At 45.4% G+C, this 144,179-nt stretch overlaps 1 protein-coding gene across 1 annotated transcript; it reads left to right on the top strand.

Moving 5' to 3' along the window:
- The first annotated feature begins 64,547 nt into the window (after window positions 1-64,547).
- Window positions 64,548-131,552, top strand: DCBLD2 (discoidin, CUB and LCCL domain containing 2). Its single transcript, XM_044284484.1, is given in 16 exon segments — window positions 64,548-64,815; window positions 97,420-97,647; window positions 106,954-107,094; window positions 110,697-110,748; window positions 112,085-112,157; window positions 113,827-113,960; window positions 114,266-114,306; window positions 115,813-115,874; window positions 115,876-116,029; window positions 117,793-117,917; window positions 118,844-118,991; window positions 119,518-119,646; window positions 122,832-122,925; window positions 129,432-129,481; window positions 129,631-129,756; window positions 130,974-131,552. Coding segments are annotated over 16 exon segments (2,061 nt in total). The 5' UTR covers window positions 64,548-64,742; the 3' UTR covers window positions 131,405-131,552.
- The last annotated feature ends 12,627 nt before the right edge of the window (window positions 131,553-144,179 follow it).

Genomic DNA, 144,179 nt, shown 5'->3' with positions numbered 1-144,179 from the left:
TTGGTCTCTAACGGCGGTAGACTGTGGGAGGTATTGTACCTCCGTTTATATGGGCACACCCTAAAACTATTTAAATTCTTGTGAATAGGACATGGCTGGTTTTTCTGGCAGCGGCCCTTGATAAAAATTTATGGCTGACTGAAGCTAAAGCTGTATTCTCTGAGCATACATTCATTCAGAAGAAATACACTCCAACATTGAATGGTGCCTTCTCGGAATTAACTAGACTATATAAAGAGCATATTATTTCCTGGTGGGAAGTGCAAGCCCTAAAATATTATTTCAAACAAAACATTGTGCCACAGGGCTTACCTATCACTCTTACTCCTGCGAATCGCTTCAGAAATCCGGAACTCATGAAAAAATTGGAAAAGGAAGTGACTAATAGCTCCCTCCGATTTATTCCGCTTTTATTGGATGAGGAAAGAGTTACGGTACATTAGAGCAGGCAGAGAAGAGACTACAGGAACAGATTGGCATTACTAAGAAATTTAGTCAAGAACCTGAGTTTGGGAATATAGAAAATCATTTACAAAATACCATTGACCGTTTCCACTATCATTTTAAATGAACGGAAACACAGGAAATTCATCAAGGATTTGCAGGACTTTAGAGATAATAGAGCATACCTCTTTCTTAATAACCCTAGTACTATCCAAGAGAAAAAATTAGACCTTTCCTCAACTGACACTGAAACATCAGACATTGACAGAGAGAGACAGCCTAGGACAAGAGGCAGAGGGTCATCTCGATCCAGGAGAAGAGGAGGTAGATATACACAAAATCAACCAACCCAATCAAATTTTTTAGAGCAGGGGACACACTACCCATTGCGCAATCGAAACACACAATCGACAGAGACACAATAACACCAGTGGAGGATAATTTAGTAATCAATCTGTCTAGTCACCAACTTAGTCCAGCACACCCTAAAATTATTTAAATATAAATACCTATATAAATATGCTCTTAGGGTACCAACAAATAATACAAAGTGCTGCATGAAACTAGATTGACATACAAACATAGAAGACGGCTACCTCTCAATAAATGTACTTCACTTCATTAAGTACGACTCCATGATTACTGCACAAAGCGCTCAATACTCACATGGTGGCTACCGAGCTCTAGTACCACCGGAAGTGTGGGGATGTTATGTACTGTAATCCCTCCACATGGCATGATACGCCCGCAAATAGAAGGGTGGCTTCATCCTGTAATCCCTTCCAAACACCAAGGTCTATAAATAGCTTTTCGCACAGTCACCTTGATGATTACACAGGTAGCTAACTAGACATATTTCCTTAAGGCGGCGCTCAAGGCCTTAGGACTCAAATAACCTTGGCTCAACACAAGGCTCTCAAACATATACACTAGGAGGATGAGGCTAGGCACTCCAATCTCTCCATACATAGTAGCAGCGGGTTACCCTACACGATGTTAGATCTGCTTGTGACTTTACCACTTGGTTTCTCTGGTGTAGCAATAGGCTATTCTGCATCCTCAGAAGCAATCCATAATGAGCAACAGCGATGTTAGATCTGCTTGTGACGTGCCAGATGTCCTCAGAGGCAGTCCATAATAACTAAGCAACTAAGTGCTGACTATCTGGTTGACTACATAAGTGTACCAAAATCCATACAATAGTGCATAAACTCACATTGCAGCACCTGAAAAAGAATACACAATGGGCAATATACTTGAACGTTGCTGAAAATTCAAAAGAGTAGTGCAAATATTTAAAGTGGTTGTCCGAGTTCAGAGCTAAACCCGGATATACCTCCATTTTCATCCTGGCAGCCCCCCTGACTTGAGCATCGGAGCAGATCATGCTCCGAGGCTCATCTTTGCCCTGTGCTAAATCGCGCAGGGCAAAGGCATTTTTGGGAGATCCGGTGACGGCTGCCAGGAAGCCCGGTGATGTCACCGGCACTGATGGGCGGAATCTAGCGCTGCCCTAGCCAGTAAAACAGCTAGGGCAGCACTAAAGCCCGCCCATCAGAGCCGGTGACGTCACTGAACACACTGCCGGGCGGAAGATTCTGCCCGGCAGTGTGTTATTAAAAACAAAAGAGCCTGTGCCCTGTGCGATTTAGCGCAGGGCAAGGGAGCGCATCAGAGCATGAGATGCTCCGATGCTAGCCTCAGGGGGGCTGCCTGGGTGAAAATAAGGGCATGTCTGGGTTCAGCTCTGAACCCGGACAACCCCTTTAAATGCAAATACATCAGGAAAAAATTAAATGCAATAAAACAGTGCAATAGGACAAGGAAATTACATTAGAGTCCATTTTCTTCTATGCTTGTAAGCAAAGTGCACCGAACTAGGACTTTTAAGTGCAACGGAGTCCTTTACAATCCATGGGAACAGCAATGTCATTATTTGTAATCCGAATGAGGTAATATTGGTAATCCACGTACGGCCTCATGCACACAAACGTATTTTGTTTCCGCGTCCGATCCGTTTTTTTTGTGGATAGGATGCAGACCCATTCATTTCAATGGGTCCGCAAAAAACGTGGACAGCACACCGTGTGCTGTCCGCATCAGTATGTCCGTTCCGATGCTCCTCAAAAAAAATAGTGCGTGTCCTATTTTTTTCTAGTTTGCGGACAAGGATAGGCATTATTACAATGGATCCGCAAAAAAAACCAGATGCCATACGGAATGTCATCCGTTTTTTTTGCGGACCGGAAAACACATACGGTCGTGTGCATGAGGCCTAAGGCACAAAGTCATTTTTAATCCATATGGGTAAGATTGGTAGAAGCACAGAAGCAAAGGAATTTTGGCACTGTCAAGTGCAACTGGGAGGTACACGAAAATGGGGGGGGGGGGGGCCTAACTCTCATGGCCATCTGGGTGAGGGCAGAAACAAGGCAACCTACAAACCGAAAACCACATAAAACATGCCAACAGGCCCTCACCCTTTGAACGCAGTCCACAGGGTGGCTCTCAAAAGTCAGTGTTCCTTACTGATGCAGGAAGAGGCTTCTTAAAAGGAGGAACTTCAGGTCCTCCTCGCTGCTGCTGAAGCTCATCAAAGGACAGTCCTGCCTTCGATAGTCCAGACAAGCCTGTGTGGTGGAGCGCCACTGCCCTCCTTTGGCTGGATTCGGTATCGACTGAGTGTCTACAGACTTCACCTGGGCTGCAAATTTCCATTGCATCAGGGCGGACACTCCGGCCATCTTGAATGGGTCCAATAGTGGGGATGATAGACGATCGTCACCTGTCAGGGACCCTTAGGCTGCAGTCTTCCAAGGCAGTTGGAACACCACTGTAGGCTGGACGGAGGTGATGGACGTAATCACACAGCCTACTTGACATGTTGGGGGTGCCGGCAACCCTGGAATGAGCGGCTCCGGCTCTGGTTGGGGCTTCTCCCTGAAGCGAAGCACGCCGTCTGGTCCCTCCTATAGGTCGTGCACTCTGCCTGTAGCGTTGGGTTCATCCAGCCATTCCTCTGGTGCAGCCAGGGGTACCATTGGCTTGGGCAAGCACACCACTGCCCCTGCAAATGGGCCTTGTGCCGATTCCATGGGGGTGTACTCCACCATGTCCCCCTTGTACAAGTTGTGACGATCCTGCAGGAGATACAGCCGCTTCACCGAGCGCTGATTCACATACAGTTCCCGCGCTGTTCTGCTGTCTTGCACAAAACAGGACCCTTTTTCTACCGAGAACTACAGGATGCTCCTGATATTCCTCTCAAATATGGGGTCCCAGGGCTGAGGCCGGTCCCAGACTTTTACGGCCCAATCCTCCACTGCCTTGCGGTATTCCCACATATCACGGGCCCGTGCTGTAACTTCCTTGGGGACAGTAGTGTTCAGTCCCTCGAATGACCCATGTTTTCTGGGCGGCGGAGTGGAAACTCTGACCGCCTCCGCCACGGCAGCTGACATGGGGAATGCCCGCGGTACCTCTGAAAGGTGGTCGCTGCCATTGGAAAAGGAAGATCTCTCCAGGTTCGGGCTTAGCTTCAGAGTCCTCGTTACCCCAGCACATGCCACCCCAGTTTTTATGGTATATTTGTAAATCCAATAGCTAATAAGTTCATAGGCACACAGATTGATACTGTCCGAATCCTGTTTGTGATGCCAAATTTTTGCAGCAACCACGGGTGAGACGTCAGCCAGAGGGTCCCTTTAAGATGTTATAAAAGTTTTTTGTCGTGACGCCAGTTGCATTTCAGCAACAAGGGACTAGGTCCCCCTAAGTAGATGGCATTGGTGGAACCCAGGTGTAGGAATGCCAGAGTGGTGTAAGGGTTGCCTATAATTTCCCCTTAGGTGTGACTACCTGGATATCCTGGAACGTCTGTAGTAGTGTAGTCGTCTGTAGTAGTGCAAATAAAGGGTGAATAGTGGAGGGATTTGTAGTAATGATTGAGTCCAGACCTTGTTATTAACGTTGAAACAGCTTTACTTGAATAAACTTGCATCAAAGAACAATCTTCCAACTTTGTCTTGGTCACCAGTAAGCTTTGGCATAAGTTTTGGCAGGCAAACACGTTCGGCCCTCCTACATCTGACACTTTCTCTAGCTCTGCTGTGCTAGTTGGATTAAATAGAAACTTTTCCTCTCTACTGAACTTAGCTTAGTAGTCTGACTCAGTCTTTATCTTTATTGATATCTTTCTCTTTACCTTTATTGTCCTCCAGGGAATCTTTCTTCTTGGCTTCTGAGTCTCTTACTCTGTTTATCTTGTTCCAGCAGAGCTGATAGTGCTCCACTGGCCTTGGCAAGACCCATCCAACAGAGACGAGGGCATGCTTCTTCCCCTTACAGGGGGTAAGCTAGACTGAGCCTCAATAGCTAACTTCTCCCTCTCTAGAGAGGGCTAGAATGGATAGGAATTTCTATTCTAGCTAACACAGCTCTGCCATAGGTGCCGCCATCTGCTGGTTGACCAGGTACATTACACTTAAACAGTTACAAAATCAGAAATACAGATTCACATTATGCAGGACCTTGAAATTAATATAGATTATGACATTGGGTCAACCATAGGCGATAGTAGGGGGGCACCAAAAGTAGTAATGCCACTCTGGGGTATTACATATATGACCCTCAATACCATTCTGTGCGGCCCCCAACCATCTGGTAACAAACATGTATGTCTGTGTCTTGTGGCTGCTCAAATGTATCTTTCATGTATTCCCCCATTAGATGGGAGTGCTAAAAGTGTAACTAGACATTTATGGTATATACTGTATGTTCGATATGCCATAAATACAGTATTTCAGTTGGCAATACCCCTTTAAGTTTTATCATCGGCCCTTAGAATTGGTTCAGGCTGATAATTGGGTTCCCAACCTGAAAAGGTTGTGCACCTCTGTCTTAGGCCTCATGCACACGACCGTTGTGTGCATCCGTGGCCGTTGTGCCGTTTTCCGTTTTTTTTTCGCGGACCCATTGACTTTCAATGGGTCCGTGGAAAAATCGGAAAATGCACCGTTTTGCAGCCGAGGCCGTGATCCGTGTATCCTGTCCGTCAAAAAAATATGACCTGTCCTATTTTTTTGACGGACAACGGTTCACGGACCCATTCAAGTCAATGGGTCCGTGAAAGAACACGGATGCACACAAGATTGGCATCCGTGTCCGTGATCCGTGGCCGTAGGTTGCTTTCATACAGACGGATCCGAAGATCCGTCTGCATAAAAGCTTTTTCTGATCTAAGTTTTAACTTCGTGAAAACTCATTTCCGACAGTATATTCTAACACAGAAGCGTTCCCATGGTGATGGGGACGCTTCTAGTTAGAATACACTGCAAACTTTGTACAAGACTGCCCCCTGCTGCCTGGCAGCACCCGATCTCTTACAGGGGGATATGATAGCACAATTAACCCCTTCAGGTGCGGCACCTAAAGGGGTTAATTGTACTATCATATTCCCCTGTAAGAGATCAGGGCTGCCAGGCAGCAGGGGGCAGACCCCCCCCCCCCCCTCCCCAGTTTGAATATCGTTGGTGGCACAGTGTGCCCCCACCATCGCCCCCCCTCCCTCCCTCTATTGTATTAAATCGTTGGTGGCACACCATCGGCCCCCCTCCCTCCCTCTATTGTATTAAATCGTTGGTGGCACAGTGTGCCAACCACCATCGGCCCCCCTCCCTCCCTCTATTGTATTAAATCGTTGGTGGCACAGTGTGCCAACCACCATCGCCCCCCCCCCCTCCCTCTATAGCAGTAACATTGGTGGCAGTGTGCGGTCTCAACAGTAGAAGATTCATACTTACCTGCTTGCTGCTGCGATGTCTGTGAACGGCCGGGAGCTCCTCCTACTGGTAAGTGACAGTTCTTTACCAATGCGCCGCACAGACCTTTCACTTACCAGTAGGAGGAGCTCCCGGCCGGACACAGACATCGCAGCAGCCAGGTAAGTATGAATCTTCTACTGTTGAGACCGCACACTGCCACCAATGTTACTGCTATAGAGGGAGGGGGGGCGATGGTGGTTGGCACACTGTGCCACCAACGATTTAATACAATAGAGGGAGGGAGGGGGGCCGATGGTGGTTGGCACACTGTGCCACCAACGATTTAATACAATAGAGGGAGGGAGGGGGGCCGATGGTGGTTGGCACACTGTGCCACCAACGATTTAATACAATAGAGGGAGGGAGGGGGGCCGATGGTGGTTGGCACACTGTGCCACCAACGATTTAATACAATAGAGGGAGGGAGGGGGGGTGGCGATGGTGGGGGCACACTGTGCCACCAACGATATTCAAACTGGGGAGGGGGGGGGGCTGCCCCCTGCTGCCTGGCAGCCCTGATCTCTTACAGGGGAATATGATAGTACAATTAACCCCTTTAGGTGCCGCACCTAAAGGGGTTAATTGTGCTATCATATCCCCCAGTAAGAGATCGGGTGCTGCCAGGCAGCAGGGGGCAGTCTTGTACAAAGTTTGTAGTGTATTCTAACCTGAAGCGTCCCCATCACCATGGGAACGCCTCTGTGTTACAATATACTGTCGGATCTGAGGTTCACGAAGTAGCTCATATCCGACAGTATATTCTAACATAGAGGCGTTCCCATGGTGATGGGGACGCTTCAAGTTAAAATATACCATCGGATTGGAGAAAACTCCAATCCGATGGTATAAAAGAACTCCAGACTTTATATTGAAAGTCAATGGGGACGGATCCGTTTGAAATGGCACCATATTGTGTCAACATCAAACGGATCCGTCCCCATTGACTTGCATTGTAATTCAGGACGGATCCGTTTGGCTCCGCACGGCCAGGCGGACACCAAAACGACTTTTTTTTCATGTCCGTGGATCCTCCAAAAATCAAGGAAGACCCACGGACGAAAAAACGGATCACGGAGCCACGGACCCCGTTTTTGCGGACCGTGAAAAAAAAGATTAAGGCCTCTTTCACACAACAATTTTTTTTTTCTGTTCCGTTTACAGGCCATTTTTTGCGTTCCGTATACAGTCCGTATATGGAACCATTCATTTTAATGGTTCCGCAAAAAAAAGGATAATAAGTTCATAGGCACACAGTTTCCGTATTTCCCTTTTTCCGTCCTGTTGAAAGATAGAACATGTCCTATGAATGTGAGGCACAGAGATTAGAGGTTACACACACATGAATTTGAGGCACAGAGATTATAGGTTACACAAACATGAATGTGAGGTACAGAGCTTAGAGGTTACAAACAAATGGGAGGCACAGAGCTTAGCAGTTACACACATTAATGTGAGGAACAGAGCTTAGCAGTAAGGCCTCATGCACACGACCGTTCCGTCAAATTTTGTTACGAATTTCCCAAAAGACTCTAGGCTCTGTGAATCCAAAACATGTGATTTATCCCTCAAGAATTACTCACAATGACAGCCATGATTTTACAGCTCAGAAGACAGAATAGAAGACATTTCCCACCAAAAGGGATCATTTTTGGACCATTTTTTTATTATAAAAAAAATCTGACAGTACAGTATAAACAGGCTGTTTGTTGCCACAAGCTCCCGTCCGTTTACACATAGCCATATACACTCACCTAAAGAATTATTAGGAACACCATACTAATACGGTGTTGGACCCCCTTTTGCCTTTAGAACTGCCTTAATTCTACGTGGCATTGATTCAACAAGGTGCTGATAGCATTCTTTAGAAATGTTGGCCCATATTGATAGGATAGCATCTTGCAGTTGATGGAGATTTGAGGGATGCACATCCAGGGCACGAAGCTCCCGTTCCACCACATCCCAAAGATGCTCTATTGGGTTGAGATCTGGTTTCTGTGGGGGCCATTTTAGTACAGTAAACTCATTGTCATGTTCAAGAAACCAATTTGAAATGATTCGAGCTTTGTGACATGGTGCATTATCCTGCTGGAAGTAGCCATCAGAGGATGGGTACATGGTGGTCATGAAGGGATGGACATGGCCAGAAACAATGCTCAGGTAGCCCGTGGCATTTAAACGATGGCCAATTGGCACTAAGGGGCCTAAAGTGTGCCCAGAAAACATCCCCCACACCATTACACCACCACCAGCCTGCACAGTGGTAACAAGGCATGATGGATACATGTTCTCATTCTGTTTATGCCAAATTCGGACTCTACCATTTGAATGTCCCAACAGAAATCGAGACTCATCAGACCAGGCAACATTTTTCCAGTCTTCAACAGTCCAATTTTGGTGAGCTCGTGCAAATTGTAGCTTTTTCCTATTTGTAGTGGAGATGATTGGTACCCGATGGGGTCTTCTGCTGTTGTAGCCCACCTTTATTTCCCATTCTGACATTCAGTTTGGAGTTCAGGAGATTGTCTTGACCAGGACCACAACCCTAAATGCATTGAAGCAACTGCCATGTGATTGGTTGACTAGATAATCGCATTAATGAGAAATAGAACAGGTGTTCCTAATAATTCTTTAGGTGAGTGTATGTCACCGTCACTTTGACTTCACTAATGCTATCTTGGTTTTAAAGAGCTTGAAAGGGGTTCTAGATAGGTCCTACAGTCCTAGGAGGCCCCAGAATGCCACACACAACATTTCAGGGCGATTGGGGCACCTTAGTTTTGGAACTAATTTATTCAGACTGCATCAAATCTGACAGCTGATTTGACCAAATTGGACCCAAAACAAATTTTGGAAAATATGATCATCTTTATCTGGGGGACTTCTCCATGATTGTTTTACTATTCTACACCTAACTAGATTGTGATGCCAGGAGTGTTTCTACCATTTAGCATTCATTTGATTCCATTGAACCCATTCTGTTGTGTTCTGCTAGTCATTTTAGTTCTCTATGAAGTGATATACTGTCTTTTGGGATGTTTTTTTATTTTACATGATTTGCGGGCCACAGCATGACCACGGGGCACACACGCCCGTGTGAAAGAGGCCTAACTCTGGCCACCCCTGGCCCGGGTGGTATGCGTTTTTTGGTCCACAATCTGCCAATCTGCAAAACATGGATCCTAGCTGTGTACATGCCAGCATTTTCTTTTTCCCTTCTAAAGAAATGTCCTATCCTTGTCTGCAAGACGGACAAGTAAAGGACATGTTCCATTTTTGGCATCCTGTTCACATTTTTTGCGGCCAGGTGGAATGAATAGGTCGGCAACCAATCCGCAAAAAATTGTGGATTGGATGCCGAACAAAAATACAGTTCTTTCAAAAAAAGAGCTCACATCTGCAGCAGATGTTTCAGTAGGTGCCCCGTCATAGATTACAGCAAAAATACGGGACAAAATACAGCTTCAAGCAGAGGTACTGTATCTTGTCCGGCAGAATTACGGAATCCAAAACAGTAGCCATTCGAAATCCATTATAATCAATGGAGTCTATGGGGTAGTGTTGGTGTCTGTCATATGCCGGATCTGGCACTTCTGTTCATGTTTTAGTTAGGGCTCATGCACATGAACGTATGCGCCCCATGCCCATGTTGTGGACCGCAAATAGCGGTCCACAATGCATGGGCACCGGCTGTATGCACACCGTTTGCGGACTGTTGTGGAAAATTATTGTTTACCAGATGGTCGCCATCTATCCTATGGAGATGCGCAGATTCGTTCGCGTTCGCATCGCGCAAAAACTTTCGCACGATGGTCTGGTCGTCCCGACCTGTAGCTGATTTGTGCCCGGCCTGGTATTACTGCAGGATACCAGTGTCATGGCGCCGTCTGAGGCGGGAGGGATGGGGACCGCGGATAAGTGCGGCAACGAAAAGGGTGCGAATAAGTGTGCGAACGCACGAACATAAGTTTGCGCGATCATTCACATCTTCGCCAGCCAATCACTTCATACCATTGGTCATGATTGTAAGACCGCCTTCCATCTTCTGGTATAAATAAACGTCGCCTAGCTGTTGGAAGCAGGCACATTATTGGATCCTACTTGAGAACGTCTCTGTGACGTTATTTTGAAGGAATTGCGCACACATCGACGCACACTACACCAAGGATTTACCGATTGTACTTCTGGCGGTCGTTTTCGGTTGTGAGATTGACATGAATGGGTCTGCGATCCGCAAGATTCAGTCCGCACTGCAAAAAAATCGAACATGTTCTATTTTTTTGTGGTGCAGAGGCACGGACCGAAATCCAATGGAAGCTCCTAGTAGTGCTTCCGCAGGCTTCCGCTCCATGCCTCCACTCCACACCACTCCATATCTTGCGGATTGAAGACCCATTCAAGTGAATAGGTTCGCATCCGTGATATGGAGCGCATGCGGCCGGACGCCATACAGGCATGGGCCGCATACTTTCGTGTGCATGAGCTCTTATTCTGTTCCTTCCCTGAAAAAGAAAAAACGGAAATGCCCTGCAGACATGAACCTAGCCTATGCAACATTTTCCCTATATTTTTTTGATTTCCTTGGGATAGGTAAGGATCCATTCTTACATCTTTGGCAAGACACATTCCAAGAGACAAACACAAGTCAAGCATGCGTTATGTGTGCAACTGTGCATGATCAATGGTGGGCAGCTTCTTCACTGCGGTGCTTGCTGCAGTATCAGTTGCCTGCCCAATAGGGGGCAGTATGTTCAAGGTGCATTATTACGTAACGGGTGAACAGAGCTGCCAAACAGCCCAATTCTCTAATTGCACTATACATAGTTCAAATCAAATCAAATATAGAAATTGCAGGGTCCTGACCCTTAAAGAATAATAATTTGCATACGGACTAGTGATCAGTGTCACTATAAGTGCAAACTGGGCAGTAAAGCCGCTTTAGATGAAGTCTTTAGAAACACAAAGACACACAAGGGCGACATAAACAGGGCATCAAGGCCCCTTCCCCCATATTCTCTCCCTTATGATTTTATCTCTGCATGGATAATATTTCTTTCAAAGCAAAGCACCTGCTACTAACCTCAAACTGATCTGCTGACCATGGAGAAAATGCAGGCTTTGTTGGCTGTCATTGAAATGCATATTGCTTTTCGGATGATTGCATCGGATAATTTACATTTCGGACTCTTCCAGACCATTGATTCCACAGGGAGAAGGTAGAGCCTCATCAAAGCTCCCTGCATGTAATAAACTCCGCTTCTGACACCTGAGGCCTGCCAGAAAAGACATAATAATAAGGCTACATCCATCCACAGGAGAAGAAGCTCAAGTTCTTGGTTAATAATGTGAGACGTCTGCGGAGGATTGAGAAGTAATATTGTCACATCTGACTGTAGCCTTCAGTAGCTATAAGAATCTCTAAGACTTACGTTTTGTTTGTCTTTTGCTGAATCCTACTATGATTTCATAATGATAGAAACCCTCTAGGCATTGATACAGTATCTCTGTTAAATTAAATGGAGTCTGACACTAAGTGGACCCTTATTAAATGTCTGCAATATCACCTAAAAGCGGAATACAGAAGAAAAAGGGATGAAATGTACCTGCCAGTCTAATGCCACCGGCTGAGTTCAGACACTGTGAAATTTAAACAAAGGCTGAAACACTTTTCAGTATTTCACATATTTATTAGGTTTTTAAAAACCTTCCACACATAATGAAAAAAAATCTGGAGGGAATTCAGAGCCCGCTGCAGAAATGTGATATTCACTGTGGATGCAAAATCCACAGCAAAACCATCATGGCACGTGGAGATTATGCACCCGATTCACTTCAAAGTCTGCAGTGGGAAATATCTGTCACCAGGGGCATAGCTAAAGGCTTATGGGCCCTGGTGCAAGAGTTCAGCTTGGACCCCCTCCCTCAGTGAGGCAAACATTTTAAAGGTACCCCCCTTCCCCATTCCAAATTCTTGACCTAACCCCTTCCTTCCAGTCCGAGGTATAACTTGACCAGCATGCACTTTCTATAATATTGGTATCTTCTGGGGTATGGCTTTGCTGCCGAACGGAATAGCCGCATGATCCTTCAGCTCCGGCACACAGCATATTATTAGCGTGGTCCTTCACCTCCCGCTGACCTGATTACCCCCACAATGGCCCTAAAAAACTCCTTCAAGATGCCTAGAGGGAAGAGACCTCCCCAAAAACAGGGCAAGTTGGAGTTCTACTTCGATAAAGAAGCAGACGGCACGGGTTCTGGTGTCTTCCCGCCATCTCACCTACAACCACCAGCATCCCTGCTTCTGCCATCCACAAAGAGCAACTCTCCCTGCCAGGTCCATCACTCCTCTCCATCTGCCGGCACTCCCACCGAGCCACAGCGGGGATCGGCGAACTCCTAATCAAATGGGGCCCTCTACCTCACCGCTGTCTCCATCCACCAGCAGTCCAGTGAAGCAGAGGCAGCTGCTCCAAGACGAGCACGCAAATTCTGAGCCGCTCCCGCCAAGTGACCTTGCTGGGGCATTCCAATCTCTCCCCATATCTGATCAGCCCGCTTCTGGGAATTTACTGAAAGATATGCTGATTACATTCAACTCAGCCCTTCATAAGGACTTTTACCCCTTACTTACCCCTCTTAAGTCCTCTATTGCAGTCACGAGTGTTGCATGTGGAAACCAAGATGGGGGAGTTTCCCTCATCCTACAATCAACTCATTGACTCTCATGAAGAAATGGCGGCTGACGTAGATTCCATTAAAACTAAACTTATAGACCTAGAAGATCGCTCTAGGCGTAATAACATTAAGTTTAGAGGGTTACCTGAGGACATCATGCCATCTGCGAAGATTCCATACTTGCAAGCCCTCCTCAAACAGCTCCTCCCCTCCTGCTCAGCCATGGACTTTACTATAGACAGGGCACATAGGATTCCGAGGCCCCGCCATCGTCCTGATAACACCCCGGGACACTCTGGCGCGCATGCATTTTTACCATATTAAAGAAGCCGTCCTAGTTGCGGCAAGGTAAATGCCAAAATTGCCGGCGCCATACTACACGGTAAAATTGCATGCAGATCTATCAGCAGCAACCTTGCGTCAACGCCGTGTCTTGGCCCTCAGGGAACACAAAATGGCGTACAAGTGGGGCTTCCCAGTAAAAATTTTACTCCTTCATGAAGGGAAACAATTCACTATTACTACAGTGGAAGAGGGTCGTAAGTTACTGGAATCCTGGAACATTTTGGTTGTGGACGATATTGCATCTCATAAGCAACCATCGCACCATCTGGAGCCGGAGTGGCGCACGGTTGGTGCCCGTCGAGGGACCAAACATTGACTGTTTGACCGTTCATTAGTGCCATAGAGCGCCATGTTGGTTAATGGCAACAGCACGAACTCTGATCCCCACTTCCGCTTCATCCGATACTAGGATGATTAATCCAGATCAACTACAATCTGGACTGTTACTCTTTCAGTTAAGAATTTGGTACCTTTGTTTTGTTTATGTTATCTTCCTTTTAATGCATAGTTTTACTACTGGGGCGGGTTGGGCAATTGCTATCTCAGAAAAGAGGTATTGCTTTACAGTGACTTTAATATTGTCCCAGATGCGGCAGTAGACTCTACAACTCACTCTAGGGCCCACAAAGCAGTCTTGGGTCCTCTATTGCATAGGGAAGAATTGTATGATATTTGGAGGATTCACCACCTCCAGGAACATGACTTTTCCTTTTTCTCCTCCGTGCACAATACGTACTCTGGCATAAACCTTTTCCTCCTAGGCAGATCTCTATTACAGCTAGCCTCTCACTCCACCATTGAAAGTATTAAATGGTCAGATCATGCCGCGATTTCCTTATTATTTACGGACCGCACATCGCGGGCCCTCTTATAGAAAATGCCTTTTCTTGTCCGCAATTGCAGACAAGAATAAACATGTTCTATTTTTTTGCGGATCCGGAAGTGCAGATCCACAAATGCGGATGCGGACAGCACATTCCAGCCCCATTGAAAATGAATGGGTCCGCACCTGTTCTGCAAAATTGTGGAAGGGATGCGGACCCATTTTGTGGACATGTGAATGGGCCCTAACTCCTTGAGAATACAACTGAAGGATTGTGTACTCCATCGATATGAAAAACAACTCCTCTCTGTGAAAGCCTGTTACTGTTCCCAGAATAATAAAGCAGGGAACTTACTAGCTAGTAGGATATAACCCTAAGGACATAGCCAATCAATTCATGAAATATTACTCATCCCTTTATAACCTGAAAACATCCCAACAAACCAATAGGCCACTCCACAGGAGATGAACTCCTTTTTGTACTCCCTTAACCTACCCACCTTACAGGTACAACAACAAGACTCGATATCGCTTCTCTTCACACCAACTTAGGCTACTTTCACACTAGCGTTGTTTTAATCCGGCGTTCAATTCCGACACCGGAACTGCCCGCCGGATCCGGAAAAACGTGTGAAAACTGATTACATTTGAATCCTGATCAGGCTTTCGATCACAATGGAAAAATGCATTGGAAAAAACGGATCCGCCATTTATGGACTTTAACTTTTTTTTCACATTTTTCGGGTTTAACATGCAAAAGACGGATCCGTTTTGACTGAACACACGGGGCCGGATCCGGCGTTAATGCAAGTCAATGGGAAAAAAGCCTGATCAGGCGTTCAGTCAAAGTGTTCAGGCTTTTTGGCCGGAGGTAAAAATACTGCATGCTACGTTTTTCTGAAAAGCCTGATCAGTCAAAAAGACTGAAATGAAGACATCCTGATGCATCCTGAAGGACTGACTCTCCATTCAGAATGCATTAGGATAAAACTGATCAGTTCTTTTCCGGATTTGAGCCCCTAGGACGGAACTCAGCGCCGGAAAAGGAAAACGCTAGTGTGAAAGTACCCTTAAATATCTCAGATTATTTCATCCCTGCCTCTGCATAAGTCCCCAGGCCCCGACGGGTTATCTAATGCTTATTATAAAGCCTTTACCCCCTGTTTGTTACACCATTTGACGTCAATGCTCTCACAGGCATTTCAAGAGGGAGCATTTCCACAAGAAATGCTATCTGCCACCATTGTGACTGTACCTAAGCCAGCCCCACCAAAAATTAATGAAACAACCTCCATATGTATAATCGAAAAATTACATCTTTATTAGGTTCACAGCATAAAAGCAAATACATAAAATAGCAGCAGAGAAACCCCAAGAGAGACTAAGAGGGAAGCCGCAGAGTCATACAGCCATCAAGGGTACAAGAAACCATATACAGTCCTGATCAAAAGTTTAAGACCACTTGAAAAATGGCAAAAAATCATATTTTACTTTGTAGAGCTTCAACATGCAACCAGAAGAAATGAGAGTGAGACAAAAAAAAATTGGAGCATTCAATTAATTGAAAATAATGATTAAACTGAAATAGCCTGTTTTTCAGCTGATCAAAAGTTTAGGACCACATGCCTTTAAAAGGCCAAATCTGTGCAAAGATGTGGATTCATTGTCATTTTCTGTCAGGTAGTCACACGTTGTGATGGCAAAGGCTAAAAAACTCTCCCTTTTTGAACGTGGTCGGGCTGTTAAACTGCATAAGCAGGGTCTCTCACAGCGCGCCATCGCTGCTGAGGTGGGACGCAGTAAGACAGTCATTTGAAATTTCTTAAATGATCCTGAGGGTTATGGAACAAAAAAGTCAAGTGGAAGACCCCAAAAAACTTCATCAGCTGTCACGGCCATGCCCATGACCGTGACCGCATGCGGTTGCCTGCGGTTTTCTATGGGTATTCAACCATGGGTGAGGGCCGCTGGTATGTGGCCTCACTTGTGGTTGCCGCGGGCAACCAGCGTTAGTATTTTGCAGCAGAGCAGCCTGAGCGTCGCTAGGCAGCTTGCTGCTCTGGCATGCGGTCTCACCTGACTCCCTTTATGTTAGGTGTATGTTTTGTGTGCACTTCCCCTTATATGTGTGTTTTCCCTTCTGTGTGCTGGAAGGGTTAACTTCCTTCCCAGTGTGTGTGATGTCACTGGGTGTGGTTGACCAGTGGGTGTGGCCGTTTTGGCCTATATAGCCTGAGTCTCTTGCAAGGTTCAGTAGGTTGCTTCAGCCCTGCTAGCTGGAGCAGCCTCCTGTGTATGTGATCTGCCTGTGAGAGCCACCACTGTGGTCATATGTTTAAGTTCAGTTTGTCTTTGTCTGTGTGATGTTCGGTCTATGTTTTCTGGTATATTTCTGTGCTGCCATGTATCTGGGTTCCGGTGTGTGGATGAGTTTGTGCTGACTTCAGTTTGTTATTTGTGGACTTCAGCTTTCCTGCACACGGATCCAGTCAGCAGGGCTGTGGCAGGTGGCTGGAACTAGTGCAGCGCCTGCCATATACATTGGTTTGCAGTCATGTTCCCCTTTTCCCTACAGCTTGGCCATTGGGACTCCTGCTCCTCCCTGTCTTGGAGGAGTGGGTTGTCCTACTCTGTTTCCTAGGTCAGGGCCGACTTGAGGGCTTATAGGGACTATTAGGTTCCAGCGTATGAGCCCTCCTACCATCAAGGTCGGCTCATACTGACAGGAGACAGGGTCAGCGTTAGGGACGCAATAGGAGGTGACCTGCTCCCTAATGCTGTGGTCCTGGCCAAGCAGCAACCGGACATCCGTTGACATCACACGGCTGAGGATTTCCCCCATCCTCAGCCGTGACATCGTGACAGTATGACCACAGCGGCATCTCATCTGGCGATTCCCTCGAAATAGGGTAAAGCATGCACCGCCGTCTGCGGATGGGGTGCATGCGCGCTCTTCGGAGGGAGAGCGTTCTGGGGGTTTCGCCTCTGACAGCGCGGTGAGTGGCGTTTCCCCGCCTTCCCTTCACCGTTGCCTAGTTTGGCGTCCCCCTGATTTTATTCCACGTGGTGTTTATTTGGTGCACGTGGTGTTTATTTGGTGTGTGCTTTTGCACACCTTCGGAAGAGGGTGCAGCATGCAGTGCCATACCCTTGTGGCCTGCATGCGCGTTCTCCGGAGGGAGAACGTCCCAGGGGGATCACCGTTAACGGCACGGTTGGTGGCTTATTCCCCGCCCCTGTACCTTCCGTGTCCGTGTTGGTGGTCCCTCGTCCCTCTCCATGTTCCCATCTCTGGTCGTTTGCTGGCAGCACTCCGTAGTGGTCCGGCTCCGTGCTGGTTAGGAGTGTCTGCTGGCAGCGACTGGAGTGGGGACGTTAGTGGAGAGTCCCCTCGTCCACTCTCTGTGGTTCCTTTCCCTTGTCGCTGGTGCGGGCTGCAGGCCTCGTTGGACTGGCTAGTGTGGGCTGGGAGAGGATGCAGCTGACAGTGACCTCTTGGGAACCATGTCCTGAGAGTGGACGTCCCCTTCTCCCATCCCCTATGTGAGTTCCTCACCACTTTCGTTTTTTTTTTGGTGGGGGGGCTTTGAGGGGTGGGAGTGTCACGGCCATGCCCATGACCGTGACTCCTTGACCGCATGCGGTTGCCTGCGGTTTTCTATGGGTATTCAGCCATGGGTGAGGGCCGCTGGTATGTGGCCTCACTTGTGGTTGCCGCGGGCAACCAGCGTTAGTATTTTGCAGCAGAGCAGCCTGAGCGTCGCTAGGCAGCTTGCTGCTCTGGCATGCGGTCTCACCTGACTCCCTTTATGTTAGGTGTATGTTTTGTGTGCACTTCCCCTTACATGTGTGTTTTCCCTTCTGTGTGCTGGAAGGGTTAACTTCCTTCCCAGTGTGTGTGATGTCACTGGGTGTGGTTGACCAGTGGGTGTGGCCGTTTTGGCCTATATAGCCTGAGTCTCTTGCAAGGTTCAGTAGGTTGCTTCAGCCCTGCTAGCTGGAGCAGCCTCCTGTGTATGTGATCTGCCTGTGAGAGCCACCACTGTGGTCATATGTTTAAGTTCAGTTTGTCTTTGTCTGTGTGATGTTCGGTCTATGTTTTCTGGTATATTTCTGTGCTGCCATGTATCTGGGTTCCGGTGTGTGGATGAGTTTGTGCTGACTTCAGTTTGTTATTTGTGGACTTCAGCTTTCCTGCACATGGATCCAGTCAGCAGGGCTGTGGCAGGTGGCTGGAACTAGTGCAGCGCCTGCCATATACATTGGTTTGCATTCATGTTCCCCTTTTCCCTACAGCTTGGCCATTGGGACTCCTGCTCCTCCCTGTCTTGGAGGAGTGGGTTGTCCTACTCTGTTTCCTAGGTCAGGGCCGACTTGAGGGCTTATAGGGACTATTAGGTTCCAGCGTATGAGCCCTCCTACCATCAAGGTCGGCTCATACTGACAGGAGACAGGGTCAGCGTTAGGGACGCAATAGGAGGTGACCTGCTCCCTAATGCTGTGGTCCTGGCCAAGCAGCAACCGGACATCCGTTGAATCACACGGCTGAGGATTTCCCCCATCCTCAGCCGTGACATCGTGACATCAGCACTGAGCCGGAGGATCCAATTGGCTGTCCGTCAAGACACTGGATGATCCTCGACCCAAATTAAGGCCCTTACTGGTGCTGACTGCAGCCCCATAACCATCAGATGGCATCTGAGACTGAAGGGCTTCAAAAACAAAAACGTCTTCAAAGACCTCGTCTCCTTGAATGCCACAGAACTGCTCGTTTGGACTTTGCAAGAGAGCACCAAACATGGGACATTCAAAGGTGGAAGAAAGTTTTATTCTCTGATGAGATTTTTTTTTACCTTGATGGTCCTGATGGTTTCCAATGTTACTGACATGACAAGCAGATCCCACCTGAGATGTTTTCTACGCGCCACAGTGGAGGGGGCGCCATAATGGTCTGGGGTTCTTTTTCCTTCAGTGGAACAATGGAGCTTCAGGAAGATCAGGGGCGTCAAACGGCCGCTGGCTATGTCCAGATGTTGCAGAGAGCATTCCTTATGACTGAGGGCCCGCGTCTGTGTGGTAACAACTGGGTTTTTCAACAGGACAACGCTACAGTACACAATGCCCGCAGGACAAGGGACTTCTTCCAGGAGATTAACATCACTCTTTTGGCCCATCCTGCGTGTTCCCCAAATCTAAATCCAATTGAGAACCTTTGGGGATGGATGGCAAGGGAAGTTTACAAAAATGGACAACAGTTCAAGACAGTAGATGGCCTTCGTGCGGCCGTCTTCACCACTTGGAGAAATGTTCCCACTCACCTCATGGAAACGCTTGGATCAAGCATGCCGAAACTAATTTTTTAAGTGATAAACAATAACGGCGGAGCTACTCATTACTGAGTTCATGTTTGGAAGTTGGATTTCTGTTTTGGGGGGGCTTAGTTTTTTTTTTTTGAAGGTGTGGTCCTAAACTTTTGATCAGCTGAAAAACAGCCTGTTTCAGTTTAATCGTTATTTTCAATTAATTGAATGCTCAGAAAATGTTTTGTCTCACTCTCATTTCTTCTTGTTGCAAGTTAAAGCTCTACTTGGAACCTTGTTAAGATCCAACAATGTAAAATATGATTTTTTGCCAATTTTCAAGTGGTCTTAAACTTTTGATCAGGACTGTATCAATGTAGCCCAAAAGAAAAAAATCTAAATAACTAAAGGCAAGAATGTAAAAAATTTATAACCAAAAAGGAACAATGGGCACAAATACTGATGGTCGCATGCTGACTCCGCAGCCTCCCTCACTCGACACTGTTTTGCCACACAGGCTTCTTCCTAGAAGAAAAACGCTGACTCCACAGCCTCCCTCACCCGACACCGTTTCGCCACACAGGCTTCTTCGCAGAAACTGGGAAACTACTCATATAAAATATCTGGGCATTAATCTAACATTATCTATTCCCCTATTGTTTCAGTTCAATTACCTCCCTATTTTAGATACCATGAAAGAGGATATCTCTTCCTATGACAGATCAGAAATGTCATGGGTAGGCCGTATTGCTACCTTTTAAATGATGACTCTACCTAAGCTCTTGTTCATTTTCGGCACAGTCCCTATCAGAGTATCTTCCCACTTCTTTACAAAAGCACAAGGCCTCAACACCTTTGTCTGGGCAGGGAAGAAACCGCGAGTATCCTCCTCATCCTTAAACAAGGCTAAAAGAGGTGGTGGGTTGGGACTACCGAATCTAGCAGATTATTTCTTGGCAACACAGGTCAACCTCCTTTTTAGTTGGTGGGATGGGAACACTTCTATTCCATGGATTCAAATAGAATTCTCCTTAGCACACTCGAAACATCTTAGAACTCTACTAATCGATTGTTTGAATCAATCCCCAACTAAACCGTCTAACTTACCCTACTTTATAGAAGCTCTCCACCATTTGCGTACATTTCATCACAGAAGTGCTCCTGTAACTATCAATGTATCAACTATATCTGACTTGCAATTATTAGAGATGAAACTTCCTGATACGGATCTGTTATCCTAGAGATTATAGGGCAGTGTCGGACTGGGGTACCTAGGGCCCACCAGTAAAATTTATTTTGGGGGCCCACCGTACGGACACATTTAAATATAATAAATAATCTAACACGTTTTTTATATGAACATAAGCTGGTTGATGTGCTGTACATGGAATATATATATGTAGTGTACTAAATCCAATGTGTTATGTGCCACTTGTGCAGGGAGTGGGAGACTAGGGGCCCACCTTGCTCAGGGGCCCACCGGGGGATTCCCCTGTACCCCTATGGGCCAGTCCGAGCCTGTTATAGGGTCTTAGGTGGATTTCACAACTATATAGCAAAGGTCAAATTAAGTTATCTTTTATAGATCTTTAGCAAGAGTTTGAGCTTCCCCTCACTGACTTTTACAAATTTTTCCAAGTCCGACATCTGTTACAATCATATAACCCGTGTGATATTGTAGCCAATTGTTTGAGCTGTGGGGGTCCACTAGAATGTCCAGGAAAGCTCCAGGCCTTAAACCTATATATTTCAGTTTGGGTGACAAATTATCCTTTCAAAAATCTACCCCCTTTTTAGCATGGGACAGGGAATTGAATATCTCAATTCCTGTGACCAGCTGGACACCAACTTTGATATTTATCTCAACCACCTTTTTCAATATTACTCTCTATGAAGCGGCTATCAAAACTTGCCTAAGGTGGTATTTTACCCCCGACAAGCTTAGCAAGATATTCCCTTGAACATCTAACTTATGCTGGCGTCAATGTGGAGCTAAAGGCACACTTTTGCACATCCTATGGTCATGTCCCAAACTAACAAACTTATGGAATAGTGTCCTTGAACTAGCCTCAAGATTCTGCAGCCTAACCCTTGAACCTTCACAATATTGGGCCCTCTTTTTCATGGATATGCATGATATTCCTGGGCCTTGCAGGATTCCGATAGCTAATCTATTTATAGACACTAAGCTAAACATCACTAGATGTTGAAAATCGACAGATGTCCCGACCTTGTCAGATGCTATCAGCCGGGTGCAACAAAACTGTCTATATGAAAAAATGATGGCCTTCAAAGACCACAAGATTGAAAAGTTTAATCATCACTGGCAGGCTTGGCTTAAATTTATGCCTATGCACACTCAGCACACAATGCAATGAATGAAAACCAGGATACCCACGGCGACCAGTAGAGTTGATTAGTTTTTCTACTGTTTCGTTTATCACAGTCATACTGATTTCTAATATTTTCAGCATGTTAGGAATACCATTCCCAGTTGAAGATAAGATGATATATCTCTTGTATAAGTTCTCTAAATGTTTCTTAATATTATTGACATTATGTATCATCTCTTCTATTTGGAAATCTGTATTTGGTTCTGTTTTTGGTCTTTACACATTATGTATGTGTAAAATTCAATAATAACCATAGAAACAAAAAATACTGGTGTCTTCATACGTGGCACAAAGGTATTTGGGCCCCATTAGGCTTCTGGGTCCAGTAGCGACTGCTACCTCTGCACGCCTATAGCTACACCCCTGTCTGTAACAGGATTTTTGTGCAGGTTTTGTTGAGTTTCTGTACCAAATCTGTACCAAAATCTGTCACAGATCTTGATCCGCATTTCCTCCAGATTTGATTCTCTACATTGTATGGAGACATACTGGAAACAGCTGCCACCTCCAAGAGGTGATGCTAGCGAGAGGGTTCTCTTCCTTGGGAGATAACTTTTGCATATTTGTTTCCCATGGAGCATTGTCAATCCAGAACTGGTCTCTTTAAAGGGGTTCTCCGGGAATTAAGAAAATGAAAATACTTAAATATTGTGGCACTAAGTTTTATAGACGCTCACCCGTCTATTGTCATGTAAGGTGCTCAAAGTCTGACTGACTCACCCGGCCAGCAGGAGGATGTGTAAAGGTAAATTTGGTTGATAGACTGGCACACTACACTATATCTGGTAACAAGTAGAGAGCAGACAGATTGTTCTTGATATAAGTTGATTTATTTTCCTTCTTATAATTAAAATATATAGAAAAAATTTGAAAAAATAAAAATATAGATAATCCAACAGGATATATAAAATAGAAGTATAAGTAAAAGGCTGTCTCCACAAAGGAGAATAGAAATAGGAATAGAAGTAAATTTGACCAAAAGATAATAGCAAGTTCTTCTGTTGAGAGTATCAGTCCACAGGGTAGTCACTATTAGGTTGATAGCTGTACAGGGAGGTATCATCCGCTGGATATATCAGTATGGTGATGAAATTGCTATATAGCCGTAATGACGATAGCAGCAATAATATAATGTTCAAATGTCCCTGGTGGACCAGAGCTGCTGTTTCACAGCTACTTCAGCCCACAGAGGTTAAAAAATATATCAATTTATCAGCAGGTTAGTTGTTATTAGGTTAGTATTTGTACAGACAAAAGTGGTTTACTGAATATATATAGTCATTTAGTTTCCGTATATTCACAGTGTGGTATTAATATAATGTTCAAATATCTCCGGTGGACCAGAGTTACTAAGTCCCAGCTATTTCCACTTCTAAATGTCCGGCTTTACAATAAATGCGGCTGTTAAAGGGATTCTGTCACAAAGTTTTAGGCTATAGAGCTGCGGACATGCACGGCTAGATTGCCGCTAGCATGTCCGCAATATATCTGTCCTATAGGGGTGTGTGCTTTTAATTTCTTTAAAAAAGGATTTTATAGATATGTAAATTAGTGTTGTATGTGTCTAAGGGGCTATACGAACCTTCGTGGAGCCCAGCCGTGCCCAGCCACGCCCGCCTGTGAAGGAGCCCAGCACCGCCTATGTCCTCTGAATAGATTGCCGTAATCTTGCGATGTGCAATTCTTTCCCTGAGGCTGATGCCAGCACAGGGAAGGAACACTATACCGGCACTGCGCATGCGCGAGCTCGCACATCGCGAGATTACGGCAATCTATTCGGAGGAAATAGGCGGTGCTGAGCTCCTTCACAGGCGGGCGCGGCTGGGCTCCACGAAGGTTAGTACAGCCCCTTGGACACATACAACACTAATTTACATATCTATAAAATCCTTTTTTAAAGACATTAAAAGCACACAGCCCTATAGGGCAGATATATTGCGGACATGCTAGCGGCGATCTAGCCGTGCATGTCCGTATCTCTATAGCCTAAAACTTCATGACAGATACCCTTTAAGTTAGATAATGCGGCTATTGTATTGGATTAAATGCTCTATCATCTATGCAGGTATTCTTTGTATCACTTCCGTGGCGTCCCACATGGAGGTAATACGCTGCCTGCCTTTATCTTTACGGCGTCTTCTATGTATGCAGCTACTTCTTTCAGCAGGCTGTTCAGTCAAGGTTTGCTGTTCGCTGTATTCTTTCAATGTACGAGCTGAAAAATCGGTGTCCCACGTGGTGATTGACTCGGCGTCCCACGTGGTTTGTGTGCGCTGGTTATATATGCCTGGGAGGCTGTTTGTGGATATGCGGGCCAACATAGTTGTAGGGAAGCGCTTCCTATTGGGTTGGTATATGTGGTCCTTTTCTATCTGGACATGCGGGTATCGTAGATAGAAAAGGACCATATATACCAACCCAATAGGAAGCGCTTCCCTACAACTACATTAGCCCGCATATGTACTAACAGCCTCCCCGGCATATGTAACCAGCGCACACAAACCACGTGGGACGCCGAGTCAATCACCACGTGGGACGCTGATTTTGTAGCGCGTATATTGAAAGAATACAGCAAACAGCAAACCTTTACCGGACAGCCTGCTGGAAGGAATCGGCTGCATACATAGAAGACGCCGGAAAGGTAAAGGCAGGTAGTGTATTACCTCCATGTGGGACGCCACATACCTGCCCGCCCAAGATAAAAAAGCATTTCAGCATTTAATCCAATACAATAGCCGCATTATCTAACATAACAGCCGCATTTATTGTAAAGCCGGACATTTATAAGTGGAAATAGCTGGGACTTAGTAACTCTGGTCCACCAGAGATATTTGAACATTATATTAATACCACACTGTGAATATACAGAAACTAAATGACTATATCTATATATTCAGTAAACCACTTGTGTCTGTACAAATACTAACCTAATAACAACTAACCTGCTGATCAATTGATATATTTTTCAACCTCTGTGGGCTGAAGTAGCTGTGAAACAGCAGCTCTGGTCCACCAGGGACATTTGAACATTATATTATTGCTGTTATCGTCATTACGGCTATATAGCAATTTTATCACCATACTGATATATCCAGCGGATGATACCTCCCTGTACAGCTATCAACCTAATAGTGACTACCCTGTGGACTAACTGATACTCTCAACAGAAGAACTTGCTATTATCTCTTGGTCAAATTTACTTCTATTCCTATTTCTATTCTCCTTTGTGGAGACAGTCTTTTACTTATACTTCTATTTTATATATCCTGTTGGATTATCTATATTTTTATTTTTTCAAGAACAATCTGTCTGCTGTCACCGAAAGAGAAGACGTCATGGGCGCAGGCGCACTGAGGGAGTGCTGAGGAGGCGAGCCTCCTTATCTCAGAGCGCCTGCGCCAAATCAACACAGGCGTGCGATTTTTGAAATGCTGACAGGGCCGGCCGGAGGAGGAGATCGCGGCTGGCCCTGTCAATCAACACAAGGAGGGGGCTGTTTTCTGCGGCTGCTACCAGCAAGTAGACGCCCTACTTGCTGGTAGAAAGGTAATTAGCATATCATAAAAGTAAGTTTTTGGCTAAATCTACTGAACGAAAATTATTAATAACATAATGTATGGCAATATGGCAGGATAGGGATTATAAGTAGACAAAAATATATATATGCGTTTAGTGGGGTGACAGAAGCCCTTTAAATACTTTTAGAGTACAGACCCTCCAAAGCCTGCAGCATCCGCTAGAGCTGCGAGAGAGATGAGTCTGATGCTGCACACTGCCCTGACTTCCCCTGCTGCCGGATGATGGTTAACATTTTTCTTACCTGTTTTGCATAGGTGTGGGGGCAGCATGAGGCATCTGACTCCTCTCGCAGCAAGGGCACGCACTGCTGGCTTTGGTGGTTCAGTACTCTAAAATGCCCTCAGTGAGGACAGCATACGGGACCTTACAAGTTTGCTTTAAAGGGGTCTTCTGTGTTCAGAGTTGAACCTGGACATATCCCCTTTTTCACCCAGGCAGCCCCTCTGATATAAGCATCGGAGCATTACATACTCCGATGCTCTCCCTTGCGCTCCGCTGTATTGCGCAGGAAAAGGGCTGTTTGTTTATATTTTTTACACTGCTAGGCGGAGGCTTCGGTCTAGCAGTGTTGCCGGTGACCCGGTAAGTCACAGGTTTTATGAAAAAGCTTTGAGGATATGTCAAAGGTTCAGCTCTGAACCCGAACAACCCCTTTAATGATCACCTGCAGATAAAGGGCACAGTCAGCTCAGAGCTGGCTAGACTGGGTAGGGGAATCTAGGGAATCTCCGGCTATTCACCCTTTAACACCAGTACAAGGATCTTGACTTTGATGCTGGAGATCCCCAGATTAGTCACTGATAATTAGAGGGAAATGAAGTGATGAAGAAGCATAGCCGTAACCAAAGCTAAGGTTAGAGCATTATTCTTGCCATGAAAAGTAGTGGAAGTCTGGAAAAACCCTGAATGACCCCATTAATCGATGTAGTCTACTGGTGTCCATTTGGATCCTTTAATAAAAATTGATCCATCACAGTGTCATGGTTATGTTATAAATGGGCAACATGGCGCTACTGTGAAGAAAGCCTAAAGGACCTACCATACAGACCAAAAATCTTAGGCTTCAGCGTTATTCGTTTTTCGTCCGGCCGAATCCGAATCCCGGCATAGTTGCTGGGTAGCGGCTGGATCTCCACCACTTCCCATTTTAGTGACAGGGGCCAGTGGACATTGCCGTAACATCCAGCAATGCCTGAACCAGAGAGCTCCAGCAGGCTGTTCTCTGCCAAAACTAAAAACGCTAGTGTTAAACTAGCCTTACAGATCTTCTGACATTTCTCTATTATTAATATTTTATGCACTTATATAGCATTACTATATTCCACAGCACTTTACAGACATTAGCATCCAAATGTCCCCTATGGGTCTCACAATCTAAGGTCCCGATTAGTATGTCTTTGGAGCGTGGGAGGAAACCCACGCAAACACAGGGAGAACATACAAACTTCATGCAGATGTTGTCCTTTGTAGGATTCAAACCCAGGACCCCAGCGCTGCAAGGCACCAGTACTAACCACTGTGCCACCAAGCTGCTCAAGGTGTGAAAAGTAAAAGTATATAAGGGTCGAATAGTAACATGGTAACATAGTTTATAAGGCTGAAAAAAGACATTTGTCCATCCAGTTCGGCCTGTCATCCTGCAAGTTGATCCAGAGGAAGGCAAAAAGAAACCCTGTGAGGTAGAAGCCAATTTTCCTCACTTTAGGGGGAAAAAAATTCCTTCCCGACTCCAATCAGGCAATCAGAATAACTCCCTGGATCAACGACCCCTCTCTAGTAGCTATAGCCTGTAATATTATTACACTCCAGAAATACATCCAGGCCCCTCTTGAATTCCTTTATTGTACTCACCATCACCACCTCCTCAGGCAGAGAGTTCCATAGTCTCACTGCTCTTACTGTAAAGAATCCTCTTCTATGTTTGTGTACAAACGTTCTTTCCTCCAGACGTGGAGGATGTCCCCTCGTCACAGTCCTGGGGATAAATAGATGATGGGAGAGATCTCTGCACTGTCCCCTGATAAGTTTGTACATAGTTATTAGATCTCCCCTCAGTTGTCTTTTTTCTAAAGTAATTAACCCTAATTTTGATCATCTTTCAGGGTACTGTAGTTGCCCCATTCCAGTTATTACTTTAGTTGCCCTCCTCTGGACCCTCTCCAGCTCTGCTATGTCTGCCTTGTTCACAGGAGCCCAGAACTGTACACAGTACTCCATGTGTGGTCTGACTAGGGATTTGTAAAGTGATAGGACTATGTTCTCATCACGGGCATCTATGCCCCTTTTGATGCAACCCATTATCTTATTGGCCTTGGCAGCAGCTGCCTGACACTGGTTTTTACAGCTTAGTTTGCGGTTCACAAAAATTCCTAGGTCCTTTTCCATGTCAGTGTTACCCAGTGTTTTACCATTTAGTATGTACGGGTGACTTGCATTATTCCTTCCCATGTGCATAACCTTACATTTGTCAGTGTTAAACCTCATCTGCCACTTCTCTGCCTCCAATCTATCCAGATCGCTCTGTAGTAGTATACTGTCCTCATCAGTATTAATTACTTTACGTTTAGAGTCATCTGCAAAAATTTATATTTTACTGTGCAAGCCTTCTACAAGATCATTAATATATACATTTAAGAGAATAGAATCAGAAACAGAATCTATTTATTTGGCCAAATAAGTTTGCACTTACAAGGAATTTGACTTGGCAGTTGCCTGACAGACACAAACAAAACAGTACAAGGACAGACAGTAGGGATAGTGCAGGACAAGGACAGTATGTAAGTTGTAGTGGCAATAAACAGGGAGAAGTGTTTGTTCTATGCTATAATGCTTTCAAGTAATAGCAGCTTCAACGTGGTTCTGCATAAAGCAAGGCAACTGCCTGAGGGAAAAAGCTGTTCCTGTGCCTGGAAGTTTTAGTAGCCAATACTGACCCCTGAGGTACTCCACTAGTGACAGTGACCCAATCTGAGTGTGTACCGTTAATAACCACCCTCTGTTTCTATCACTCAGCCAGTTACTTACCCACATACAGACGTTTTCTCCCAGTCCGAGCATTCTAATTTTATATACTAACCTTTTATGCGGTACAGTGTCAAATGCTTTGGAGAAGTCCAGATACACGACATCCATTGATTCGCCAGTGTGGCCGTCCCTCTAGTCGGGTCCTGAACCAGTTGGGAGAGGTAATTGTCTTTGGTTATTGCCAAGAACCTGTTTCCTTTACGAGATATACAAGTTTCAGTTTCCCAGTCTATATCTGGGTAGTTGAAGTCCCCCATAATAACCACCTCATTATGATTTGCCGCCTCGTCTATCTCATTTAGTAGTAGATTTTCTGTGGACTCTGGTATATTAGGTGGTTTATAGTAAACTCCTATTAGTAATTTATTGTTGTTTTTAGCTCCATGAATCTCTACCCACAGTGACTCCACATGTTCATGTCCCTCACTTATATCTTCACAGAGTGTGGGCTTTAGACAGGACTTTACATAAAGGCAGACCCCTCCCCCTCTCTGGTTTTGATGATCCTTCTAAACAGACTGTAACCTTGTACATTAACCCCCCAGTCATAGCTATCATCCAGCCATGTCTCAGTTATTCCCACTGTGTCATAGTCTACATAGACTACAAGCACCACACATATAATACAAAAGCATATTTATTGTGTCACATTTAAAGACATACATTCAATAAATAGCAAAAGTTGTAAAAAATCAATGCAGAGAGATGCTGAGAAAGTGATACCCCCCCCAATCACTGGGTCCCCGTGTATGTCTCACTTATAGACAAATAATTACTAAAATGAGATATAACATCCCTAATACATGTATGTAAATGAAGTCACCCACCATTAGCAGTGCCGGGTCTTTCAGTGCATGGTATTGCAGTATATAGCCAAATGTTCTATTCTATCATTATATATATCAGTAAAAAATCACTACACCAGGCTATCACCACTCTGAATCCAAAAACAATCTAAATTGCCACCCTAGTAAAAATCAAGGGACATACAGAAAATACAGTACACGACTGGCACTGAGGTAGTTAAGACATACAGACCGAGAGCTGATGGGGGGGGGGGGGAGAACAAACCCCGACGTACATTTCGCCGCACTTCCTCTGGGGTGTCCCAGTATGTATGTCTTAGTATGGTGGTTCTTGTTTGGTTTTCTATGTCATAGTCCTCCTCACACATCACTAATTCCAGTTCCCCAGTTTTATTAGTCAGGCTTCTGGCATTAGTATACATACAATTAAGAGGTTTATGTATATTGTTTACCCTACACCTTTCCTTCTGAACTGTTCTAGTCCCTCTTTCCATTCCTCCCCCAGTTCCATTACCTTGCACCCGTTCTCTATCTGCACTATCTTCCCCTCCTATAACGTAATTACTCTCCCCCCAGTCCCTAGTTTAAACACTCCTCCAAACTTCTAGGCATCTTCTCCCCCAACACAGCTGCCCCTTCCCCATTGAGGTGCAGCCCGTCCCTAAGATAGAGCCTGTAGAGCCTGTATGCAATAGAGAAGTCGGCCCAGTTCTCCAGGAACCCAAACCCCCTCCTTTCTACACCAGTTCTTGAGCCACTTGTTAACTTCCCTAATCTCCTGCCACCTTTCTTGTGTGGCCCGTGGTACAGGTAGTATTTCGGAAAACACTACCTTTGAGGTCCTTGCCCTAAGCTTGTGACCTAAATTCCTAAAATCATTTTTAAGGACGCTCCACCTACCTCTAATTTTGTCATTGGTTCCGATATGGACCATGACCGCTGGATCTTCTCCAGCCCCAAAAGTTACTATAGCTAAAGTTATAGTTATAAATTATAATATCATTATCCTATGTTAAAAATTACAACAGAAAGCAGGAAATCTGCAACTAAATATGACCAAGAATGATCATTCTCTGTAAGTGGTCCTATAACATGATTTATTAAAAATGAGAAGCCTTAAAGAGTCACTACACTACCCAGTGCTGAGACCCCTGCCGATCTCTAAAACGGGACTCTTTAAAATGAGTCTCCTTGCTGCTGAGCATGAGCCTGTAAATGGTTTCAATAGAAAGTCTATGAGATCGTCTACAGTCTCGCGCTCAGCAGCCAGGAGAAGCAGCGCTCGACCAAGCTCTTCTGAGTCCTCGTTCTAGAGATCAGCAGAGGTTTCAGCGCTGGGACCCCTTCCTTGATATTTTCCTATGACATATCAAAAATTTCAAAAAAGTGTAATTACTCTTTAACATTTTCACATAATTCTAATAAATATTGGTTTATTTCCTCAAACAATTTCATGAATGATTAAGAACTAATCTATTGCCCTATGAATTCATGTACTTAAGCTGCATTTACATAGAAATGTAAACAGCATGGATCTCCTGGACACTTTCAGATCTATTAAAGTCTAGAAAGAAATTGATAGCAGCTTTGTGCTAAATGTAATTTAAACACCATTATGACACCATGGGAGACATTTATTGGCAAACAGACTATTTGGACTATTGCCCAGTTAATTAGAGACGCTCAGAAGGACTGGGCTGCATACATTTATTAACAGAGCTAGACCAGAAGGAGACATTTTAGGTTTCAGGCTCGTTCCAGACTGATATCATGTATCATTCTAATTGCTGCAAGAATTCTACAAATGTATTTTGATAGATGCCAATGGATCTTTATGTGCACAGCTAACAACAAAACCACATCCATGTCATGTCTCGGATGCACTTGCCAGCCTGCCGATGCTCCGTAATTTGCGGCAGCTAGAATACAGAAAGGATTAGTCATCGCTCCTCGCATTTTAGCTTTACATATTTTGAGACATATTGTGTAAAAATATTCGCCCACACTCAACTTGGCATCAGATTCATTCCTAATACTTCCAATTATCCAATACAACAATTAAACTACTTTCCAAATTGACTTGATTACAAAAAATCCTACCATCTCTGTGTACATCACCAGTGCTGACCTATGTGTCTCCGTGGTTATTTTCACAGTCCGTCCTCTGGACATTTTTGTCATGACTACATTTGGCTTAGGCTTCATGAAAATAAATCTGTGTGCTATCCACATTTTTGGCAGATAGCACACTAACGAGTTCATTCCTATGGGGTCATGCCCCCATCTGTTCTTTTCGCGGCACAGTGTGGCTGTCCTATATGGAGAACACCCATTTCTATCGATGGGAGTGAGAAAATGCAGAGTGCACACAGAAACAGACCCATTGTTTGTGGGCTGAAGTACAGACACGACATGTGCATGAAGCCTAAGGCCCCTTTCACACGGGGCGAGAATTCCGCGCGGGTGCAAAGCATGAGGTGAACGCATTGCACCCGCACTGAATACGGACCATTCACTTCGATGGGGCTGTGCACATGAGCGGTAATTTTTTTCACACATCACTTGTGCGTTGCGTAAAAAATCGCAGCAAGCTCTATATTGTGCGTTTTTCATGCAATGCAGGCCCCATAGAAGTGAATGGAGCTGCGTGAAAATCGCAAGCATCCGCAAGCAAGTGCGGATGCGGTGCGATTTTCACGCACGGTTGCTAGGAGACGATCGGGATGGGGACCCGATCTTTATTATTTTCCCTTATAACATGGTTATAAGGGAAAATAATTGCTTTCTAGGTGATGGACCATGTGATGAGCGTCGTGACGTCACCAAAGGTCCTTTTCTCCCAGGTCCTCAAAGAAGAAGAAGGAAGACAAGCTGGGCTGCGCGAACAAGTGGATGAGGTGAGTTTAATTTATTTTTTTTAACCCCTCCATCCCTAATTTACTTAGCATTATGTATTAAGAATGCTATTATTTTCCCTTATAACCATGTTATAAGGGAAAATATTAAAATCTACAGAATACCTAACCCAAACCCGAACTTCAGTGAAGAAGTCTGAGTTTGGGTCTGGGTACCACATTCCGTTTTTTCTCACGCACGTGCAAAATGCAATTGCATACAATACTCACCCCACTCGCAGGCAAAATCGCACGATTTTTCAGCGACGCACCCAAATCCTATCCGGGCCTTACACGCGATGCCCGTGTGAAAAAGACCTTTGGGTACTTTCACACTTGCATTTTTCTTTTACAGCACTGAGTTTCAAAAGGGCTCAATACCAGAAAAGAACTGATCAGTTATATTCCTATGCATTCTGAATGGAGAGTAATCAGTTCAGGATGTCTTCAGTCTAGTCTTTTTGACTGATCAGGCAAAAGATAAAACCGCAGCATGGTACGGTTTTATCTCCGGCCCAAAAAAACTAGGACTTGCCTTAATGCCGGATCCGGCATTTTTTGCCATAGTAATATATTAGTGCCAGATCCGGCATTCAAAATACCAGAATGCCGTCCTTCTGTTTTGCCGGATGACACCGGAAAGACGAATACGGCATTTCAATGCATTTTTCTGACTGATCAGGCATTTTTAAGACAGAACTGCTTGCCGGATCACTCTTCCGCAAGTGTGAAAGTAGCCTTAGGGCTAAACCAGGGAGGTGGGGTGGGCTGAAGGCCTCTTTACATGGCCTGATGGAGCAAGCAATTGTCGGGAAGGAAGCATTCCTTCCTGACAATCGCTTGTTTGCTAGTGAAGGAGAAAGCTGCATTTACATCGAGTGATCTCCTCCACAGTATGGGGAGCAGTGATCACTAATGCCATCGCTCGTCCTCATATAGGATCATTGTTTGCCTGCAGCAGAGGCTGTTTAGACACCACAATCTGCTGCCGGCCTGTTTCACAGTAGTGTTGTGGCTTTCCGGTTTTGAGATCCGCAGAGGATCTCAAAACCGGAATTAAAAGGATCCATGCTATTTAATACATCCGGATGCATTTCGCTAACAAGAAAACCGAATCTGGCACCATTGCCTTACATTGATTTTTTTTTTTAATGCCGGATGCAGCTTCTTCCGTTTCGCTGACCAGACACAAAACGGAACAGAATTCATCCTGATCAGTTTTATCCCTATTGAAAATGAATGGGGACAAAACTGATCCATTTTGGCTCGGTTTTGAGATCCTCTGCTGGATCTCAAAACCAGAAAGCCACAACGCAAGTGTGAAACAGGCCTTAGTTGACTGCACAAACAATTCTATTACCCGATCAATGAGCGTTTCGTTCATTCATCAGGCAATTGGCAGCACCTTTACCCAGGCAGATTATCTCCAACAAGTGTCCGTCCGAACGCTCGTTAGTGAAGATCTGTCCAGCTGATAGAGGCCTTCTTGCGCTGCTATATGGAGTCTGGGATCGGTGAGACGAGGGGTGTCAGCCATATGGATAGGTGAATGTGTATCCCATTATAGTTATATACTACTATAAACAACCCTGTATATGGTTGATCCTGAAGTCGTGTTACTTCCTTCCATTTTCCATATCCTCTATTATATATTGCCTAGTAACTCTGCATTTACACAGTCTGGTCAAATTGCATTTTTTTTCCGCTGGGTTTTGTGCAAATCTGCAGTAAAAAACTCAATTTCACCACACAATGTGAAGGAACCATGAAAAGAGAGGCAGATGGAATAAAGTAACACACAATCACCATGTGTGATCCACAGCTTTTGCCAGGTGTTGGACTCTGTGGGTCCATTGCGTTTGACATTTTGAGGGAATTATTTTGCATGCCACAGAGCACTGTTTTTAGATATCTCCAATTAAGACACACTTTAAAGGCTATGTACGGTATCTCACATAAATATTTTATCATATATTTTCATGGGAGAACACTGAAGATATGACACTTTGATACAATGTAAAGTAGTCAGTGTACATCTTGTATAAGGCATCTTTCAGACGACCGTATGGCTTTTTCAGTGTTTTGCGCTCTATTTTTGTTTCCTTTGTGTTTCTGTTTCTGTTCCGTTTTTCCATATAGCATATACAGTATACAGTAATTACATCGAAAAAAATTGTGCTGGGCATAAAATTTTCAATAGATGGTTCCGCAAAAACGGAATGGATACGGAAGACATACGGATGCATTTCCGTATGTGTTCCGTTTTTTTTGCGGACCCATTGACTTGAATGGAGCCACGGAACGTGATTTGCGGGCAATAATAGGACATGTTCTATCTTTCAACGGAACAGAAATACGGAAACAGAATGCATAAGGAGTACATTCTGTTTTTTTACGGAACCATTGCAAAAAACTGCTTGTAAACATAAAAAAAAAACAGTCATGTGAAAGAGGCCTAACAGTGTAAATTTGCTGTGCAACAAACTCACTGAAACAACAAATAGCAATGGGTATGCACCCCTAGTAAGTAATCAAATAATATAAAGATGGTTGGGGGTGCTAAAAACACAAAACAAAAAAAGGTTTATTTTAATCAAAGTATAAAGTGAAGTAAGTGATACAAAAATGGCAAATGTACTAGCAATTTGCACTGCAAAAAACACACATACTGCTCAATTGCCTCTAACTTGCCAAGAGAGCATAGGGGAAGTCACCACTGCATGCAGCTAAATTTCCGCTGGTGACGAACCCCAACAGTGTTTCCATGAACAATTGCCATGAGGACAAAGCCCTACATGCCCTAAAAGAACTACCTAGCTGACTATCCTATAGGCTCAACGCGTTTCTGCATCCACTAATGATGCCTCATCAGGAGCCGTTGTTTGTAGCAGCATAACAGAGCGACTACATTTTATGTAGGTGCTAGTGGCACACCACCCCTCTCAAACAGGGACAGCGCTCCACTATGGTGGCCATAATTGGACATGTTGCCAAAATATAGTGGATTTTGTATCACTTACTTCACTTTCTACTTTGATAAAAATAAACCTTTTGTTGTTTTGTGTTTTTAGCATCACCAACTATCTTTATATCATTAAATTTGCTGTACCCTGAAAATAACTCAACACACAGCCATTAATGCCTAAACCGCTGGCAATAAAAGTGAGTACATCCCTAAGTGAAAATGGCCAATCTGTGCCCAACTAGCCATTTTCCCTCCCCGGTGTCATGTGACTCATTTGTGTTACAAGTTCTCAGGTGTGAATGGGGAGCAGGTGTGTAAAATTTGGTGTTATCGCTCTCACACTCTCTCATACTGGTCACTGGAAGTTCAACATGGCACCTCATGGCAAAGAACTCTCTGAGGATCCGGAAAAAAAAAGAATTGTTGCTCTACATAAAGATGGCCTAGGCTATAAGAAGATTGCCAACACCCTGATACTGCCCTGCAGCATGGTGGCCAAGACCATACAGCGGTTTAACAAGACAGGTTCCACTCAGCAGAGGCCTTGCCATGGTCGACCAAAGAAGTTGACTGCAAGTGCTCAGCTTCACACCCAGAGGTTGTCTCTTCAAAATACAAATATGAGTCCTGACAGCATTGCTGCAGAGGTTACAGGGGTGGGGGTCTGTCAGCGCTCAGACCATATGCCGCACACTGCAGTAAATTGGTCTGCATGACTGTCATCCCAGAAGGAAGCCTCTTCTAAAGATAATGCACAAGAAAGCCCACAAACAATTTGCTGAAGACAAGCAGACTAAGGACATGGATTACTGGAGCCATGTCCTGTGGTCTGATGAGATAAAGATACATTAATTTGGTTCAGATGGTGTCAAGCGTGTGTGGCGGCAACCAGGTGAGGAGTAAAAAGACAAGTGTGTCTTGCCTACAGTCAAGCATGATGGTGGGAGTGTCATGGTTTGGGGCTGCATGACTGCTGCCGGCTGTGGGAACCATGAATGCCAACATGTATTGTGACATACAGAAGCAGAGCATGATCCCCTCCATTTGGAAACTGGGCCGCAGGGCAGTATTCCAACATTATAACGACCCCAAACACACCTCCAAGACGACCACCGCCTTGCTAAAGAAACTGAGGGTAAAGGTGCTGGACTGGCTAAGCATGTCAAATGGAAGGTGGAGGAGTGCAAGGTCTCTAACAGCCACCAGATCTGTTTTGTCGTCATGGAGGAGTGGAAGAGGATTCCAGTGGCAACCTGTGAAGCTCTAGTGAACTCCATACATACACAGTGCACCCTCTGTCCCTTTGCAGACTCTGTTCTAAGGACAGGTGTGGTTCCCAGAGGTGGTACCCATACCTATCAGACATTGGGGGCATATCCTAGCAATATGCCCCCAATGTCCAAGATGGGACAGCACACTCCGATGACTCTTTTTGGAAATTATATTTTAAGCCCTTTCAAACTTGAAATTATCTTCCTGTTCTCTCCTAGACCCATTAATACTTTTTCCACACAAAAAGGGTTTTCTGGGATTACTATGATGATGGAGATGATTACTTCCTGTACATCTTCCCCAGTTTTTCCATTTGGAATCTCTTCACCTGTTGTCACCAAGTAAACAAATCCCTCTGATTTGTTTCCATCCTGTATGTAGCACTTCCTGGTCCTGTCTCCAACCAAACCCATGATGCACTTCTTTCCTCTGCCACAGCTCCAGCACCGCCCCTAACCACGCCCAGCTAGTTTATAGCTCCTCCCGTCCCGCTAGTTCCATAGATACTCCCCTATCACTGCCCTTATATGGACATACCATCCCAGGAAATAAAAAAGAGCTGCATGAACATGGTCATGGGCCACAGCCCAGAATGGAAGATGGGAGCAATAAAGTTAAATTTCATTACAAAATTACAGCTACCTTCATACATGATTGTTTTAAGAAATGTTGATGCAAAACCCCTTTAAGATGGGATGTGATGCAGAAAAAAGTGAATTTAGATGTCTCCATTCAAAATCTTATGTCTGCCCTTGACTTCACTTCTGACCTACACTCTCAATATCAATACCATGGTCATCTACTGCTTCATGAACACCGCTAGGGACCATGACTGAAGTGAGTGATTACCTGTAGCACAACAGAATATGTTGGCGCTATGACATAAAGAGGAATAAATCAATAGTCCATCAACCAGGATCTCTACAAGGCCATAGTCGTTCTATTACTTTTTAGCTTTGGTACCACAATGAATCAATAGACCGGCATCGCAATATCCAGGAATGCCGAGAATTTAATAGTGAGATGTTCAATTCATAAGCCCTCCACATAACTGGAAAATGTAATCTGTCATTTATGTGCCTAAGTAGCTGCTATTATGACACATCAGTGCAATGTAATCCCTCTTCTATTATGAATGATGTAGGTTTCATTTCTAAGAGATAGCTTAACATTGCTGACACAGCTATGGAAAAAAAAACGCCCAGGACATCAACGTAAGCACGTATTCATTAGCAATTTCAGAATGGAAAAAAAGAACCCCAGTGGTTATCTTTTAGATATCTCATGAAATATTTACAGCACATATAATATAATTATTCATCCCCACAGGGATGCTGATTGCAGATGACTGATGTTCGGTGCAGCCTGAATGGCAGAGTGCATCATTAAGGCCGCTAGACATGTCAGGAGACTGGGAAGTACATTAACTATCAGGGCTCTTTGGTGGTGGAGCGGAGAGATGGGGGAGACAGCAAGGCGTCTCTGTGACACGATTTATCACACTTACATTACAGATCATTCTGATGTCATTTTTCATTTAGCGGAGAAACAAAGATGAGGTTAAAAACATCTCAACTACCATTTGCTCTATGCTTTTTGATTCATTTTGTACCTTTTTGAAAGTGAAATTCAGCCTTCATGCCCAACCACACAGCCAGCCTATAATGAGCTATTAAGAATGGAACTGGTAACGGTAGGAATTTTAAGACTGACCCCATTCCAGCACAATTCATCTAGCCCAGAGTTGGGATTCAAATTTTCATCAATAGGTTCCCTATTTGGCTGACTAAAATATCTGCATAAGGTGCTAATCAAACAATTACAATATTCTGAATACATTATATATTAAAATAATATCATTAATATCAGAATAAAGTTCATTACGCCAGTACACAATTAAAACCGAGCTCAGTACATAAGCATAGATTCAGAACAAAGCTCAGTTCATATATGCACCACCAGGACCAAGAACTAAGCTCGATACATGAAAACGCTACCAAAACCAAGCTGAGTACATACAGTACTGTGCAAACATTTCAGGAAGAATGCTTTCAATAATAGAAGTGTTAATTTAAATGTATTCTGCTGCAGGACAATGGCCCTAGTCATACAGCTAGAGTCATTAAGAATTATCTTCAGGAGGACAAGAGGTCCTGAAAGTGATGATAAAGATACCACAGATCCCTGATCTCAATATCATGGTGTCTGTCTAGGATTACATGAAGGGACAGAAGGATTGGAGCAAGCCTAAATCCACAGAAGATCTGTGGTTAGTTCTCCAAGACGTCTGGAACATCCTCCACGCCGAGTTCCTTAGAAAAATGTGTACAAGTGTACCTAGAGATGGCCAAACCAAATATTGAGTGGATTTAGGTTTCTGTTTGGTTCTTTCACTTTGCAGTTTGTAACATGATACAAAGAAACTATTAACACTTCTATTTTAGAAAGCTTTTGTACTTTGCAGCACATCCTTACTAGATGTACGAAGACAAGCTTCTCAAAGTGCAACACACTGCATTCTCTCTTAAAAAATAGTGCAGTACAGCCCAAAAATTTAAGTGCCATACATTGGCTCTGAAAAATGTATCAGATAAGGCCCTGAAAGATAAGTGCCACACACAATGCCCTTGAAAGAAAATAGTGCCCCCATTGTGTTCTGGAGAGTGAGCTTGTATGTTGCCTTTACATACTGCTCCCATATATTGCCCCAGCATAATGCCCTGCATATATTGTCCCTTTATAATGCCCCCACGTATTATTGCTTTTTAGCAGGGGCGTACATAGAAATCATTGGGCCCCATAGCAAGAATCTGAATTCGGCCACCTAACTCCGCCCACTACCCACCCTTGGCCCATCCCACCTCCTGCCCTGCCTCCTCCCCTACCACACCCCCATTTTTCAGTTCCACCCCATTTGGAATTTTTTGCCCACTTCCCACTACATTGTATGCCATATTAAAGTACAACTTGTCATGCAAAAAATAAGCCCTCATACATCTATGTGAACGGAAAAAGTTATGGCTCAAGGAAGATAGGGAAGAAAATGGAAAAAGATAAAAAGGAAAAAACCTCCGGTATTCTAAGGGTTAAAGGGGTTGTCTAACCCCTATTATGTCTCCCAAAATGCCCGGGCATTGCATACAGATAATACTTATGCCCGGTGGGGGGGTGCAGCCAATAGTAGGTACCGTCGTAAATGAGCCTCCCTAGCGTCACCTGCGATGCTAGGGAGACTGGTTCCCAACGTGGCCTACTATTGACTGCCCCCCACGTCGCTGGATGTTTTCATCCGCGCAACGGTTTGGATGCAGTAGCAGCCGTGCGGGCAACAGGAGAGATGCGGGTGCTGGGGATTGAGGTAAGTAAGGGCATTTTGGGGGGCATTATAGGGGTTATCCGACCTTTAACTCCTTGCTGCTGATGCTTAGTGTGCATAGCCCTCCCCCACTTCAAGGTGACTGTGTGTGGATGTGCGGCTGGCTACACTGTCCTCTATCAGCAAGCAGAGTTCATGGGGGGCACACTGTCCTCTATGAGCCTACAGTGTTCCCCCCTCAACCCCACAGGAACCCTGCTTGCAGCTGACCCCCCCCCCCCCCCCCATCAAGAATACCCATTTAAGACTGTACTGTGCTCACTGTGGGCGGCCGGCTTGGCTGTGGCACACTACAGGCAAGTAGTGTTTATTCTGGGCGGCTCTGTGTTCAGTGACAGGAGCGGGAGCGATTCTTCAGTCCAGGGGGTGGCTGATGAGGCAGGCAGCCCTCATGCTGCGCTGCTCCTGCTGCCAGCGATACTCTGGACAATCAGCAGTAGGATCTTTGCACTGCTAAATGCTGATTGGCCAGTGTGCAGTGCAACATACGCAGTGCCTAGGAGCCTGGATCATGGACAGGTCAAATAGGGAGGGATCGGGACATTGGCGGCGTGCCGCATGCTACCTGTTCACACAAGGTGGGGGGGGGGCCTGTCTGAGCATAGGAATGGAAGACAGCCGTGGGCTGCCTCAATGCCCCATAATAACTAGTTAAGTTAATTATGTATATAAACTGGCTGGGTGTGCAGAGTAGATGTAGGGGGCAGGGCCTTCCATGCGCTCCGGGGCCCCCAGTGGCAGGGGCCCATAGCAGCTGCGTGGTCTGCCTATATTGGCAGTTCGCCACTGCTTTATAGTGTCCCTTTAGAGTGCTATAGTGCCCCCACTTATTATTCCTCTATAGTGCCCAACATAATGCCCCTACATATTGCTATAGAGCAACCACATAAAGCCCAGAATAGTGCCCCCAGAAAGAAACACATGTTCCTGTGCCGCTATACAGGGATGCAAGCCATGCCTGGCCTCTAGTAGCGCCAAACCGTGGAGCATGTCATCTAGCCATTCTCTCCTGCACTTGTCCGCGCCTATATCTACACAATTGTATCTCCTTTCCAAGGATGCTGATACAACTGAAACTATGGGGAAGCTGGGTCAGGATCCTGTGTCCCTGGTCTAACCTCCATATCTGTATAAACTCAACGTGTCTAGAGTGACTCTGGCTCTCAAGCTGTTACAAGACTACAACTACCAGCATGCCTTGACCGCCTGCAACATTCAGAGCATGACACAATTGTAGTTCTGCCACAGCCAAAAAGCCATAGGTTGGAGATTCCTATTTCTCATTGACATGACATTCTTTGATGAGACAACCACTTTCAGAGCCCGGCCTAGCAGTGTTCTTACATTTCTCCAGTGGATTCTGCTGTATTATTCTTGCTGAATGAATAATGTAGAAATAACGCAGTACGTGTTGTCTGCTCCTTGTATTTGCATAATTTTGCAACTTGCTGAAGTCCGGACGCCAGTTAAAGCATACATCTGGTTTCAGTGTATTTATGGAAGAATTTCAGAGCATTGCATCGCCGGCTTTTTCCTACCAATATATCCCTAAGTTACCAGGGTAATTGACCTTCTTCATGGCCTTTCTACCAGCATGCCTGCTGTTTTATGATAGCCTGTAGCCTCCGTGAACAGGGCAGCGATGGGGAACTTGAAGGTTCACTTATTGACCCACTTTACAGTTGTATACGCCAGCACGCCACTGAGTAGGAAATAAGTGTGTCTGACAAAATTCTATTTTTTATTTCTACGGTGGAAGTCTAGGCTGAATTGCCTAGGCTGAATAAATTGCATCAAAACCTCTGCTGTAAAAGGATTAAAAAGCGGTTTTCCAGGCTCCTGAGATTGATTCATTAATATCTGATTGGCGAGAGTCCAGCACCCTGCAGCCCGACCGATCAGCTGTTTCCTGCAACATCCAGTCCTGGAACGAGCCTCCAACTTTGGAATTGGAACAGGAACCACAGCTCTGTTCAAAGTGTAGTGACCGTTCTGGGTTACCGCATCTCAGCTATCACTGAAGTGAATGGGAGCTGAGCTGCAGTAACCCGACATGACCACTACACTTAGAACGGAGCTGTCTACTTCCTGTTCCAATCACAGGGCTAATCACAGTGCTGGATGCTGCAGTGCAGGGTGCTAGACCATCACCAATCGAATATTAATGACCTATCCCAAGGATAAGTCTTCAACATCAGGAGCCTGGAAAACCCCTTTAAGTCAGGGTTGTTTTCAGCATCTGAATATAGGAAAGCAGATATCTTGAAAATGGCAAGGAAATCAAGTAAGAAATATTAGGATGTTGCTGAGACCCCTACCAATTGCTAGAACGAGGAGAGAGAAGCACTCTCAAATAGTCTTCTCTCACCTCACTGAAGGAGACGGGCTCAACAGAAAGTCCATAGTGTAAACACACTGTTTGAGCGCTTCTTTCCCGTTGTTCTAGCGACTGGTAGAGGTCTCCGCACTCGGACCACCACCTATCAAAACCTTTGATATGTCACTAAGGCCTCATGCACACAACAGTATTTTTTCACGGTCCGCAAAATGGGGTTCCGTTGTTTCGTGATCCGTGTCCGTTTTTGTTTCTGTGTGTCTTCCTTGATTTTTGGAGGATCACCAGACATGAAGGAAATAGAAAAATAAAGTTTGCCTTGCAAATGATAGAAAAAGAAACGGATCACGGACGCGGATGACAATCTTGCGGATGACAATCTCGCGTTTTTTCACGGACCCATTGACTTGAATGGGTCCGCGAACCGTTGTCCGTGAAAAAAATAGGACAGGACTGGAAACACAGATCAAGGACGCGGATGACAAACGGTGCATTTTCCGAATTTTCCACTGACCCATTGAAAGACAATGGGTCCGCAGAAAATCACGGAAAACGGAACAACGGACACGGAACACAACAACGGTCGTGTGCATGAGGCCTATGAGATGTCAAAACTTTTTTTTGAAAGATCGGTGACCCTTTAATGTTTCCACATTCGGTGTAATCTGTTCTGGATAATAAGTAGACATGACATGGGGAATGCATAGTTAAAATACTTGGTGGTCTAATTTTTTCATGGATCCTCCAGTTCTGGGTCCCCTCTGCATTTACCTAAAATGCCCATTACCCAGCTTTGCACACTACCTTTACTCCATGCCGTTGTGTTCACCTCTGAGCTTAGAGCAGGATATAGCCTGTGAATGTAAACAATGATCTCAGTCATTCAGAAAACTAGTATCTGAGGCATTAAAACACAAACTGAGGCATTTAGCGACTGGAGTTTGTTATGTCAGTCTTGATCTAGTTTTTGGTGCATGCCTCCTAACAATTTAGCAGTAGGATGAGGGGAGGAAAAAAAGGATCGGCACGCTTCTTTTCTTTACTAGATATGGTTTATTTGAGATAATGTGTTTCGATGCTGAACTAGCTCTTTCTTCAGATCACATCCGTACAGCCAATCGGGACACACAGCATGCTCATCTATACCACTACTGTCCTCCAGAGTGTTGTGCCATGTGCAGTGCCCCACTCAATGATGGTCTTGGGCACTTCAAACTTTTGTGTATGCCTATCTAATGTATTTCTGTATACACCTGTAATTCCTATTAACAGGCTGTTAGAGTGTTATTACATTTATTCACCCCTAGGTGGTGCTGGCACTATATATATATATATATACAGTACAGACCAAACGTTTGGACACACCTTCTCATTCAAAGAGTTTTCTTTATTTTCATGACTATGAAAATTGTAGATTCACAATGAAGGCATCAAAACTATGAATTAACACATGTGGAATTTAATACATAACAAAAAAGTGCGAAACAACTGAAAATATGTCATATTCTAGGTTCTTCAAAGTAGCCACCTTTTGCTTTGATTACTGCTTTGCACACTCTTGGCATTCTCTTGATGAGCTTCAAGAGGTAGTCACCTGAAATGGTTTTCACTTCACAGGTGTGCCCTGTCAGCTTTAATAAGTGGGATTTCTTGCCTTATAAATGGGGTTGGGACCATCAGTTGCGTTGTGGAGAAGTCAGGTGGATACACAGCTGATAGTCCTACTGAATAGACTGTTAGAATTTGTATTATGGCAAGAAAAAAGCAGCTAAGTAAAGAAAAACGAGTGGCCATCATTACTTTAAGAAATGAAGGTCAGTCAGTCCGAAAAATTGGGAAAACTTTGAAAGTGTCCCCAAGTGCAGTCACAAAAACCATCAAGCACTATAAAGAAACTGGCTCACATGCGGACCACCCCAGGAAAGGAAGACCAAGAGTCATCTCTGCTGCGGAGGATAAGTTCATCCGAGTCACCAGCCTCAGAAATCGCAGGTTAACAGCAGCTCAGATTAGAGACCAGGTCAATGCCACACAGAGTTCTAGCAGCAGACACATCTCTAGAACAACTGTTAAGAGGAGACTGTGTGAATCAGGCCTTCATGGTAGAACATCTGCTAGGAAACCACTGCTAAGGACAGGCAACAAGCAGAAGAGACTTGTTTGGGCTAAAGAACACAAGGAATGGACATTAGACCAGTGGAAATCTGTGCTTTGGTCTGATGAGTCCAAATTTGAGATCTTTGGTTCCAACCACCGTGTCTTTGTGCGACGCAGAAAAGGTGAACGGATGGACTCTACATGCCTGGTTCCCACCATGAAGCATGCAGGAGGAGGTGTGATGGTGTGGGGGTGCTTTGCTGGTGACACTGTTGGGGATTTATTCAAAATTTAAGGCATACTGAACCAGCATGGCTACCACAGCATCTTGTAGCGCCATGCTATTCCATCCGGTTTGCGTTTAGTTGGACCATCATTTATTTTTCAACAGGACAATGACCCCAAACACACCTCCAGGCTGTGTAAGGGCTATTTGACCATGAAGGAGAGTGATGGGGTGCTGCGCCAGATGACCTGGCCTCCACAGTCACCGGACCTGAACCCAATCGAGATGGTTTGGGGTGAACTGGACCGCAGAGTGAAGGCAAAAGGGCCAACAAGTGCTAAGCATCTCTGGGAACTCCTTCAAGACTGTTGGAAGACCATTTCAGGTGACTACCTCTTAAAGCTCATCAAGAGAATGCCAAGAGTGTGCAAAGCAGTAATCAAAGCAAAAGGTGGCTACATTGAAGAACCTAGAATATGACATATTTTCAGTTGTTTCACACTTTTTTGTTATGTATATAATTCCACATGTGTTAATTCATAGTTTTGATGCCTTCAGTGTGAATCTACAATTTTCATAGTCATGAAAATAAAGAAAACTCTTTGAATGAGAAGGTGTGTCCAAACTTTTGGTCTGTACTGTATATATATATATATATATATATATATATATAAAAATATAGTCTGGGGTTTTCTAAAAAAGGAAGTGAAGTAGAGCTCTATGGGGACGGAATGGATGCAGAGAGCACACTATGTGCTCTCCACATCCGCATTTCCGGACCGTGGCCCCGATCTCCCGGTCCACAGCTCCGCAAGAAAATAGAGCATGTCCTATTCTTGTCTGCAGACTTCTCTAGTGCCGGCCATGTGCAGCCCGGTGGGTGTATTGTGGATCCGCAATACACCACGGACGTGTGAATGGACCCTTAGTTGGTTGTTGAGAGGAGCCAAGTCCAAAATGTAGCTCCTTGGCCCAGATAAAGCTTAGGGAGCATAGAGAACAGTATTCCAGCAGCACAGCACAGACCATGGAGTCTACGTCTGGATATAGAGAAAGTCTAGTGGAGGATAGAGCTAACATATTCAATGGACTTCACAAGCACCAGTGACCAGGAGGAACCTAAAAGTACCTGGACACAGCCGGATGATTAATGCGCAAAATTATCCTTTACCACATTCCTCTATGGACATAGTGGATCGTAATTCTTCAGTGAGCATCCTTTCCAAAGAATGGAGCAGAAGACTGATGCCTGCCATTACGGAGCCGCCCTGTGGATTGCTACTGACCAGTAAGAGTTATTATATCCAGTACCTGAGAGCTAGAGAATGGACTTAGCGCAGACTTATATAAGGAAGAGCCTTTTTATTGCCTGTTAAAGTAAAAGTCTTAGGAAAACTCCTTAACTGACAACTGTCCAGCCTGTTACAAGGATTACAGCTAAACCAACATCTGAGTCATATCTTTAAACCATATAAATGAACTTTACTGACTACCTGGAGACGAGTGATTTAGGTAAAAGTTCAACTGTTTTACTAAAACCGACTCCTCATCTTTTTCACCACCATCATCTACCTCAACTACCATCTGGCTGGTGATCCCCGTACTAGAGAGTGCCCCGGAGGACTTAGTGCTGTCTTCCCCATAACTGCACGCCAGCCCAGGGAGGCTCTGCTAACCGTGAGTAAAAACTACTACTACCCCCATCGTTGCCCCTGCGGACCCTGCACGTGCTTTGTAAGCTCGCTGCCCTCCTCCTCCCGATACCTCACAGGTCCTTCCTATGAGCGCGTCTCTTCTTTTGGCTCATCTCGGCAGGTCCGTGCACCAGACTCTGAAATCTACTGCTCCTATCCAGAAAACTGACGTAATTAATCTTAAAGCGACCCTCTGGTTCAAGATAAAAATTCACGTTAACTGGGAACAAGCAGACCCCTTGGACTACTTTCACATCTGCGTTTTGGCTGGATCAGTCGTGGAATCAGTAAAAACGCTTTCGTCATGATAATAAAACCATCGGCGTCCGTTATGAACGGATCCAGTTAAATTATCTCTAAAATGGCCATGACGGATCCGTCTCTAAAACTATTGTAAGACAATGGGGGACGGATCAGTTTATTTTGTGCCAGACAAAACGGATCCGTCACCATTGACTTGACATCACGCAGTCAATGGTGACGGATCCGTTTTCTCTGGCACAAAATAAACTGATCCGTCCCCCATTGTCTTACAATAGTTTTAGAGACGGATCCGTCATGGCCATTTTAGAGATAATTTAACTGGATCCGTTCATAACGGACGCCGATGGTTTTATTATCATGACGGAAGCGTTTTTGCTGATTCCACGACAGATTCAGCAAAAACGCAGATGTGAAAGTAGCCTAAGGGGTCTGCTTGTTCCCCAGTTAACGTAAATTTTTGTGTGTCATGATGGATCTGTCTTGCTCCGCGTCCCAGGACGCACTCTAAAACGCTGCTTGCTGAGCTTTTGTGTGCGTCATGGAAACGCAATGAAACGGAACAGAAAGCATTCTGGCACACTCCGTTTTGTTCAGTTCAGTTTTGTCCCCATTGACAATAAATGGGAACAAAACGGAAGTGTTTTCCCCCGCTATTGAGACCCTATGACGGATTTCGATAGCGGAAAGGGAAAACGCAGATGTGAAAGCCTCACTTCCTCTCCTGCAGCGTCTAGACCAGAGGTGCAGAACCTTTTTGGTTGAGGCCACATTGTCAGCCTGAACCAATTCCAAAGGCTGAAAATAAAACTTAAAGGGGTATTACCAACTGAACTACTGTATTTATAGCATATCAAACATACAGTATATATCATGTGGCCCCCGGACCGCAGGTTGTGCGCCCCTGGTCTAGAGGGAGTGTGATATAAGAGCGCTTCTCTCTCCTCGTTCTAGCACTCAGACCCCACTGATCAAAACCTTTGCTATGTCTCTATGACATATTAAAAGTTTTACAAAGGCCTCATGCACACGACAGTATTTTTTTGCGGTCCGCAAAAAGGGGTTCCGTTGTTCAATGATCCGTGTCCGTTTTTGTTTCCGTGTGTCTTTCTTTTATTTTTGTAGGATCTCCAAACATGAAGGAAAGTTAAATAAAAATCTAAGTTTAGTTTGCCATGCAAATGATAGGAAAAAAACGGACGTGGATGCGCGGACGCGGATGACAATCTTGTGTGCATCCGTGTTTTTTCACGGACCCATTGACTGGAAATACGGATCACGGACGCGGATGACAAAACGGCTGAAAGTCAATGGGTCCGCAGAAAATCACTGAAAATAGAACAACGGACACGGGACACAACAACGGTCGCGTCGCGTGCATGAGGCCAAAAGCTCAATGACCCTTTTAACTTTTGGCTGAATGGTCCAACCTGAATTGAAAAGTCTCTCTCTCGCACTCTCCCTCCTCGATTCTTCTGAATAATGTCACACTAAAGGCTCATGCACATGACTGTATGTATCGGCGGTCCGTAAAAAAAACGGATCCGCAAAAGATACAGATGACATCCGTGTGCCTTCCGTATTTTGCGGAACGGGACAGCTGGCCCTTTATAGATCAGTACTATCCTTGTCCGTAATGCGGACAATAATTGGACATGTTCTATTTTTTAGTGGAATGGAAATACGGACATACAAAATGGAATGCACACGGAGTATCTTCCGTTTTTTTTTTGCAGACACATTGAAATGAATTGTTCCGCATACGATCCGCAGAAAAAAAAAAAGGGAACGGACACGGAAAGAAAATACGTTCGTGTGCATGGGCCCTAATTCTAACTCTAACAATTTTCCAGAATCCAGCTTGTGACTGAGCCCAGCGGCCTCAGGTGTGTACAGCCGCCTATCTATTGTCAGGCAATCAATGATTGTAAATGTTAGCAAAACAGTAAAATACGTGTTAACAGTTTCAGGGCCTATCCTTCAGATCTGCCTCTACAATGTGATGCTTGTCTAAGGAATACTTTTGCCTGGGGTTTTAAGAGTTTAATTAACTGTGAATCCTATATATCTGGCCAGGAATGGAGTAGATCTTGGCAAATATAATCACACCATCATCCAGTTCTCAGTTCTTGGGTGTTGACTCAAAAGCAATCTGTCCAAGCTTGTGGTTTGCTGGTGTAACATATCATTTGTTGGCGAGCGTGTTCACACTAGACATTACTGTGTGTGGTGCTGGTTATGACGTAAAAATATACACCTGCAGGCGTTTCCTGTGTACAGGGGATGGACAGGTTCTGGTAAATAATACGGGGCAGGACTGGAGACGGTGAAATACGGACAGTGTGGACGATTTGTCTGTTAACAGCGGCATTGGCCTAAAAGGGTTGTAATGGCGGTGTGCCGCGTGAGACCGCTGAAGCCAGTGGTTAACAGTATAAGGAACGTCACTGCTGGAGCCAGGCAAGATGACAGACAGGCGATCTGAGAAGGTGCAGGAAGGGAAGTTTTTCATCATTTTACCAGGGGTCCTATTATTTTGGTTAAAAAAAAACTTCACACGGGTGTTGCAGGGGGCATTGCGGGAAAATGCGTGATTTTTCAGTGCGAGTGCAAAGCATTTGAGAAAAATCGGCATGTTTGGTACCCAGACACGAACCCGGACTTATTCACAGAAGTTCAGGTTTGGAATCGGTGTTGTGTAGATTTTATTATTTTCCCTTATAGCATGGTTATAAGGGAAAATAATAGCATTCTTATTACAGAATGCTAAGTAAATTAAGGATGGAGTGGTTAAAAAATAAAAATTTAAAATTAAACTCACCTTATCCACTTGTTTACTGTCACGGACGGTGTACAGAAAACAAGACAAAGCAACATGCATATATGACTCACTGGATCCAAAGCTAAGGAACCAAAAGGGAGACCCCTGCACAAGACCTGAGACTTTCCCTGGCTGCTCAGCCTATGCAAAGATCCCAGAGGTGGATGGTTGCATATCCACGTACCTCGACTATAAAACCCCTGAACACCCTACAATAGTGAGGGGACACGACCACCGGCTCCCTACACCAGACACGGAGGGAGTCAGGGTCACCTGGGATCCAGCAAAGAGAAAATAACAGATAAATGTTCAGCACTTAAAGGGGTTCTGCACTTTCAATTAACTGATGATCTATCCTCTGGATAGATCATCAGCTTCTGATCGGCCGGGGTCCGACACCTGGGACCCCCGCCGATCAGCTGTTTGAGAAGACAGCTGCGCTCCAGGAGCGCCGCTGCCTTCTCACTGTTTACCGCCGGGCCGCCCGCCCACTGACATCACGACTTGTATCAACTACAGTGGGCGCGGCTAAGCTCCATTCAAGTGAACAGAGCATAGCCGCGCCCACTCTAGTTGATACAAGTCGTGACGTCAGTGGGCGGGCGGCCCGGCGGTAAACAGTGAGAAGGCAGCGGCGCTCCTGGAGCGCAGCTGTCTTCTCAAACAGCTGATCGGCGGGGGTCCCGGGTGTCGGACCCCGGCCGATCAGAAGCTGATGATCTATCCAGAGGATAGATCATCAGTTAATTGAAAGTGCAGAACCCCTTTAACTTTGTAGCAGACTGGGAAACAGGACCCGCATGCACACACACTCCAGGAAGTAGTATAAGCCGCCCAGTGATGCATTATGGGGTGGAATTTAAAGGGATGCAATCAGTCCAACTACATGACAGCTGAGAGAGGCTAACGAGATGAGGAACTGAACATCACAACAAAGAAACTCAAGGAGGAGGTTCTGAAAGGCTTCTGTCAGAGCTTCTCAGCTGTCTGGTTGTGACATTTACGTAGCCCGACTCATCTTCTTTCTTTTTCTTTGAGGACCTGGGAGAAAAAGGACCTTTGGTGACGTCACTGCGCTCATCACATGGTCATCACCATGGTGGTGGACCATGTGATGAGCGCTGTGACGTCACCAAAGGTCCTTTTCTCCCAGGTCCTCAAAGAAAAAGAAAGAAGACGAGCCAGTCTACGCGAACAAGTGGATGAGGTAAGTTAAATATATTTTTTTTAACCCCTCAACCCCTATTTTACTAAGCATTCTGTATTAAGAATGCTATTATTTTCCCTTATAACCATGTTATAAGCGAAAATAATAAAGATTGGGTCCCCATCCCGATCGTCACCTAGCAACCATTAGTGAAAATCGCACGGCATCTGCACTTGCTTGCGGATGCTTGCGATTTTCACACAGTCCCATTTACTTCTGTGGGGCCTGCGTTGCATGAAAAACGCACAATATAGGGCATGCTGCGATTTTCACGCAACGCACAAGTGATGTGTGGAAATCACCGCTCATGTGCACAGCCCCATAGAAGTGAATGGGTCCGGATTCAGTGCGGGTGCAATCCGGTTTGTTCCATTTTGATTTCACACAAGTGTGAAACAGGCCTTAGTTTATTTTAGCAGATGAATGTTCGGTATGGCTCAATGAAGTATCGCCCCGCTGCTCTGGGGAAATAGACTTTTTTATAGCTCTTTCACTTTTCAGTCCATCCTCCTTGTATCTGCTCTGCATTGACTATCATTAAAGGGGTAACCCCATGATTAATGTAAAAATGTTAAATCATACCTAATCTAGCACATGACAACCTATTTCTAACAATTCTAGAACCAGCCTTGCACCTCACATGGGTTCAGAGATCTCCCCATTCACTGCTCCAATTCTTTCTGCTAGATTTATTTCAGGCGGCGCATCCTTTCTCAGTGGGCGTGTCCTGTCTGCTGCCGCTAGTGACAGTTGAAGAATGGAACTGAGCATATGCTTGCATCTCAGTGACCAGGACAAAAAAGTTAGAAAAAGAGCAAACAGCAGGTGGCGCTATACAGATAGATTTCAGTGAATTACTCAGTGGCCATAATACATTTTTAATTACATTCAATTACAAAAGTATTCAGATCTAGGTGCTCCCTGTGTAACGCCCCAGAGTGGCATTACCACTTGTGCACCCTGCTACTGTCTCCTATGGGATAATATGGTATCATCTTATGCATTTATTTCAGGTCCAAACACTGTGCATTTCCTATTTTGCAACTGTTCTGTTGAAGTGTAATGTGCCTGGTTCACCAGAAGGTGGCAGCAAGCATGGCAGAGCTACATTTAGATAGAGTGGAACCTATCTTTCCATTCTAATTCTCCCTCTAAGGAGGGGACGGGACTAGTTAGTTAGTCAGTTCAGCTTACCCCCTTCCAAGGGAGGGTGGGCAGCAGGTGCACATCCCTGCTGGACGTGCCTTGCCATAGCCAGCTAGAGCACCTTCAGCACTGCTGGATGTGGAGGCAGGATGAGTTTTCACTGGACAAATCTAGAGTCAGACTACAGAGAGAAGTTGCAGCAAACAGCTAAAATTAAGTTATTCAGTCAGCGTGTCAAGACAGCAGAGCCAGAGAGCACCAGATGTAGCAGAGTTGAGTTTGCTCGCCTGCCAGAGTTAATGCTAAAGCCTGCTGGGAACCAAGACAAAGCCTGAAACTGTTGGAGAAACGTTTATGCAAAGTAAAACTGTTATTGAACTTTATCACAAGGTCTGGACTCAATTTATTTAATTATCCCCTTCATCAACAACCCTCCTTTCATTGCTTCGGAACCAACGCCTAGGGTCCAGCGTATGCAGGTAGGAGCACCGTGACACGTGCACAAAACATTAAGGGACATCGTAGGCCACCCTACACCACTCTGGCATTCCAACACCTGGGTATCACCAACACCATTTCTTTAAGGGACTCTGTCCCATTGTTGCTTCATTGCAACTGGCATCACAAAACTACTAGACTCTTAAAGGGTCCTGGGGGAGGCGCCCGCTGCAAATTTTGGCATCATGAACAGGATGAATCTGTGTGTCTCACAACTACAAAGCCTATAGAATTTACAAAAACCCCTTTAAAAATGACTGTTGAATTTGCTGCGGAGCGACAGGCGCAAAACTGTGTGCCCTGGCATCCAAAGGATTCATTCGACATTTTTGCCGGTAATGGCGCATCATCTTCTTGCACAGACAGCGCGGGAAAGTAGAGGAATGCCCCTGTCTGAAGCACGAAAATCCAGCCCTGCCCACAGGGAACAACATCCTAGCAAAGAGGAAGGAAGGGGAAGCTCCACCCCTGAAGCCTCTCCTTCTTCTCAAGTTGGTTTCAGCCGGGAAGAGACAAGATGGCGCTCCCAAAGCCAAATTGGGGAGAAATGTGTTGCGGTGATGAGCTACCTGCACTGTGCGATGACCTGAAGGAGATCCGGGTGTCGCAGCTCATGAGAAGATCAGGGAAGGAGCTGCCCACGTTCCCCATGCCGGCTGGCACTGCGGGGGCGGACTGAGTTCCCACTCCGCCGCCCAAGACACATGGCACCTTTTAAGGGCTAAATCCGATGGTGCCCAAAGAGGTAACAGCCCGTGCTTGCGATATGTGGGATTACCACAGAGCGATTGAGGACTGGGCAGTCAGGGTATGGGATCGACCCCAGATCAGGGACCCGCTTTTAAAGAGGAGGACCGGAAGCGTGGTGTGGTTCTTGGTAGAGACAGGGTCTGGCTTCATTAGGGATGACAAGACCGGGCAGGAGCTTAATGTCAACAGACGCTCCGTGAAGCACCCTTACCTGCCTCAGGACTGCCACAGCCTCTATAAGGGAGATGTGGTGGAGTACACCCCCATGGAGTCCCTTCAGGGGCCCTTTGCTGTAGCCGTGACCTGCCTGGAGAAACCCCTGGTGCCGCGGATGAAACCAGAGGTATTACCGGATGACGCAGCTGCAACAGGAAAGTAGAACTTTTTGGTCTAAACTTCACTCGTCGTGTTTGGAGAAAAAAGAAGGATGAGTTGCATCCCAAGAACACCATCCCTACTGTGAAGCATGGGGGTGGTAACATCATGCTTTGGGGGTGCTTTTCTGCGAAGTGGACAGGACGACTGCACTGTATTAAGGAGAGGATGAATGGGGCCATTTATTGTGAGATTTTGAGCAACAACCTCCTTCCCTCAGTCAGAGCACTGAAGATGGGTCGTGGCTGGGTCTTCCAACATGACAACGACCCGAAGCACACAGCTAGGATAACCAAGGAGTGGCTCCGTAAGAAGCATATCAAGGTTCTGAAGTGGCCTAGCCAGTCTCCTCTCCAGACCTAAATTCAATAGAACATCTTTGGAGGGAGCTGAAACTCTGTGTTGCTCAGCAACAGCCCCGAAACCTGACAGATCTAGAGGAGATCTGTGTGGAGGAGTGGCCCAAAATCTCTGCTGCAGTGTGTGCAAACCTGGTCAAGAAGTACAGGAAACGTTTGACCTCTGTAATTGAAAACAAAGGCTTCTGTACCAAATATTAACACTGATTTTCTCAGGTGTTCAAATACTTATGTTCAGCAGTGCAAGACAAATAAATTATTTAAAAATCATACAATGTGATTTCCTGATTTTTTTTTTTAATTCTGTCTCTCAGAGTGGGAATGTACCTACAATGTGAATTTCAGACCCCTCCATGATTTCTAGGTGGGAAAACTTGCAAAATTGCAGGGTGTTCAAATACTTCTGTTCCTCACTGTACGAGAGCTAGGCACTCTTTTTCGATAGCTGCATAACTGACCTCCCTGGGCAATAGTTTCCGGCTCAAATAGGCCACTGGGTGCTCCCCCCCATCCTCTCCGACCTGGCTTAACACTGCCCCCAGTCCAAACATGGAAGCATCTGTATGGACGATAAAACGTTTGTTAGGATCAGGGGCAGCTACAACAGGTGCATTTCCAAGAGCTTGTTTCAAGGTTTGGAAGGCTGTCTCACACTCTGGGGACCACAGGACCTGTCGGGGTAAGTTTTTCTTCCTCAGGTCTGTCAAGGGTTTGGCCAGGGCGCTATAGTCAGGGACAAAGCGCCTGTAGTAACCGTCTGTCGCTAAAAAAGCCATAACTTGCGTCTTGGTATGGGAGTGGGCCAATTGGCAACCATTTCAATTTTAGCAGGCTCCGGTAGTAGTTTCCCACATCCTACCCTGTGTGCCAGATACTGAACTTTCGCCATACCAATGTGACACTTCACGGGTTTCAAGGTCAAACCAGCCACTCTGATCCCGTCCAATAAGGTCCCTATGTGTTCTAAGTGGGCTTTCCATGAGCCGCTGAAGATTGTTTTGTCGTCTAGGTATGCGCACGCATAATCCTGAAGACCATCTAGGAGACAATCTATCATTCTTTGGAATATAGCTGGGGCATTCTTCATTCCAAACGGCATGACCCTAAATTGGTACAAGCCGAATGGGGTGATGAAGGCGGATTTTGGAACAGCATCCTCGGCTAGGGAAATTTGCCAGTAGCCCTTGCATAAGTCGATAGTAGTTAGATACTTCCCTTTAGCAATACGGTCCAACAGTTCGTCTACCTGGGGCATCGGGTAGGCGTCTGTAACCGTTTTATCAATAAGTCGCCGATAATCTATAATCCTGCTTCAGTACTAGTACAACCGGTGAAGCCCATGGGCTTTCAGAAGGCTCAATGACTCCTAAGGCGAGCATCTCCATTATTTCTTTATGCATCCCTTCCCGGACTGCCTAAGGGATGTGGTATGGGGGGTTGCCTCAACGGACCCTGGCCTGGAGTCTCTACCCTGTGGGTTGCTAGTCTAGTGTATCCGGTCTCCTGAGAGAACGTGGCCTGTTTGGCTTCCAGAAGGGTGATCACCTGTGTCCCGCTCCTCCGGTCCCAGCTGTTCCCCCAAGTGCACCAACCCTATGGCCCTTTCTCTCTGGTCACTCCCTAGCAGATCAGGTAATGGTAAGTTATCCGTATCCTCAGAAGCTAGGGCACATACGGCTGCCACTTCCTCCTCTCTCTTCCTTTGTACTCCCAGTGCTCCTTAATAAGATCGAGGGGGCCCCTCACTCGCAGCCCGTATAACAGCTCAAAGGGTGAGAAGCCCGTCGATTCCAGCGGCTCCTCCCTATAAGCAAAGAGGAGGTGAGGCAGGAAACGCTCCTACTCTCTGTAAGCAGCTGTGAACGTCTTCAGCATTTGCTTCAGCGTTCCATTAAATAACATAGCTGATGTGTTATGGTCGCCGTGAATTGGGTACCCTGGTCAGATAGAATTTCTCGGGGAAATCCTACTCTTGAGAATACCTTAACCAGGGCATCGCTACTGTCTTAGCCTCAATATTGGGCACCGCTACTGCTCCAGGGTACCTAGTGGCATAATCCACTATGGTTAGGATATAATGTTTACCTGATCGACTAGGTTAAGCCAGGGGTCCTATTAAATCCACCGCTACCCGACTGAAAGGTTCTTCAATGATGGGCATGGGAATAATTTTAGCTTTAGGGTGGTCACCTATCTTACCCACCCGTTGGCATACTTCACAAGTTTGACAATATCGTCTGACTTCATTAGAGATTTCTGGCCAGAAAAAGTTTTGGGTTACCCGGTATGACGTCCACCGAATTCCTAAATGGCCAGCTAAGGGGATGTCGTGCCCAATTGTCAACAGCTCCTGCCTATACTTTTGTGGAACTACTAGCTGACATTTCTGTTTGGGCCCTGAGGCATTTGTCCTAGAATCGGTTAGCCTATACAATCTGCTACCTTCCCACACATACTGCTCCCCCTCCAGTCCCCCTTGATCAGTTACAGATTATTTCCGGTATTTTAGTAAGGTGGGGTCTCCCGCTACCTCTTTCCCAAAGTCCTCAGGGGTATCCCAGGGTAGAGGCCCTACTGTCGCTGTCGGGGAAGTGGATCTTACCTGGGTCCCTGGAGTTTGGGAGGGGTTTTCTGTAGCGCGAATCTGGGCTCTGGTAGTTACAGCGTGAATCTCCTGGTTGGGTGTGGACATAAAGGCAGACGTAAGAGGACCCAAATCATTGCTGAGTATCACATCGGTGGGCAAATTCTTCATGACCCCCACCTTCACAGTTCCAGACCCCACACCCCAATCCAAATGAACCCAGGCAGTAGGGATTCTATAGACGGCTCCCCCTGCCACCCGAACAACAATAGATTTGCCTGGCTGCTCGTTGTCGTTGTTGAGCAAATGTCTCTGAATCAGCGTGATGGTAGTCCCTGTATCCTGGAGGCCTTGGACAGTTTGGCCATTAACCATCACCAGTTGACGGTGGTGGTGTTGGTTGTCCCCACTAGCTGCCTGTACCGAATTGGCTTCATGAAGGAACCCCGGGGGCTCTTCTCTGGTTAACTCCCGGGCCTCTCAAGTAGTGAGGACCGGGTAATCAATTGAGTGAGCTGCTGCCCTGGCGTTGGTACCTGCTGGACAATTCCAAATCGGTCGGGGTTGTTCCAGCGGACAGTCCCTGCGGTAGTGTCCCACTTGCTTGCACCGGATACAGCGAGGTCCAGTAGTCGGTGAAGGTCGATAGGCCGCTGCTGCAGGTCGCTGAGGTGGTTCATGGCTCCCCCCTGGGGGTTGTGCTGGGGCCTCGACCTGAATTGGTTGGGGTTTGGGGAGAGGTCGTTATGGCTTCCGGGCCTCCGTGTATTCATCTGCCATTCTGGCCGCCTCTTGCAAGGTGAGAGGGTTACGGTCCCTCACCCACTCTTTTACATCTGGCTGGAGCCACGTGAAGAATTGTTCCAGTAGTACCAATTGCAGTCCTCCAGGGTGGTAGCCTGACAGCCATTCACCCAGTGGGTGGCTACCCTATGCAACTGGCAAGCCCACTTTGCGTACGAGTCCGACTCCGGAAGGTGTGGTGCAGAACAGAGGCACGGAACCCCACGGAGGCACTCCGTAATTTCTCTCTGTTGCTCCGCACCACAAAAAAAACACATGTTCTGTTTTTTGGCAGTGCAGACGGAACACGGACCCATTCAAGTTGAATGGGTCTGGATCTGTCTGCGGCAGCCGCACGGATGTCGCCCGTAGTGTTGATCACGAATATTCGAATTTTTATCACGAATATAGGTACTTCGAAAATTCGCTAATATTTCGAATATAGTGATATATATTCGTAATTTCGAATATTCGATTTTTTTTTTAATCAGTACACATGATCCCTCCCTGCTTCTAGCTTGTGGGCCAATGAGAAGGCTGCAGTATATTTGACTTTAGGAGTAGTGTTTATTGCAAATTTTTCAACTTACAACTATTAGACAAAGAAGATTATAGCACTATATTAGCTAAATTGCTCTATATTTGATTTTTTTTTCGAATATTCGCTATATTGCTATAACTTTTGTTTTTTCAAATATTCGTAATATTCTAAAACAAGAATATATAGCAATATAGCGAATATTCGAAAAAAAAACGAATATAGAGCAATTTAGCTAATATAGTGCTATAATCTTCACCGTCTAACAGTTGTAATTTTTTTCTCATCTGAAGTTCAGATTGTAAAAAAATTACAACTATAAAAAAAGACTATAGCACTATATTAGCTAAATTGCTCTATATTAGTTTTTTCGAATATTCGCTATATTGCTATATATTCTTGTTTTAGAATATTACGAATATTTGAAAAAACAAAAGTTATAGCAATATAGCGAATATTCGAAAAAAAAACTAATATAAAGAAATTTAGCTAATATAGTGCTATAATCTTTTTTTTTATAGTTGTAATTTTTTTCCAATCTGAACTTCAGATGAGAAAAAAATTACAACTGTTAGACAAAGAAGATTATAGCACTAAATTAGCAAAATTGCTCTATATTCGTTTTTTTTGAATATTCTCTATATTGCTATATATTCTTGTTTTAGAATATTACGAATATTCGAAAAAACAAAGTTATAGCAATATAGTGAATACTCGAAAAAACGAATATAGAGCAATTTAGCTAATATAGCGCTATAATCTTCTTTGTCTAATAGTTGTAAGTTGAAAAATTTGCTATAAAAAATTCGTATTACGGAAATTAGCATTATGAAAATGCGCATATTACACAATCATTACCTTGCCGATTTTCTGAGTAAAAAAAATTGTAGAATATAACGAATATTCGAATTTGCGAATATTCGCGAAATGTTGCGAATTCGAATATGACCCCTGCCGCTCATCACTAGTTGCCCGTGCATTGGGGACCACAAATTGCAGTCCCCAATGCACTGAACGGCCAGGCAACGGCCACGTGCATGAGCCCTTAGACTAATGTGCATAGCCACCTTCAGGCAGGAGTGTAGAGGCAGGAACACGTCCAGCATGAAACAGACAGAAGTTATTCTGTACATCCCGATGGACTGTATTGTTCCTGTTTGAGGTAATAAATACCATTAATTACCAAAACTGAATAAATCCCACATAGGGAGCGCCCACCCCCTTTCTACTCTGGGCTCCTTTCACTTATAATTAGTAGATGAGCGAGTATCAATTAATGCTCCTTCTCTGAACTATAATTATAGGGATTATATAATTATTGATACTGATGGCTCTTAGATATTTCTCAAATGCTGAGCTTGGAAAACCTGTTCACATCAGTGGGGGTGATTTACTAAGTGATATACGCCAGTTTTCTGGTGTATATCTGTCGCAGATTGCAGCGCAAAGGTTATTTGCAGCTCAGCCTCATGGCAGCACAACGCCCATTACTTAACCCCTTCAACCCCGGGCCTGTTTTCACCTTTCTGCCCAGGCCATTTTTTGCAAATCTGACATGTGTCACTTTATGTGCTGATAACTTTAAAACGCTTTTACTTATACAGGCCATTCTGAGATTGTTTTCTCGTCACATATTGTACTTCATGACAGTGGTAAAAAAAAGTTTAAAAAAACAAACCATTTTTATTCATAAAAAAATACCAAGTTTACCCCAAAATCAGAAAAATTAGCAAATTAGCAAATTTCAATTTCTCTACTTTTATAATAGATTGTAATACCTTCAAAAATAGTAATTACTTTACATTCCCCATATGTCTACTTCATGTTTGGATCATTTTGAAAATTACATTTTATTTTTGGGGGACGTTAGAAGGCTTAGAAGTATGGAAGCAAATCTTCCAACCCACTTTCTAAGGACCAGTTCAGGTCTGAAGTCACTTTGTGAGGCTTACATAATAGAAACCACATTTTAAAAACTACACCCCTCAAGGTATACAACACTGATTTTATAAACTTTTTTAACCCTTTAGGTGTTCCACAAGAAATGATGGAAAATGGAGATTAAATTTCAGAATTTCACTTTTTTGGCAGATTTTACATTTTAATCATTTTTTTCCAGTAGCAAAGCAAGGGTTAACAGCCAAATAAAACTCAATATTTATTACCCTGATTCTGCGGTTTACAGAAACACCCCCATGTGATCGTAAACTGCTGTACGGGCACACGGCAGGGCGCAGAAGGAAAGGAACGCCATATGGTTTTTGGAAGGCAAATTTAGCTGAACTGGTTTTTAGACACCATGTCCCATTTGAAGCCCCCCTGATGCACCCCTACAGTAGAAACTCAAAAGTGACCACATTTTGGAAACTAGCGGATAAGGTTCCAGTTTTATTGGTAGTATTTTTGGGGTACATATGATTTTTTATTGCTCTTTATTATGTTTTTTGTGAGGCAAGGTAACAAAAAAATGGATGTTTTGGCACCGTTTTTTTTTTTTTTTTTACAGCGTTTAACTGAGGGATTAGGTCATCTGAATTTTTTTATAGAGCAGATCGTTACGCACGTGGCAATTCCTAATATGTATACTTTTTATTTTTTTCACTTTAGCACAATAATAGCAGTTTGAAGCAAAAAATTATCATATTTTAGTGTCTCATAGTCTGAGAACCATAGCTTTTTTATTTTTTGACCGATTCTCTCAGGTAGGGTCTCATTTCTTGCGGGATGAGGTGACGGTACTATTTTGGGGGGCATACGCCTTTTTTTTACACAGTTTTTTTTTATGGTGTTCATCTGAGTGGTTAGGTCATGTGATATTTTTATCGAGCTGTTTGTTACGGACGTGGCGATACCTAATATGTATACTTTTTTAAATTTTTTTCACTTTAGCACAATAATAGCAGTTTTGAAACACAAAAAAAAGATTTTTTAGTGTCTCCATGTTCTGAGAGCTATAGTTTTTTTTATTTTTTGGGCGATTGTCTTAGGTAGGGGCTCATTTTTTGCGGGATGAGGTGACGGTTTTATTGGGGGGCATACGCCTTTTTGATCGCTTGGTGTTGCACTTTTTGTGATGTAAGGTGACAAAAATAGCTTTTTTTTACACACACTGTTTTTATTTAATTTTTTTATGGTGTTTATCTGACAGGGTAGATCATGTGATATATTTATAGAGCCGATCAAAATAAGGGGAAAGGGGTGTTTTTTTTCCTTTTTACTTTATTAATTGTATTACTTTATTAATTTTATTAAAAACACTTTTTTTTTTACTTTACTTTATTTATGACATTCACTTTTGGGGGTCTGATCCCCTCTGCAATGTATTACAATACATCTGTATTGTAATGCATTGCCTGTTAGTGTATGACACTGAGGCTGAATGCACACAGCCGTTTTTCACGGCCGTGAGGTGTCCGTGGAACCACGGTCTGGATTCCTGCTGAGAGCAGGAGCGCACGGCGTCATTGCTTAGATGCCCCCAATCATGTGCCAGTAAGATGTGCCCCCATAGATGCCCCCAATCATGTGCCAGTAGCCAGAGCCCCCCCATATCATGTGCCAGTAGCCAGAGTGCCCTCCCTATCATGTACCAGTAGACCCCCCTTATTATGTGCTAGTAGCCGCCCCTTATCATGTGCCAGTAGCCTCCCCTTATCATGTGCCAGTAGCATCCCCTTATCATGTGCCAGTAGCCGCCCCTTATGTGTCAGTAGTCCCCCTTATGTGCCAATAGCCCCCCTTATGTGCAGGAGCCGCCCCTTATGTGTTAGTAATCCCCCTTATGTGCCAATAGCCCCCCTTATGTGCCAATAGCCCCCTTATGTGCCAATAGCCCCCCTTATGTGCCAATAGCCCCCTTATGTGCCAATAGCCCCCCTTATGTGCCAGTAGCCCCCCTTATCATGTGCCAGCCCAGTAGTCCCCCCTTATCATGTGACAGCCCAGTAGTCCCCCCTTATCATGTGCCAGCCCAGTAGTCCCCCCTTATCATGTGCCAGCCTAGTAGTCCCCCTTATCATGTGCCAGCCCAGTAGTCCCCCCCCCTTATCATGTGCCAGCCCAGTAGTCCCCCCCTTATCATGTGCCAGTATATATTGTACCTATATATAAAATAAAATAAAACACTTATACTTACCTCCAGCGATGCGATGCAGGCCTCTTCCGGCCTGTGTCCCTCGCTATACGGCTCAGGCGGCGCAATGACGTCATTGCGCCGCCTGCACCGGCCTCTGATAGGCTGCCGGCCTAGTGCTGGCAGCCTATTAGAGGAACAGGAGGGGACACACCTCTCCCTCTGCTGCCGCAGCATAGACATCTGTATAGCTATCCTGAGGACGACAATACAGATGACTGTGGAGATGAGCGCTTCCACAATGGAAGCGCTCATCTCCTGCTGTGCCCTGCCGCCGGCCGCCCCCACTTGTCGCCAGGGCCGCGGCCTTGCGGCACTCAGGCCTGCCGGCCTAGCGGGGAATTTCCCGGTATCCCGGCAGGCCAGTCCGGCCCTGAGTAGCTATAGCCTGATATATTTTTACGCTCCAGAAATACATCCAGGCCCTTCTTGAATTCCTTTATTGTACTCACCCAATTAAAAATTCTATGAAACAGCTGTTGAGTGAAGTGCTCGCTACACCCTATAAAAATTCCTTGGGTGGTATAGTTTACAAAATGTGGTCACTTTTTGGGGGTTTTCACTGTGGGGTTATCTCAGGGCCTCTTCAAATGCAACATGGTGCCCAAAGACCAGTCCAGCAAAATCTGCCCTCCAAAAACCATATGGAGCTCCTTGCCTTCTGCGCCCTGCCGTGTGCCCAAACAGCGGTGTACGACCACATATGGGGTGTTTCTGCAAACTGCAGAATCAAGGTAATAAATATTGAGGTTTGTTTTGTTGTTAACCCTTGATGTGTTCCAGGAAAAAAAAATATTAAAATGGAAAATCTTCAAAAAAAGTGACATTTTGAAATTTCACCTCTATTTTGCTTTAATTAAGTTTTGAATAGTTTGAGGGGTGTCATTTCTAAAATGGGGTCATTTATGGGTTGGTTCTATTATGTCAGAACTGAACTGGTCCTTAAAAAAGTTGACTTTGGAAATTGTCTTGAAAATTTCAAAAATTGCTTCTAAAATTCTAAGCCTTCTAACATCCTAAAAAAATAAAATGACATTACTAAAATGATGCCAACATGAAGCAGACATATGGGGAATGTTAACTAATGAATATTTTATGAGGCATCACTATCTGTCTTAGGCCTCCTGGACACGAACGTGTGCGCCCCCTGGTCGTGCTGCGGGCCGCAATGCACGAACACCGTCCGTGGGGCAGCCGCAGAGGATCGCGTACCCATTCACTTTAATGGGTCCGCGATCCGGCCGTTCTGCAAAAAGATAGGACATGTTCTATCTTTTTGCGGAACGGAAGTACGGGACGAAACCCCGCGGAAGCACTCCGTAGTGCTCCCGTAGGGTTCAGTTCCGTGCTTCCATTCCGCTTCTCCGGATTTGCGGACCCATAGAATTGAATGGGTTCGCATCCGTGATGCGGAATGGCCACAGAACGGCGCCCGTGTATTGCGGATCTGCAAATGCTGTCCGCAATACGGCAACGGGAGGCACACGTTTGTGTACAGGAGGCCTTAGGGTAATGCCCACTAACGTAAGGGCTCCGTGCCCCTGCTTCAGACCGCAAATTGCTGTCCGCAATGCACCGACCGCAGGGCAGTTGCATGCAGATCACGGACCCATTCATTTGCAGGCACTACTTTTTTGCGGTGCGGAGGCATGGCCAGAAACACCACGGAAGCACTCCATAGCGCTTCTGTGCGGTTCTGATCCATGCTTCCGCACCACATCTCCGGATTTGGGAGATGAATGGGTCCGCATCTGTGATGCGGAATGCACACAGCTGGTGACCCATGTATTGCGGAACCGCCGTATGCGTTCCGCAGCACTGAGCCCTTACGTTCGTGGGCATGAGCCCTTAAAAGCAGTGCATTTTTTCACATTTTTGTTAACTTTGGGATTTTTTTACTCAAATTTACCATTAGGCCGATTGCACACAGACGTGAGCGATCCGTGGTATAAGTGTATTACTGTAGTGCAGCGGCGGCATGAAGCGCACGGCGTCATAGCAACCAATGACGCCATGCGCTCATGCTGTCAGCAGGATGCCAGGCCGGGATACCACGGACCGCTCACGTCCGAGTTCCACGGCCTTAGGCTACATGCACAAGACCGTATGTGTTCTGCGGTCCACAAATTGCGGATCTGCAAAGAAAACGGATGACGTTCAGTATGGCATCCTTTTTTTTGCGGATCCATTGTAATAATGCCTATACTTGTGCACACGACCGTTGTTGTGTTCCGTTCCGCAAAATGGGGTTCTGTTGTTCCGTGATCCGTTTCCGTGTGTCTTCCTTTATTTTTGGAGGACCACCAGACATAAAGGAATGTAAAAAAAGTTTAAAGACAGGTTTGCCATGCAAATGATAGGAAACAAAAACGGACTCGAACAACAATCTTGTGTGCCTCTGCGTTTTTTAGCGGTCCCATTGACTTGAATGGGTCCGCGAACCGTTTTCCGCAAAAATAATAGGACAGGTTATATTTTTTTGACGGACTGGAACCACGGATCACAAACGGTGCATTAGCCGAGTTTTCAACGGACCCATTGAAAATCGATGGGTCCGCAGAAAATCACGAAAAACAGCGCAACGGACACGGAATAAAACAACGGTCGTGTGCATGAGGCCATAAGGAAATGGGATGCAGACGGAGTACCTTCCGTTTTTATTGCGGACCCATTGTAAAAAAAGGGGAAGGTACTCCATGTGGTGTGGAGCAGGACGGACCCCTCCTGACACAGTGTACCAGCCCTTCTGGTCAGCAGGTCCTGCGGTATTGGGGTGAAGCCCCCCAGCACTGCCCCAGTCCCGGTCAGCGCACTGACACCGCATGCCGCACACACGTGTGCACGGGGTAAACATTCCCGCTGTGGACGTGACATGTGTTGTGGGAGGAGTCATACATGCTGGGGGGAGATACTCTTCCATACTGGGGGGTTTACAACCGAGCCCACTCACAGATCAGGAGGGGGCGTGATCACCCGCCCCCCAGGACCTCCCATTAACCCCACAGATGCCGGACAAAGACGGCGGGCGCATCAGCAGCACTTGTTGCAGACGGCGCCGTGGCTCCAGGACTGCAGGGGTTAACAGGAGTCCTGCTGCGGGGATCCGGCGGCGGAAGTGGCGCGCGCTCCCGGGATCTGCCAGGGTCCGCTGTGTGCACAGTGTACGGCTCCGCTCTCCCGCTGCCCAGCATGTATTCACCCTGGCCGCGGCTGCTGGGATGGACACCGGGGGGATGCTGATCACAGGCTGGGTCCTCTGCCTGCTGCTCCGGACTGCGGGGGCGCAAAACGGTGAGTGGGGCCGGGGGGCTGCCCCGGGTGTATATACGTGTACATAGTGGGGGGCTGCCCCGTGTGTATATACGTGTACATAGTGGGGGGACTGCCCCGTGTGTATATACGTGTACATAGTGGGGGGCTGCCCCGGGTGTATATACGTGTACAAAGTGGGGAGCTGCCCTGTGTGTATATACGTGTACATAGTGGGGGGACTGCCCCGTGTGTATATACGTGTACATAGTGGGGGGCTGCCCCGGGTGTATATACGTGTACATAGTGGGGGGCTGCCCTGTGTGTATATATGTGTACATAGTGGGGGGCTGCCCTGTGTGTGTATACGTGTACATAGTGGGGGACTGCCCCGTGTGTATATACGTGTACATAGTGGGGGGCTGCCCCGTGTGTATATACGTGTACATAGTGGGGGGCTGCCCCGGGTGTATATACGTGTACATAGTGGGGGGCTGCCCCGGGTGTATATACGTGTACATAGTGGGGGGGCTGCCCTGGGTGTATATACGTGTACATGGTGGGGGGCTGCCCCGGGTGTATATACGTGTACATAGTGGGGGGCTGCCCCGGGTGTATATACGTGTACATAGTGGGGGGGCTGCCCTGTGTGTATATACGTGTACATAGTGGGGGGCTGCCCCGTGTGTATATACGTGTACATAGTGGGGGGCTGCCCCGTGTGTATATACGTGTACATAGTGGGGGGCTGCCCCGTGTGTATATACGTGTACATAGTGGGGGGCTGCCCCGTGTGTATATACGTGTACATAGTGGGGGGCTGCCCCGTGTGTATATACGTGTACATAGTGGGGGGCTGCCCCGTGTGTATATACGTGTACATAGTGGGGGGCTGCCCCGTGTGTGTGTATATACGTGTACATAGTGGGGGGCTGCCCGGGTGTGTGTGTATATACGTGTACATGGTGGGGGGCTGCCCCGGGTGTGTGTGTATATACGTGTACATTGTGGGGGGCTGCCCGGGTGTGTGTGTATATACGTGTACATGGTGGGGGGCTGCCCCGGTGTGTGTGTATATACGTTTACATGTGGGGGGCTGCCCCGGGTGTGTGTGTATATATGTGTACATGGTGGGGGGCTGCCCCGGGTGTGTGTGTATATATGTGTACATGTGGGGGGCTGCCCGGGTGTGTGTGTATATATGTGTACATGGTGGGGGGCTGCCCCGGGGTGTGTGTGTTATAATGTGTAACATGGTGGGTGGCCTGCCCCGGGTGTGTGTGTATATACGTGTACATGGTGGGGGGCTGCCCCGGGTGTATATATGCGTTACATGGTGGGGGGCTGCCCCGGGTGTATATATGCGTGTACATGGGGGGGGCTTGCCCCGGGTGTATATATGCGTGTACATGGTGGGGGGCTTGCCCCGGTGTATATATGCGTGTACATGGTGGGGGGCTGCCCCGGGTGTGTGTGTATATACGTGTACATGGTGAGATTACTGTGTATACCTGTATGTGGTGGGGGACTGCTGTGTGCATGTCTGATTGCTATATACTCTGATATGTGTGTATCACACAGGGATTGTATCTATAGAGGCGCTGGTGTATATTACCGCACAGCTCACTGTTATGTCTGATACATTACATGTGATGCTCTGCCCCATACATGCCCCTGGTCCTCCCTGGTGGTCTGCTGAAGCCTAGAAGCCCCCTGATAACTGTTCTAGTGGGTGTTATGGACTATAAATGACATCTTGGGAGGACTGCAATTTGTGCTGTGGTTTATTGCTGAGAGAAATTTTTTTATTTTTTATTTTTCTCTCCACATTTACAGATCCCTGAAATCCATCAGTCATTACCCTACACCCCCCCCCCGTGTACTGTGATGTGCGGCTGCCGGCTCCCCAACACAGACCAACAATATAGGACACAATAGAATATATATATATATATATATATATATATATATATATATATGTGTGTGTGTGTATATTCTATGTGGTCCGGTATTGTGTGTACTGTATGATCTAGTTGTACAGGCCCCTCTCCATATAGAGATGATACTGTATGTGTTTTACACCCGCCATTGTGTGTATGAAGAGCTATAATGATGCAGCCATCCGAATACAGAATTTTATGTAACACTTTTCAGACTCTTTTTGGTGTTTTTGTGTCATTGTTACATCTGATAAGAATTTTCCACATAGGTCACAGGAAATATTACCGCACTCGGCCTTTTGCTGCTGTTCACTGGGGTTTCCACTGGAAAATTGTTAGGATCCTAGTGAAATCTGTCTTTGTGGATAGTGGTAAATCTGTCCCGAGGTCACAGCATATTGGGGCGGATGTAGCGGCGTCTTGTCATTGTCTGGGGGTCCTGGAAGCTGTCGAGAAGTGGACGTCACGTTTATCGGACAGCTCAGATATATATTTTTTGAAGATAAGACACTTGACATCTCTGAAGAGTCAAAGTGGAATTCCCCTTTAAGGACATTGTCAAGGCATGGACTGGTTTACTGCTGTCTCTGAGTAAAGGTATAAAGTGGCAGCAGTATTGCGGTATAATATATGGTGGTGTCATTGACTTCCCGTAGTAGACGCGCTGACCCTCCAGGAATCGTCGCCAGTCAACTTGGTTAACAGTAGAGCAGAATGAATGTGTTCTCAGGAGCGCGGTGATATTGATTTCTGCGCTCCAGACGGCGAGCAGCTTGTGACACGGACTCTGTGCTGTGTCTCGGGGGAGGGCAGGGGGGCACCGGGTGGCAGCGTGAATGCACTGATCAGTAACTGATATGTTCTCCGGAAAGCTTAGAGATATCAATGTGATGCCCCACCTGCGGCCCTCCAGCTGTGGTAAAACTACAACTCGCACCATGCCCTTCTGTATGGTTAATGGCTGTCCGGAAATGATGGGAGTTGTAGTTTGCAACAGCTGGAGGGCCGCAGGTTGGGCATCTCTGACATACACAATCAATGTCTGACCAGTAGGGGTCATGGAGACACTCGCTGGTTTCCAAAAATAGGTGTTCTCTGTCCGTACTTGTCCCTGTTTCCGTATTCTGTGTTAATGAAGAGTTGGGGCGCATTCACACAGCTGTTGTCAGAACCATTGCAGTCTAGGAGGGCGTTCACACAGCCGTTTTTTTAAATCCGTCTAGACCAGGGATGCTCAACCTGCGGCCCTCCAGCTGTTGCAAAACTACAACTCCCAGCATGCCCTAATAGCTGTATGCTGTCCAGGCATGCTGGGAATTGTAGTTTGGCAACAGCTGGAGGGTCCACAGGTTGGGCATCCCTGGTCTAGACGTAGGACATGTCCTATTTCTGGTCGTTTTTACTGCCAGACAGACCCCAATCGATGGGCCCGTTTTGAACAGAACTTTGTTTAGGCTCTGTTCACATCAGCGCTATTAGAGCAGAAGAACTGAAATAACGGAACTGTCGGATCCAGCACATAACTGACATGAGCAGAAACTAACTATAATGGGATCCGCTTGGGAGAACATTTTTTTTTTTTCTGCGTGCAGAACTTTTCTCTCTGCAATTTTTAGTGAAATCTGTAACAGAAGCCCAAAACGGAGCCTTCTACGCACATGTGAACATAGCCTTACCGTACTTTCACACTAGCGTTTTTCTTTTCCAGTATTGAGTTCCGTCCTAGGGGCTCTATACCGGAAAGGAACTGATCAGGTTTATCCTAATGCATTCTGAATGGAGAGCAATCTGTTCAGGATGCATCAGTTCAGTCCCTCTTACGTTTTTTGGACGGAGAAAATACCGCAACATGCTGCAGTTTTCTCTCTGGCCAAAAATCCTGAACACTTGCCGGAATGCCGGATGCGGCATTCATTTACATTGAAGTGTATTAGTGCCGGATTCGGCATTAAGTGTTCCAGCAAAACGGATCAGGCTTTAAATATGCAAAAAAAATGAATACTGGATCCGTTTTTCCGGATGACACCGGAGAGATGGCACCGGTATTTTAATGCATTTGTCAGACGGATCCGTCTGACAAATGCCATCAGTTTGCGTCCGGATCGCCGGATCCGGCATGCAGTATCGGCGACGGAACTGCCTTCCGGAATCCTCTGCCGCAAGTGTGAAAGTACCCTTGGATAGAAGTGTAGCCGCCTGATGGCCTTAAAAATAAGTGTATGAGCAGGGTGGAAGGAAAAAGGAAAAAAAATAATAATAATAAATGCCGCACCACAGCCACGTGTGGAAACACTTGTTGTGACGCCATGCGATCATACTGGGGAGTATTATAGAGTAATTTATCAAACTGGTGTAAAGTAGACCTGGCCTAGTTGCCCATAGCAACCAATCAGATTCCACCTTTCATTTTTCACAGCTCCTTTGTGCAACTAAGCCAGGTCTACTTTACACCGGTTTAAAAAAAAATCTCCCCCTATATTTTTGGTCTGCATCCGATCCACATTTCTTGCAGATCAAACGCGGACCCATTCATTTTAATGAGGTCGCAAAAGATGCGCACAGCAGAGCAGACCATGTGCTGCCCGCCTCCGTGCGTCCGTTCCGCGGCTCTGCAAAAAAAAAAGTAGAACATGTATCCTTGTCCATTTTGCGGTCAAGAATACGCATTTGTAACATAGGGTGGGACATGTGGAAGGGGAAAATGCGCAATAAACACAGCTGGCATCTGTGTTTTTATGGATCTGCGATTTGTGGATAAAGCCTTGCACAGTTATGTGATTTCGTTTTATTGTTTATTTTTTTTCTTGTGCTGAGTAATCGGATTTGGAGCATTTCCATTCTAAAACAATATGAACCGCCATATGGAATTCCAATAGAAAGCAGTGCGAGGCTGTTCAAACAGAATACGCCCCCGATTCCAAGTGAAATGTCCCCCATGACGTTGGGACACGTTCACACAAGGCAGATTTGTTGCAGGAATTTCTTCAGCTGAATATTTGTTTCCTGTGAATGGAGATCTCTTCTTGGCAATCGCTTTCTGCGAGACCAATTCATACGAATAGGACCAATCTGCTGCAAGTGATTTCCCCCTGCAGTCAGACAAATGCATTGCTGCTCTCATTTGGCGCATGTGCTTTGGAATTTCCACTGTCGAATTGTGGGTGGAAAATCTGCCGCGTATTACAGAACCAGCAAAGTCTGAGAGTCTAGAAAAACCCATACACTGCGGAACACATCTGCCGTAGAGACTTACCTGTGGTGCAAGTTTTATGTCTTGAGTATTGCCAACGCATTTTATACGCTTTTCGGTGCCTGTGGATTTTGCCTTGTATTCTTTGCAGGTTTTCTAGATGAATCCTATCCAAATCCGTGGCTAAAACTCTGCCCCTGTGGCCATACCCTAAAAAAAAAAGTTCTGGTGGTCTATTCAGTGCATCCAGTGGCACCAATGAGTTCTTTTTGGATATTGGTCTGTTCTGGTAGAGGAGCAGCCTGCCAAAAGTTCAACGTATCTGGCATAACCGGATGGGGATGGGATTCAGCTGGACAGAAATTGGTGCTTGGCCTAGTTTCTGCCATGCAGGAAACAGGCTGGATCCCCCCGTCAGGTCCCGTTGTAGTCAATGGGCTCCGGCAGTGAATTGCAGTATCCAGCTATGCCTGTTATGGTTGACCTCCAGAAGGCTATTCCTGTGCCAGATTACCACATATGTGAAACTACCCTCATTGATTTTTCCTGGCTGTTGGACAGACCCCTTAAAGTACTGCTGTGTACCAGTGACTGTATTTGTGAGTTATAACCTCCCTTCTGATTCTCAGCTATGTCATGTGACCAGCACTCTGATCTCCAACTGACAAAGGACAGGACTTTGAGGCTCCCGTAAGAATGCATAGAGCAGGCATGGCCAACCTAGAGGCTCTCCAGCTGTTGTAAAACTACAACTCCCACCATGCCCTGCTGTGGGCATGCTGGGAGTTGTAGTTTTGCAACAGCTGGAGAGCCTCTGGTTGGCCATCCCTGGCATAGAGAAACTGGCTTCCTGTCCACACATAAGATGCTGTGTTAGGCCTCATGCACACGACCGTTGTGTGCATCCGTGGCCGTTGTGCCGTTTTCAGTTTTTTTTCGCGGACCCATTGACTTTCAATGGGTCCGTGGAAAAATCGGAAAATGCACCGTTTTGCAGCCGAGGCCGTGATCCGTGTATCCTGTCCGTCAAAAAAATATGACCTGTCCTATTATTTTGACGGACAACGGTTCACGGACCCATTCAAGTCAATGGGTCCGTGAAAGAACACGGATGCACACAAGATTGGCATCCGTGTCCGTGATCCGTGGCCGTAGGTTGCTTTCATACAGACGGATCCGAAGATCCGTCTGCATAAAAGCTTTTTCTGATCTAAGTTTTCACTTCGTGAAAACTCATTTCCGACAGTATATTCTAACACAGAAGCGTTCCCATGGTGATGGGGACGCTTCTAGTTAGAATACACTGCAAACTTTGTACAAGACTGCCCCCTGCTGCCTGGCACCACCCGATCTCTTACAGGGGGATATGATAGCACAATTAACCCCTTCAGGTGCGGCAGACCCCCCCCCCCCCCCCAGTTTGAATATCGTTGGTGGCACAGTGTGCCCCCACCATCGCTCCCTCCCTCTATTGTATTAAATCGTTGGTGGCACAGTGTGCCAACCACCATCGGCCCCCCTCCCTCCCTCCCTCTATAGCAGTAACATTGGTGGCAGTGTGCGGTCTCAACAGTAGAAGATTCATACTTACCTGCTTGCTGCTGCGATGTCTGTGAACGGCCGGAAGCTCCTCCTACTGGTAAGTGACAGTTCTTTAGCAATGCGCCGCACAGACCTTTCACTTACCAGTAGGAGGAGCTCCCGGCCGGACACAGACATCGCAGCAGCAAGCAGGTAAGTATGAATCTTCTACTGTTGAGACCGCACACTGCCACCAATGTTACTGCTATAGAGGGAGGGGGGGGGGCGATGGTGGTTGGCACACTGTGCCACCAACGATTTAATACAATAGAGGGAGGGAGGGGGGCCGATGGTGGTTGGCACACTGTGCCACCAACGATTTAATACAATAGAGGGAGGGGTGGCGATGGTGGGGGCACACTGTGCCACCAACGATATTCAAACTGGGGAGGGGGGGGGCTGCCCCCTGCTGCCTGGCAGCCCTGATCTCTTACAGGGGAATATGATGGGTTAATTGTGCTATCATATCCCCCAGTAAGAGATCGGGTGCTGCCAGGCAGCAGGGGGCAGTCTTGTACAAAGTTTGTAGTGTATTCTAACCTGAAGCGTCCCCATCACCATGGGAACGCCTCTGTGTTAGAATATACTGTCGGATCTGAGGTTCACGAAGTAGCTCATATCCGACAGTATATTCTAACATAGAGGCGTTCCCATGGTGATGGGGACGCTTCAAGTTAAAATATACCATCGGATTGGAGAAAATTCCAATCCGATGGTATAAAAGAACTCCAGACTTTACATTGAAAGTCAATGGGGACGGATCCGTTTGAAATGGCACCATATTGTGTCAACATCAAACGGATCCGTCCCCATTGACTTGCATTGTAATTCAGGACGGATCCGTTTGGCTCCGCACGGCCAGGCGGACACCAAAACGACTTTTTTTTTCATGTCCGTGGATCCTCCAAAAATCAAGGAAGACCCACGGATGAAAAAACGGTCACGGACCCCGTTTTTGCGGACCGTGAAAAAAAACTGTCGTGTGCATGAGGCCTTATTTGGAAAGTCAGAGTGCTGGTCACATGACACAGCTGAGGATCAGAAGGGAGGAGATAACTCGCAAATACAGTCACTGGTAAGAAGATTACCTTCACTACAGGTTACATCATGTAACTTTCTAACAGGTCTGAGAATAAAAATTCTTGTGGGAGTGCTTCTTTAGTTTCCAGCCATGCTAGGTGACAACCAGAATGGCTATTTGGGCAGCTTGTGCAGTAGTCGCAAGCTTTCCCTTACTATCTTAAAGGTGTCGAATATACGGGCAACAGTCATGTGCTCTCTGTTTCACGGATGTGGACCAATTCACTTGAATGGGTCCTCAATCTGAAAAAAATGGTGTGGAGGCACGGAGCAGAAGCACTACCGAGTCCACGACGTTTCAGTGCGTGGCTCTGCAGAGCAAAAAAAGTAGAACATGCACTATTTTTTCCAATGTGGACGGGTGGCGGACCCATTCAAGTTGAATGCGTCTGCATCCCTCAGCACCAGCCACACAGACGGTGCTCGTGCATTAGGGACTGCAATTTGCACATGTTTGTGTGTATGAGCCCCACGGCTTAATTTAGAAATTTGGACTGTGCTGAAGCTGCACCGTTATCCCGCAGCGCAATCTATTGCGGAGATTGTAGTCTGGTCAGGCCTGGATCGAGTGGATGCGTTTCTGGTCACTGGGATGGTGCAGAGCTCTTCCAGTAACCTTCATCTGCTAATCTGACACCATTTCTGGCATTCACTGTGCAATATACTTAGCGAATGAATGTAAGTGATGGAGGGAAGGTTGTAAATCACACACAAGTCCCTTTACAGCACAGCGGCCGCTGATTGCCGCTTTTGGCTTTGTCATTTTGCTGTGTAAAAGGTTATAGATTTTATTTTCCACCCATCTATTTGCATCTGGTTAATTTCCAGCTTCAGTTGTCAGTGACACTTATGTACTGTAGCGCCATTGCTCACTTTTTAGGCTACGTTATGGCTTCATCTAGGCTTTTTCTATCGCTACGAAAAAATTGTCTGTAGGAATGCATTGACTGTCTTAAAAAAAAATAAAAAATCAGGCCTCATGCACACGGCCGTTGGTTTTTGTCCGCATCCGAGCCACCGTTTTGGTGGCTCGGATGCCGACCCATTCACTTCAATGGGGCCGCAAAAGATGCGGACAGCACTCTGATGCGGACAGCTAAAAAATAATGTGTCCTATTCTTGTCCGCGCTTTCTGGACAAGAATAGGCATTTATATTGAAGGCTGTCCGTGCCGTTCCGCAAAAACATCTGTGTTTTGCAGATAGGCGATTTGCGGACCGCAAAACACACCACGGTCGTGTGCATGAGGCCTCACAGCAATCAAGCGAAATTCTGTAGAATTTTATATATATATATTTTTTTTCTTTTAAATTTGATTTGCAAAAGGACATAGACCCGCATTTTATTCACAATAGATCATAGAACACATTGGATTTAGAAATTTTTACCATTTCATAAAATAACTTGTGTAGAACTTGATGGCAGCAACGCATCGTCAAAAAGTTGGGAGATGGCAATGTCTGCCATTGTATATCATCACCTTTTAAGAACAGTCTGTCTGGGAATCGAGGAGACCAATTGTTAAAGAGGAAAGTTTTCCCATTTTTGTCTGATGTAGGATTCTAGCCGCTTTGCTGGATTTTCCGTTTCACGGTGCGCCAAATGTTTTCTGTTGGTGAAAGGTCTGCACTGTTTAGCACCCAGACTCTACTTCTGCAGCCGTGCTATTGTGATGGATGCAGTATGTGGTTTAGCATTGTCTTGCTCAAATATGCAAGGCCTTCCCTGAAGGAGACGTGGTCTGGATTGGAGCAGTTGTTGTTCTAAAACCTCTATATACATTTCATCTTTTATGGTTCCTTTCCAGAAGCTTACCACGCCATAAGCAGTAATGTGAACCCATACCATCAGAGATGCTGGCTTTGGAACTGTAGGCTGATAATCTGCTGGATGGACCCTCTTCTTTTGAGTCTGCAGGACACGGCATCTGTTTCCCAAAAGAATTTCACATTTTGATTCATCTTATCACATAACAGTTTTCTATTCTGCTTCAGTCCATTTTAAATGAGCTTTGGCCGAGAGGGGATGGTGGCATTTCTGGATAGTGTGGACGTAGGGCTTCTTTGCATGACACAGGTTTACCTTGCATTGTGGATAAGACCGCGAGCTGTGTTCAGGCAATGATTTCTGGAAGTGTTCCTGAGAACATGCCTGTTTTAATGCAGCGCTGTCTGAGGACCCATAGATTACAAGTAGGGATGAGCGAAGCCAGCGTCGGATCCTAGATCTGAAGTTGCTTCGCTCAAAACTTTAATGCTGTACGGAGACCTGTTTCCGTACAGCATTAGAATATACTGCCTCCAACGATGCAAAGTCAGTTATTCCCAAAGTCTTGCGAGACCTCGGAGAATAACTTTGGTATTAGTTTTCTTAAGCTGGAAAACAATTTTAAAGTGAACCTGTCACCAGGATTTTGGGTATAGAGGTGAGAACATGGGTTGCTAGATGGCCGCTAGCACATCCGCAATACCCATTCCCCATAGCTCTGTGTGCTTTTATTGTGTATAAAAACCGATTTGATACATATGCAAATTAACCTGAGATAAGTCAGAGCTTGAAAATATGACTCTTCTCTGGTCACACAAGTAAGATATGACGCTTTTATGTTAATTTGCATATGTATCAAACCATTTTTTTACACAATAAAAGCACACAGAGCTATGGGGACTGGATATTGTGGATGTGCTAGTGGCCATCTAGCAACCCATGTCCTCAGCTCTATACACAAAATCCTGGTGACAGGTTCCCTTTACCCTGGGTTCAGACCTGAGCGTTCTGAAACGAGCGCTCTGTATGCGCGATTGTACGGGCGTTTACAATCGCGCATACAGAGACAGGCGTGCACACATTGTCGCGCGTTCCCGAATATCTATGTGCGGGAACGCGCGACAAACGCCCAAAAAAAAGCTCAAGCACTTGTTTGAGCGTCGGGCGTTTTTACAGCGCGATCGTACGCGCTGTAAAACGCCCAGGTGAGAACCATTCCCATAGGGAATCATTGGTTCTTGCCTGTTGTGCGTTTTACAGCGCGTAGGAACGCGCTGTGAAACGCTCAGGTCTGAACCCAGGGTTAAGCTTGGATCTAAGCGGAGTTCGGATAAAAGTTTTAAAATTGTTTTACTGAAGTTATTCACTGAAGTCTCGTGAGTCTTCGGAAATAACTGACTTTGCCTCGTTGGAGGCCGCACATTTCGGAGACTGATCTCGGTACAGCATTAAACCAACGTCTTGAGCATAGCGGCGTCAGATCCAGGATCTGAAGCTCGCTTCTCTCATCACTAATTATGAGCTTTCAATATTGATCATCAGCCGTGTCCTTTGCGCACGTGGAATTCTCCAGATCATTGGAATATTTTAATATACTGTAATAATTTATGTTGAACATTTTTCTGGAATTGATCAAGTTTTAGACCGTTTTTCACAGATTGTTGAACTTCTACCCATCTTAGCTTCTGAGAGAACTCTGCCTCTCTAACGTGCTCTTTTTTTTTCATGTCACTTGCTTTCAAAATTAGACTACTTTCGCGCTCACGTTTTGGGCGAATCCATCATGGATCTGCAAAAAAGCTTCCGTCATGAACGGATTCCGGTTGTATTATTGTTTCTATAGCCATGACGGATCCGTCTTGAACACCATTGAAAGTCAATGGGGGACGGATCCATTTTCTATTGTGTCAGAGTAAACTTATCCGTCCCCATTGACTTGCATTGTGTGCCAGGACGGATCCGTTTTGGCTCTGCTCCGTCAGGAGGACAGCAAAACGCTGCAGGCAGCGCCTCAAGAGCGGCATGGAGACTGATCGGAGGTAAACTGATGCATTCTGAGCGGATCCTTTTCCATTCAGAATGCATTAGGGCAAAACTGATCCGTTTTGGGCTGCTTGTGAGAGCCCTGAACGGATCTCTCAAACGGAAAGCCAAAACGCCAGTGTAAAAGTAGACTTACCCTGGGTTCACATCTGAGCGTTTTACAGCGCGTTCAAACGCGCTGTAAAACGCTTAACACATGAAAACCAATGCTTCCCTATGGGAAGGGTTCACACCTGGGCGTTTTACAGCGCGTACGAACGCGCTGTAAAACGCCCGACGCTCAAACAAGTACTTGAGCTTCTTTGGGGTGTTTTGACGCGCGTTTGTGGCCATAGGACACTGCAGTCAATGACACAAACGCGCGTTTACTATTACAAAAAACGCGCATAAAAACGCGCGACAAAAACGTGCGTAAAACGCGCGTTTGAGGAACGCTTAGGTGTGAACCCAGGGTTAAACGCAGTGGTGGAGCACAAAGACTGCTTCCTGGTAAAATGTCTCTGAATGGGTATTACAGCCCCCAGCCAAACATGCTTACCAGATAGCGTTGTGTTGCTCCAGGCACAAGTCTAGGTGAAGGCGTTTTGTGAACGCTGCTCCCTCCTGTTCTTGGATTCTCAACAGGGTCCCGGTGTACAAGCCGATACGAACAATAGGTAAAAAGCAGGATCTGCTCCTCCAGCTGTTATTTATTACTACTTACCGTATTTTTCGCCGTATAAGACGCACTTTTTCTTCCCCCAAAATGGGGGAGAAATGCCCCTGCGTCTTATACGGCGAATGCAGTCAGTTTTACATCGCTGGCAGCGATGTAAAGAGAGCGAGGACTCGGGGAGGGACTGGGAGGAGGAGCTGGGGCCGGCAATAGCGGCGGGGCGGTGCAGTCACTGTACTAAAGGCCCGCCCCGCCGCTCCGGTGTACTAATAAAATATGTCATATTCAATGAATGGTTATTAAATATGCCCCTTTATGCCTAATAGTACCTTAAATCCTTAGCGCTTCAGTAGTATGCAGGCTGGGCGGGCGCCAGCGTAACTCCCTGATGTCACGTGCCTGCGCCGCCTACTTTATGAATGAAGCAGGCGGCGCAGGCAAGTGACGTCAGTGAGTGACGCGCCGCGCCGGCTGCCCGGCCTGCCGGCATTGTACTGAAGCGCTTCGGATTTAAGGTACTTTTAGGAATAAAGAGGCATATTTAATAACTATTAATTGAATAAGACATATTATATTAGTATACAGGAGCGGCGGGGGATCTGTGGATGGCACAGTTATGGGCTGGGAGGGTCTGTGGATTACACATGTATAACAGTGCCATCCACAGATCCCCCCCTGTAACAGTGCCAGCCACAGATCCCCCTGTAACAGTGAAAGCCACAGATCCCCCCCATAACAGTGTCTGTCATCCACAGTTCCCCCCTAACAGTGTCTGTCATCCACAGTTCCCCCCTAACAGTGTCTGTCATCCACAGTTCCCCCCTAACAGTGTCTGTCATCCACAGTTCCCCCCTAACAGTGTCTGTCATCCAACAGTTCCCCCCTAACAGTGTCTGTCATCCACAGTTCCCCCCTAACAGTGTCTGTCATCCACAGTTCCCCACTAACAGTGTCTGTCATCCACAGTTCCCCCCTAACAGTGTCTGTCATCCACAGTTCCCCCTAACAGTGTCTGTCATCCACAGTTTCCCACCCTAACAGTGTCTGTCATCCACAGTTCCCCCCTAACAGTGTCTGTCCTCCACAGTTCCCCCCTACAGTGTCTGTCATCACAGTTCCCCCCTAACAGTGTCTGTCATCCACAGTTCCCCCCTAACAGTGTCTGTCATCCACAGTTCCCCCCTAACAGTGGTCCGTCATCCACAGTTCCCCCCTAACAGTGTCCGTCATCCACAGTTCCCCCCTAACAGTGTCCGTCTCCACAGATCCCCCCCTAACAGTGTCCGTCATCCACAGATCCCCCCCTAACAGTGTCCCGTCATCCACAGATCCCCCCCTAACAGTGTCCGTCATCCACAGATCCCCCCATAAGTGTCCGTCATCCACAGATCCCCCCATAACAGTGTCAGTCATCTACAGATCCCCCCATAAACAGTGTCCGCATTCAACAGATCCCCCATAACAGTGTCCGTCATCCACAGATCCCCAGTAATAGTGCCATCCACAGACCACCTAGTTCCAAACCCACAGCACACCTTTTGGTTAAAAATATTTTTTTTCTTATTTTCCTCCCCAAAAACCTAGGTGCGTTTATACGCCGGTGCGTCTTATACGGCGAAAAATACGGTACTTCTCCAGCCTTGCGTTGCCTTGTCCCAACTTTTTTCAGATGCATTGCTGCCATCAAGTTTTAAATGAGTAATTTTATTTTTTTCTAATGAAATGGTAAAATGTCTTGCTTTTCACCATCTGATCTGTGGTGAATACAAAATGGGTCTATGTGGCTTGTAAATTATAGTATTCTGTGTGTGTGTGTGTGTGTGTGTGTGTGTGTATATATTTTACAGTGTCCTAGTTTTTTGGGGAACTGGTCTTGTATTTTTTATTTTATTTTTTTACTCCCTATGTGCTGGGATTTCTGAACTATTTTCAAAAGAAGTAGTAGCCACTTTATACCTGCATATATAGCGGTACTAGGCGAGTAGTCCTTCTGACACTGAGTCCAGATTGGTACGTTATATGTCTCTATTCCCCCTCCTTCTGGCCACCCCTCTGTGTCACCGCAGAGCTCCCCATGGTACATTGACAGGACTCATGAGCCCATGCATGCAATTGAGGACCTCTGGGGGATGGGGGGTATAGACATAAAGTACTGATCCAGAGTCTGTGTCAGCAATACTACTCATAGTAATGTAGTACAGCAGTATATAATGCTTCAGGGAGGTGACACACATCCACAGGATACGCCTTAAATGTCTGGGACCCTCTCCAATCTCAAGAATGGGGCCCTCGTCCTACACCATTGCCGTGCATACGCTTCTCTCTCCATTCTCTGCTATGGGACTTCCGAAAATAACCGAATGCTTGCTCTCTCTTGCTGCCTCTGGTCGCACTCTTGCAGGCAGTGGTATCTTGGTTTACTCTCCCCATTCTTTAAAGGGAACCTGTCACCGGGATTTTGTGTATAGAGCTGAGGACATGGGTTGCTAGATGGCCGCTAGCACATCCGTAATACCCAGTCCCCATAGCTCTGTGTGCTTTTATTGCTTTAAAAAACCGATTTGATACATATGCAAATTAACCTGAGATGAGTCCTGTATGTGAGATGAGTCAGGGACAGGACTCATCTCAGGTTAATTTGCATATGTATCAAATCGGTTTTTTAAAGCAATAAAAGCACACAGAGCTATGGGGACTGGGTACTGTGGTTGTGCTAGCGGCCATCTAGCAAGCTATGTCCTCAGCTCTATGCACAAAATCCCGGTGACAGGTTCCCTTTAAGATCTGACCATGTGCCTTCAGAAGGGAGTATCTTGGTTTAAAACCCATAAGAAAAATCTTGTCCAACAAGTACTTTATCGTCTGGAATAACTACAGAAAACACGCGTTTCAGGCTACTGTAGCCCTTCCCCAAAGCTAAGGGTACTTTCACATTAGTGTTAGAAGAATCCGGCAGGCAGTTCCGTTGCATTGCAATACCGGATCCGTCTCTCCGTTGTCATCTGGAAAAATTGATCCAGTGTTTCTTTTTCACAGATTTATAGGTCTGATCATGCGCAGACGGGGAAACTGGATCCGTTTTTTTCCCGGTATTGAGCTCCTAGGACGGAACTCCATACCGGAAAACTTTAACGCTAGTGTGAAAATACCCTTACTGACATAGACATTCACAACATTCAATAATAAAATCAACAACCATAGATCAAAGAATCAATTAAGAATTTGCACAAGCAATTTGAGAAATGTGTGGCACGTTCAACTCCATAATACAGAAAACCCTAATTGTCTCTCTCTCTCTCTCTCTCTCTCTGTACAAGTGCATTCATATTCAATCGGATGCGGACAAATGATACTCTTGTGTGCATGAGCCCTTACATGGTGGCCACCTTACCTTTTCAGCTGCAGATCCGCCTGTTTCCGGGCTCCCCCAGTATTTTTGGTCCACATTTATTGTGGGTCGGATGAGGACCCATTCACTTCAGTGGGGCCGCAAAAGATAAGTGTGCTGTTCGCATCTGTTTTTTCCATTCCGTGGCCCTTCAGAAATATAGAACAAGTCCTATTCTTGTCAGTTTTCTGGACAAGGATAGGACTGTTCTATAGAGGACAGGACGTTCCGTTCCGCAAAATGCGGGGCGCACACAGCTGGTTACCGTATTTTGTGGATCTGCAATTTGTAAACCGCAAAAACTGATACGGTGTGCATGAGCCCTTAATGTGTCCGTCCGTCCCCCCCCCCTCTTGTACTGGAAGGTCGCTTTAACCAACCTTATGAGGTAACGCCATTCACACTCTTTCTTTTGTTCCACCTCGTTGCCATTAGCATTTATTAGGCAAGTCATATATTATTTTTTCCCAGTATACATATTCCGTCCTGCAGTGCTTGCTTGCAGTGCCTCGTACTTTCTAATTAGCACGTGGGCCCCTGAGGGACAATTTAGTTAATGTGTATGTAGTAATTGTCGGCCACAAATGCCTCTGGCGATCCACACTGACCATTGTGCTCTCCGGCTGCCTTCTCAAGTTTTATGGTACAATTTCTTCTGTTTAGCTGCAAGGTTATTACTGATATTTATATACCGTGTGTGTGATATATATATTTCTCAGTTTTAATACACATCTGGAAAAAGTTCAGTGAAAGTTCTTCAAATGCAACATCTCCATGTTAATTCTAGGAAGCATGATGAAGACTAAAAGCCTTGCTGGCGAGAATACAGACCTTCCTGTGTTTGAGAGCGTACGTTCAGCTACATGGGGAGACTGGTGTAATACACGTAGTAAACTCCATATTCAGCAATTAGAGAGCGACCGCTCTGGAGTCAGCTGACAGACTCGGGTCAGAAAGGCAAGGAGTTGGCAGAGGGCGGCGAATGTGTCTTCGTGAACTGGTTTGGCGTTATTCAGCATGTGTATCGCAGGGAACCATATCAGATGGTGAAGTCACGCAGGCTCGCTGCTGCAGCTGTGCCCAGTTATTCCGGTCAGGAGTTGGACTTTGTTCCACTTAATCCGTTGGGCAAGGCCCATGATTCAGGCTCTTTTGCTCTTGATGTTGGAATTTCTCCTAATATTAGTTTTTTTTTTTTCCCCTTTAGGTTTGCCGCAAGTTTCCGGTTGTGTGTAATGACGGGGGGGGGGCGCGCTCGTCAGTGTGAGAAAACACCCAAGTGAACAGCACTGCAGGAATTGTGCGGGTGGAACAGGGGAGGAGGGGGTTACAGCATCAGCATAAAAAGTTTAACCGCTGCATTAATGGCTGAAGCTTTCACACTCAAGGCTCATCTCACCCGTGTGCTGTCCGCATCCGTAAGTCCTTAGCGCAGACCCGCAAAAAACTTTTGGCATGTAAAAAAAACCATGAAATTGTAAATTTGTGATGTAATCTACAATGAGGGACATTTATCAGGACTGCAGTTCCCACACTCCAGTCTTGATCTCCCTGCACCAGAGAGCGAGAGATGCCTACTTTAGGGTGCATTCACACGAGCGTAAGTGTTTTGCGGTCCACAAAACGCGGATACCGGCCGTGTGCATTCCTCAATTTGTGGACCGCACATGGCCAGCGCTATATAGAGAACGCCTAAGCTTGTCCGCGGGGGGGGGGACGACGACGACGACCCTGTGTGAAGCCATCCTAAGGTTCTGCATAAGGCTACTTTCACACTCGCGTTTTGGGCAGATCCGTCATGGATCTGCAAAAAACGGATCCATTACAGTAATATAACCGCATGCATCCTTCATGAATTCCATTGAAAGTCAATGGGGGACGTTTTCTATTGTGCCAGATTGTGTCAGTGAAAACTGATCCGTCCCCATTGACTTGCGTTGTGTGTCAGGACGGATCCGTTTGGCTCAGATTCGTCAAGTATGCTGCAGGCAGCGTTTTGGTGTCCATTCCGCTCTGGAGGCGGAGACTGATCGGAGGCAAAGTGATGCACTCTGAGCGGATCCTTTTCCATTCAGAATGCATTAAGGCAAAACCGCTTGGACCGCTTGTGAGAGCCCTGAACGGATCTCGCAAACGGAAAGCCAAAACGCGAGTGTGAAAGTAGCCTTACATTTTCAGTAACAGTAAAAACTGTTGCATGATCAAAACCCGGCATTTATTGTGAAAATCGCCCAGATCACTGCTGGGCCTCGTTACAGTGTGAGATCCAGCAAGCTGCTCTGTGCTGGAAAAGCCTGCCGGATCTCAGAACGGAGAATGAAGCCTAAAGGGGTTGTGCATCGGGTACGTACCCTCTGGATAGGTCATCCGTATCTGATCTGTGGGAGGTCTGACTCCAGGCACCCCTGCCGATTAGCTGTTTGAAGAGGAAGCGGTACTCATGCCAGCGCTGCTTCCTCTCCCAAGATTGCCCTGCGCGTTGTCTGTCTTGCAGCGGCTGCGCAGTACAATTACAAGAGCTTGTTCCATTCAAGTGAGAGAAGAGCGGTGCAGAGTATTTTTCTCTTTGTACTCGCATCATTGAAGTCTGTGGACATAATGACTACAGCATGCAGCGTTTTAACGGAGAAAAGGGCAAAAAACAAAGTCTGTGTCGGTGTGTAGATAAAATACCAACAAATGTCTTGCTACAGTGTTCTCCTGTTTTTTAACAATTAAGGTCAATGGCCGTTTTATGCCTAGAGTGGTATGACCGCTTAAGGCTGAACAGGGTCTTATAATTTATTTTATTTTTAAACTAGTTTGCCGTTATAAAGACCTTTTGTAAGGATTCTGTTTTGGCGGACTCAATGATGTGTATGAAGGTCAGAACTGCTGGTCCAGCGTGGGTGTGATGTTCCTTCAGATAACTGCTTTTCATCAGGCTCTGTAATGTGAGCTACACATCTGCTTTCAGGGTCCCCTATATCCAGCGTGCATCCTGCTGTATGTCAGCGGGCCTTGGCTTTCTGGGAGAGTTACGTACCTTTTACACAGACCGACACAGCAGGCAATTATCGGGAATGACCTGTTCGTTTCCAATAATTGCCTGCTCATCAGAGGTAGTGAGAGCTGCATTCACATCTCTGTTTGCGGACCGCAAAACACTTATGATCGTGTCCATGCACCCTTCCACTGCACCGATGAGCAAGCGATTGTCTGGAAGCAAGTGTTCCCTCCCAACAATTGCCTGCTCATTAGTGGTGGTGAATTTACATGTAGCAATCCCCTCCACAGTACGAGGATGAGCAATGGCTACAACTGCATTGTTTCTGGGCAGCAGAGTATTGTTTAGACAGTGCGTTCTGCTGCCCAGAAAGATTGAACGACTATTTTTGCGGCACCTTCAGACGGACAGATAAAGCCCAGATGTGAAAGTAGCCTAAATCCAGCATTATGTGTATTTTGCAGTCTGCAGTCCGCATAACTGCAGAATACTGATGTTAATTGTGTTGCACCCGTGTTTTTTTTTTGTTTTTTTGTTTTGCAAACCCATTGACCACAATCCAAATATATGGATGTTCTGTCCTTTGCGTAACTGACATATGGATGCAGAAAGCACACAGAAAAAAAAATGCTACTCGGGCCTCATCCGTATTTTGCGGATACACACTTAACATACCGCAAAATACATATGGTTGTGTGAATATACCTTTAGGTGGAGTGCGGCCAGATCAACATCTAAGGTAAAAGTGACCAGATCGGCATCAGTGGGTGGTCCATCGTCAGCAAGTTGAATTCAGAGCTTTTGCTCCATAAATAAACCCCCTTTTTCATTAACTAATGCAAACCCTGCAATCCATCCCTAAATTCAACACCATTGTGCAGAAATGTTCATCATCTGCATATTGCTGCTGATTCATTTACCGTGGGAGGCTTTGCTTACATACGGATGATTGGCTGTATACAAAACAACTGATTGGTGCTTGCACTTATGCTGGGACATCCTGCTGGGGGAGGGGATTGCAGAGCTTTTCTCAGAACTATAAAATGCAGTTTTTGTGATGGGAGTGCAGGTGTATCTTGTGCGTTAATGGCAGTGGTTCTATCAGTGTCTTGAAAGCTCCTGCGAAAGTGCAAATTGAACTCATGGATTTCTGGGAATGGGAGAGATCGCTGTATGCATTTTTTTTTATTTTTTTTTCTGTGACCTTTTAGAGCAGGCCCATTAAACGGTCAGCCCCGGTAGGAGCGGCCAGCCTGCCTGTTTATCCTGCGTTACTCATTGCTGCATGTGCTCAGCCATGAGGAGAGCTCCGACTATTCTCCGCAGCTAGATGGACAGTAGCGGTGATTGATGCTGCTGTGGAGTGAGCAGGGGAGTGCGGTTATTAATGGCCTCTTCTACAACTCCTTACAGACCCTTATGCAATATCTATTTCTGAAAAGCTGAAGAGCTAAACTTTTTAACTTTTTCACCTCTTTTAAATTTGCATCCTTTGGTGATGTGTTCACTATTAGTTTTCCACCTGGACTAGAGATTTGTGGAAAGATAAGCCTACTAACGTCTATCGTGTTTACCTTAGCTGAAGCTCTTTTGCAATGTCAGACTTTATCATGTTTTGTAGCATGTTACGGCTGTGGTTAGGACATCTTGGGGCTTGTTCACATCAGCGTTCTTTTTCCATATTTCTCTTCCGTCAGAGGATCCATTAAAGAGTCTGCGTCCGCCCGCCCCAGCATGAACAGATACGGGACATTTGCAGAGTACTTGTACTTGTGCAAATGTCCCCGATACAGTTTGGCCGGCGTGGGGGAGGGAAGGGATTCTGTGACTTGCATTCCCAGCACCCGACCTCTGAGAGGACGATGTGATCCACGCAATTAACCCCTCAGGTGTGGCACCTGAGGGGTTAATTGGGCGGATCACAGCGTCCTCTCAGAGGTCGGGTGCCAGGAATGTTCTTCAGTCCCTGCATTGGTGGCAGTGGGCCCTCCCTCCCCAGTATTATTCATTGGTGGCAGTGGGCAGTTCCGATCGGTTACCATGCTATAAGCATTAGCAATGCGCCACACAGACAAGAGTGTCCGGCGGCCACAGCGCACGCGAGTATAATGCTGCTCACTAACATTCCATGGCAGCCAGGGCTTCAGTAGCGTCCTGGCTGCCATGGTAACCGATCGGAGCCCCAGCATTACACTGCTGGGACTCCGATCGGAACTGCCACCAATGATGGGAGGGGGACCCTGTGACCACTGTCACCAATGATTAATACTAGGGGAGGAGGGTTGAGTTACCAGAGGGGGCTGATAAGTGGGAGAGGCTGGGGGGCACATGAGAGTCTGATCAGAGGCTGGGGGGCTGTTTTTTTGGACTTTTGGTTGGTCAGTGGTCACAAAATGTGTTATTTATTTAATTGTTATAATTGGTATCAGTGAGTACTTAAATAAAAGTATCGGTACTCGGTCAAAAAAAAAAAATGGTATCGGGACATCCCTACTATAAACCACTCGTTCTGGTAAAGAATTAACCCTGTAATATTTTTGTTGTTACTAGAAGTCAATTGACTAGTTACAGATACCCGAAATGGTAAAAAATGACATATAAAAGTATAACAATTAACGTCTCCTTGTGGCTGCCCCCATACAGTGTAACGTCTCCTTGTGGCTGCCCCCATACAGTGTAACATCTCCTTGTGGCTGCCCCCATACAGTGTAACGTCTCCTTGTGGCCCCAAGTGTTTTTTTCTTCTAAATGGGCATTTATTGCGATATATATCGTTATCGCGATTAATTTCTTAATATCGTTATCGTGGGAATATTTTTGATATCTTCCAACCCTACAGCCTTTGGCTGTCCGGGCATGCTGGGAGTTGTAGTTTTGCAACAGCTGGAGGCACACTGGTTGGAAAACACTGACCTAGAATTTCAATGACAGCATGCAGAGATCTTGAATCCTGTGAAATTCATACACAAGGTATAATAGACAGTGACATAACTTGCCGAAATACAACCATTTCATGCCTATACAGGTTTTATTTGATAAATCTGGAACCCAGAAGACACAATCACCAGACCCTGGCCTATAGGTACCATTAATATGCTCACATTTGTGCGGTATTAGTGTAGCATTAGTACCAATGATTGGCAGAAGTCGCTTCTCCGTGATACGGCAGAACCGCAAGTCTTTGTACTAAGCTGAAAGCAAATCATTACATCCCCAGTAAATGAATACAAGTCACTGGGGTATTTTATTAGGTGCACAGTAAATGAAGGAAAGCGCTCTGACAAGCGGAGAACACTTGAAATTGTATTTCTGCCCACTGCCAATCGATCGCGGACCAGAGAACTGGGGCGGCGGATCCTGCATGCACGTCCGTGCAGCTGCCCGTCTTTATATGTCCCTTTGGTGCAATCACCAGGATCGCTTCATTAGCATGTTAAACCTCTACGCGAAGCTTCAATGGTGATCATAATTGCAGGATGCATTAAGAGTGGAGATGAGGAAATCAATGTGTCTGATCAACCAAAGGACTAAACCTGCAAGGTGGGGGGGGGGGGGGGGTCCCTGCAGCTGAAGACACTCACCCTGCCGCTTGATTGACAGGGCCACACATCTCAGCCGGCCCTCTCAGTCTGTGCCGCTCCTCTGAGTAGGCATGCATGTAGCAGCGACTGTGCATGCGCCACTGCACTACAAAGTAGCAGCACGTGAATAGATGCTGCTCAGGAAATGGAAGCAGGGCAGCGGCGCAGGCACCAGATTTTCAGGGCCAGGGAAGATGTGCGGCCCTCTCAATCAAGGGGCAGGGGAGGCGTTTTCAGCTGCAGGGGAAAAACGATTTACTCATCACTAATAAAAATTGTAAGTGTGTGTCGCTCGACAAAAAGGATACCGCTACACGGTGACTTCTTGTCGCAGAAAAGTCTTCCAAAATTTTATTCTAATGGCAGTCAATGCAACATGCTGCGACTGCGACACCAGTCACAAAAAAAAAAAAATCCAACTTGGATGGATTTTTTGAGACTGTATTGCAGTATGCCACATTGCGACACCATCGGCTACTTTTCTGCGATAAATCTTGCCGTGTAGCCCGACCCTAAATGTGAAAACTTTTTTTTTTAAACAAATAAATCTTAGTCACCAATGCGTTTGAGAAAATTGGTTGTGTAGTTAGCAAGAATTTGAAAGACAAGTCTGCTTTCTTCCACAATGGGGGTTGAGCTGCAGTTGACAACACGGCCATTACACCATTGATCGCGCCTTCTGCTTCCACCGACCGTTTTTGTTTCCAGCACCGGCAAGCTGCCAAAAGCAAGTAATCGTGGAGGGTGCTGGGTGTTGGACCCCATCGATCCGATAGCGATGACCAATCTGAGGACAGGTCAACAATACCTGATTAATGGGGGTCCGACTCCCAGCACTCCTGCCAGTCAGCCGAGGCCTCTTCCTTGTCCATTGGTCGTCCCAGTCCCATTCAAGAGAATGTGACTGAGCTGCAATGCTAGGCGCAGCCACTATACCATGCACGGCGCTGTGCCTGGTACACCAAGTACAGGCCTCAGCCCAACAGTCCCTTCAATCACCTGATCGGCATGGGTGCCAAGAATTGGACTCCCACTGATCTGGTATTGATTCACTCTAACGACCCCGCATATTCCCACAGGGTCGCATTCAGCAGAGCGCTCGACCACGTTAACCATTAATAGAACATCCAGAGTTAAATGATGGCTATTACTGCTGGGCAGCACAGGCCTGCATTTAACCTATTCAGGGCTATTGTTCAACGTGCACTAACTACATTGTCCTACCAAGACCCAATGCTAGAAAATACAGGCTCCTCCAGCCAGGCTTTCAGAACGGTGAAATAGATCGCCAGCCGCACTATGCTTGACACGAAAGCAACAAAAGGGTTAATCTGCATTTAATACTCACATACAGGCTAGTTTCCTGCACTAGAGTAGTCCATTTAGTTTTTTCCCCTCACGTTTTACTTATAAGAGAATGCTATATTACGGAGATTATGGTGCCTTATGCAAGAACCATACAGAGACACTTGCCGACCTGGCCCCTCTCCTGACATGTCTGTTTTAGTAACTTCTTGCATTCCCCATGTAATAACCTTTCCAGAGCATCTATCCTTATGACTATGTTGTGCCATTCCTCTATTATTCCTGCTAGAATTGATGAAAGGATTGCCAGCAGTCTGTAATGAAGGTCCAGAGGGGTGTTCCCATTAACAATCTGACACTATCCAATCAGAGCTGCTAGTGTCAGACCATGCAGGGACAAACCTCCAACTGGTAACACCCATCTGGACCTTCACGGCAGACTGCTGGCAATTCAATGTGTAAGTTCTAGAGGGAATAATAAAGGAATCGACACCGAGTCATGGGAATAGATGCTCCAGAATTGTTATTACATGGAGAATGCATGTAGCTACTAAGCTTACTTTACACTGCCGTTTGGTGCGGATCCATCATGAATCTGCACAGACGGATCCGCACCGATAATACAACCGTCTGCATCTGTTCTGAATTGATCCGTTTGTATTATCGTTAACATAGCCAAAACGGATCAGTCGTGAACACCATTGAAAGTCAATGAAGGACGGATCAGTTTTCTATTGTGCCAGATTGTGTCATAGAAAACGGATCCGTCCCCATTGACTTACATTGTGTGTCAGAACGGATCAGTTTGGCTCAGTTTCGTCAGACGGACACCAAAGCGGAACTGGAGGCAGAACGGAGGCAAACTGATGCATTCTGAGCGGATACTTTAACATTCAGAAAGCATTAGGGCAAAACTGATCCGTTTTGGACCGATTGAGAGAGTCCTGAACGCATCTCACAAACTAAAACCAAAATGCAGTGTGAGAGTAAAATACACGTCAGGAGAGGTCCTCTCTAATGCCTCCATACAAGGTCCATTACCTTTCGTTTCCAGGAGACTTCCGGCATTTGTGTGTTCACCTGATATGGCTAATATTCTTCATCTTTCCAGAAGTTACAAACACTGCTGCATCAAGAATATTTTTGCCGACATCCAATCCTGTCGCAGCGCTGTACATGGTTGGCGCTTGTTCACATCAGTGTTGCATTTTTCATAATTTAAAAAAAGGCAGTTTTAATCCCAATTTGTTTGAATGGGTCATATGCAGCAGTTTCATTCATGTTCCCATCACATTATACACTGCTCGTTTCCATGGTTACAGACCACCCTGCAATCCATCAGTGGTGGTCGTACTTGCACACTGTAGGAAAAAGCATCAGCCTCTCTGGTGGCCAGGACCATGGCAGTGCACATAGGCCTGTGCTTTTTCCTATATTGTGCAAGCACGGCCACCACTGATGGACTGCAGGGTGGTCTGTAACCATGGAAACGAGCAGTGTATAATGTGATGGCAATACGAAACCCGCCAGCAAAGGAAGCAATATGGATAACAATATATTAGTAAGTGGCTTGTATTCACTTTCTCTACATGATAAATGCAACTTACTGAAGTGAGGCAACCCCTTTAAAAAAGGATTGTTCGGACTTTTCATATTGGTGACCTATCCTCAGGATAGGTCATAAATATCAGATCGGTGGGGGTCTGACACCAAGCACCCCTGCCGATCAGCTGTATGGGGAGATGGCGCACGCAGTGTGCATGTGCCGTCTCGCTGCTGCTTTGACATATCCATACAACAGCGGACAGGAAAGAGACGGGAGACGCCATGTGCACACTGCGCCCGCCATCTCCTCATACATCTGATCGGCGGGGGTGCCGGGTGTCAGATCCCACCGATCAGATAACGATGACCTATCCAGAGGATAGGTCCCAGAAAACCCGATTTTAGAAGCGGTAAACGCACATGACCGCTTCTATCGCAGTTTTTTAATACCGCGGTATATTGTGATACCGGTATATCGCCCAACCCTGGGAGGGGGGGGGGGTTCTTGCTAACTAGCCAGAATTGAGGATATAGCGAGCTCGTTCAGCTCCCGTTACATGGGGCAGTCATCGGTTCTGTATGTGACTGAGCGATTGTACAGACACTTTCATTACTGTCAGCAGTCTGTCGCCATATATGTGACAGTGTGCTGCCGACAACTCATGGTTTTTATGCCTGTGATGCATTTGATAACAAATTAACATTGCTGCAGAGGACGCATATCTCTGAAGTGCAGTGCTGCATGGAGGCACCATATGGCGGCACGTTTTAGTGTTGATGGTTCTGTAGTACAGGTTCATACGTACTCGTGTGCCTTTGTACAAGTTCCTGCGCATGCCTCTGCCATGTGCATAATGTCTGTCACGGACTATTGGACAGGATAGGTGATGCATGTTGGAAGCTTTGGGGGGCCAGGGGCAGGTAGGGCATACGTCAGTCCACAAGGTAAGTGATAACTATCGGATTGCGGGAGGTCAAGCTACTGGGACTCCCCATGTTCCCAAGAACGAAGGGTCCTCAACTCCTCTGTCTAAGGGGGTCATGCACACGAACATATTTTGTTTCCGTGTCTATTCTGTTTTCTTTTTTTGTGTGGCCCGTATGCGGATCTGTTCACTTCAATGGGGCTACAAAAATAAAATTACTCCGTGTGCATTCTGTTTCCGTATGTCCGTTCCACCAAAAATAGAACTTGTCCTATTATTCTCTGCATTACGGACAAGGATAGGACTGTTCTATTAGGGGTCAGCTGTTCCTTTCTGTAAAATACGGAATGCACACGGATGTCATCCGTATTTTTTGCAGACTGCAAAATACATACGGTTGTGTGCATGAGCCCTGAATAGTAGTGCTCATTTTGGTCCACAACTCCATTCACTTCATTGAGGCTGATGTAGACGATGCTCCATCAGCAGCTTTGAAGTAAATGGAGCGGTGGACCAAAGTGGGCACTCGGGGGACCTTCATTCTCGGGAACGCACAGGGGTCCCAGGTTCCGATAATTATTACCTATCCTATAAATAGCTGATAAATATTTTCACAGGATAACCTTGTTTAACTTTCCGCTGTTCATGCACCATGTTTAGTATCATAAATGCAATGTTTCGGGCAGAGCCCTCTATCGAGCCGACTCATGGGCACAGCCACCTCTACCGCAGAGCGCTAGAATACGCACATCTATATGAGCCCTTACAGCTCACGATTTCTTCTCGATTCACACCCAAAACTTAAAGGGCCTGTCTCACTTCAGCAAATGGCATTTGTCATGTAGAGAAAGTTAATACACTTACTAATGTATTGTGATTAGGGACGAGCAAACTTGTGTTTTCAAGTTAGTCATACAAGGTCCGGGTTATCTAAGAATTTTGTTCTGGATTCTGCTACCACGGACCGTAACTTATACTTTCTCCAATAATGTGCAAGCACGACCACCACTGCTGGATTGTAGGGTGGAAATGAGCAGTGTATAATGTGATGGAAAAATGAAGCCAGCCAGCAAAGGAAGCAATATGGACAATCACGATACATTAGTGTTGACTTCCTCTACATGATCCATGCCATTTGCTGAAGGGAGACAACCCCTTTATATCAGACTTTTGCTAGGTTCCTTGCATTAGTGATACAATTGAACTTTGGAGGTGAAAAGAGAATAAAACGTGGTCAGCTATTACTTTGCTGCTTTTGCAGTATGGAGAAATGCCCAGGAACACTTTTTTCGCTTAGTTTTGTGTCTTGAACAGCCTGAATATGTGACATTTCAGAGGCCGGCAGCATTGCCCGAGCCTCTGCTACAAGGCATTTATAGACCTATTGACGGCTCTTGAGTCTTGGGAAGGAGACCCTTCCTGTCACGAGGACGCTGATAATAGGCTCAGTAAATGCTATAATTATGCATCTCAAGAAAACAATGTGCATAAAGAAGAGGGAAAACAACTTTCATTCAGGATAAGAACAACTGTGATCCAGAAATACAGAGCGACGTCATTTCCCGAGGAAAGCCCGTGTTCTGGCGCCATCCCAACATTCCTCCGCAGACCGGCTGAGGTCAGCACCGTGTTTTGCTGTTAGTGATTCTCTTCATTTTTTTATAATGGAGCTTGCTGTTTCCTAGAACAATTGTTAAGTCATTTTGCCATTCAATACTCTTGATGTCCGGGTCACGAGAACATTGGAACGCCTCGAGTCTGTTTTTGTCCATGTGGACTGGCGCAATATTGTCGACTCCGCTTTCCTGTACACTTGAAATAATGTATGCTGACTGACCAGATGGGGCCAAAAGAACCCTCTTGCTGCTTGGTGAATTGGGGCCTATGGAAATGTTAACGCACGCGCTGGGAGATTTTTACCAGCCTGTACGTTAGGCTAAGTGCACATGCGCAGTGTACCTTTTTTATTGCTGTTGATTCACTTGGCTTCCGTAGCTGATCATACACGCATGTTTGAACTTAACCAACAGCGTTTTACGCCACCAACGAGTCTGTTATGGCAGAGCCGTCTCGATTAGTGTTGAGCAAACTTGTGTTTTAAGTTTGGTGTCCAAAGTTCAGGCTCTCGAAGAATCGCGTTATGGATTCCGCTACCATGGACTATAAAGGAATTTGGAATCCATAACAGGATTCTTAGATAACCCGAACTTTGGACGCCGAACTTAAATCACAAGTTTGCTCAACACTAGTCACGATTCCTCCGTGCACATCAGACTGTGGGCCAAGAGGTGGCTTTACAGACTTGAAGCTCGTTCACGCGACTGTAAGGGCTCCGTGCCCATGCTGCGGACCGCAAGTAGCGATCCACAATGCATGGGCACCGGCCATGTGTACTCCATGCTGCAGATGCAGACCCATTGACTTGAATGGGTCCAGGATCCCCAAAGATAAGACATGTCTTATCTTTTGCAGAGGGAAGGCACGGACCTGGAAGCCTACGCTTCGTAGTGTTTCCGCAGACTTCTGATCCGTTCTTTCCTCCGCCAAAGATAGGACATGTCTTGTGGATCGCGGACCCAATGGGTCTGCAGCACAGATTGCACAAGGCCAGTGCCCGTATACTGCGAACCCGCTGTTTGCGGTCCGCAATATGTTCATGGAGCCCTTGCCTTCGCGCGCATGAGCCCTTAAAGGGATATTTCCCATATGGACATTTATGGCATATTGATGGGATATGCTGGAAGTGTCTGATAGGTGCAGGTCTCAACTCTGGAACTCCGTTCCTTTCTCAAGAACGGGATCCTGCTGTGAAAGGAGAGAACGCTGCGCATGCTCAACCACCTCTCCATTCACAGCTCTAGAACTCCTGAAAATGGCCAAGCCAGCGCTCAATTTTTTTTTTTTTTTAGAAAGCCCAATGGCAGTGAATGGAGAAAGGTGTACAGGTGCGGTGCGCTCTTGTTCCTGGCAGGTCCCAGTTGTTGAGATAGGAGCGCTGTGTCTCCTGGCAACACAACAGAAGCCTCAGGAGTCCAGTGGGCCCCCTTGTAAGCCAGGAGGATCCGGGGGGCCAGTGGTGCCCACCATGCAAAAGATCCGACACGGTCTGTTTCTGCGATGCACATGTGAACAGAGCCTGACACTCAACGCTTATTATCACTTGCTCCTTACTTTGCTATTTTCCGTGACATTTGTGGTCTACACTGGGGCAGGGGTGGATGTCGGTGAAATATTTTCTTGTCATCACTTTATAACTCGTAAATAACGGATGGTAAGAATAGATTGACATTTAATGGGCGCAGTGGTGGAGCCCCTTCTGTCTCTCCTTACTTCAGTTATATATAACCGTCTTGAAGTATGTGTAGTCTGAAGTGCGACATGTTCTTAGAGCATACTTGTGGTTTTAGCTGAAAGTTGAGGACCAAGTGTCACACAGAGGAATGTCATGTCTTTGATCTTGTTTCTGGGGAGGTGCCGTTTTATCTCTGTCTCCCCCTATCCCCCCCATCTTGACCACCCATAAATCTGCTCATCCTACTTAAACCATGAGATCTGTCAGGGATTCTGTGCTATAAAAGTCTAATTGACAGATTAACAAGTTTATAACAGAGAGACTAGGCGATGTATCCTCCACGTCTGACCTGAGTGAATAACCTGAGAATAAAAGCCAGTTGAAGCTTTGTTTGTAGATCCGGCACAGAGCAGCCTGCCGTATCCTCTATTTCACAGACGGATCCCCATTGACTGCAGTCAGGTCCAGCAGTGATCCGGCTGATTTCCGACATAATTCCAGGTTTTAGCCGGACGAATCCCTCTGCATGCAACGGGTTTTTGTGCGGCCAGCATTTGCTCCTGATCCCGGAAACGGGCTCCATTCAGACGTCCGTAGAATAGGTCCGCATCCGTTCCGCAATTATCCTGAACAGGTGTGGACCCATTCATTCTCTCAGCTCCGGGAGAAAATAGAGCATGTCCTCCTTGTCCGCAATTACGGACAAGAATAGGCATTTCTATGAGGGTGCCGGCCGGGTGTATTGCGGATCCGCAATGCACTACGGACGTCTGAATGGACCCTTAGGGCTCATGCACACGAACGTATTTTCTTTCTGCTTCCGTTCAGGTTTTTTTTGCAGACCGTATGCGGAACCATTCACTTCAATGGGTCCTCAAAAACAACAGAAGGTACTCCGTGTGCATTCCGTATTTCCGTTCCGCAAAACAGTAGTGCATGTCCTAGTATTGTCCGCAAATCACGGTCAGAGGCCCCATTCAAGTCAATGGATCCACAAAAAATACAGAACGCACACGGAACACATCCGTATTTTGCGGATCCATACTGTAGAAATGCTATGCCCAGCCCATATTGCTCATGTGTTTGGGTCCATTCACACATCCGCATCCGTTTACACAACCACTTTAGGCTTTATTCACACAACAGTGAAAAATGGCTGTGTAAGGACTGCTTTGTCCATTTCCAAGGCCTGGCAGCCCCTGAACAAGCACCCCCCTTCCCCCCAACTGTCTTGTTATAGTGTCAATGTTAAAACATCAGAGTTTAGTTTAAGGACCACTGTTTGTTGGAAGTCCTTGTTTTCTTTAGGGTACTTTCACACTAGCGTTATGCTTTTCCGGTATTGAGTTCCGTCACAGGGTCTTCAGTTTTAGGCCTCATGCACACGGCCGTTGTTTTGGTCAGCATCCGAGCCGAAGTTTTGGCGGCCCGGATGCGGACCCATTCACTTCAATTGGGTCGCAAAAGATGCGGGCCGCACTCTGTGTTCTGTCCGCATCCGTTGCGCCGTTCCGTGGTCCACAAAAAAAATATAACCTGTCATATTCTTGTCCGCGTTTTGCAGACAAGAATAGGCAGTTATATTAAGGCTACATTCACACGTCAGTATTTTTCTATATCCCGAATTTCGGTCAGTTTTTTGCGGATCCGTTGTTCCTGAAAATGTTTCCGTATGTCATCCGTTTTTTGCGGATCCATTGACTTTGTATTGTACCAGGATCCGAATTTTGCGGAAAAGAATAGGACATGTTTTATATTTTATCGGACATGCGGAACGGAACAACGGAAACGGACAGCACACATTGTGCTGTCCGATTTTTTTTTTTTTTCCAGGACCCATTGAAAATGGATGGGTCCAGATCTGGTCCTGATCTGTTCCGCAAAAAACAGAACAGATCAGGAAAGAAAAAAACGGATGTGTGAATGGACCCTAAAGGCTGTCTGTGCTGTTCCGCAAATTGCGGAACGCACACAGACTCCTGTGTTTTGCGGATCCACGATTTGTGGACCGCAAAACACACAACTGTCGTGTGCATGTAGCCTTATCCTAATGCATTCTGAATGGAAAGCATGCCGTTCAGTATGCATCAGGATGTCTTCAGTTCAGTCCCTTTACGGTATTTGGCCGCAGCATGCTGCGGTATTTTCTCCGACCAAAATTCTGGACACTTGCCATTGAAATGTATTAATGCCAGATCCGGTACCAAGTGTTCCGGAGAGACGGATCCGGAATTTCAATGCATTTGTCAGACTGATCCGCATCCCGATCCGTCTACAAATGATATCCGTTTGCATACGGATTTCCCGATCCAGCAGGCAGTTCCAGCTAAGGAATTGCCTGCCAGATCCTCACCACGCAAGTGTGAAAGTACCCTAAGACCAGCAGCCGAGGCCAACAGACCAGGGTATCACAAAAGTCAGGCGTGTTAAAGCGAGTTTGTCATTAGAAAATCACTCTGTTTAACATATTTTTTAAGAGTTTTTAATTGTCCATGTATTCCATATATTTAAACAAAAAAAGATTTAAATTCTCCAGTTTTCGTACTGGCCACTATGTCTAATAATTGAAGCCAGTTCTTGGTTTATACAGATTACTTTACTGCAGTTATCTGCTTATCTGTCATTCTAATCCTGCCTGTAATGATATCACCTCTGTGTATAGATAAGACAGGATTCTCCATTCACAATAGGTGATTGTCCTATCTTTTCCTTCCTCGTACAATCTGCACGGGTCTCAGATGATGCCATGGGGCTGCCGTAAAACAATTTTCTTAATGCTTTCTAAGAACAGCTCAGGCAAGATGGCCGCCCCCATAATCACTTTCTGGAAATGGAATAAAAAATCTACAATCAGAAAATAAAAACAGATTAGATAAAAAGGAGATGTGTGACGATCTGGTTTTAACTGGCAGATAAAATTTTTGGTGACTAATTTAATTTAATAAGTGACCTTTTATTAAAATACATGACCTATTAGAGGTATATTGGTTTGGGGGCTTCTGTGGCTGCATGGTCTCCACCTCCAGGTCCACTCTGTTATTTTGGAGGTATTACTTGTAAGTGGCTTCCGCATGGTAACTGAGCGGGTACAGAACCAGACAGCGGTGAGACTGGTGCCCTCAGGCCTGTCTGAACAATGTCATGCAATTATCATTCTGCTCCAGCAGTCGGAGGGCCTTTTCTCTCTCTTTACCTTTGCGCCCTCCTGCCGAATGTTGTCTTTAGAGTGGAGATTATTTGAGAGCAATGATGCTTGAAGATCTGTTTGAGCGTTATGTATGTGGTTCTTTAACAGATGTGATTGTGTTTTTTTTACTATTTTTATAGTAGAATTTTTAGCTTATGTTTTTATTATTTTTCTGTTTAGGTGATGGCTGTGGTTACACGTTTTTTGGCCCTGGAAGTGGAACTTTTACATCGAAGAATTATCCTAATACGTACCCAAACAGCACTGTGTGCGAGTGGAAAATACAAGTGAAACCCGGTGAAAGAATTCTTCTGAAGTTCGGAGACTTCGATATTGAGGATGTGGATTCCTGTCATTCCAGTTACTTGAGGATTTATGATGGCTTTGGAGCCGCAAGAACCGAACTAGGTAAGAAGTCCTCGTATCTTGTTTTTTTAATATAGAAGAAACCTGAGACTCAAATTGAGATCTCTGAAAGCTCACATACGTTATGTAATCGGTTATGTTCCTCAGGTGATCTGGAGAAGCAACACGTGAGATGGAATTCTGGTTTCTGTTTAACAAAAAAATGAAAAAAATCTAAAGACGTGAAAGGGCTTGTCCAATCTCTGCCTCTCAAGGCCAAGGTGGGGAAAACCCCTCTAAGGGCTCAATCAGACGGCCGTATGAATAAGTCCGCATCCGTTCCGCAATTTTGTGGAACAGGTGCGGACCCATTCTTTTCAATGGATCTGCAAAAGATGCGGCGTTCGTGGTTCTGCTATGCAGAAAAGATAAAACATGTCCTCAGGCGATCGCGGACAAGATTTGCTTGTATTCCGTCATTTTCAAGAAAAATGTTTACTAAAAATTATCAGATTTAAAAAAGACTGAACTGAAGCCGGCTGTAGATGAACTATAAAAAATGTACTAGTAAGGCTCCATTCACACGACAGTTAATTTTTTATTTATTTTTGCGGTCCGCATATTGGGGATCCTTTGCCATTTTTGTTTTCATTTGTGTTTCCGTGTTTTTTTGTTTTTTTTTGTGGGCCGCCCCAAAAAAAGTAAGTAAAAAAATGTAATTTTAATATCCCCACCCAGGATACTGGTATATATGCGGATCACCAGGCAACTGATTCTACAAAAACGGACGCGGATGACAGACGGTTGTGCATCCCCATTTTTGGCGGTCCCATTGACTTGAATGGAACCGTTTTTCGCAGACAAGAATAGGGCAGGTTATATTTTTTTGACGGACAGGAACCACGGACACGGATAACAAACGGTGGACTATCCGCATTTTCAATGGCTCCATAGAAATGAGTAGGTCTGCATAAGAAACGCTGAAATTGGCGGAACAGACGCGGAAACAAACAATGGTTGTGTGCATGAGGCCTAAGGCTACATTCACACGTCCGTGGTGTATTGCAGATCCGCAATACACCCGGCCGGCACCCCCATAGAACTGCCTATTCTTGTCCGCAGTTGCGGAAAACAGGACATGCTCTATTGTTTTTTGGGGGCCGCGGACTAGAAGATTGCGGCCGCGCTCCGGAAATGCAGATGCGGATAGCACACTGTGTGCTCTCCGCCCCATTGAGAATGAATGTATCTGCACCCGTTCCGGATATTGCGGAACGGAGGCGGACCCGTTCCACGGACGTGTGAATAGAGCCTAACCTGTGTATTTGTGATCTCCCGCCTGCACATAAGGAAATCTGAGACATCTGCTGGTGACCATACTAGTATGAATGACGCCATCTAGTTGAACTTCCACTTCCTAACTTTTTCTGTATTTGGACAGTCCTGCCTTTAAAGGTAATCTGTCACCACATACCTGAGACGTAAACCAAATCCACTGGTAGTTTCGCCATGGTCTCCTTATTCGGGCGGTTTTGTCCCCTTGCAGATCAGTGCCTCCGTTGCTGAGAAATCAGGGAGCGGAGCTTTTGGTTTGTCGAGGTGCAAGGGTGACTACCTTGTTGCACTAAACTGCTCTTTTCCAGTGCCTTGAAAAAGTATTCATACCCCTTGAACTTTTCCACATTTTCTCAGGTTACACCCACAAACTGAAATGTATTTTATTGGGGTTTTGTGATAGACCAACACAAAGTAGTAAGTCTGTGCGAAGTGGAGAGAAAATGAGACCTGGTTCTCAACATTGTTTAGAAATAAAAATCTGGAAAGTGCAGTGGGCATTTCTTCAGCCCCCCTGAGTCAGCACTCTGTAGGGCCACCTTTCTCTGCAATTACAGCTACAAGTCTTTTGGGGTCTCTACCAGCTTGTCACATCTAGAGGCTCAAATTTATGCCCATTCTTCTTGAATTATAGCTCAAGCTCAGTCACACTGGACGGCGAGTCTTGCCGCAGATTCTCATTGGGATTTAGATCTGGACTTTGGGCCAGTCTGACACATGAGTACGCTTTGATGTAAACCACTCCATTGTAGCTCTGGCTGGATGTCTGAATGGTGCAAGGCTTTGCACATGGAATAGTTAAAGGGTGTGCCTGCAAACAAAATGTATAACCTAGCCATAGGATAGGTGATGTATATGATTGCTGGGACCCCATTCTCGTGAGCGGTGGGGGTCTCTGCAATCGTATACGTCAAGTTCCCGGTGTGAATGGAGCCCAACAGCTTGTGTAATGTTGAAATAGTGGTGACTGGCTCAGAGCTTCTTAAAGGGATTGTTTAGGATTAGAAAAGCATGGCTGCTTTGTTTCCAACACGGCGCCACACCTGTCCAAGGGTAGTTTCTGGTATTGCAGCTCAGCCCTATTATCTTCCAGCCAATGGCCCGGTGTGGCACTGTTACTAGTAGACAGCAGCCATGTTTTTCTAATGGTGGGCAGCTGCTTTGACCCCTTAATGACCGCCTATATGTGTATTTACGGTGGTTATTAATAGGCATTACCTTTTTTTTTAACTCTTGCCTATCTGCACACTTTTACGCACATCTCGGAATGTCCAGTAGGTCCTTTGGCCTTAGTCACATAGGCTGTATTATCACTTTGTTGTGTGGACCCATAATATAGCCTTTGTAGCGGTGTGGTTGGACTTACTGTATTTCAGATTTCATATGGAAATTCTCTTGGATCCAATAAACGTGCCAGCTGTCCCGGGACGTCCAGGTGGCACCCGGAAAAAAGGTGACAGCTCCTGGGCTCCAATTTCCTGGGAACAGCATGGAGGGCTTCCTTCTCACAGAAAGCAGCCCTACGTGTACTTTAAAGGGTATGGACACATTTGGGGCCTCTTTATTTAAAAAAAAAAATAATAATGATAAATTAAGCCTCTTTTCTCTGTACAGGGTGGAGATTTTCTATTAGCAGGCTTTGTGTTTACTCTGAGTCCCATCAACTGAGGGCTCATGTGACGCTTATCTCTGATCTCCTGAGAGCTCAAACACTCATTTATAGCTCAGCTTTTATCTTACTGATAAGCATATGGCTTATATACCTTAAGTGTAAGGGTTAGATCATGGCTCAAAGTGAAATTAAGATGCTCACAGCTAGGCTTAAAGGGAGTCTTTCACCTAATCTGAGCGTTTTATACCGCTCAGATCAGGTTATAGACTCTTTAACCCTCATTACGATCATACCTGTCTCTTATCTGTCCCTCGCCCAGATAATGAAAATAACACTTTTTAAACGTATGCAAATTACCTTCTGAAGGTGCCTAGGGGCGGCGTTACTGGGCAATGTGCCCAGAAAAACACACCTCCAGCCGGCGGACGTCACGAGCGGCACCAGAGGACGGCGGGCTGGGAACTGGCCCGCACCTGCGCACTGCTCTGCCCATTATGGGCAGATGAACAGCTTTTCATATTGCGCATGCGCCGGCCGGCTGTCTTTAGTTGGCCGGCGCATGCGCAATATGAAAAGCTGTTCATCTGCCCATAATGGGCAGAGCAGTGCGCAGGTGCGGGCCAGTTCCCAGCCCGCCGTCCTCTGGTGACGTCCGCCGGCTGGAGGTGTGTTTTTTTCTGGGCACATCGCCCAGTAACGCCGCCCCTGGGCACCTTCAGAAGGTAATTTGCATACGTTTAAAAAGTGTTATTTTCATTATCTGGGCGAGGGACAGATAAGAGATAGGTATGATCGTAATGAGGGTTAAAGAGTCTATAACCTGATCTGAGCGGTCTAAAACGCTCAGATTAGGTGAAAGACTCCCTTTAAGCTTAACCCTTTTATGACAAAAACTGCAGATTTTTTTTTTTTTATAAAGACCAATTGAAAAAATAGCCCAAAATGAGTAAAACGAAGGCGTGCAGTCCGTGCTTCTAAACAAATCTACGACGGCTCAGAGCTCGAGTAGATTTCTGACTTCATTTGTGCCAGAAAAGTGGCGTAAATGAAGATATGGAGCCCCATGACAAGCCCCCTTTATGGAAAGCTGTGATGGCATTGCAAAACTGTTTTTTAAGTTGCATCTGTGACTTTTTAACACCACTTTTCAGGCACAAAGACGATGATGATCTCCCCCTGAGTCCTTTTGCTGTAATTCCCTCCAGGGCTGACGCTCGATCTCCTGGAGGGTTTATTTTGCTGGGGTTTGCTTCTTTAGCCTGGATTTAGTGCTTCCACTTCGCACTTCGTGGCGTTGGGTAGATGTTGGGGGTGTGAAGGGACGTCGGCGTCATCTAGTTTTATTAGGCAGGCGACTAATTCAACAGACTCGGTGTAGAATTTGCAATCCTGTCTGCTGAAAAGTGATAAACACACAGGCCCTTAAATGGCAAGGAACTCGGGCCTGATGTGCGTCTTCACTCCGGCGTCTGATCTTCTCCAGGTCTCTGTCTTTCCTCTTAGCTTTGCTTGTTACTAGTAACAGTTTACATAATGCTGTAAGTGACTCCTATGAGCTGCGTGCAGCCAAAAACAAATGCCGGGCGCTGTCTTACCAGCCTGTACCCTTGGCCCTCACTCTCTGCCTGGGGGCCACAGACTTCTGCATGGTACCAGTAATGGTCAATGGCGCACTACATCTTTCAGCATGCCTTGAGTCACTTATCATGGGACGGTGAATATTCCGTTTTATATTGACATATACACTAAATCCTTATCTCCCCCATTTGTGGTATATGGGGCCGTTACGTTAGATGGTTTGCGAAATCTGTAGGTTTGGCTGACATTGGGTATAGTCGCATCATTTGCGTATATGTTCCAGTGGTCTCAGGTTATGATATTTTCAATATACAGTAGTCTTTTCTGGACCATCATAACTTGAAGCCATGTTCGGCATAGCCTAGGCCGCGCTGAAGTACGGTACACGCAATTGGTTGGAATATCCATGCAATCAGCATGTCCTTTTCACTATTGAAGTGCATGCAGTGATTGCCTGTCCAGTGGCGCCTCTCTGCAGTACAGTATGGTACTACATGTTTGTGTCTTTTTACCCTTGCCATAATGAGCTGTGGACATGAGGTAAGGGCGGCTCCATGACACTGGGAACGATGCTGGATCCTGAAGAAGCTCCTGTCCTCGAGATAGGAAGTGATTTACAGCTTCCTGCAGCTCTCATATGTAAGGACGGGCTTTATTAGTTCAGCATCAATTACTAGCTTTTTATTTTTTTATTTTTTTTACAGGTCTTAAAGAGAACCTTTCATTGGTCCAAACATTGTGAACTAAGTGTCATGATCTGTACAGCGGAGCCCAGGGATCTCGTTGCACTTACTATTATCCCTGGGCGCCGCTCCGTTCTCCTGCAATGTCCTCCGGTATGTTCGGTCACTTGGTTATAGTAGGCGGAGTCTGCCCATGTTCTCCTGGGTGTCGTCTTCTCCCCTCACGGCCGAACGAACTCTCGCACAGGCGCAGTACCCACTGAGGGCTGCGCCTGTGCGATCAGCAGGAGACTGAGGGCAGGAGCTTTATCCTCGTCACTGGGCATGCGCCGAGCCCAGTGACGTCCGATGCTCGCTCTTCCCTGCTGACTGAGGGAAAGAGCTAACATCGGACGTCACTGGGCTGGGCGCATGCCCAGTGACGAGGATGAAGCTCCTGCCCTCAGTCTCCTGCTGATCGCACAGGCGCAGCCCTCAGTGGGTACTGCGCCTGTGCGAGAGTTCGTTCGGCCGTGAGGGAGGGGGAGGAGAGGCTGTGGCAGGCTGGGGGCGGCGGTTAGACAGTGCAAGGAAGGCGGGCTGGGCACTGTAAGAGGGGCAGTACTGGGCTCTCTAAGAACAACAAAATGCCCCTCTGGGCACCTTCAGGACACATTTGCATATCAATAAAAGTCGTTTTTTGCAGTAACTGCTGGACGGATTGCAAGATAAAAGAGCACAGCCTAATCCAGGTAAGCTGTGCTTCATGGCTGCTTTAAAATCGTTTTTTGGCTGAGGGGAGGTGACAGAATCCCTTTAAAGGGAATGTGTCGCCTATAATTTTTGTTTCTGCCAGTTAAAACCAGATGGCAAGACGTGTCCTTTTTTTTTTTTTCTAAACAGTTATTTTTTTTCTTTTCTGGTTGCAGATTTTTTTATTTATTCTGTTTCCAGAACATGATTGTGGGGGCGACCATCTTGCCTGAGTGGTTGGTAACAGCATTTAGAGAGATGCTTTACAGCCACCACGGGCCATAGACCAGGGATGCTCTAGCTGTTGAAAAACTACAACCCCCAGCATGCGACAGCCTACAGCTATAGGGCATGCTAGGAGTTGTAGTTTTGAAACAGCTGGAGGGCCGCAGGTTGAGAATCCCTGCAATAGACTGAACTCATTGAGCATTTCAAGGGTTTTCTGGACATGGTCTCTGACCTGTGCAGAGGTCAGGAGGGAGCTGATAAGCTATGATGATCACCTATTGTGAATGGTGCCCCTGTGTTACCGTTGTATGTGATGGGTCATTGTAATCCCTACTGTGATAATGAGATGACTGCTGAAAAATGATCTGTACAAACCAGGAAGTGGCGCCTATTATTTTGCTTTAGTGGCCTCTTCGAAAACATCACCGGTAATTCTTAAAAAATGTGTTTAACATAAAACTTGATTTAAATAGTTTTCTAATGATACATTCCTTTAATCATGCAAAAAATTATGATGGGATCCTGCTGGTTTCCAGCATGCGTACCGGGTGTTGGGCGGAAAAACACTGGTGCCTGCAGGGTTTTTTGTGTGGCCAAAACCCAGCACTGATGCCAGAAACCAGACTGATCTCCTCATAGTCACCTGAGGTCCTGCAGTGAACGGCAGTATCTGACTTAGCCCTCATGCACACGACTGTTGTTGTGTCCGTTGTTCCGTTTTCCGCAATTTTCTGCGGACCCATTGACTTTCAATGGGTCTGTGGAAAATTCGGAAAATGCACAGTTTGTCATCCGCGTCCGTGATCTGTGTTTCCAGTCCGTGAAAAAAATATGACCTGTCCTATTTTCTTTTTTTCCATGGACAACGATTCGCGGACCCATTCAAGTCAATGGGTCAGTGAAAAAACACAGATGCACACAAGATTGTCATCCGCGTCCGTGATCCGTGTCAGTTTTTTTTCCCTATCATTTGCAAGGCAAATGTCTGGTGATCCTCCATGTCTGGTGATCCTCTTGCAGCGTTTTGGTGTCCGTCTAATGAAACTGAGCCAAATGGATCCGTCCTGATACACAATGTAAGTCAATGGGGATGGATCAGATTTCAGTGGCACAATAGAAAACTGATCTGTCCTCCATTGACTTTCAATGGTGTTCAATACAGATCCGTCTTGGCTATGTTACAGATAAAACATTTTAAGGGGGGGCCAGTATCACAAATTAAGACTTAACTTTTAATAAAGTAGGTATAAAAAATACACAAAAGGGACAAGCCTAGAGAATCCCCTGGTGTAATGAACCCCCAAAAGGACGAACAAACATACAATCAAACAAAACACCACAACCAAAAAGAAGTGTGCGAACAACTATAACATATACAGAAGCCCCCAGAGGGGTATCTTGAGCCGGTAGAAAAAAACGGGTGGATCTTACCGGTCCGGTAGTATTGCACAATGCAGACGTGGCTCAGAGCTACAGTCACTCAGTGATACCTTTTTTGCATTCGTGTGGATCCTTCTTTCTCACCATCAGGTGTCATGTTTAACTTCTGCATGTGCAGGGGACGGGACTAGGGGTCCTAAACTGTCTCTAGTATGCCCTAATTGCTTCGCCCTGCAAAGAGCGGCCCGCCCGGAACCTGGCCCTGTTAATGAAACCCTAGACAACCCTAGCAATATGTACAGTGATACCTGCTGGGGGAGTCAAGGTCTAAGTTGATGTGCGTTTCTGCACAGAGCGGTATGCGGTCTCCTGAGAAGCACGAGATGAAGAAGAGTGTCCCAACGCGTTTCATCGGATTTAAACAGCCCCAGGAATCATCAGGGGACACGGGGATGGACTATCTTCTAATACATGGAGTGCAGCGTGCGTGTGGCAGGGCTCATCCATGCAAGGACACCCTGTGGTTCCAATGTCCCTTTTTTCTTGTTGGCGTGTTGAGCAGCTGCTTCATCTTGTGCTTCTCAGGAGACCGCATACCGCTCTGTGCAGAAACATACAGTACAGACCAAAAGTTTAGACACACCTTCTCATTCAAAGAGTTTTCTTTATTTTCATGACTATGAAAATTGTAGATTCACACTGAAGGCATCAAAACTATGAATTAACACATGTGGAATTATATACATAACAAAAAAGTGTGAAACTACTAAAAATATGTCATATTCTAGGTTCTTCAAAGTAGCCACCTTTTGCTTTGATTACTGCTTTGCACACTCTTGGCATTCTCTTGATGAGCTTCAAGAGGTAGTCACCTTAGTCAATTTAGACCTGGACTCCCCCAGTAGGTATCACTGCACATATAGTTAGGGTTGTCTAGGGTTTTATTAACAGGGCCAGGTTCCGGATGGGGCCGCTCTTTTCAGGGCTATGACCCCGTATTAGGAGGTCCTAAGGGTGTACTGGCCTCATTAGGGCATACTAGAGACAGTTTAGGACCCCTAGTCCCGTCCCCTGCACATGCAGAAGCTAAACATGACGCTTGATGGTGAGAAAGAAGGATCGTCAAGAACACGAATGCGAAGGAAAGGTATCATTAAGTGAATGTAACTCTGAGCCACGTCTGCATTGTGCAATACTACTGGACCGGTAAGATCTACCGGCTCAAGATACCCCTCTGGGGGCTTCTGTATATGTTATAGTTGTTAGCACACTTCTTTTTGTTTGTGGTGTTTTGTTTGATTCTATGTTTGTTCGTCCTTTTGGGGGGTTCATTACACTAGGGCACTGGTGGCAAACCTATGGCACGGGTGCCAGGGGCAGCACTCAGAGCCCTCTCTGTGGGCACCTGCACGCTGGAAAAAGTCTAAGACCAGCACCTCCGAACAATATGAAATTATGTGCAGATGCGCACGACCAGGGCTGATATGCAAAAAGCAAGCACTACATGTATCAGAACCTATACATTGAGTGAAACCCAGTGACCATTCACGACATCCTCAACATAATTAGCTTTTTTCCACTCCATACGGATGGCTTTCTTAAAACCCCATCCACCTAGTCTGCGGCCAGACACAGCGCCCCATCTCTACATGTGGCTGTGCATGGTAATGCACCTCAACCCCATTCAAGTAAATTTGCTGTAGTACCAGGCACACTGCATTGAAAGAAGAAATGACTGTTAACGTGGAAGCTGATGTAGACCTGCTGGAAGTCACTTGTTTCTCTCCATTAAACCTTTCCTGTCTCTCCCACTCTGGCCAGGGGCGAAGTACTGCGGCTTGGTATTAAAGCCAGAAGACGTCGTCGAGTCCAAGAGCCATGAGGTCACAGTGCTGTTCATGAGCGGGATCCACATCTCTGGGAGAGGCTTTCTGGCTTCGTATTCCACCTCAAATAAAACAGGTATCGGTTGCTTTGCATTGGCGTAAAGCTTGATGTTGTGGGGGCTGATTGGGGTTTCCTGGCTGTTCCTCCTTACCAATGTATCGCCTTCCATCTGTGTATCCAGAGGGTATGACGCACACTACACCGACGAAGACTGGAGTTGGTTTGTAAGCTTAGCCTTGCTTTCTGCAGACGTGGGTTCTGTGTATGCAGCCAGATTTATTTCTTCTGTTATTTTAACTGTTTCTTAGTTATCAGTTCCCGGGAAAGCTGGGTGGCAACAAAATTATTTCATTAGCCTTTTGTAGATTCCAGAATGGCAAATCTTTCTAGTTAGTGACAGTACTTTCCTGTTCATGAAGATTTGGATGATCGCTGTGGGAGCCTCCCCAAATCCCCCCCTCGTACACGTGCACGTTCTGTTTGGCTAAGCACTAGGCTTGAGTGAATCGAGCTTCGGATCATAGATCTAAAGTCGATTTGTTCAGAAAGACTTTGGTGAATTATTACTGTATTCCTATCTGTGTGTTCAAAAACATCTTAAAATAGGAATCCGAAGTGGGCTTTTGGGCTTTGGTACTAGCTGGTACCTTGGTACCAAAGCCCACTTCAGATTCCTATTTTAAAATGTTTATAAATACGCAGCTATGAACACCGTAGTAATTGACAGAAATATCACAAAATGAATATGTTTTAATGCCGTACGAAAACAGCATTAAAGGGACCCTGTCACCTCAAAAATGCATCTACACCCGCCAGCAGTACCTCATAGTATCCCGCAGCCTGTTCATAATCATCCTGTTGTCCGATGCTGCGTAAGGTAAAAAAAACACGGTTTTATTCTCAATCAGCGCTATAGTGTCGGCCAGCTTCAAGTCAAAGGGGGCAGCGGCCTCCTTGCTTCAAGTCAAAGTAACCGTCCCCTCTTGCCTGAGAGTGACAGCCTGCAGTGCGGCCGTGAGTCCCCAAGTCTCGCGCATGCGCGGTGCACTCTGTAGTAATGTGCTATCCCACCTCCTGCTGACGTTGTTAGCCAGGTTTCAGCGGCGCAATGCGCATGCACAAGACTTGGGGACTGCAGGCTGTCACTTTTAGGCAAGAGGGGACGGTTAGGGGCCGTGGTTACCTTGACTTGAAATAAGGAGGCTGCTGCCCCTTTTGACTTCAAGCTGGCCGGTACTATAGCGCTGATGGAAAATAAAACTGCGTTTTTTGCACTTGCGCAGCATCGGACAACAGGATGAAGTATGATTATTAAGGCTGCGAGGTACTGCTGGCGGGTGTAGACGCATTTTTGAGGTGACAGGTTCCCTTTAACCACAAAGTTTTTGAACGTATCGACTTTGGATCTATGATTCGGAGCTCGATTTGCTCAAGCCTACCAAGCACAAGTCCTCTTCAAATAGCTGTCCGTCTCCGTTCTGTCTCTTCCCATTGTGCTCCAGTTATTTATTTATTCTGTCCCTTTTTCTGGGAGAAATATGGAAATCTCTGCTTCTGTCTCTGAGCCAAGAAGGCCAAGCTGTTTATTTCCTCTCCTTACGAGCACAATGCCCTTGAGATCACATCAATTCCCTTTCATTGCTTCAGTTTGTCTTAGATATAAATGTAAAGACGTCTCATCCCGAGGACACAGAGAAGCTTCGAGTATTCAGACCTAAAGGGAGTGCACGCTTTAAAGGGACCTGTCACTAGTTTTATCCCATAAACCAGGGGTGATATGTTTAGAAAGATGCCCGTGTATGGGGTGTGTTCATTGGTGGGTCCTTTGCCAGCATGCTGTGCTGTTTTGTCCGGGGGCATGGTCCCCACTGCTGTCAGTCATCTTCAGGATCTGCCCTTAGGATGCAGCAGAACAGTGGAAATGATTAGTGGAGGTGTGGAGGCATTGTGGACGAGTCCTTGCAGTATAACCTATAACAAGAACATTTACTTCTCACACATCTTAGCATAAATCAATAGTCCCTGTGAATAAAAGAAGCTTCGTAATATCTGACCAGAAAAAATGCCTTGTTCTGCAGTTATTGGCTGTTTTCTCACCCTCCTTTCCTGGGCAGCTATTAAATATGTTGACAAATATCGGGAAGAAGCATTCGTAGAAACACGTATTCCTGATAATTGCCCCTTGCAGTCGTGCTGCATTTCAGTTGAGAGATGAGCAAATCCTCGATGGTGGCAGATTGCCTCTGATTTTTAGCAGCATGCTGCCGATAATCATTAGAACTGAACGTGGAAGGATCACCTGCGGTAGCGATCGTTCCTCCCCCATATACTTTGCATCAGCCTATGTAATAAGCCGATACAAACCAGCACTGCTCGTCCTGTCTGAAGATTGGGGAGTGTAATGCATTCCTACTGTTGTGATAATTCTGTGTGTTGTGAGGCCAAGACGTGCTGCCTGTTCACTGAGGGATCGTGTTACATTATCCCATAGAAGTCTGTGGAAAGGGTTGGGGGAGGACGAGTGAGCAGCAGGTTTTATATCTGACCCCAATTGCATTATTCACATCAGTACTGCTCAGTAATTGTATATGAGGTCATCAGTTAAAAAAATTCGGAGCTGAACCCGGACATACCCATATTTTCACCCAGGCAACCCCCCTGATGTTAGCATCAGAGTATCTCATGCTCCGATGCTCTCCTTTTGCCCTGCAGTGTGTTCGGTGACGTCACCGGCTCTGATGGGCGTGCTTTAGCGCTGCCCTAGCAGTTTTACTGGCTAGGGCAGCGCTAAAGCCCGCCCATCAGTGCCAGTGACGTCACCCGGCTTCCTGGCAGCCCCATGGAGAGCCCGGTTAGTCACCGGAACTCCTTTGCCTTGTGTGATTTAGCGCAGGGCAAAGGAGAGCATTGGAGCATGAACTGCTCCGATGCTCATGTCAGGGGGGCTGCCTGGGTGAAAATGGGGATATGTTCGGGTTCAGCTCTGAACCCAGACAACCCCTTTAAGGGCTGGAATGCATTTAACATAAAAAAAAATAATCCAATCGCATGTTCACCGGGCGCTCTGTTCCAGTGCTGGGCGTCCTGTCAATGCTTCTTTTGGTTCCCTGTGGACTGCAAGTGTAATGTCCTGTCTCTCGTCATGTGTATCAGGGCTGCTATTCACTGCCCTCAGCCATGATGTGACCAGTGAATAACCATATATTAGCAGAACACTGGCCGAACATGCCTATTTTGGCAGGATCAGCCGGCCATCTAATGTATATGGGCCTCCCGACTCTCCCCCATCGATTTCAACCTGCATAGTCCTTATTCTCGGAGGACATACGTCACTGCTGGCGGTGTCTGGCAACAGTTTATTCCTTTCTCCATTTTGAGAACACATGCACGAGGATTAGCTGTCTGGCCGACAGATAACTTGGTTATATGGCCACCTTTCTGATCTGTTATCCAGTTTCCTCCCTCTAGTCGTTGAGGATCACGTGTGCATTACAGCCCTGTTGACTTTATATTTGGGAATCAGAAAATACCTGGGTCAAATATGAAGAGACTGAGCTTCATATTACTGTTCAGTGAAGGGCCCACCCTGAAGACCCCTAGACGTCTACAATCCGTATAGTTATGTTCTAGCTTCTGACATTCTGTTCTTGATGTGTATCGTATCCTTCACTTTCCAGATCTTATAACCTGTTTGGAGAAGGCAAGCCGGTTTTCTGAACCTGAATACAGGTAGTGTGTTAAGTATCCATTAACATAATGATTACGCTTATTGTGGAGATGTGCAAAATCGCTGTCCTCCAGGAGAAAGAAGACTGCCTCTTGTAGGGATAGGACTAGAGACCCTTTTCTTCACTCTTTTTTGCATACTTTTTTCCCGGGGGGCATTACACCTAAGACTGTCTAGTAGCTGGATCTCTGCGGGGAGAATCTGTATCTATCATAAAGACATACCGTAGATATAATGTTAGATTCTAATAAAACACCTTATCTTAAAGGGGTTCTCCAGGAATTAAGAAAATAAAATTACAAAAAATACTGCTTTATTATAAATATATTCCCAAATACATTTCATTAGCTATAATGGTTCATTTTGTCTAGGGAGCAATTATTAGGAGCAATAAAATGGCCGCCGTCCTATTAGTACAGACAAAACCTGTCCTAATCACACAGGGGGACACGTTAATTCACAACACTGAGGTAAAGCGCTCTGCTCTGCTGGTCAGGGATTATAATCCTGAATACAGTTTAAGATGATCTTCAGCTGAATCTCTGTTCAGGATCATAATTAGGGATGAGCGAATCGACTTTGGATGAAACATCCGAAGTCGATTCGCCCAAAAATTTGTTAGAATACTGTACGGAGCGAGCGCTCAGTACAGTATTAGAATGTATTGGCTCCTATGAGCCAAAGTTATTACTTTGAGAAGTCTCCCGGGACTTCGGGTAATAACTTCAGGAATTAATTTGTAATGTAAGAAACCTTTTACCGAACTCGGTAATGATTGCTCCCCAGACAAAACGAACAATTCTAACTAATGAAATGTATTTGGGAATATATTCATCATAAAGCAATATTTAAAGGGGTTCTGAACTTTCAATTAACTGATGATCTATCCTCTGGATAGATCATCAGCTTCTGATCGGCGGGGGTCCGACACCCGGGACCCCCGCCGATCAGCTGTTTGAGAAGGCAGCGGCGCTCCAGCAGCGCTGCGGCCTTCTCACTGTTTACCGCCTGGCCGCCCGCCCACTGACGTCACGACTTGTATCAACTAGAGTGGGCGCGGCTAGCTGCCTTCTCAAACAGCTGATCGGCGGGGGTCCCGGGTGTCGGACCCCCGCCGATCAGAAGCTGATGATCTATCCAGAGGATAGATCATCAGTTAATTGAAAGTGCAGAACCCCTTTAAGTATTTTCCTTTTCTTAATTCCCAGAGAACCCTTTTAAACTATTAGTGGGTAGCTGTTCTCTCGGGATAAGTTTTGCTTGCTGTCACCATAAGTAATACTATCTAGGCTGTGCAACAAAGTACCTTTTTTTTTTTTTTTTTCATAAATCTTGCAGAAAGTACTGTCCGGCCGGTTGTCTGACACCTTTTGGAGAAATCTCAGGAACTATCCCAGTTGGTTACAGAGATGTATGTATATATATTTTTTTTCGCTCTTGATTGTACAACTTTCTGTAGGAACCTATAGGTTCCTTTCCCTATGTACCATGTACACCTGTATTTCCCTCTGATGAAATGGCTGTAATACCATTTTTAATTCATTCTTTAAATGAGTTTTCCAGGAATACATTATTGATGGCCTGTCCTCTTGGATAGTTCATCAATATCTGATGGTGGAGGTGCAACTTCCAGCACCAGTGATCGCGGCGGCCTCCTCACAGCATAGCTAACTCAGCGATCTACATGGCTGGGTTACATGGGACTGAGCTGCCATGTGACCGATGAATGTGATGTCACTGGCCTAGGAAGAGGCCATGTGACCGATGAATGTGACGTCACTGGCCTAGGAAGAGGCCACAGCACTCACCGGAGCCTCTTAAAACAGCGGGGGTGCCGGAAATCAGACCCCCTCTGGTCCAAGTTTGACTTGTCCTGAAGATGAGCACTATGATTGCTAAAGGCCCCACCTTGGGACTTCCCACCGGCCTGAGAACGAAGGGCCTGCAGAACTGGTTTAGTTTGGTGTCCCCTGTTTTTCCCTACAGAGTGGCGTCCAACCACCTGCTGTGCAGGAAGCTACAGCGCGATCTCATTTAAACCAATGGAGATGGCACATTCAACTATCCAGCTGTGCAAGGAAAATTTTGAGGACGCAGCACCTTCATTCTTCCCAGTGGTGGGACCTCTACAGATCATAAAATAATGGCTTCTCCCAGTGATACACCATGACTTTGCAAGATGGGAATAGCTTTCCCTAAGTTGTGTAGTCGTTATAAAGTTTAGTTTACCTTGAAGAAACTTTACTTGAGAACTTGGTAATCAAAGCAATTGCTCTCTAGGTTGGGAGCTGTCAAGTCTTATAAGCTTTTTCCCAGTGCATCAGATGTATGTGTCTAGGAATGCCGGGCGGCCAGGGCCTCCACACACGCAGGCACTTTACACTCATTAAACTGATGGAATTACTGATGGCCTTTATTGTGTTATCCCGAAAAATTTCACAGTTGAAAAGTTCAGAGTTCATGACCATTGTGCATGTGATATTACAGTAAATGCTTTGTATATGATATGCCATGTGTGTCATCACAGTGCTGCGCCCAATGCATAGCACAAACCCATAGTTACTGTATGTAAAAGATCCCGTCCACCTCCATAACGACTATCATCTCTGAGACTGCACCTTCTGGCTTTGTACGGTGGAGACTAAGTATAATGGTGATGAGCTGTCCTAGTCTAGGGGCTTTATGCACATGGCTAGGGACATCTTCGGGACCCTACTGTACCTCTATTTGCCTCCTGTTTAATATGGCTGGCGTCACTTGTCTGCAGTTTGTTGGACAGTAATATCCTGTGCCTCATTGATCCCAATTATTTTATTTTTTTGTCATTTTATTTTTTGTTACTATTATTTCTTATGCATTCACATATTTTTAGTAATTTGATCACAGCACACACTATGAATATACCTGTAGCCAGTATAGCCAACCAATGATCCTCTGTGCTGCTGTGGTGGTATGCAGTATGTGATAGCATGTCTTGGTGATGCTGGTTGCACGGCTTCTCCTGGTAGTAGTGTGACAGTATAATATGAAGAGTGGTTATTCCATCTGCTCATGTGTATTGAAGATATGTTATTTTTCAGTCATCGTTGCTGTGCATGGCGGGGATACATGCAGGGGTGGTGTCTAACGCACTCGGAGGACCAATAAGCGTTGTGATCAGTAACGGCATTGCGTATTATGACACTGCTCAGGCAAACAATGTTACATCTACGACGTGAGTATTAGTAGTAGTCCTCTGTTCCCTTTATTCTCGGTCATTGGCAAACTGTGCATGTAAAATGATTGGACACAGAATTGCTGTAAAACTGGATGCCGGTCCTGTCACTGACCTGCAGGATCCTTGCTGCGGACAAAGAGCAGAAGTTTTGCAGATTCTGTATGATCAGAGTGTTTTAACTATTGGAAAGTCTTAGAAAAATTATGCAGTTTCAAAAGTACCAAATAAAATGTTTGGAGGGATTTTTCTGGGACCTAATAATATTAAAGGCCTGTTATTTTATATATTTTTTCTTCTTAAAGGGGCTCTTTGTCATCTACACTCTTCACATTCAAGACTAGTGGTATGTATATTATTCATTGCTATAATAAAGTAATGGTAATACTCAGACTCCTTTTCAGTTGACTGCTTTGAAAGATTACAAGGAATGTGTCATCAGAAAATGACCAGTTGTTTAAAATCACAATTTTTTGTTCAATTTACTTTTTTTATATATATTTTTTTTTTCCTTAAGTAATTTTTAAAATTATGCAGTTTTCACACTGACTGCTAGGCATAAAATATGTTGGGACTTCCTGTTCTGTACACGTAACTTTTCAGCAGTCATCTCATTATCACAGACAGAATTACAATGACAGATAGCACCTCTATAATGATGACACAGGATCCACCAGTCACAAAAGGTAATATCTGAGCTTATCCGCTCCCTTCTGACTCTCCCATAGAAGTTAACAAAGTCATTGTCTTTGGCCCATCTGGCTGCTGTCAAATGGTAGGAAGTTTTGACTTATTTTTGGTCTAGTGGTCAGCGTGAAAACTGCATGTTGGATTCATGTTTTTACAATTATTTTTATTTATTTTTTAAATATAGATGGTGACATAGAGAATAAATTTTAAAAAAATCACTAGTCTAAAAAGATTTAGGTCATTTTCTGATGATACATTCCGATTAAAGGGGTTATACCATGACTAACGTAAAAAATATAAACATCAGAGAGATCAATAGAAAATTACTACCTCTTTCTAACAAAGCTAGAACCAGCCCTGTACCGCACATGGATCCAGAGATCTCCCCATTCATTGCTCTGCTAGATTTATATCAAGCTGACAGCTCAAGGGGAGGGTCTTTTCTGCTAGAGCTAAGGGGGCGTGTCCATGCTCTACCTATCACAGCTCAGGAGGCAGTTGAAGGATGAAACTGAGCATGTGCGGCCTTCTCAGTGAGCAGATCAAAGAAATAGAAGGTGGCGCTATACAGATACATTTCTTTTGAATAACTTGGTGGCTATGCTAAATTTTAATATTGTTACATGCAATTACAAAAAAATTCAGATCCAGGTGCTGATTTGAAAACTAGAATATTTTTTCACGGGTACAAACCCTCTTACAAAGGCCACGATGCTGTGCCGTATCCATGGTACAGTGAATCCCAGTGGGTCCCAGAGGACACATTGACTTTTATAATGGGGTCCTGTGGGTTCCATCTTGGATTCTGGTGGTGTGACAGCAAGAGAAGCACCGTATACATCGCTATTTTTTCCATCAAATCTGACAAAATTACCAAATGAGGTTCCAACGCATATGTAAGCAGATCCTAAGACACAGATTTCATTTATAAGCACAACTTGGGTGCTAGACTTTCTCCAGATTTCTGTAAATTTGCACTAGATGTGTCTCGCTTCCCGCTCCGATTTTGAAGTATAGGTTGTAATTTGTGGAGGTTACATTGATATCTGCCCATATTGGGTCACCACACTATGCAGTACTAGCCTCAATAGAGATGTGGAAATTCACATAAAATGTACATTTAAAAAAAATATATATATATGTGATCGTGATTTTTCTATAGGCTGCTATGGATTTTTGGGAATGGAAAACGGGGCTATTCCTGATTCTCAAATAACCGCCTCAGTCGGTTCTGGAATGGACAGACCTTGCAGGGCAGATTAATATATGGAAGCCTGAGAGGGCCAGACTGAAAAAACAGGGGCCCGCCTGGGCTGCATCACCCAGCGATGAGCACCAGTGGCTGCAGATCGATCTGAACAAGCTGACAAAAGTCACAGGTCTGTACAAACCTTCATACTTTTCCTGGCATTGTGGTGGAGATTTCCATATTCATAGCCTTACAAGTTTCAATACAGCGGCACGACTGTTGCATAAGGTAGCAGTGCTCTTAAGGGGTCTCAACTAAAAATCATACTGCGCATTGTAAACCACAGAGGGGTGTAAGACTGACACCCTTGTAAAATAAAATTACTTACCCCTGACCTGCACAAATCCTTCTCCAGGTCAAGGAGCCAGCTCGGAAACCCCAGATATACCTGAGTAGTACCAGTCCCTGCCGTGACCATATACCAGTTGTTCTAACATATACAAACTACTCTTAATGACACCCCCACCACTCAAAACAAAACGCACAATTCCATAATGTCCAAATGCCACCCCAGTGGCGTTAAAGAGGACCTGTCTGCTCTCCTGACAGTAAATAATTCTTCTTCTACTAACAGTTCTGGAGCATCTTTTCTTGCACCTGTCTTGTGCCATTCCTCTGTTATTCCAATTAAAAATATCAAAATAAACTGACAACTAGATATTACCAGTTGGTGGGTGTCCCTATGCACTCTGAAACTAAGGTTTACACACGAAATGCCTCTTTAGTCAAATATTGCCTCCAATAGTTGTCACCAAATAGAAAAAACGTCAACAAGTTAAAAACAAAAAGTGCTTCTGTATCAGTCTGAATCACTGCAACCCTTGGTGGCATCTAGGAGACTACGTGCGAGATGCCTAATAGAGATGCTACATCCGAAGCCGCTTCGCTAAAAATGTGTTATAATACTGTACAGAGATTAGTGTCCATACAGTATTAGAATGTACGGGCTCTGATGAGCCAAAGTAAGTTATTCACAAAGTCGCGTTTGACTTCGTTGAATAACTTTGGTAATTTATTACAGTGAAAAACCACTTCAAAACTTGAACCCGAGCTTTGGCTTCTGTTCCGAGTGGTACCTTGGACCCGAAGTCTCACAAGACTTCATGAATGACTTACTTCGGCTCATCGGAGCCCATACATTCTAATACTGTACAGAGATGAATCTCTGAACAGTATTATAACGAATTTTTTAGCGAAGCAACTTCGGATGTAGCATCTAAAGTCGCTTTGCTCATCTCATGTCTATCAGGGGCTGTTCTCGCTAACGGAGATTGATGGTAGATAAAGAGAACTTCCAGGCAGGTTATTTCACCTTTTAAAGGGGTTGTTCCATTTCAGACAATGGGGCCTAGTGCTAGGATATGCCCCCATTGTCTTGTAGGTGTGGGTCCCACCGCTGGGACCCACACCTATATCGGGGGCGGAGCCTCGATAGTGATAGAGGGTGCATGCGCAGCCGCCCTCCATTCTTTTTTTTTTTATGGGGCCGCTGAAAATACCCGCGCGCTGGGTCGGTTATTTCCGTCAAGCCTATAGAAGTGAATGGGAACGGTGGCCGGTCATGTGCAGTGTGCTCCCATTCACTTCCATGGGGAGAGCGCTTGGTGGTGGCCGGACCAGAGTCCTCCAGCCACCACTTTGTGGGGCTCCATTCCAAATATAGGTGTGGGTCCCAGCACCTATAAGACCAATTTGGGCATATCCTAGTGATATGCCCCCATTGTCTGTGATGAGACAACCCCTTTAAGTGCTCAGGAGGAGGGTGCAATGTCGGCAGGAGAGGCAGGCGACGAGACAAAGCTGGAAGATTAATAATGGTATATTGCAAATTGTAAAATAATTTTAAACTCTGCAAAATAGAATTCTTACCTATGAAATCCTTCCCTCTGATAGGTATCCTAACCACTGGATCCACAATGTCCACCCACAATTACTATGTTACAGCATATAAAATGGAGTACAGTGAAGATGGTGCAAAGTGGACAATGTACAGAGAGCCCAACGTGGACAGAGACAAGGTAAAGTTAGCCATGTCTTAAGAGGTTCATGAAAGAAATGCACTATATAAAATCATCATTGTCAGGATTGTAGATGTAATAGACTGGTTGACCCCAGACCGGTAAATGCCAGTGATCGTATTACTCGTAATGGACAATTACTCCATTATGAACCCCTTGGTGCCATCTGCTGCACATGTAGCAGGCTCTGTTGGAGTGTGGTGGGGAGCACAGAGTTTAAAGGCTACGGGGCCATTTTCTTATGATTGCATTTTACTCATTTGGAGCTAAAAACTATTTTTTTCAATTGGTCTTTATAAAAAAAATGCATCCGTTTCTGAGTTACAAGGGTTAAAAATCAGTCTATTTGCAAGCAGTCGCAGTCTGTTTTCTTTGAATCCCATCATGTGTAGCTCTCATCTCTGATCTCCTGACCTCATAACGGCTCAGTTCTTATCAAACTGATAAAACTATGGCTTAAATAAGTGTTTTGAGATCAGAGCTACACATGAGCCATCAGATGACTGGATTGAAAGAAAACAAACTGACAGCTCACAGGCAGACTTAATTTTCTCCCTTGTATCTGAGAAACGACTAAACATTTTTAATAAAGACCAGTTGGATTTTTATTTTTTTGCCCAAAATGAGTAGAATCCCCTTGTAAAAAAAATTCTCAGGTGTCCATAGCCTTTAATAAATTTGAAGATATTTATGCTTTGTAAAGTCTTGTTCTACTAGTGAAATTATTTGGGATAATGCCACTGGAGGTGTTTCAAACCCTAATTCATTTCTACATCTTGGACATAATCCATAAGCCTAAAGGCCATTCTGGATGTAGATTTTGACATGCGTTAGGCTCTATGTAATACATAGATCAGTCTACCCAATAACCTAATCGCCTGACCAAAATTTCCATTGATTATCTTGCCCCATATTCCACATTGCAGGTATTTCAAGCAAACTCTGACTACTTCCAAGAAGTCCGAAACAACTTAATTCCTCCCATAGTGGCAAGGTTTGTGAAGATCAGACCCACAAGCTGGAACCAGAAGATTGCCATGAAAGTGGAGCTGCTTGGGTGCCAGTTCATACCTGGTAAGAGACCGTTTCTCTGTGTATGATGAGCGGGGTCTGTCTAGTTCAGGCATCCTCAAACTGCGGCCCTCCAGCTGTTGTAAAACTACAACTCCCACAATGCCCTGCTGTAGGCTGATACCTGTAGGCTGTTCGGGTATACTGGGAGTTGTAGTTTTGCCACAGCTGGTGGGCCGCAGTTTGAGGATGCCTGGTCTAGTTCTTGAAATATATTGCATTCTCCTTCTTGGTAAAGGGTTCTCTGCCCTTGTAAATACAAGCCGACCAAGAGGGTCGTAATAGGGTCTGGCCCCTGTAACCCCAGGGTTGGCTTTCATTGCCAGTGGAATCCGTTATTTAGGCCGGGTTCTCATCACTGTTTTGTTTTCCGTTATTCCGATCCGTCAGAAGAACCATGGATGCCAAATGAGCACAACGGATAAAACATCTAAAACTATAATGTTTCAGGTTCTGTACTGTGTATACATCTACAGGACAACAGATTTTAATTTCTATGTATGTTGGTTTTTTTTTGCCTTTTTATAAGCGTCCATTCCAAAACTAACAGCTCCTCCAGCATTTGTGCCGCGTGCCAAACACAACCCGCTCCCAGTGGACAAGACAACCCCTCCTCCTGAGATCAAGAACACGACGGTGACGCCAGATATTACCAAAGGTAACACTCTTACATGGAACGCATCGTGCAGGCTTGACGGTGTCTGAGTGTTTGGCTCTTCAGCATTCAGTGCAGAGAGGCTGTGTTCAGCTTGTAGCGTGACGCACCTAAAAACCATTGAAGGGTTTGGATAGTTTGCTGCCTGCCTCCGGCTCAGGAATGTCAGGGCTGACATCAGAGCGCTGTGAACTCTGCTGAACGGACTGACTCATCCTCAGCAGGCCTATGGATCCTCCTTAACTGTGTCATTCCCTGCAGGGCTTGGGTTGTACCTTTTTGGATTTTGGGATTTTCCACTCCTTACCTTATGCACATGTCTTACAGACCCGTATATTTAGAAGCACATTCTCAGTATTCCTGCTTATGGACTCATTTTAATGCATTGAAATAGGGGTTATCCTTTGTAATATAAAGTGCTCACTGTAGAGGGGAATCATGACTACGACCCCGCTATCATCCTCGTCTTTATGGCACGTCAGAAGATTAATTTGCATGGAACTCTCCTCTTAATGGTTTTGCAGATGGTATGTCCATGCAGTATTGCCCATATGTATGTTAGGCTTAAAAGATTTTGTCCAGGCCTGATCTATGCTTGGGTTAGGTCATCAATATCAGATGGGCAGAGACCTGACTCCCGACACCCCTGCCGATCAGGTGTTTTTACTAGCTGCAGCACTGGAACACCACAGCACCATGCACTGCATAGTGGCCGTGTCTGGTTACTGCAACTCTGCAACCATAATGGTATGCTGGGTTATGCAATCATTTTATTATTTGTGGAGGACCCACCGCCAGTCACTGTGCAGGGATCTGACGCAAAAACCCATTCAATTGAAAGTTTCCTGCAAAGACTGGTGGCCCGGTGGGACTGCATAGAAAGAAACGTAGCACTAAACCAGCACTGTGGCCCCTTTATTCTCAGGATGGGTGGGGTCCTAGAGATTGCACCCCTACAGATCAAATCTCTTAGTGATACTGAAGCATGAAACATAAATACCTGTATTTTTGGACTATAAGACGCCTCCACTCAGGTTTAGACAACAGGAAATTCCCTGGTAATTTAATGAAATGGACTGGTCAATGTCGCTAACTCTTAATGGTCTAGGATAGAGAGAGTTAACAGTTTATGGTCAGCTCCCGTTAATCCTAGTGTGTCATCTTTTTTGACCATTGAAACATACAGCAATGGCGCATGTGGTGACATGATAGGAGTATCAGCAGCGCAAGTTGCAGTGTACAATACGGTACCTACTGTGAAGTCATCATCCTATTGGTCTGACTCCTCCCACTGGTGACATCATCAAAAGTCCTTTAGCTACACTAAGTCAAGAGCTTTCGTGTATTTCCCTGCTGCCAGGGGACCTTCAGCGTGAGGAGGGAGGTGTTTCTCACAGTCCTCTCCATGAGCTAAATCAGGGATGCTCAACCTGCAGCCCTCCAGCTGTTTTAAAACTACAGCTCCCACAATTCCCTTCTATAGGATGATATCTGTAGGCTGTCAGGGAATAATGGGAGTTGTAGTTTTGAAACAGCTGGAGGGCCGCAGGTTGAGCATGCCTGAGCTAAATGATCTTTCTCTCCTCTCCTGTCTACACTGATCACATGGATTGTGTCGGGCAAGGAAAGAGAGCAGTCAGCAGCTGTCTCATCGATCCATCAGAGCACCGTGTGTATGAGTGTTCTGCTGGATCATTAAAGAAGCAGTCTGGCATTGCTGGAGCACCCTCACGGCAGACTGTAAGATGCAGGGATTTTTCCTGGGAAATAGGTGCGTCTTATAGTCCACAAATACTGTATACAACTGATACAGATTCATATTATATTAAAACGCTTATCCGAAATGTAAACGGCAGTACAATGTGAATTGACTTGAGCTCTATTCACACTATAATCATAGCCTGTTGATTTATAATGGGATCCTTTAGGTTATGACACATTTCCAAAGTTTTGATGGAAAGACCAATGCCACAGGTTATACCACATTATACCTTCTGCTCAATACAATACTTATTTGTAATATGTCAGGAAAAGGCACAATTATGCCCCACAAGTGGCTGTACCAAGTGCCATTACGTCATCATTATTTTTTGCGGACCGCAAAATACAGGTGGTCGTGTGCACACCATCGGATTTACACACCATCTTACTGAGGTCATGGAAAATGCCAACCTGGACGTAGAAGTTAGGCTACATTCACACGTCAGTATTTTTCTATAATCCGAATTTCGGTCCGTTTTTTGCGGATCCGTTGTTCCTGAAAATGTTTCCGTATGTCATCCGTTTTTTGCGGATCCGCAAAAAAACGGAAACATGTATACATTTCAATAATCAAATAAAGTTGTTTGGATTTCTTTGAAAAAAAAATAAAATAAAAAAATTAAAAAAAAATTGCTATGTGTTTCCAGGAACGGATTCCGCAAAAAACGGAAGACATACGGAATGACATCCGAATGTCTTCCGTTTTTTGCGGAACCATTGACTTTGCATTGTACCAGGATCCGATTTTTCAGGAACATAATAGGACATGTTTTATATTTAAACGGACATGCGGAACGGAACAACGGAAACGGACAGCACACATTGTGCTGTCCGATTTTTTTCCAGGACCCATTGAAAATGAATGGGTCCTGATCTGGTCCTGATCTGTTCTGCAAAAAACGGAACAGATCAGGAAAGAAAAAACGGACGTGTGAATGGACCCTTAGACCTCGTTCACATCTCTGTTTTGGCACAGAGTAGCCTCCGAATCTCACGGATCCTGCCGTGCTGGATCCTCTACCTTCACCACCAGATCCCCCATTGACTGCAATGGGGTCTGGTGGTGAGCTGGCAGATTTTATTTTGTTTTTATTTTTTTCCATAAATGCCAGGTTTCAGCCAGACATAAATCGTTGCATGCTGGGATTTTTTTGTCCAGCCGACAGCTGCATTTGCGACAGATCTCTGAAACAGATGTGAACAAGGCCTTACAGATATTTTTTTTAGATATTACTACTAACAGGGATTCATTTCTTTTGCCTCCATGTTATCAGTCTGTTGCAGCTGATTTTTGCTGTGTGTGGTGTGAATTGATTGCTTTTGTTACACTGGTGACGGGGAAGATGTTACTCCTTCATCACCTACACAAGAATGTGGTCTGTGACCAGCGTGTAAGCCGCTCTGTTCTTCTTTTTAATGGATTGCAGATGTACCCCTGGCAGCCATCCTGGTCCCTGCGTTAGTCATGGTCTGCACCAGCATCATCGTGCTGCTTGTTTGCGCCTGGCACTGGAGAAACAGGTTGGTCCGATTTTGACTCGTTGTATTGTGTTATAAGCTTGTGTATTGGAGAGGAGGGATCACACTGCTTCCCTAGAGGAACAATTCCTATGGTCAACCTTCTATAATCCCAGATCAGGTATTCCACTATTAGTGTTCATCACAAACTGCCTGGTGCTTATTATAAGGATTAGATTACGTTTATTTCCTGCTATACAGTGATTTGTCGGCCTCTGTTCTCAGTGGGGCCCACAATCTATTCCCGTATCTCGCACACTAGAGGCAATTTCATAGGAAACACATTTTTCTAAATTTAAATACTGATGACCTTTCCTCCATTATGTGATTTTGGTGGGAGTACGACTCCCAGCACCTTTACCAATCACCTCTTTGTAGAGGCCTCTCCCTAGTGTACGAAACACAGCGCCGTACATTGTATAGTGGCTGTGCTTGGTATTGCAGCTGAATCCGATTCACTTGAATGGGACTGAGCTGCGCAAGCGCCATGGGACCGATGGACTTGACGTCACTGGCTGGGGAATAGGCCTCAGAATCCGTCACACAGCTGATCTGTGCTGCCGAGAGTCAGACCCCCACCGATCTGACATTGATCAATATATTGAGCCCTGGAAACCCCTTTTAAGGAAATCGGTCATCAACTTTATGCTGATCTCACTGAGGGCAGCATAGAATAGTGACAGAAATGCTGATTTCAGTGGTGTGTCACTCGGGCCTTGAATACAGTCAAATCTACCTGAGTAGAGTCCTGGTTATTCCTAATCTCCTGCACTCACCCATCTGCTGCTGATTGGCAGTTCTCTCCTAGAGAGAAAGGGAGAAAACTAGGTATTAGACGGTCAGTCATCAGCAGGTGGGCAGGAGAGCAGGACTTCATGAATAACCAGGACTCTTCTCAGGTGGCCGTGACTCTTTTCCAGGCCCAGTCTGCAATGATTGTGATGTTGGTTCTCGGCAACAACTTACTTTTAACTTATAAATGACAGATCACTGAAATCCACTCACCTGTCTCTACTTTATACTGCCGTTGGTATGGACAGCATAAAGTTGATGACCTGTTTCCTTTAAGGGTACTTTCACACTTGCGGCAGGATGTATCCGACAGGCTGTTCACCCTGTCGGATCCGTCCTTCCGCTATTTCGCAGTGCCGCCAGACCGCCGCTCCGTCCCCATTGACTTTAATGGGGGCGGAGCTCCGGCGCAGCACGGCAGTGTACCACGAAAGGCCGCCAGACTAAAAGTCCTGCATGTCCGACTTTTTAGTCCGGCGGCCTCTCACTGCGAACTGCTGTGCCGAAGCTCCACTCCCGTCCCCATTATAGTCAATGGGGACGGACCGGCGGCACGGCAAATAGCGGAAGGGCGGATCCGACAGGGTGAACACCCTGTCGGATCCGTCCTGCCGCAAGTGTGAAAGTACCCTAACATATGTGTGTGTGTTTGCGATATTGGAGGATACCAGAGAACTCGCGCAATTACAAGGAGAACATACAAATCTAGACTCCAATCCAGAATCCATGCGGTGCAAAGCTAGAACTCTAAAACTCTAACCACTGAGCTCTGATGCCCAACCTAGGAAATTGCAAGCAAGTGCAGATGCGATTTTTCACACACGGTTGCTAAGGAGACTATCGGGATGGGGACCCGATCTTTATTATTTTCCCTTATAACATGGTTATAAGGGAAAATAATAGCATTCTTAATACAGAATGCAAAGTAAATTAGGGGTTAAAAAATAATAAACAAATTTAACTCGCCTCATCCACTTGGTCGCGTAGCGGATCTCCTCTTCTTTCTTCAGGACCTGGATAAAGGCCCTTTGACATCACTGCGCTCATCACATGGTCCATCACCATGGTGATGATCGCAGTGACGTCATCAAAGGTCCTTTACCCAGGCCCTGAAGAAAAAAAGGAGATCCGCTACGCGACCAAATGGATGAGGCGAGTTAAATTTTATTTATTTTTTAACCCCTCAATGGGCATTTTACTAAGCATTCTGTATTCAGAATGCTATTATTTTCCCTTATAACCATGTTATAAGGGAAAATAATAAAATCTACACAACACCTAACCCAAACCTGAACTTCTGTGAAAAAGTCCAGGTTCGGGTCTGGGTACCAAACATGCAGATTTTTCTCACGCGCGTGCAAAAATCACTAAAACGCTTTGCACTTGCACGGAAAAATCGCGCATTTTTCCCGCGGAGCACCCGCATCCTATCGGACCCTCTCAAGCGACGCCCTTATAAAAGAGGCCTAAGTGTGATATTCTACTGCTGTGCGATTGGTATTTTTGGGTGTTTACTGAAAAGGTGACCTCCCACCTGCTCTGAGCAGAGGAACACTTAAAGGGGTTGTGTAAAATTAGGTAAAAACTTGGCTGCTTCATTAGTTGCAGCGCCTCTCGTGTCCATGAGGGTAAGCTGCCGTATGAGACAGAGCACCTGGACAAGAGTGGAGCTGTTCCTGGAAGAAAAGGTCTCCCTTTTACTAATGTGGACAACGTTTTTATGCGTTTCCGACCTAGGACATAAGTGAACATCCCAGTCAGGTGCTAGTTCCCATGTACATTCTTGATTTGCTGATCTCGCAAGTGCTGTGAGTGCACCCTCCAGGTCAGACGCAAGTGAAGCCACTACCTGGATGGGATCAGTTTGACACATATAGTTAAAAAACAGTGCCAAAACTGCCACATTTGGTCACCCTGCCACCCAAAAAAAAATGGGGAAAAAAAATGATCAGAATGTACAAATGAAAACGTCAAATCTTCCCACAAAAATAAGCCGTCGCACAGATCTGTTGATTGGTGAAAAAAAACACATAATATGGTGACACAAAAACAAATAATTATTTTTATATTAATGGGGTTTTCCAATTTTTTTTTTTTTTTTTTTTTTTCCCTGATGACCTACGCTTCCAATAGGTCATCACTGTCTGACTCGCCCCCGCCGTTCAGCTGTTTCATAAGGCAAACAGGGTCCCAGGTGTCAGACCCCCACAGATTACATACTGATAAACTATGTAGAGGACACGCCATCTTAGAAAACCCATAACTTTTTATTGTGCAGTATAGTAAAATATTGCCATAATCGTACTGACATAATGTTAACATGTCATTTATACCACACAGTGATCGCTGTAAAAATTGATTGCAAAATCTTTTTTTTTTTTAAATTGCGGTTTTTTGCATTTAGACCCCCCCCACCCCCAAAAAAAATAATAATAAATAATAAAAAATTACTCTTTAAACTTTATGTAAAATAAAAGTGTAATGTCTAGAAAAAACTAATTTTAATTAGTATCTGTTTATAATTGGTAAAAAAAAATTTGGGTTATGTATACCTGTTAATTAGAAGAGGGGCTATGGGGGAAGTGATGAGAAATTGGGGAGTTTGTCCTACATACAATACAGGATGGTAACCTGGAGTCTGTACTTATAGTCACAGTTAGACAGGTGAGAAACTCTGCTACTGACAAGCACTACACCAGCGACACCTGCTGGACAAAAGAAGCTATTGCATGGCAAACGGCACTAATGCCACGTATAAGGAATATACAGTGGCGACTCTAGGAACAATATATAGGGGGGGCACAAAGATACCACAGTCAAAAATGGGGGGGCACAAACAAAATAAGTATATATCAATAAGATTACAAAATACGAGAGAATTGCGATATGCAGGGATACAGTTATAATAAAGCAATTTACTTACAAAAGAAGCTATTCAGTCGTCTGCAGTGCCGTCCTCTGCTTGCTTCCACGGATTCTTTCCCCTTCTTTCTGTCTCTCGTCAGTGCACAGGCGCACTGTTATGGTGGATCTGTGGAAGACACACTGTTATGGGGGCATCTGTGGATGACACATTATGCCTCTCATTAGCCCTCATTATGCCTCTCATATCAGCCCCCATATCAGCCCTTATGCCTCATTAGCCCCCATATCAGCCCTTATGCCTCATTAGCCCCCATATCAGCCCTTATGCCTCATTAGCCCCCATATCAGCCCTTATGCCTCATTAGCCCCCATTATGCCTCTTATTAGCCCCATTATGCCTCTTATTAGCCCCATATGCCTCCTATTAGCCCCCATATGCCTCCTATTAGCCCCATATGCCTCCTATTAGCCCCATATGCCTCCTATTAGACCCCATATGCCTCCAATTAGCCCCCATATGCCTCCAATTAGCCCCCATATGCCTCCAATTAGCCCCCATATGCCTCCAATTAGCCCCCATATGCCTCCAATTAGCCCCCATATGCCTCCAATTAGCCCCCATATGCCTCCAATTAGCCCCCATATGCCTCCAATTAGCCCCCATATGCCTCCTATTAGCCCCATATGCCTCCTATTAGCCCCCATATGCCTCCTATTAGCCCCCATATGCCTCCAATTAGCCCCCATATGCCTCCAATTAGCCCCCATATGCCTCCAATTAGCCCCCATATGCCTCCTATTAGCCCCCATATGCCTCCTATTAGCCCCCATATGCCTCCTATTAGCCCCATATGCCTCCTATTAGCCCCCATATGCCTCCTATTAGCCCCCATATGCCTCCTATTAGCCCCCATATGCCTCCAATTAGCCCCCATATGCCTCCAATTAGCCCCATATGCCTCCAATTAGCCCCATATGCCTCCTATTAGCCCCCATATGCCTCCTATTAGCCCCCATATGCCTCCTATTAGCCCCATATGCCTCCAATTAGCCCCCATATGCCTCCAATTAGCCCCCATATGCCTCCAATTACCCCATATGCCTCCTATTAGCCCCATATGCCTCCTATTAGCCCCATATGCCTCCAATTAGCCCCATATGCCTCCAATTAGCCCCATATGCCTCCTATTAGCCCCCATATGCCTCCTATTAGCCCCCATATGCCTCCTATTAGCCCCATATGCCTCCTATTAGCCCCATATGCCTCCTATTAGCCCCCATATGCCTCCTATTAGCCCCCATATGCCTCCTATTAGCCCCATATGCCTCCAATTAACCCCCATATGCCTCCTATTAGCCCCCATATGCCTCCAATTAACCCCCATATGCCTCCTATTAGCCCCCATATGCCTCCTATTAGCCCCATATGCCTCCTATTAGCCCCATATGCCTCCTATTAGCCCCCATATGCCTCCTATTAGCCCCCATATGCCTCCTATTAGCCCCATATGCCTCCTATTAGCCCCCATATGCCTCCAATTAGCCCCATATGCCTCCTATTAGCCCCATATGCCTCCTATTAGCCCCCATATGCCTCCAATTAGCCCCATATGCCTCCTATTAGCCCCCATATGCCTCCAATTAGCCCCCATATGCCTCCTATTAGCCCCCATATGCCTCCTATTAGCCCCCATATGCCTCCTATTAGCCCCCATATGCCTCCTATTAGCCCCCATATGCCTCCTATTAGCCCCCATATGCCTCCTATTAGCCCCATTATGCCTCATATTAGCCCCCATATGCCTCATATTAGCCCCATATGCCTCATATTAGCCCCATATGCCTCCTATTAGCCCCATATGCCTCCTATTAGCCCCATATGCCTCCTATTAGCCCCAAATATGCCTCCAATTAGCCCCCAAATATGCCTCCAATTAGCCTCCAAATGCCCCCAAATATGCCTCCTATTAGCCCCCATATGCCTCCTATTAGCCCCATTATGCCTCATATTAGCCCCCATATGCCTCATATTAGCCCCCATATGCCTCATATTAGCCCCCATATGCCTCATATTAGCCCCATATGCCTCCTATTAGCCCCATATGCCTCCTATTAGCCCCATATGCCTCCTATTAGCCCCCAAATATGCCTCCAATTAGCCCCCAAATATGCCTCCAATTAGCCCCCAAATATGCCTCCAATTAGCCCCCATATGCCTCCAAATGCCCCCATATGCCTCCAATTAGCCCCCAAATATGCCTCCAATTAGCCCCCATATGCCTCCAAATGCCCCATATGCCTCCAATTAACCCCCATAATGCCCCCAGCAGCCACATTTTCTATAAAATAAAAACTAAAAACACTTACCTCTCCTGCTCCTGGACGGACGCCGCCTGCCATTTTCTCCTCAGTCGACTGTGCTCTAAACTGGCGCGCACAGCGTGCGGTCACAGAGCGACCTTACGCTGTGCGCAGCCCTGCACAGCCGACAGCCGAGGACCAGGAAGTGGTGAGTACAGAGCGTTTACCACTTCCTGGTCCTTCGGTACTAATGAGCGCTTCCATAATGGAAGCGCTCATTAGTATTCACTCTGGGGAATCAGCGGGGGGGCACCCGGGGGGGCAAGGGACAACATAGGGGGGGCAATTGCCCCCCCTCGCCCCCCTCTAGCGACGCCACTAGGAATATATATTGTATAGTAGTTGAGAAGCAGAATCGCCATGTCTTTTCTGAACTGTTCCCACCTGAGACTGACTGCTATATTTTATACAGTCTATGAAATATTAGTTTTTAACACTAAATAGTCTGCACTAAAGGCCACTAATAATTATTTTATTTTCCTCCCTGTTAGAAAGAAGAAAACAGAAGGTACTTATGACTTGCCATACTGGGACCGTGCAGGTAAAAGATCATGGAATAAATGTATAGAAATGGGTCCATAATGTCACATTATGCATTGTCCCCGCTCTGGATGCTGTCACTGGAGAGCCCTTATTGTAAATCCTGTCGAGGGAGCAATGATTCCATAAAGTTGGCTTCTTTTCCTGCAGGCTGGTGGAAAGGAATGAAGCAATTCCTACCCGCCAAATCAGCTGAACACGATGAGACCCCAGTGAGGTACAGCAGCTGTGAAGTCGGCCGCCTGAGACCACGGGACATGACCACCATGTCAGCAGGTAGTGTTCTCTGCTCGGTGGAGTATTACTTCCCCTATATGCTCAGCAGGTTTCCAAACATTCTATGGTATTTATATACAGATCAGTTAGAAAAGGAGCGTTTCTGCAGCTGGATCAAAAGTAGGCATTGGAATACTAGTCTGATTTTTCTGTTAAGCTGAATATGAGCTCCCAAATAGCCTTGGTCTGCAGCCAATTACTCCTGTTGTGGCATAGAGGCATGCATCATAGGATTACCCCGACCTCACCCTTCCCTATGGGAATAGAGGCGATTGACCTTGTGACCATTGCAGCAACAACAACAAAAATCCGATCCTTTCCTTTTTTTGCAATGATGGCAACATACCATGCAACCTTTTTTTTTTTTCTTCACCATAGGTGATAAATGAGCTCAATAATCCTGCAGTCTCACCTCTCAAGTGATAATATGTCACCACAGCCTTATGGATTCTGCAGAGAAAAAACACTATGTCATCTCTGTATAAGGGAGGGAAAAAGTTGGATTCCAGTCGTCGCAATGGATTTAAAGGTCTTGGCATCTGTGTTGGTTCTGTGTACATATGTGCCCACATTGCTAAGAAAAATGATGTTTTTATATATGCAAATGAGCCTCTAGGATAAATGGGGTTGTTGCCGTTACCCCTAGAGGCTCAGCTCTCTGCAGCTGCCGCACCCTCCGTACTTTGACAGGACCAGTCGTTATGACGTGTTCACTGTCAATCACAGTGCAGAGAGAGCAGAGCCTGTAGGTGTAATGACAACGCCCCCGTTGCTCCTAGAGGCTCATTTGCATATATTAAAACTTTATTTTTCTCAACAATACGGACACATATGAACATGGGACCAAGACAGATGTCTTCAGCTGACAAGTGCAAAAAAAAAAACGGATGACATCCGTTTTGCAGATCTATGCCTGTCCTTGTCTGCAAAACGGAGACTAGGACATGTTCTATTTTAATGCGAATAAATACGGAAACGGAATGCACATGGTCATTTCTGTTTTTTTTTTGTGGGCCCATTGAAGTGAATGGTGCCATATACGGACCTGTAAAAAAATGAACGTGTTCCGTGTGCGTGAGCCCTTAGCCAGTTTCTTAGGTACAATTCTGCCGACAGATGCCATTTAAAGGAAAAAAATTTTTTTATGTATGTTGTCATTACTTCCACAAAATGGTAAATGTTCTTCATAGGTAAAATGTTTTTTTTTTTTTTTACAGAATACGCCCAGCCCCTGGTTGGGGGAGCAGTTGGCACCTTACATCAGAGATCAACCTTTAAACCGGAGGAAGGTAAAGAAGGTGGGTATGCCGATCTGGATTCCTACAACTCCCCAGACAAGGACATTTACCATGCCTACGCCGAACCGCTGCCAACCAATGGACCGGAGTATGCAACGCCAATCATCATGGATATGTCGGCGCATCCTGCCGGAACCATGTGCCTGCCTTCAACGTCGACTTTTAAAGGGGCGGGAGGCCAGGCTCCTGTGCTAGTAGGGACTTACAACAAACTTGTGTCTAGGACAGACAGTTCATCGTCCACGCAGGTACTATATGATACGCCAAAAGTGACGCCGGGGACGTGTGCCGTGGAAGAGACTGTTTATCAGGTGCCACAGCCAAAAGCCAGCAAGGACGTCCCTCCTTAAATGTCGGCGCAGTAGCATGGACTCCTGTATGTATTCCTCTGAACAAAATGGCTTTATTTTCTCTGAGCACATCGTGTGTCCATCAATAAGTAGGTTGTAGTCGCAAATCATTTGAATCGAAGTAAAAACCACTGTTCACGAGCTTTATGCAGAAACACGAAACTACTTAACCAAAACACCTTTACCGATATGCAAGATCACTGGGTGGGTGCTGTGTACAGAAGACGGGAGCGACATGTGACGCCGGCCCCTTCTTCCCCAGATCACGGGTCGGGTCTCGTAAGTTGTTTCTGGTGCTGATCTCCACTTTGACAATTGTTATTTAATTTTGTTCTTTTTTTTTTTTTTTTTGTTATGCCGCGGGATCTGAAGTTCTGTGATTAACATGCCAATATTTATTTACTGCCTGTTTATCCTACTGAGCTCTGCCTTGGCCCGCAGTGGTGTCAGCCCTCCTGTGCGCCACGCCTGAAACTGAAACATGCTGTGATTTTTTTTTATTTTTTTTTTCCTCCTACGTTTTTGGCGTTTTAGTATGTTGTCAGTGACCACAGCTTCTTCTGCAGTGGCCGGTCAAACCATTTCAGTATATGAAGAGTGAAACCTCTAAGAACGTTCTTGGTGTTTCTGATGATGGCGTTTGCAGTAGGCCAGTATTAGTTCGTGTGCACACTTTATAATAGACGGATGCATATCTCTTCCACTACATATATATAGGAAATTTACGGAGTGGAGGTTCAGACTGTAATGTGAATGTCCATCCCTAAACACCGTGTTTTTTTTTGTTTTTTTTATCTTAATGGGTCTGAAATAATTGGTGTAGATTAATTTCTTGATGTATCTTTATAATGGTCAACACTCGTTTTTATTTTTTGTACTAATATAAACCTGGAAATCCCCTTCATAGGTATAGAGTTATTTGATGAAATTCTGACTTGCTGCGTCTAGGGGAAACTTACTTGAGCATTGGAGTTGTACATTGAACTGAAACAGTAGCTCCCTCTAGAGGTGGCTGCAAACAGTCAGAAATGTATCACATAAAATGGTTATGCCACCTCAGACATTGATAAAATATCAATAGGATGCATGTCAGATAGGTGCGGGTCCCACATCTGAGCCCGAACCTACCTCCAGAACGGGCACCGAAGTGAATGACATGGTGTGGAGTCCATTCACTTTTATGGGAGCTCTGAAAATAGCTGATCAAGTACGCAGTGTCTGAGGTGACACAACCCCTTTTAGAGGGGTTTTTCCTTAGTCAAGACTTATGACCTTTCCACCTAAGAAGTAATAAATGTCGGACCTCTAGGGGTCTCGGTGCTGAGGAGCCAGCAATCACAAGAATAGGGATCCTGTCTCCCCATTTGAGTGGAGAGTTGGTTGCGCATGCAGACTGTCGCTCCGTTTAAAGCCTGGGGAAAGTTGCCGAGCGCTATACTCTGCCATCTGCCTCTCCATTCAAATGAGGGATGTGAGGTTCGCGTCCTTGTGATTGGTCGGAATCCCAGCATATCCTGCTGGTACGTGTTTATTATGGAGCATCCTCTTTAAAGGGGTTGTCTCATCTGAGAGAATGGGGGCCATACCGCTAGGATATGCCCCTATTGTCTGATAGGTGCGGCTCCCACACCTATATCGAGAACGGAGCAGGCCAAAGTAGTGGCTGTAAGACTGTGGTCTGGCCACCACCAAGCGCTCTCCCCATAGTTGGGAATGGGAACGCACCACGCATGACCGGCCAACTCGGAAAATAGCTGAGCCAGCGTTCAACTATTCAGCGACCCCAAAGAAATGTGAATGGTGGGTGGCTGTGCGTGCGCAGTGGGCCCCTTCGGGGGTCCGTTTCAGAAATCCTAGCGCTATGCCCTTATTGTCTCAGATAAGAAAAACCCTTTCACTGTCTGTATTAATAAAAATACACCTTTAACTGCTATAAGGATACAGTAAGTGATGAATCGGCACATGACGTTAGACCTTTTATACCGCATTGGGTGAACCTGGGTTTATTCTGACAATCAGTCTTTGAACCAGTTGAGGTGATTTGGGGTCACTACTTGTATATTGCATTCTACAGTCAATTAATTTTCTGTTTTGGATAAATTAAAAATGGGTGTTTTAATCTGTTTTCTGGGATGCTAGAAAATATTTCGGGGAGTATAGTGTTACCAGGCAATAGACAGAACTGATATTTGTGAAGGGAGGGAAATCTTGCGTTTATGTCCACCTTTCTTACCATTAGTGCACTCTGTGGTACCACATTTATACACCCCAATGACATTTTACCTTTAAAAATGCACAAAATGTTTGCCAGATGTAAAAAAATAAGTTATCAATTTCTTCCTGTGGGTTCTTCCTACAATATCCAACAGGTGACTGTTATGTGGCCGAGAAGGTGTGAGGTGACGGTGAATATTTACTTGAACGGAATATTTTCTGAAGTCATTTTTACACTTATGCTTTGGTTGGTTGAAATGACGACATATATCTATAAAAAAAAAAAATTTGCCTCAGGGATGGTGTGATTTTCTTCACACTAGATCTATTTCTTGAATGATCTTTTTATCTCGGTATTTGCTCATCTCAACTATCAAATTATATTTGTTTTTTTATTTCAAATCCCATTCACACATGGCGGAAATTATGTTTGTGGACCTGAATCAGTCACGGCTTACGTGTGTGTAGTCTGAACATTAATGGGGTCATTTATCAAACTGGTGTAAAGTAGGACTGGCTTAGTTGCCCATTGCACCCAATCAGATTCCACCTTTCATTTTCTAAAGGAGCTGCCAAAAATTTAAGGTGGACTTTGATTGGTTTCTATGGGCAACTAAGGCCTCTTTCACACTTGCGTTGTTAGGATCCGGCGTGCACTTCCGTTGCCGGAAGTGCCCGCCGGATCCGTAACACCGCAAGTGAACTGAAAGCATTTGAAGACTGATCAGTCTTCAAAATGCGTTCAGTGTTACTATGGCAGCCAGGACGCTATTAAAGTCCTGGTTGCCATAGTAGTAGTGGGGAGCGGGGGAGCAGTATACTTACCGCCCGTGCGGCTCCCGGGGCGCTCCAGAATGACGTTAGAGCGCCTCATGCTCATGGATAACGTGATCCATGCGATCACGTCATCCAAGCGCATGGGGCGCCCTGACGTCACTCTGAAGCGCCCTGGGAGCCGCACGGACGGTAAGTATACTGCTCCCCCGCTCTCCACTACACTTTACCATGGCAAACAGGACTTTAGCGTCCTGGCAGCCATAGTACCCATTCAGAAAAAGCTAAACGTCGGATCCGGTAATGCGCCGAAACAACGTTTAGCTTAAGGCCGGATCCGGATTAATGCCTTTCAATGGGCATTAATTCCGGATCCTGCCTTGCGGCAAGTGTTCAGGGTTCTTGGCCGGAGCAATAAGTATTTTCTCCGGCCAAAAAACGTTCCGGTCCTGAACTGAAGACATCCTGATGCATCCTGAATGGATTTCTCTTCATTGGGAATGCATTAGGATAAAACTGATCAGGATTCTTCCGGCATAGAGCCCCGACAACGGAACTCTATGCCGGAAAAGAAATACGCAAGTGTGAAAGAGCCCTTAGCCAGTTCTACTTTACACCAGTTTGATAAATTATCCCGTAAGTGTCCTTTTTGCCCCTAGCAATCAATACCAGCACAGCTTTCATATTTTAAGACCACTGTAAGAAATGAGCTGTCCCCCTTTGGGAAACTTGTATGTGGAATTAGTGTATATATTATGGAGGATTTATAATTTGTTGCTGTAGGCATCCAATCTGAAACGCGTTGGTTGTTTGATTCCTTGTAGCTTCCGTTTCATAAATATCCCCCATAGTGTGCATGTCTGGTGGACATACCCTAACTCCTGGTGTGCCTTCTTGCTCCTTCCCTTAATTCTAGGGCAATCTTGGTTTGGGATAAAGACCTAGACCAGGGATTCTCAACATGCGGCCCTCCAGCTGTTGCAAAACTACAACTCCCAGCATACATGGACCGCCTACAGCGGGGCATGGTGGGAGTTGTAGTTTTACAACAGCTGGAGGGCCGCAGGTTGAGCATCCCTGGTCTAGGTAATAGACTGGTTGCTACAGCCTGAAAATCAAGGTTTTTGTAAGGTAGTATATCCTTAGCCACCAGTCTGGTTGAACTGGCTGCACAGCTGAATGCTGGATTAGCACTGTGCTGATTATAGTAGGCAGAATTAATCAGATTTTTATATAAAAAAGGGACTTGTGCACAACAGGGATGAAGGAACAAATTCTGAATGTGCAAAAGGGGCCTACATCTTATGACAGATTCCTTTTAAAAAGGGGATGTCCTGAGTTTAAAAAAAAAAAGGGGTCCCCCACATGCAGGAATGGCTGTAAATAATAAAGAATGTCTTTTTAAACTCTGACAACCCCTTTAATACTTCAGATGTCCTATCCTTCTGGTGCATTGAGTGACCCTTAAACTTCCCCCTTTAATTGACCTGTAATATAACAGCAGGTGGCATTACAGGCTCAGCTTCCCTCTTTTTGCGGACCCATTGTAACGATGCCTATTCTTGTCTGCAAAACGGACAAGAATAAGACATATTCTATATTTTTGTGGGACTGCGGAATGGACATACGGATGCATTTTTTTGCAGCCCCCATTGAAATGAATGGGTCCTCATCCGTTGCACACAAAAAATGCCGATTGGATGCAGAGCAAAAATGCGGTTGTGTGAATGGGGCCTTATTGTTGCAGAATCTGAAATGGGAAAGCTTTGATAGTTACAAACTGAGTTTTTAACACTGAAAATCTGGAACGTCTTCGGTATGTTGTCCGAAAGAACGTGAAGCATGTGATATGAGTAAGGTGGCGATCACTCCTTACGTGCTGGTAGGCGCGTACTTGAATTACTGTGATGGCGGACTGGATATTCTTAAACGCCTCAGTCCTGTACAAGATTAATATTTCATTTGTATGGATACGTCTCATCTGGGGCATTCTCCTGTATAATGTGTCCAGATCCAGGCCTGTTATCATCATACATACTGCAGATGTGAATGATGCATCACAGTTGACTTGATATAGACCAGGACACAGGTGGTCTGCGTGATACTCAAGATCCGTCAGGGAACTGCTTTTGTGGGTTACTGTATGTTCATTGACATTGGGTTTGAATGGTACCAGAAAAATTCTTAATAAAATGGATGTACTGTAGACAGTGGGCAGAGCATTTCAGATTTTAAGGGGGTTATACCATGACTAGAGATGAGCGAACCCGAACTTTACGGGTTTAGCATTCGGCCAGTGGAGGGATTCCGTTATAACGGAAGAGGCACTCTGTTTTTGATCCGTCATAATAGTCTGGTTTCCGTTATGCAGGACTTTGTTTTTCGTTCTGCATAACAGAAACCAGCCGGATTCGTTATGCCTGGCCATAGACTTGTATTATGACTGATCAGAAGGGAATGCCTCTTAAAGGCTTCCGTTTTGCATTCAGTCTATGAATTCTGTTATGTTCCATTATAACGGAATCCATAACGGTATTTCTCCACTGCCTGAACCCGAACCTGTAAAGTTCGGATTCTCTCATCCCTAGCCATGACTAATGTAAAAAAAATGAAAATCTGATAAAGCTAAACTAGAAACGCAGCCAAATTGATGCATTCTGAACGGATCCTAATCCATTCAGAATGCATTGGGGCGGAACTGGGCCGCTTGTGAGATCCCTGAAACGGATCTCACAAGCGGACCCAGAAACGCCAGTGTGAAGGTAGCCTCCGCCAGTTCTACTTTACACAAATTTTGATAAATCTCTCAATTAGTCTTTCTGCCAAGTTACCTTGTCATCTTGATGATGATTACCAGGTTTCATAGAGATGATTTTGTCCATCTGATAATCTAATCTAAAAAATCTCTGATCACCGCCATTGCCATGTTTGTACTGTTTACATGGCCACATTTCGGGAACCACTGTATCCATCCTAGCTTAGCTGGGGTACTGGCTTTCCTTAACGGGACATTCCCATTATAAAGGGTATATTTGTTTATACATGTTGGTTAGAACTTTTTGTCAGGTTTTTTCATTTTGGTAGTACTGTACCTTTCGAGAAATTAAATACTGTCCGTCAGCATAAATGCTAAGACCTCCTATATAGATAGGTAATCCCGTGTCAGTTTACTGCTGCTGTGAGGAAAAGATGTTATCTGATAGATAATCCTCATTATAATAGTAGGTGTAAAATTAGGATGACAGCTCTATTGTTCTCCGGCCAGGCCTAGATATAGATGCCCACAGAAGAGCATTGCACTTGGGGTAATGTGTGATGCTCTAATTCAGTCACTAACTCCCTTACCCTCTGCGGTCAGAGTGAATGGTCTGGCTGAGGACGTCAAGCGAGATTGTACGCTGTGCTAATGGTCCAAACAAAGATGCCGTTAAAGAGCCAGGACAGGAAGTAGAATGCATGAAGTGACTTAAAAAAATTATATCCAAAAAACCTTCCACTGTTTTATACATTTTTTTTGTTATTTTTTTTATTAAGACTATTTACATATGGTAAAAAAAAAAAAAAAAAATCAATGGGTGCATCCCCCTTTAAAGGAGGATTCTGGTTACATTGTTATTCCCTATCCACAGGATAAGGATAACCATTTAGATCGGTGGGGGTCCCACCAATCACTAGAACGGGGTCCCCGTACCCCCTGCAATGAACAGAGTGGCTGGTCAGGCATGCGCATGGCTGCCCCATTCATTTCTATGGTCGTTTCGGAGATAGCGGAGTACAGAGCTCCACTATCTCCAGAATTCCTATAGAATTGAATGGAGCAGCCGCTCGATTCATTTCAGGGGGTACAGGGCCCAGGCTCTGATGATAGGTGGGGGTCCCAGAGGTATGGCTCTGACTAATCTGGGGCAGGGATGCTCAACCTGCAGCCCTCCAACTCCCACAATGCCCTGCTGTAGGCTGTCCAGGCATGCTGGGAGTTGTAGTTTTGCAACATCTGGAGGGCGGCTGGTTGGGCATCCCTGATCTAGGGGATAACTTAAAGAGGTTATCCCATGTAAAAAAATGAATCCATCATATAGTGTAGTACATGACAATATCCTAAGGAAGCTAGAACCAGCCCTGTACCTCACATGGATCCAGAGATCCCCCCATTCATTGCTCTGCTAGATTTATATCAAGCTGACAGCTCAAGGGGAGTGTCTTTTCTGCTGCAGCTAAGGAGGCGTGTCTCAGCTCTCCCTATCACAGCTCAGAGGGTGTGTCTCAGCTCTCCCTATCACAGCTCAGAGGGTGTGTCTCAGCTCTCCCTATCACAGCTCAGGAGGCGTGTCTCAGCTCTCCCTATCACAGCTCAGGAGGCAGTTGAAGGATGAAACTGAGCATGTGCGGCCTTCTCAGTAAGCAGGTCAAAGAAATAAGAAAAAAAGCAAAGGGCGGGTGGCGCTTTATAGATGCATTTTATGGAATAACTCTGTGACTATACCAATGTTTTTATTACATGCAATTACAAAAGTATTCAGATCCAGGTTCTGGTTTCAAAACTAGAATATTTTGCATGGGACAGCTACTTTAATGTAACCAGAATACCCCTTTAAGGAAATCGGCTTTGTATGGAGACTTACTGGCAATAATCCATGGGGAAAATAATATGTCAAGAGGTATCTGAGATTTAGAAGAATCTTGTTATGCCAACACTTCTAGTAGGTTGCACCATCCCGACTGTTCTTTCTGTCTGGGTGATAACTCTTACAATCCCATCCTGGGAAAATGTTACTGTGTGTAAATCAATATTAGTGTAGTATTTTGGGTTTTCAGAGTGACTGATGTCAATAGAGTATGTATGCCCCATGCAAATACCCCAGCGCTTTCCAAAATAATGCTTTAATCAGTCCTCGTTATTGTACCATAGTGCTGGCCGTCTAATAGGCACTGACCAATGTACTGCAAACGAAGCAAATGTGGTAGTTCTTTATGTCTGTATGGTGATCGGCAATCACAACGTGGTATGAAACTGTATCCCATACTGCTGGCGTTGAATGTGAACAGAGTAGATTGCCTTTACTTCTTCAGGTACTGAATCAATTAGAAGCCTTCACTGTAATATGTTTTATAATGGCTACAAAATGTTTAGTTTTTTTTTTGTATTTATCTGCTTGGAAGCGGCACATAAAATGGACACAACTTCTATTTTCCATATAAATCCACAGTGCTCTGAATGTAATTTGTTTGAAATCAGCATGTACTGTAGGCACTTTGTATCTGTATATGTTGTTAGACTGTAGATTGTATAAAAGAAGAAAGTTCTATGTCTTTTGAAGAAAAAAAAAAAGCTGTACATAAAAATAAAAGAATTTTGTGAGATTGTGGTTTTTTTCTTTTTATGGTGTATTGTCATTTTGGGGGGAATTTATTAAACTGTAGAAAACTGACTTATTTTGGTGTAAGCCCTGTTAGGGAAGCAAAGGCATGTACTATTTTTCCATCTATACTATATCCTGTAGTTGCATTCACAATAAATAATATTCAGTGGAGAATGGACCACGCACCTTAGTAACAGTATTTTACATAGTTGGCTATTAGGATAACGCATGCATCCTCCACATCAGTAAGGAGGGGGGTTCTGGCTGAGTGTGATGTCTTGAATGCAGCTTAGGCAGGCGGCTGAAGAAGAGACCAGCCTTGGGGAAGATTACTGGCAATGCTCTATGGGGAAATAATATGTAAAGAGGTATCGCCCGTGTCTCCCTGAGTCAAAGTCCACAAGGTGGCGCTGGCGAGATGGTTCTCTTTCCTTGGGAGATACCTCTTTGTACACGAAAGGCAAAATGGTGCGGGCAGGTGCCCCATTAGGTAAAGATATTGCCTATAAGAGCTTTCAAGTTATTAGGTTAGAGCAGGGGCAGGCACCCTCCGGCACGCCAGCTGTTGTGAAACTACAATTCCCAGCATGCTACATTCATTTCTATGTGAGCTCTTAGAAGAGCAGAGCAAGTATGCATGCTGTTTCACAACAGCTGGAGTGCCGGAGGTTGCCTCCCCCTGCCTTAGGGTATTCCAGTTTCCTCCCAGTCCATTACAAGCATATGCTGTTATAAACAGCACCTTGATATCTACAGCTGATCACCTGGGGTGCTAGAAGTCCGATCCACCCCCCCCCCCCCCCCCCCCATATGATACAGATGTTGACCTGTCCCAAGGATAGGCCATCAGTATTAAACTCCTGGAAAAAAAACCTTTAACCTACTTCTACGCTGTGATCACATTTGGTGAAGAACATATTAACCAATGTCATTTTTGTTGTGTAAGGCTGAATTCACATCACTGTTTAGCTTTCAGTTCTTCTGATCCGTCAGAAGAGAAAAAGAAAAAAAAAATTATCCTGTTGCATCAGTTTGATCCATTTCTTTAGACAGAAAAAAAAAAAGTACTTTATGCAGGACACTTTTTCCATCTAAAAAAAAATGACAACTGATGCAACAGGATCCATTTTTTTTTCTTTCTCTCTTCTGACTGATCAGAAGAATGGAAAGCTAAACCGTGATGTGAACTCAGCCTAAAGCCTCATTCACACGTCAGTGTGCTGCACATGTTCTCCACAGACAGCATGAGCTCCCATTCATTTTAATGTGTGTATTCACACATCATTGTTTTAGCACGGATGCATGCTCTATTTTGTCTGTATTCACGGATCCATCACGCCTACTATAGTCTATGGGTCCTTGAAAACCATGGATGCAACACAGATGCCATCCGTGTTTCACGGATCATTAGGAAGAGATGCTAAAAACAGACACACTGACCCAATACGGATCCATCACTGACATCTTCATGGATTTAAGCACAGGACACTGATGAGCTGACTGAGGCTTAGGAGGTATGAAAGGAAATGCAGGCAGTGGCTATCGTCTTAACCACTTCAGCTCCCCTAGCTTAAACCCCCTTAATGACCAGACCACTTTTTACACTTCTGCACTACACTACTTTCACCGTTTATTGCTCGGTCATACAACTTACCACCCAAATGAATTTTACCTCCCTTTCTTCTCACTAATAGAGCTTTGATTTGGTGGTATTTCATTGCTGCTGACATTTTTACTTTTTTTTTATATCAAAAATGACCAAAATATTTGCAAAAAAATTACATTTTTCACCTTCTGTTGTAATTTTTTTCAAATAAAACTACATTTCTATATAATTTTTTTTCTCAATTTATTGTTCTACATGTCTTTGATTAAAAAAAAAATGCAATAAGCATATATTTATTGGTTTGGGTAAAAGTTATAGCGTTTACAAACTATGGTGCAAAAATATGAATTTATGCACTTTGACTTTCTGAGCACCTGTCATGTTTCCTGAGGTTCTACAATGCCCAGACAGTAGAAACACCCCACAAATGACCATTTCGGAAAGTAGACACCCTAAGGTTCTTGCGGATGGGCATAGTGAGTTCATGGAAGCTTTTATTTTTTTGTCACAAGTTAACAGAAATGGAATTTTATTTTATTTTTTTCTTACAAAGTCTCATTCCACTAACTTGCGACAAAAAATAAAATTTTACATGAACTCACCATACCCCTCACGGAATACCTTAGGGTGTCTTCTTTCTAAAATGGGGCCACTTGTGGGGTATTTATACTGCCCTGGCATTTTAGGGGCCCTAAAGCGTGAGAAGTAGTTTGGAATCCAAATGGGTAAAAATGCCCTGTGAAATCCTAAAAGTACTCATTGGAATTTGGGACCCTTTGTGCACCTAGGCTGCAAAAAAGTGTCACATGTGGTATTGCCATACTCAGAAGTAGGGCAATGTGTTTTGGGGTGTATTTTTACATATATCCATACTGTGTGTGAAAAATATCTCTGTAAATGACAACTTTTTACATTTTTTTTTAATACAAAGTTGTCAATTTACAGAGATATTTCTCTCACCCAGCATGGGTATATGTAAAAATACACCCCAAAACACATTGCCCTACTTCTCCTGAGTATAGCGATACCACATGAGTGACACTTTTTTGCAGCCAAGATGCGCAAAGGGGCCCAAATTCCAATGAGTACCTTTAGGATTTCACAGGGCATTTTTAGGCATTTGGATTCCAAACTACTTCTCACGCTTTAGGGCCCCTAAAATGCCAGGGCAATATAAATACCCCCACAAGTGACCCCATTTTAGAAAGAAGACACCCCAAGGTATTCCGTGAGGGGCATGGCGAGTTCATAGAAGATTTATTTATTTTTGGCACAAGTTAGCAGAAATTTTTATTTTGTTTACAAACTTGTGCCAAAAATTAATAGATCTTCTATGAACTCGCCATGCCCCTCACGGAATACCTTGTGGTGTCTTCTTTCTAAAATGGGGTCACTTGTGGGGGTATTTATACTGCCCTGGCATTTTAGGGGCACTAAAGCGTGAGAAGTAGTTTGGAATCCAAATGCGTTAATATGCCCAGTGAAATCCTAAAGGTACTCATTGAAATTTGGGCCCCTTTGCTGCAAAAAAGTGTCAAATGTGGTATCGCTGTACTCAGGAGGAGGGCAGCAATGTGTTTTGAGGTGTATTTTTACATATACACCTGCTGGGTGAGAGAAATATCTCTGTAAATGACAACTTTACATTTTTTTTTTTTTTATACAAAGTTGTTAATTTACAGAGATATTTCTCTCACCCAGCATGGGTATATGTAAAAATACACCCCAAAACACATTGCCCTACTTCTCCTGAGTACAGCGATACCACATGTGACACTTTTTTGCAGCCTAGGTGCGCAAAGGGGCCCAAATTCCAAGGAGTACCTTTTAGGAGGGCATTTTTAGGCATTTGGATTCCAGACTTCTTCTCACGCTTTAGGGGCCCCTAAAATGCCAGGGCAGTATAAATACTAGGGATCGACCGATTATCGGTTTTGCCGATATTGAGGATTTTGACTGTTATAGGCATCTATTTTGCAGATATTCCGATAACGTATTGGGAACACAGATCGCGCTGATGACAGCGCTCTCAGTGTTCCCTCAGCAGCACAGGGGAGAAGGAAGCAGTGTCTCCCTCCTCCCTGTGATGCTGCTGCCACCAATGAAGAGACAGAGAAGGGGAGGGGCTGTGGCAACTGCGCCACCAATGATGTTAACTTACTCATTCATTCAAATTGAACAGGAGGCGGGAGCTGGCTGCAGAATCACATAGCCGGCTCCCGACCTCTTTGAGCTGTAGCTGCGATCTGCGGTAGTTAACCCCTCAGGTGCTGCAGATCGCAGCTACCGCTCAGAGGTCGGGAGCCGGCTATGTGATTCTGCAGCCAGCTCCCACCTCCTGTATATGAATAAATGAGATTTCTCTTCATTGGTGGCACAGTGCGCCCCCCCCCAAGCTCCCCAGTATTAATCATTGGTGGCGCAGTGCACCCCACCCCCGTATTAAAAACATTGGTGGGGCAGTGCACCCCCCCCACCCCCAGTATTAAATCATTGGTGGCAGTGGCCACAGGGTCCCCTCTCCCCTCCTTCTCCGATCGGAGCCCCAGCAGTGTAATCCTGGAGCTCCGATCGGTTACCATGGCAGCCAGGGCACTACTGAAGCCCTGGCTGCCATGGTAAGCTCCATGCTGCTGTGTGCACAGAGCAGCAGGGACAGTGTGAGCTCCTATTTAATAGGACAAGGGTTCTAGTCCCTAAGGGGGCTAAAAATTAGTTAAAAAAACAACAAAAAAATACAAAAATATTAAGTATAAATGAAAAAGAAGGATTAACAAAAAAAAAATACCTACACAATAAACATTCATTTTTAGCAGGTGTA

Source organism: Bufo gargarizans, chromosome 3, assembly GCF_014858855.1.
Source record: "Bufo gargarizans isolate SCDJY-AF-19 chromosome 3, ASM1485885v1, whole genome shotgun sequence".
In the NCBI taxonomy this organism is placed as follows: Eukaryota; Metazoa; Chordata; class Amphibia; order Anura; family Bufonidae; genus Bufo; species Bufo gargarizans.
This window is presented reverse-complemented; position numbering and strand designations above follow the sequence as displayed.